Source organism: Urocitellus parryii, chromosome 11, assembly GCF_045843805.1.
Source record: "Urocitellus parryii isolate mUroPar1 chromosome 11, mUroPar1.hap1, whole genome shotgun sequence".
NCBI lineage: Eukaryota > Metazoa > Chordata > Mammalia > Rodentia > Sciuridae > Urocitellus > Urocitellus parryii.
Genome location: NC_135541.1, coordinates 109,098,834 through 109,228,603, shown reverse-complemented (window position 1 = coordinate 109,228,603; position 129,770 = coordinate 109,098,834). Strand labels below are relative to the sequence as shown.

The following is a 129,770-nucleotide window of genomic DNA, read 5'->3' as shown; positions in this document are numbered from 1 at the left end:
ACACATACATGAAATTAACATGTAGATAAAGATACAGACCATTTCAGTTGCCCCAGATTATTTCTTCATGCTACTTCCAGTCACTATTCCCTTGCCAGAGGAAATCATTATTCTTACTTCTGTCACCATATATTAATTTTGCTGGCTCTTGAACTTCATACCTTTTGCGTTCAGGGTTTTTCACTTAACAAATGCCCTGAGATTCATCCTTATCATCAGTAATTTGTTTTTATTACTATGTAGTATCCCATAGCACATAGAAACTATGATTTATCCATTGACCTATTGATGAACAATGAGGACTGTTTCCAGTTTTTATACAATGAGAAATAAAGCTATCAGTATTCTTGTATATGCTATTTGGTAGACATAAGCATTAATTCTCTTGGGTAAATGCCAGGAGCCATAAGGAAGGTATGTGTTTAGTTTTATTTGAAACTACCAGCCAGGCATGGGGTACACACCTATAGTCCCAGCAACTCAGGAGGCTGAGGCAGGAGAATCACAAGTTTGAGGCCAACATCAGCAACTTAGTGAGTCCTAAGCAACTTAGTGAGATCCTATCTCAAAATAAAAAGTAAAATGGACTGAGCATGTGACTGAGTGATTAAGCACCCCTGGGTTCAATTATTAGTACCACAAAAAAAAAGAAAGAAAGAAACTACCATACAAAATAGTTGGACAGATTCAGACTTCCACCACCCATGTATTGAAATTCCAGTTGCTCCAAATTCTTACTAGCATTTGATGTTGTCAGTCTTACATTTTAGCCATCTGGTACATGTATAAGGGTAACTCACTCTTTAAATTTGCATTTTTCTGATAAGTAATGACCTGAGCATCTTTTTATATTCAATGGCCATGCACTCACTATATCACTCATATCTCTTTTCAAGGGAAACTGCTATAGAGAGCATAGTTGATTGACAACCTCTAACATCCAGATCTTTAGATCAATTATGATGTATGTGCTGAGGCCACATTTCCTCCTGGATGCTCTTAGTCAGAGTCTAAGCATGGTAGAGATACAAGAGCTATTCTGCCCCATGAGGTTCTGACCTATTTTTAGAGACTCCCTATCAGTTTGAAACAGATTGTCTCAGAGCTGCTGTATAGAGAGACTCTGCCTACATAATCCTTCTTCCTTCCTGGTTTCCTTCCATAGGAGTCAAACCTGCCTCATAGTGGCTCTTCACATTTTCTGCATCTCCCAGTCTCCTCTTTCCTTCATAGGATTTGCTCCCAGAAGGTCCCTTCCATGTTTAATCCCACCTTGTTGGTATATGCTTCTCAAAGCACTCAGTAGACATATATCTTTGTTGACTATTCTCATATCCTCTTTTGTGAAATCCATGTTCAAGTATTTTTTCCCCTTTGAAACCATGTTCCTATTTTTTGCCTACTTTTAAATTAAGTTATGTGCACCCTTTTTTAAAATTGATTTATAAGCTGGGCATGGTGGTGCATGCCTGTAATCACAGCAGCTCACGAGGCTGAGGTGGAAGCATCGCACGAGTTCAAAGTCAGCCTCCGCAAAAGCGAAGCACTAAGCAACTCAGTGAGACCCTGTCTCTAAATAAAACTCAAAATAGGGCTAGGGATGTGGCTCAGTGGTAGAGGGGCCCCCTTTTTAATCCCTGGTACTTCTCCCCAAAGAGATTTATAGGAGTTCAGTATATAAATATTAATAAAAGTTCATATCAGGAATGTTTTGTGATTATCATTCTCCCAGTCTGTGACTTATATACTGGTCCCTATCTTAAAGTTGTCTTCCCCACCCGCCCAGTACTGGGGATTGAACCCAGGGTCTTGTACATAGTAGTCAAGTGCACTACCACTGAGCTGCCACCCCAGTTCCTTTTTAAGCTTTACCTTGAGACCTAAACTTGTGATCCTCCTGTCTCAGCTCCCCAATAGCTGGAAATATAGGTGTAGGCCATCACACCTTGTTGAGAGCCACAGCTGAAGCGCCCCAGCAAACTTCCAGCTGATTGGCTCCTCTGCGGTGATGCTCATTGGGCTGTTTCCCCGCCCTTTCAGACCACAGAGCTGCTCATTGGGGGACTCTTTTGGCTCCACCCACACGACCCAGCCAATGGGCCTCAAGAGCGGGAGGAGTGGGGGTTGAGAGGCTACCCAGAAGCTGGTGGTGGCAGTTGGGCTCTGAGGGAATTCCTGAAGAACTCCTGTGGTGCGGAGTGTGTTCTAAAAATAAAAATAAAGTTCGTTTCTGCTTGATAAGTGGCTCCTGAATTGTGCCCAGCCAGACTGCGGCAACACCTGGCTGAATATGATGCTTATCAACTTCAGAAAGTTCCCCTCAAAAAAAAAAAAGTTCCCTTCTATTACTAGTTTACTGAGAAATATTATTAAGAGTAAGTATTGAACATTATTAAATTACTTTTTGCATCTATTAAGATGATCAAGTATTTTTCTTCCTTATTCTGTTCACTTAATGATTTGCATAAATTGAATTTTATATGTTGAAACAACCTTGCATTACTGGAATAAATCATGCTTCAGTAGTAAATTGTGATTAAATCATAATTCACTGTGATTTAATATATCAACAAAGTTTATTGAGGATAGGCAAAGATTTCTTAAACAGTACATTAAAACATAACATTCACCTAATTTTTGTTATAGATGCCACTGCTTTAGGGAAAGGAAAGGATATTCTTTTTAAAAATATGATGCTGGAGCAATGGGATAATCAAAAGTAGAGAAACTTTGATCTTTATTTTCCTTTTTTGAAAATGCTATAATATACTTAGTATAAAATTTATAATTTTAACCATTTTAAGTGTACATTTCAGCAGCATTAAATTCAATTACATTGTTGTGCCACTACCACTATCACTAGAACTATTTTTTATTGGTGCATTATAATTATACATGATAGTGGGCTTCATTGGCCAGAACTTTTTTTATCCTCTCAAATAAAAACTCTATAATTCATTAGATAATAATTTCCTATTGCCTCATCTCCAGCCCCAGAAACCATTATTCTACTTTCTGTCTATAAAGTAGACTCTCTGGGTACTTCATATATAGAATCCCATGGTATTTCTCCTATTGTGACTGCTTCCTTCACTTAGCATAGGTCTCCTCAAGGTTTATCCATGTCCCTGATTTTTCATTTATCTTGGGTATATACTCAGAAATGGAATTACTGGGTCTTATGGTAATTCTATTTTTGCAGTAAGACAATGCAAATAAAGAAAGAAAAGAAAATGTGTTACAATTTTTCCATAGAAGCTGTGCCATTTTACATTCCTATCAGTAGCATTCAAGGTTCCCAACTCAAATTGTATACAAAATTAATTTGTTTAAAATTAATTTTAGATGTATTCCAAGCCTTCTTTGGAAAGGTAAACAATGAAGCACTCAGAAGAAAACATGGACAAATAGTTTCATGACCTTTAAGTGCAGGCCTAACTTTGAGGTGCTGTTTTGATGGCAGAGTTTTGGTATCTATTGATGGCTTTCAGATATGATGCAGGATTATAAAGCTCTAAAGTCTTCTAATTACCTTGCACGATATCTTATGTTGAATCTGAGTGCCTTTAAATAGAAATGCATGCTCCAGTTGTTCCAGTCTTCATCACTCCCCGAAGACTCCACAGACCAATTGTTTTTCCCTTCATTTACCTGCTTGAATCCTGAAGCACCTAAGCTGATGATCCTTTGTCTATAGTATTATCGTGACCAAAGAACTGTTACTGATATGTGTTTTAATTAGAGACTCATTGCATATACACAAAGAGGTATTACCAAAGAACATTGATTGCTACTGTCATGGTGTCTTCTTCTGATTGGCATGGGACTCTCAATAATTACCTGTTACAAGTAAGATAAGTTTGAAAATCTTTCACATGAAGATATACGTATACATAATCAGAGCCAAGGAAGTAGGCTGTAAATGCACCAGTGACAAAGGGCAGGTTCCATGTTACCACATCTCTCCGTGTACATGCCATCCATGTACATCAGGTCACAGGCGAACACCTCCCAGCACAGTGTACTCTGGGGGAGATGACCTAAGACAATATTATGGGTGCTCATAATCTTACAGTTACCAAAGGATAGAGGTGATGGTAGAGAGCTTTCTGAGATTTGGGCTTGCCTCACAATTCTATGTGGACACGATCCAGTCCAAAACAGGTAAACAAAGGAATAAATAGTACTGCTTTCCCCCTTTCTCTCTTTCTTTCTCTCTCTCTCCCCTGTGGTACTGGATATTGAATCCTCTGCACTACATTCCCAGCCCTTTTTTAATTTTATTTTGAGAGAGGGTGTCACTAAGTTGCCCAGGCTGGTCTTAAACTTGCAATCTTCCTGCCTCGGCCGGCCTTGGAGTAGCTAGGATGCACCATCAAATTCAGCTCCCCTAGTATCTTAGTGAACTTCTTCAGCAATATTGAGGTCAATTAAATGAAGGTGGTTAGAAAAGGGGAAAAAATCCAAAGACAAAATCAGAAACATGTTTGAGAACCAGCAAGTAATTCGGTGTGGCTGGAGCATAGGGTTCCAGAAAGGTACTAGGGCAAGATAAATTGAGCAAGGATCTTCTTACTGAAAAAAAGGCAATTTTAAAGTGGCAGCCCCCTCCACCCTCCCACCCACTCTCTCCACCTTTCCACCCACCACCACTGTTGACTTTGAAGGAGCAATACACTTGGATTTTCATATACTGGTTAATTATAGCATACAGACTTCTTAATCACTATCCTTACCCAATGTGTTCTTTTATCTCTGTAAATGGTTTAATGTGATAATCATGCTTCTAGTCAAAACATCTCTATTTGGCAGTCAGAGCTCACCCAGAAGGAGACTTGGATTCAGAGGTGACCTGGTAGCAACTTCAAATTTCTAACAAGTAAATTAAAATAAAAACAAGTATCAAAAATATAAACAGAGAGCTAGTTAAGATAGTGAATATATGTAACTTTCTTACCTCTATACCTGTCTGTAGAAAATTAGGTTAAAAATTTTTGAACACAAGAGGAATCTCATAATATGTGTCATTGTATTTAATATATAATTATACATATAAATCTACTTCTATAAACCTGATATCATGCTCAAAACTGTCTTATAATTTTGTGCTATACTCAAACACTTGCAAAATTAGTGTCATTTCCATTATACAAAGCAGGAAAGTAAAAGTTGTTCTCCAGCTGGCTGTCCAATCTCACTTTGACATTTCCACCTTCCTCAGTCTAACCCCATCCAATATCTGTGCTGTTATTTTTTATTCTCCTAAGCCACAGCTGCCCCTTCCCTATTAAATAATGTTCAATGGCTCACCATTGCCTACCACATAAAGTCCATGTTCTTCTTTATACATGTTCAAGATCTGTCCTCCTGGCCCTTTCCACCACCCCAAAATTTTGCTCGAACTCCCTTTCCTGATTTACCTCCTACCCATAGATCACACACTTAAATCAAACCAAAGTTACTGTATGCATTGCATTGTACTTTTCATTGCAAAATTTTCCTAGACCATTTACTCTAATTGGTCCTATTATTCTATTTCGTTACTTTTAAAGCCCAATTCAAATATCTCCTTGTGAAATTTTCTCTCATTTCTAAATGCCTAAGAAGTTAGTGCACACGTTCCTGGGATCAGAGAATGAGAAATGGAGAGAATAGCCTGAAGTCTGTCTCCCAGTCTGATCCCAGTTGGTGTCTGGACTCTACAAAGAAAGGAGATGTTGGGCAAAAGTTAGTCATTTTAACAAGAGAATACTTAAGAGACATAAAGCATAAGCAGTCTTGGATTCATTCTCCTATATCAGAGCATAAAGCAAAGGCAGAATGAGAGTAAGATGTTACTTCTAAACACGTGCAGACTAATATCTAGTTCTCCTCCCTTCCAGCTGCAGTGAGCCTGTTGGAACCCACAGAGCCAGAGAGAGTAGCAAAGAATTATGTGGGAGTGACCTTGTTTCTAAGCTCATATGAATTCTCAGAATCTTCAGGAATCCCCAGAAATATTTGAAGGACACTTTACATGGCTGTTATGATTTAGATATAATGTGTCTCTCAAAAGCTCCAGGCTTAATGCAAGAACATTCAAAGGTAAACTGATTATGAGAGCTGTAACCTACTCAGTCCATCCTGGTTCGAACGGACTAATTGGGTGGTAACTGTAGGCAGGCGGAACATAGCTGGAAGAAGTAGGTGTCTGGGAGCATGTTCTGGAAGGGTCCGTCTTCCCCACTTCCCCTTTCTATCTCTCTGCTTCCTGGCCACCATGGAACAGTGCTCCTCTACCACCTGCTTCCACCATGATGTGCTAACTCCATTGTTCTGGGCCTTACCTCTGACCCAGAGCAAGGGAGTTAGCACACCATGGACTGAAACTCTGAAACCATGAGCCTAAATAAACTTTTCTTCCTCTAAGTTGTTCTTTTTGAGTATTTTGGTCACAGCAATGAAAAACTGACTAATACAATGGGCAAGACCCTGTGTAAGCAACCTGTGACAAAAACCTATAGAATCTGAATTACTACTATTGATATCATTTCATTTATGATTGATATCATTTCATTTATGTACACAGGCAGTTAAGACCTGGAAAAACATGGGTTATACTGACATTCACTTATAATTTGACATGGTTTAAAACTCATCTCCACATAAGAACTGATCTGATCACTGTAACACACACATGAGGAGGTATTATTACCACCAGGTTTTCCCCATGGTGCTTATTGTGGAGAGAGTCCAGAACTTGTTAGCAGACCTAAATTTTGGCTCTTACTTTTTTGCATATGGTTGGGGACCCTGGATAAATCCCAGCTTTTTTGAGCTTCAATTCCTTACTTGAAGAACAGGAATAATGATCCCTTCTAGAAGGGGATTCCATAAGACTCTGAGATGATGAAGGAATCCTGTTCAAGTATGAGAAATAATTATGGCAGGTGACTTTCTTGCATTACATTCATTTTATGCCTTGACTCAATAGACTGAAAATAATGAAAGGGTCAACCATGGCTTTCTGGTCTTGACAGCGTATGTTCACAGTATGATGGTGTGGAATACTGCAGAGGTAGTGAGCTGTCCATCTCTAGGATGAGCCTGGTGGGGAAGATTCAAATGGTAGAAAGTCTTGGACTTGACACTGGTCCTCAGAACCTAAGATTATTTATTAAGTCAGTCAGGTACAAAACAGATTCAGATATAACAGGTCAAATCAAGCTTCCCAGGAACAAAATACATGGGTAAAATGGACAGAATATTAACTATCAGGATGAAAAAGTTGAAATCAATGCGTTGAAAGTGAAGGTTTCCATTATACTTCGAACATTAAAGTTCGAACATTAAACTGGAAAGAGGTTTCATGTAAAATATTTGTTGAATTGGATCAAAGCAAATTTTATTCTAGAAGTTCAAAAGTTAAAAAAAAAAAAAGGAAGTAGAAGGTAACTTTGGGGTTTTAGTTCCCTGACAACTCACTATGGGACAATAGTGTGATGTAGCTTCTAAGAAAATCTAGGTCCCATTTATGACAGAGAGCATCTGCAGAAACAAGGCAACGCTCCCAGGGGCACAAGGCCATGTCTGACTCATCACTTGGGCCCTGTGTACCTGTTACAGTGGCTGGCAAGCTGCAAGGGCTTGCTGGGAATACTTCCCTGGCTTAGTGCTCAGTTTGATAGTGCAGTCTCTCTCTGTGCAAGCCCTGTGCTGAGTTCACTGTGCTGGGTTCAAATGTGAAGGAATGGTATTTGAGCCAAGAAAGCTGTATCCAGGTGAAGAGAGGTGGGACAGAGGAAGGGGGCTCCCGGCAGACGGCAGCTCCACTGTCTATTCTGTGATTCTCTGGCTGGGGCTCAATTGTACTTTCTTTCCTTCCCAAATCTCAATTAAAATACAAATTTCTGTCCTTAAAAATGGGAGTTCATAACCCACTTGAATCAAAGTGTGAAATATGACATGTCAAGAACTATGTAATGTTTTGAACAACCAACAATAAAAATTAAAGGAAAAAAAAATTTTAAAAATAAAATACAAATTTCTGGGGGAAAAATGCAGGGAAAGGGTTCATCAGACTTTCTAAGAAGTCTTTATTTCTGTTTTGTTTTCAGTAAAAATATGCTCCCTCACCTGGAAGAGAAGTAGTAAAAGTATTGACACGTTTAAGAAAATATTTGGAGTATTTCAAATGAGGCTAAAAAAGGAGATGAATTTAAGAAACCTGCAGGTCTAGAGTAAAGGTTCTCATAGCCACCCGTAATCTGCTTGCAAAGGAGCAAAGGAACTAATTAAATTTGGAGAGGATCACGCGCCTGATAAAATAATTAAAAATAAATTGCTCTCCTTGGAAATGCAAATTGCTAAGCCATAAAGCAACCCTGTTGGTCACATTGACAATAAATAGATGTATTTTCTCAGGTCTTTTAGGTGGCATTGATTGATTTCCAATTCTGGATCAAACAAGGCCTGAGCAGCTTTTGAAACAAAGGTGAGGAGACCCCAGGCCTGATGGGAACAGCCTTTGAAAGCCTCAAGCCTTAAATGCCCCCACCTTTGGAATTTTCCAGGCAGAGATTAGGGGATCCCCAGGAATCAGACTTGACCTGCTGCTTGCCTTGAGAACATAGGAGGACCTAGTGGCACTGCTGACCCCTCCTCCTCCACACATTACCACTGTTTTTTCTTTCTGCCCGGAATTGTCAGGTCATGGGAAAGATGCCCTGGAGCCAATGGATGGGTCCTTTGGTGCGGGAAGAAGGGGAGACGGCCTTGGGGGCCTAAGTGTAGCACTACTGCATGAAACAGAAAAAGCTTTTTCTCAGCAATGACTTAGTAAATCTTATGGCATAAAAGCAAACCCCCTCCCTCTTTCCCCCTCCCAAATCCTCAAGCTACAAAATGTTTTATAGAACCAGTATTGATTCACCTACTCTTAAGCTCTTGAGTAGGCATTTGTAGATGGGATAGGGGAAAAAAAAATTGGATTTTGGTCTAGAAAGATGTTACATTCTGGTTGGGAGGCAGTTTTTAGGTAAATGAGTGAATGTTCCCAATTCTTTCTGCCTTGCTGACGTTGGGCTCTTTCCTGCACCTCTTACCTGGAAGAAAGAGATTACCTCAAGCCAATGTAATGGGGCTACCAGTGTTTCCAGGGAAATTAGTAATGAAGAGAAGACCCAAGAAGAGGGAGAGGGGAAGAGAAAGGGCAAGGAAGGGTTGGACCCACCCAGGACTCCACCATCAGGGCTCATCTGACCCTCCAACCTGTGTGAGGGAGGCACTTCTCTACCTACAACCTCTAGGGGGCGTGGTCAGGGGGAGCCTGAGTAATGATGATGCTATCTGCGTCTGAAAGTTGCAAGGGGTAAATAACCTGGCACCATATAGTTTTAATTTCTTTCTCCATTACTGCTAAGGTTGTTGAACATTTTTTTTCAGGTGTTTGTTGATCATTTTTATTTCTTCTTTGAAAAAAACAAAATGTGTATATTTAAGAAAAAAAAAGTGCTCATTAAATGTTCCCTCTGATTCCCAGGCAACTTGCCCAAGGCCACAGCTGTAGGGAAGGACAGGACCAGGATTTGTTCACACCCAGGTAAGTTCACTTCAAAAGTCCCCATGTGCTCCTTCCACCAGATGCAGGTGCCTCTCAGGAGTCAGTTGTCTTCATCTTCCTCTTGGTGCTTCCTCCTGTCTGTAGTCCAGCCTTCAGCTCCGTTCAGACCCACCCAAAGAGACTTGTCTTTCTGAGCTCTGAGACTCAGCTGCGACAGCTTTTTGGCCTTCCAGGATAAGCAGAGGAGGGAAATGAGCAGAAGAACGAACATGACCAAGGGACAGATGACAAGAAAGTAGAGTAAAGGTGTCGAGGAGCAGATCCGGGAAGGAAACGTGGTCTCTGCAATGAAAGGGAGGAAAATACAGAGAGCGTCATTCTCCCACCTATCTGGACTAACCAGTCATGCACATTTCTCAATTTAATGTTACAGGCAAATATATGTAAACACAAAGGGGCCAAGTGACATGTGGGAGCCCAGGACTGGGTGCTTGCACAGCTCTGCTCACCTAATGCTTGCAACTCCCCCTTGCCCAGCAATTTCCAACCACTGGAGTTTCCAATGACCTACTTAAAACTACCAGCACAAACCAAAGACAAAACAAAAAGAAAAAGAAAACCTCTCCTTTAATCTTCCTTCCTCAGAAAAGATATCTATAATTCAGCCCTCGTTCTCAACTATGTTGCCAGCCCTGAATTTTTAACTGAGCTATTCCCACTGCTGCTTCTGAAACACACACCACATTGCACTGTCCTCGTAAACATCTGAGCCCGCAGAGAGGAGCACTTCCCTCCCTGACCCATACCTGGCCTCCAAGCAGAACCCTCTCAGGCTCCTTTTCTGGGCTGCTCAATTGTCCCTCCCTGTACCTAATTCTCCAGGTCCTTCCTGCCTAGCCAGATCACTCTTCCTTTCCTGGTGCTCCTACCTGGCCTTGGGCACAAGTCTCTGCTTATTCCCTTCTCACACAGCCCTTTGTTTAGACCTCTTTCCTCCCCTTTAACCCAGCTCTTTGTTTTATTATAGCTATGGAGTACATCTGATAGTGTCATGTGCTTCTATACCCCCTACAGTGCCTAGGACACATGTTCAATAACTTCTGCTGATCTGAATTAAATCAGGTTGACTGCAACCACCCAGGCCAAAGATACTATATAAAGTCATGCTGAAGTATGTGATCCTCCCGCAGCTGCAGTCCGCAGGGAAGCACCATCAGCAGACAGACATGTGGAGCACGCACAAGCAGCCTCAGAGTGGCTCCTGGCTGCTCGCTTGGTCAAGGGAGCAAAGAGGAGAGGATTGCACACACCACAGATTCCAGCAAATGATGCCCTGAGCTACAACCGGTCAAAAGACCACGTTTACAGAGTCTTGAAGCAGAAAGTCATAGGCTTAAAGACATACCGACCACTAATTATAGCCTACCAACTGAATTTATTTATGACATGATATTTGAAATCAGGACCGTTCAGAAAAAATCGCATGCTATCAATAGCTGTGCTTTTCTTGGAAAACTGTAACGACATAAGCAATCTCTTCTTCAAAGGTTAAGCTATAGGATTCATAGAATTATAGACTCTTTGAGATGAAAACAGGTTTATAGGTCATTATGACCCATCTCCTGCTGTAAGAATTCCATTTTGGGCATTGCTAATGCATTTTACATGTTGAAAAAAAGTTGAGAAAGAATCTGGACATTTGCTCAAGTGCTGTATTGTGTGTTCCTTGAAGGTAAGGCCTGTGTCTTATGAGTCTTTTTATCTTGTGCAGCACTTTATCCACAGGACCTCAATGGAGCCTAATGAATGCAGTATTGTATGAATGCATTTCACAAGGGAACAAGGGGCAGCCGCCATTGTATTATGAAAAGTAAGGATCCTCCTGAACTTGAGGCTGGCAGCTCTGAATGGGCTGGCAAAGAGCTGCAGGGGTTTGTGGCCGGGATTTTTTCTGGTCTCACTTGCATTCTCCATGCTATTTTTTTTTTTCTTTTTGGAAGGATGAGCAATGGCAGTGCCAGATTTTGAATTCTTTACCATCTCCTCTCCACATTCTACCAGCTCCTCTCCCAAATGATCCAGCTTGATTACAGTTATTGTCCCAGGTCTCATCTGAGCACACTGAAGGCATGGTTAAAAGGAAGCATAGATAATGCTAAAAGAGAATGGAGCCGGGACTAGGTGCAGAGGTCACTGGCCATGGGCATTCACGCAGAGTAACGAATGAGCACCTACTATATTTCAGAGAGAGCTGGGTTCAAATCATCATGCTTCAACTTACTGGAAGTTACTTATCCTCTCTAATCATTAGTTTCCTCATCAGACAAACAGGGATAATAATAATGTCCAGAGTTATGATGTGATAGTGCACAATACAACATTTAACATAATGCTTAATAGCATTTGTTGAATCAGAAAACAATCAATATTAGTTGGAGTGCTACTGAGAAAGCTGAGAAAAATTGCAGACAACTTACTCTCAAAAGACTATATACAGGATTCCTGTTGCTTCCTCATTCAGGGATCACATGTGCTATAGTTTGGATCTGGAATGTCCTCCAAAAGCTAATGTGTTAAAGGCTTGGTCCTTAGCTTGGCACTACTAGAAGCTGGTACAACCTTTAAGAGGGGGATCTATTGGAAGATCTTAGGTCACTGTGGGTATGCCCTCAGAGAGGATCGTGGGACACCAGCCTCTTCCTTTTTCTTTGCTTCTTGGATGCTATGAGGTGAGCAGCTTTCTCTGCTGCACACTCCTGCCATCATGTACTGCCTCCCGACAGGTCCAAAACAATGGACCAACTGATTATGAACTGAAACCTCCAAAACTATGAATCAAGAGAAAACTTTCTTGGGGCTGGGAATGTGGCTCAGTGGTAGAGTGTCTGCCTGGCATGCACAAGGCCCTGGGTTCAACCCCCAGCACCATACACTCAAAAAAGATAAACAAAGGTTTATCTGAGGTATTTTGTCACAGAGATGGAAAGCCAGTTAACATGACAGTCTTGGCCAAGTTCTTCTGCCAGCTAAATTCTCTTCGATGTCATCCTTTGCCCCAAACCTGGGCAACCTTCAGCTAAAAGTCTCTGGCTTCCTTTCTAGTCATGGGAAGCCGAGAATTTGAGGTGGGAGTTGGCTGTACCAAGTCTCACAGTTGCTAGGATGGTGGTGTGATGATGGTGAGATGGGGCTGGCACATGGGTGGTGGGAAAAAGAAATCTGGTACTGAACTTCTTTGCCCCTGGGACTGTAATCTTCTGCGTGAAGGGACTGCCAGAGGCCTTGATGGTCTTAATGGGGAGGAGGATGCTCTGTTTAGAGCAATCTGCTATCAAAGGACGGCAAAGTGCACTCCTCACAGCGCTGAATTAGCCAGCAGCTACCAACTGTCAGCTCCAGTGCTTCTAAATTACCTCTCCTGGGAGGGCAGTGTTTTCTCTGGATCCCACATCACCATTTCCCACCATCTGCCTCTCACCCATATTTGGATTAGAATTGGTGACACTCAAAACCATCAGGGTTTGGCATTTTGAATCAATCTAAGTGTCCAGTGCTCAAAGTACAAGCCCTGCAAAACAGAGCCAAAATTTTAATGAGAACACTTTATCATGAGGCTTAGTTTATAACTTGCTCCTCCCACAGCCACAGGGAGCCTCCTTTTGGATACTATCTCAGAAACACTGACTTCTGAGAAGTGTAGGATGATAAGGGGGCTCCCAATTCCTCTCCACCCCTCCATCCCAAACTTGGGCAATTGGCTATACCACACATGCAAGAGTGGTTCCTGCCAAGAAATAAAAGTGGGGGAAGGCCTTCTGATATCAGGTGCATCTCAGAATCAGTAACGCCCTGTCAGCATTCCATTTCAACTTAATGGAAGACTTGCTCATTCTTTGATCAAGCATGTGTTGAGTGCTATGTGCCAGGCCTCACTGAAGGCAAGGGTGAGAGGTAAACAAATGACATGACCTCTCCAGGAACATCAGTGTGGTAGGATGTGTGTCTCCTTTAAGAATCCACCTTCTCAATAAATCCTCACCCCAAAAGAGCTGAGAAGTGGCTACAAGTACTACACTACTAAAATAATCCAGTCCCCAGAAAGCCTTACAACCTGGCCTATCAATTAATCCAGACAATTCTTCAAAAAATAAAGACCTTCCTATGTAGGGCCTGAGGATGAGGCAAACAGACTCAGGCAGCTGTAGGCCCTGTCCTGGCTTGGCCATTGGTAAGGAAGTAAGATGGAGAAGAAAAGGTTAGGTCCGTTCTCCCAGGGAATGCCTCTTAATTATTCTGCCTTCACTGGAGTTCCCTGTTCCACAACTCTAATGTGTAAAACTAACCCAACCCGGGGTGCCCATAGAGGGGGTGGAAAGCCACTGAGAAGTGACAATTAGCAGTATATTATAAGTGACCCGGGTACTTTTTAGCACATGGAACTGGTACTCTCCAGGAATGGGATTGTGACTCAGTAAGTATCTGAGCATCTCCTGCATGCCAGATGGAGCCAGATGGGGACAAGACACCCATAGTCTTTGCCTGCTCAGAGCATCAGTCTAGCAGTGGTGGTGGGTGAATGTGGTCGTGATGACTAAGAGAGCAAGGTGAATCACGGGGACAGCAGCAGCTCAGTTGGTGGGTGAAAGATTAGAGGTTGACCAGGGAAGAAGGTGTGGAGGGGGCCGTGAGGCACTACCAGTGCCGGGTGTCAGCCGTGTCTAGTCTCTTCTGCACTTCGCCTTCTTCCTCTCTACAGTGTGAATATGCTCAAGTTCCTACCATCTTTGAAGCAACACAGAAATAAAGCAGAACGAAAATGCTCTCACCTCTTGCTATGTTTGTGGTCTTCTCTCTTTCCCGTTATAGCTCTTGAGAGAGTCATCTGTACTTGATGGGCTGCTTGCTCGTTTCTAGACCGGTGCAATCTGACTTCTCTCTTTACTGTTCTGCAATTGTCCTCCTATCTTGTCAAATCCATGGAAACGCCATTCTTAGCTAAGACCTCTCTGCACTGTCCAGCACGTTGTCTCTCCCTTCCCTCTTGATGCCCTCTTTGCCCTGGGTTTCTGTGATAGCACTGAATTCCAATTTTCCTCCTACTTCCCAGCCATCACAGTCAATCTCCTCCTTCACAGTCTGCCTCTCTGTTCTCCTGATCAATAGTGATATGTCTCAGGGACTCATCTCTGAGCATCATCGGGTATAAATTAATAGCCCCTAATGTACAACTCTGCTGCATATTCCATTTAGAAGCCCCCATGACTATCAGACAGATTATTTTTGATAATTCACACGTAATCCAAACTCAATGCCAGCTCCATTTACTCAAAATTGAACTAATCTCCCCCTATAAACCTTGCTCCTGTGTTACCTTGCTTGGTCACTGACATCACTGTTCACCTAAGCCAGCATCCAAATAGTCATCCTCGATTTTCCCCTTCCACTCATTGCCCACATATATCTAATCAGTGTCTAGATCCTGAAGATCAGGCCTCCTAATGCCTCATGCTGTCCTTCTCTCAGTCTCACTGGCACTGCCTTAATGCATCTTGTCTCATCGGGTTCCTACAATTTCAGATGATTCTCCCTGCTCTGTCTGCCTCTGCTCCAATTGATCAGAAATACTACTGCCAGTGGGAACTTTCTATAAAATGCAGATCTGATGATGTCACTTCCCTCTTTGGACTTTTTCAGCAACACCCCATAATTGCACGATAAAGTGCCCTTCCTTAGCTTCAGACACCAGATGAACCCAAGATCTGTGCCTTCCCCATCTCACTGGTCTCAGCTGTCACCATTGTACCACAGCCCTTATACCGAGGGGACCCTCCCAGATCTCCTTCCTACCCTGCCCTCACCTAGCTCAGTTGTTCCTTTAGCACCCTGAGAATGCTTCTTCAACAACACCTGTCATGTTGGACTTGACTTCCCACTCTGGACTCCAAGTCCTGTATATACCTCGTAATATACATTTTTTGTATTCTCAGAACCTCATGTAAATTTAATTATTGAACAAATGAAATTATTTTGTCAGGGGATGTAGCTCAGTGGTAGAGCACTTGCCTAGCACCCAGGGCCAGAAAAAGAACTTGTCACATAGGTGTACATACAACTATGTATATATGTGCATATATGAATTATATACATACATGTGTGTAACATGTTTGGAGGCATAAGAGGGAAAGGAGTTAGCATTTGTTTAGCACCTGTCATGTGCCAGGGATTATACTGGGTACTTTAAAACACATTTACATTTTGATCTTCATTTTACAAGAAAGCTGAAGCTCACAGAAGTCACGTACCTATGGTATGATTTCATGGCTCATAGGTGGCAGAGCTGTGATCTGAGCCCAGGCTTATCTGACTTCAACCCCTGGGAACTTTTCATCACCCAGACTGTCTCCCCAACCACCAGAGAGGAACAATGAGGCGGAGGATTCGAGGTGCTCTATTATAAGGGTTTCCTTGAGAATCCTTGACATTAGTCATGCTGAAAATCCTCAGTTGGTCATGGCACAGGCTTTTGAGCTTTTTCAGTTGTGAAGAATATAAATACCACTCAATTTTTAATGTTTCCTTTCCAGAGTTTGTCTTTTTAAAAACTTTACACCTGTTTTACAAGGATTCCACTGAGATTAACAACATATCTATGCTACGAAGGATCTCAACTGCCCCAGAGGAGCTGTGCTTTCTAGTCACAGAATATGTACTTTTTACTGTTATTATCTATTTACTCTACTGAAAAAAATTGCTGATTCTACAAAGCCTTAGAATTCCAGTGGGAACACCTGTATGGAATGTGCTCAGGGGTGGTGGGACCTCCTATAAATGTTGGAACAAAGGGCTGATAAGAAAAAAAGTTCTGTCTGGACATGTGAGAGAAAAAAAAAAAATCTGAAGAAGGGACAGGGGTTGAGGATGATGCAGCCCTGGGAGCAATCACATCACTTTGACTTCCACTTCAGAGCCCCGCTGTGGCTGAGATGCAACTGTCCTGATTCTGAGAGTTGCCTTATGTTCTCGATAGCAACTTTCTCTCCTATAGAGCATCACTAAAGCAGCTTTACCTTATTGATCATTTCCATTTCTCCTCCCTGGTGTGGGGTCCCCGTCTATACCTCTGCTTCTCCAATGGCCCTTTCCCATGCTAAGTTCATTTCACAGTTCACTTCTCACCTGCTTCTTGAACCTCACTGGAAAGAAGTGGCTAAGAGAATGGACTGCGCATGTTGTAGCCAGCCATCAAACACCAGCGTCTAGTTTTTATTATGAACACCTGCTTAATAAGTGACTATCCTATGCTGAACTGTACTAGGTGGAGCACTCGAATGAGGAAGAGGACCTTTGTGCATAGAAAACGGTCAGTCCCTGACCAAGGGTTTTTGACTGGCTGCCCTCCTTGCTGTCCCTTGTGGGACAATAGTCCCTTTATCATTTTCTCTTTCACTTCCTGGTCACTAGATGAGCAGTTTTTTGCTCTGCCATATGCTCCTGCCATGATGTACCACTATAGACCCAAAGCTTCTGATCATCTGACTAAAATCTCTAAAGCTTTAGGCCAAGTTATACCTTTCCTCTTTATAAGTTGGTTATCTCAGCTCTTTGTTACAGTAATGAAAAGCGTTAACGTGACCTTCATGATCCAAGTCCCAGTGGTTTGTTACCACTGAGAGTTATTACTGAGAGACAGTGACGTCATCTTCTTTAGGGAATCTGAGAAATGCCTTCAGGCTGAAGGAGGAGTTCACCAGAGAAAGCACGAACGGAGAGCCAAATATTCTCAGGACACCAGCCCACGGAAGATCAACCCCTGTTACCTGAAGGCAGCACCCTGAGCACTATTTGCTGCGACTCATCCGATGCTTGGCTGACCCACTTGCCTGGGTGACCATAAAGTCGCCATTCCTCCACCCTGCACCAGTACATGCCAGCGTCCTCCATCTCCACCGCATGAAGCTTCAGGACAAAGTCTGTAGGGGAAGCCCGGGCACAGTGCAGGTGCCCCCTGAGCCCCTCTTCGCCGTACTCCAGCAAGCCATCGTGGTGCAGGTGCACCAGCATCTGGCTCCTCGTGTCTCCTTTGCTCCTGAACCACGTCACAGAGTACAGGGAGGCCTCGCCGCCCGAGCTCTCCAGGCTGCAGCTGAGGGCCACCTCCCTGTGCTCGGTAGCATTTTCCATCTGGTGAACTTTGGAGACTTGAACCTTCCTTCCTAGAGGACGAAAGGGCAATAGGTTAGAGAAGAACACAGACTTCTAGGTTGGATGCCTCCTCTGGAAAATCCAGTTTTTGCTGGAAGGATCCCATCTGGTATTCTTTAGACACCTGACTCGTTCTTCATCTTTAATATTTTTCCTTGATCTCTGCCCTTTCCTTCACACTTGAATCAAGCCAACCACTTCCCTTCTTATTCCTGCTGCTAGCCTGGTGGACCCTGCTACTAAAAACCACCCGGCTGCCGCCAGGCCCTTATGGCTGCTGCTTTCACTTCCCCTTGGTCAACATGCGACTCAACTTCCCATACGGGCTATTCAAAGCTGCCAGCTCCCCTTCAAATTGCCTGTCACACCATTAGCCCTCATTCTCAGCAAACTGCCTTCCTCCGAAACACCCGGGAATCACTCAGGTAGAGACACTGAGAGAAGAGGCCATTTGAGAGACCGGATATTTTGATACAAGTGGTAGGATACCACCCAAGGGAGCTATTTAAGTTATTTGATTAGACTATGGTTTAAAAAGATTTTGATGTTTTTCTCTCCCTTCCCACTCACCAGCAGGTAAGGATTAGGAACGATATAATTACCAAAACTAATATTAATCAAGAAATTATAGTGTGCGTTACATTTTCAACTCCCCTCTCAATGCACTTATTAAGCTATTTAAAGAACAACTTTGTATGATATCAGACACTTGTAACTGTCTTTGCTCTCCCCTTTCCTACATGGAAAAGCATGTAAAATATTAGTTTATGTGAAACTGTTTCCTCGCCCCAGCTGACTCCCTAATTGTTGACAATCAGACTTCCAGTCCCATCACCACACTTGGTGGGGCCCAGTTTCCCAACTCAAGGGACCCTCCAGTGTTTTTCTGTTCTCTCTGTGGTTTTGTCACTAAAATCTATTTTCTTCTAAAATATTTTTCTTCCTTGGCCTCAGAGAAAATTTTCTCCCAACAAGGCTGACTGTCCTTCTGAATATCTTTTTTGTTTTGTTTGGTTTTTGGTTTTTAGCTTTGTCTTGGTTTTCTTTTTTGATATTTCGAATTGAACCCAGGGGTGCTCCACCACTGAGTTACATCTCCAGCTCTTTTTATTTTTTATTTTGAGACAAGTTCTTGCTAAGTGGCTGAGGCTGGCCTTGAAGTTTCAGTTCTCCTGCCTCAAGCCTCCAAGTCACTGGGATCACAGGCATGCACCCCTGCACCTGGCCTTCTCAATATCGTTTTCTGAAGGTTCTTCTTTAATTTATTTTCCTAAGCCAGAATGCATAATCGCAACCCACAATCATACCTAACCTGCAAACAGGCTTTATTTGACACCTTCAGTATTTTAAAAGAATTTGAGTAGTTGTAAATGTTCTCAAACTGGGAGATATCAAAAAAGACTGTGGAAATTTTTTTATGTATTAAAAAGTCTGCCGACACTGACCCCACATTTCTAAACAGAAAGTACTGGCTCAAGACAAGAGGTGTCTGCCTCCTTGAAAGGGGCATACACACACACTGTTCAGATTTGGACCGGGACATCTGGGAGGCAGGGATGTCAGTCACACAGATTCCAAATGCAGAAAAATGATTGAGTCTTGTGGGTTGGCAGAGAGGAGAAGTGCAACTGGGGCAGGCTGAGGTTGAAGGTTTCTGGGGTAACCAAGTAGAAACGTACAGCTGGCAGCTGGGTCTAAAGGCCCAGAGCTCGGGAGATCAGGGCTAAGCGTAAAGGCTTAGAGTTATCACCCTGAGGTGGCAATTCGAACCAGGGCAGTTTAGAAAGTTCTGAGGAAAGCAGAGAATAAGAAGCAAAAGGGCCCAGAGTGTATCCCTGAGGAACTCTCATGCTTAGCAGAGAGAGGAAGAGGGGCCCAAAGAAGGAGACAGGGAGCCAGAGCGGCAGGAAGAAATCCTGCTACCAAGCTATCCCCTGCTGCTCCCACAGACTGTGAGCTCCTTAAGAGCTGTGCTTTACTTATCTCTTCTTTCCCATTGCTTGATCTATAGTAATCTTCGATTTTAGTCTTATTTTTGATGTTACCTCGAGAATAGTCTTTTAAGCACCCAGTTAGCTTGACTTACCTGCATTATGCTATATGGATCTGGTCAAGTTCCCAAACTTTAGCTGTGACATTCATTTAATTTTAGTCAACAGTGGAGGTGACCTAACCAATGCCAAGAGAGCCAATCAAGCCTGTCCACAGTTATACAGCAACACTCTTAGACCAGTGCAAATGGATGGCACTTCCATTACATTTTTAAAGATCTCCTGAGGAAGAGGAGATTCCCTCAGTCAGCCATTCCAACAGTTAACTACTCTTATTTGCCTTATGTTTAGGCAGCCAAATGTTGGAAAGCAATTTCTCCACACATCCCCATAGAGTTGTACAGTTTCTGTTCACAGTGGGAGAAATATGCTTTGCATTACTCTTTCTCTGCCAAATTACAGTAGAGCCCCACTGGAGTGACACAGCTTGTTATTATAGAGATCTGGAGATACGATGCCCTGGGTAGCTGCATAGACCAGGCTGCCAGGCTGATAAGCAAACCAGTCGCAGGGATCTTGTTCCTGTCTGAGCTCCTCAAAACCTCAGACTGTCCTTAAGTGACCTCCCCTGCTCTGGGCTACCATGTTCTGCAGTCATTTGTAGGCAGACACTATTCCTATGACTTTAGGTCATATTTTTACTTCCATATAATCATTTCATAGAATAACTGCCTAAGAGAAGGTGGCAATCTTACAGAAAGACATGCGTCAACACATTCACAAGAACTACCTGTGGGCCTGAGCTTCAGTTCTGTTAGTCCCGACTTCTTTACTCCCAGCTTCTTCCAGGTACCGTCTGTAGACAAGAGCCATTCCTCCACGGCACAGTAATATCTGCCCTGATCACTGTCTTCCACACTTAGAATATGTAGCTGAAACAAGTCTTGGGAAACTTTCTCCATATGAAATTTTTGTTTTTTCTGTGGGGTATGAAATTCATTCCCATATTTTACAACACTGGTTTGGTCCATCTCCAGGATCCTGAGCCAGGATGCATTAGAAGAAATGGGAGAAAAATACCAAATAATTGCTAACTGAAGGTTTCCAATGGTCCGAGATAAGATGTTACATTCTATATTGGTGTTGGAGATGATGGAGATCTCCTGGGATTGATCTCTTGAGTTCACTTTTAGCTTGCTCTCTGAATGAAAAGAATGAAAACAGTTACTTCGCTAGAAAACAGAATTTTCAGGCAGAAAGGATATTAGAAGTCAATGAGGCCAACCCCTCCTGTGACCGTCATATGTGACAATTCCCTCTCAGCGGCCACATGACCTGCTCATTCAGCCTTTGAACAATTCTCCAATGATGCAGATCATTCCATCTTGGAACAACTACGCCACTGGAGAATTCTGTCTGATATCAACTTGAGTTTTCTCTCTTCATAACTTGCACCCACTGGTCCTAATTCTACCCTTACTGGGTGGGGAAGGGAAGTATCATATAGAAAAGCTCATTCTCTTTCCAACATGATGATGCTTTAGTGTTTCAGCACAGACACCTCTTCTACAGCATTTTGTGTTTCAAACTAAAGAAAGTGGCATTCCTAATGCTCTGTGTGCTTGCTATCCAGAGTGTTTCTGAATCCACAATTTGTCAAAGTCTAGTTATTGCTGCCTTCAAACATGGGTAAACAAAAGGAAAATGTGCAGCCACTCCACTGTGAAGCATCTGGTAATATGGAGTCCATCTCCTTTAACCTCTCCTTTCTGCTTTGTCAGAAAGATGCATGATAAACTTCTTTTCAAATCTTATTTTAACTGATGTCACTGAGCCTACTTTTATAACTGCTTGTTGATGTTGCCAGTCCCTGTTATGGTTTGTGTGTTAGGTGTCTCCCAAAAGCTCATGTGTGAGACAATGCAAGATGGTTCAGAGGAGAAATGACTGGGATATGACAGCCTTAACCCAATCAAGTGTGTGTGGGCATTAGGGGTGTATATGTTTTGGAGTATATATTTTGTATTTGGTGAGTGAAGTCTCTCCCTCTCTGCTTTCTGATCATCTTGTGAGCTGCTTCCCTCCACCACACTCTTCCACCACAATATTCTGCCTCACCTCAAGCCCTAAGGAATGGAGCCAGCTGCTATAGACTGTCTATAGACTAAGACCTATGAAACTGAAACCAAATAAACTTCTTCTAAAATTGTTCTTGTTAGGTCTTTTGGTCAAAGCAATAAAAAAGATGATTAAAACGATCCCTTTACTCTGTTTCACCAAACATTTATTTATCACACACTGTATGGCATGCAAAACTATTTTAGGTTCTATGGGTACTGCTCCTCGGTGGCTCACTTTTAGAGAGAAAGGGACAAATACAGGGACAGAGGGTTATAGATCATAGCAGGTGTTACCTATGTGGGAAGTACTCAAAGTATCAGAGCATCCAGGAGCCCACCTAACCCACATGTAGGAGTGAGGGGAGACTTTTTGGAGGAGACCACTGTGAGCTAAGTCTTAAGGGTTTACAGGAATGATTCTGATGATGAAAGGGCAAAGGAATTCCACATAAAAAAGCAACTTGAGTGAAAAAAATTTTAAATGAGAGAGAACATGGATTATTGAGGAACTGCAAGTAATTTGGTATGACTTGAGCTCAAATCCAAGATGGAAAGTAGAAGGAGATGATGCTGAGAACACATAAATGTCTTTTATTATAAAGGACCTTGCATGTCACACCATGAGAATTTGAACATGTGGAGGGCATAGAGGATTGTGAATGACTCAGGTTTCCAAATTGGGCCACTGGTAGGTGGTGGGGACACAGGGCACAATGTGGAAGGAGTAGCTTCAGATGATAGTGGTGAATTTATGTTTTGACACAGTGAGTGTAGACATGGCTTGGAGGCAATTAGGTGTGAGTCTGGAGATCAGGATAGCGGACTTGGGAGTTGTCAACATATAGGTATAATTATAGGTAGGGTTGAATCTAACTCCAGAGAAAGTGTAGCATCATGGGAAGAAAGTAATCCAAAAGAAGAATTGTCTTTAAAGAATAAATCGGTGAAGGAGGAAAACCCTGTAAAAGAAATTGGTAAGGAACAGTCAGTGTTAGGAAAGAAAGCAAGAAAATCTTCTGTCATAGGAACAAGAAAAAAAAGAAGTTTCAAGAAAAAAGGTTTTGGACAACAGTAAAGGAAGGCATGATTTAATAAACAAGAAGATCATTACTTTTATGGAGAGTATTGCTCAACAGCAGAAAGAACATGACAGCTACTGTGTTTGAGCATCTGCTTGGTGTATCAGGCACATTATAATGTGCTAGGCACATTATATATGTCACCACATTTAAGTTGCACATGAGCAAATTAGAGAAGAGGAAACTAAAACTTGGACTGATTAAGTGACTTGTCTGAAGCCAAGCTTTTATCTAGTGCTTGTCAGATCTAAATTCCTTGTCCTAAGACAATGCGAATAATAAGGAGAAGATACAAAACATAGCAGAATTTTTTCCAGGTTGTGTCTTACCTTTGACCTCTGTTTAATCAGCAATTGATGGGGTGGATTATATTTCACTGTAACCATAAATTCTTTGACTCATATGTGTTTTTAAAATATTTTGTTTTAGTTGTAGTTGGACACATACTTTTTTATTTTTTATTTTTATGTGGTGCTGAGGAGCGAAGATCCACACATGCTAGGCGAGTGCTCTGCCTTTGAGATACAACCCCAGCCCCTTGACTCATGCATGAATACATTAAAAAGAAGTAGATCAGTATTGTTGTTGTTTTTTTTTCCCAATGCTGGAGGTTGAACCCAGAGCCTCACACATGCTGGACTCATGCTCTACCACTGAGCTACATCCCCAGCCCAGATCAGGGTATTATAATGGAATTTACATGGTCCCTACCACTAGGAAAGACATTCCAAACATTTAATAACTGCTAGGACATGGGAAGAGACCTACCAAAAAGATTGCCTCTCTTCTGGAGCATAGCCCTCCAGGTCCCTGCTGTGGTAGGCAGTACCCTTTAGTTTCTGGGTGGGGGAAACTTTGGGGCAGTTGGGGAAAGAGCCCAGAGCAGTGGTTATCAACTGGTGTGGAGTAGTTCAGTGATTTAACAGCCAAAATGGCCACCCTGTGCATATTAACTTAATGCCCTCTCATTTTAGGTAAGTTGGAGAAATACACATAAAGAACCCTGTCCCCATATCTGCACGGTATAAGTAAGAACCATATGTTGAGTGCTATCCCATATATGGTTCTTACTTATACAGTGCAGATATGGGGACAGGGTTCTTTATGTGTATTTCTCCAGCTTACCTAAAATGAGAGGAATTTCTTAAAAGCAGAGATTAATTTCAAGTGTCACTTACCTGGTAAAGTGACCACTATCCTCAATGGGTGAGAGACGGCAGAAGCCCTGGCTGGGCTATCTGTGGGTAGGGGATTTCTGTCATACACTTCCACTTCACACTCATACTTTCCTGTCTCTTCCTCAGAGGCATCATGGATGAGGAGTTGAGCACGAAATGAAGACTGTGAAACCTTCGTCTTCTTTTGGAACTGGGACAGGGAATCCCCCCATTCGATGATGCCATTGTGAGTGACTCGAACTAGCTGACGAAAGGCTTGAGACCCATCTGGCTGGAACCGCCACCTCATAGTGAGAGGCAGTCTGAGGTCAGAGTAGTCAGCCCCCGCTATGCAGGACAGGTCAAAGGTGTCCCCTAACTTCACTTGTGGCTGACGGCTCAGCAGATTAACTTGTAAACTTGAGTCTGCAGACAGAAAAGAGAAACACAATTTCTAATAGGTTTACCAAGTCAAAGGGCAGATCTTTCGAGCTTTTTAGTGCCATCTTCACACGGGACTGTGCACCCATCCATTCCGAGGGCTGTGTATTTGGGGGCAGAAGCTGATTCACAGTTCAGTCTGTCCTGAAGTCTGATCTATTTTCCCAAGCTGACCTACCACAGATCTCAGGCCTGACAACAAACAGGCAGTGTTTCTCCAGTCTGCCGCTTGGACAGCTGCTGCCGGGTGGGTGGAGCGCTAGGGCCCCTGTGGTCTGGCCTTCTTCCTCCCACCCCGTCACCCTGCTCCTGGGGGAAGGGTCAGTCTCTCTTGCCCATGCCAGAAGAGACTCCAGTAGGCCAGGCCTGCAGCTGTCATAAACCGGAAGGTGTAAGGTTCGGGGCACTCTCCAGGTCCACTCCAAATCATAGGACTTTCTTTTTAACCATGAACAACAACTGATGAGTTGCACTCTAAAGATAATCCTTGTAAAGATAAATAGATTTTAGAGGTTAACGGACAGACCTGGTAGCCCGAGACTGGGCTCTGTGTTCCTGAGGTACACATTTGCTTCCTGGGGCGTTCAGAATGATACCCAACCGGATTGCACCTCAGAAGAAGGGACTGATGTGCAAGTTCAGAAAAGGGTTTCTTGGGCACTTACTCAGAGATCTGACGGTGACCGAAATCTTGTGCGTCCAGTGCCGACCTCTGGCCTGGTTCTGGGACCCTTCGGACACTCTGCACTCGTACACACCGCTGTCCGAGACAGTGCTGGAGGTGATCTCCAGCTGGAAGGTGGCCCAGTCCAACTTCGCCAGCCTCGTGTTGCCATGGTAACCGGGGTCCCCAGAGGAGACACCCAACTGCACAGTGCCATCCTGCGCCATGCCAGCCACAAGCTTGGGCTGGGTCTGGTCCTGTGGGATGTGCCACCAGGTCACGGATAGAGGACTCTCCACCCCACTGGCCTTGCAGAGAAGGGCAAGCGCCTCTCCTTCCCACACAGCTTGCTGTCTGGTAGATATGACCACGCTTCTTGCTGTGGATTACAGATTTGAGAAGAAAAAAGTGTTTCGAGTAAACAAAAATATTTTCTGAGATGCAGTGAAATCTCATGACTGAGGACTTGACTAGCTTGAGACAAATCAGATTGGGCTGTTTCTTCACTTTCAGGAAAAATGTCTGCTAAACCTTAAAAAGGCAAACAAATCAGCAGAAAGACTACCAGGAGAAACAACTTACACTCAAACAATTTCTAGTTTGCACATATTTTAAAAATCATTTTGTTAAATCAGCCTTTCCTAAAGAATAGGTAGTTGGGCAAACATCCAATAATATTTTGTTAGATTAATTAGGGTGGGTTATGAGCCTGAAAATAATGAAGCTGTGCTCATTTAAATTTTTAGTTTTTTAGAATTTAGCCTTCAGAATTCAAAATGATCTTTTTCTTGCTATGTATCCTTCCCTAATCAGCCCTAATTAGTTTAGGATGTGTCTTATACAGAACAAAACATTGTTAATTAGATCTCTGCTCATAATACTGTCATAAAAAATAATTACTTGGGGGAAAATTATATGCATACATATGTATGTGTGTGTGTGCGTGTGTGTGTGTGTGTGTGTGTATATATATTATATATATAAAATCTATCTATCATCTGTTTTAAATGGGGAACCTGCTTATGTCCAAATTATGGTGTAAGATGACAAATGTAAGGCCAGCGCCCCAATGGGAAATTCAAGGTGTGTAGAAATGCAGACTTGGATGCGACAACTACTTATTGTGCAAGCTCTCATCCTGGTTGCTTTGTGGGCAATGCAGAGATACATGAGGGATACATCAGGAGCTCCTGCGTCCTAGGCAGCTGGCACCAAGTTTAAGACCAAGACCCCTGGAGTCAGAATTACCTTGGGCAACACACTTGACCTCTCTGAGCCGTAGTTTTCTTTCCCATAGAAATGAGGGTAGTAATAGCACCCACCTCATTGCATCTTGAGAAGATTGAGCAAAGGGCACACATAGAGGGCCGAGGCCGGCTGGCTAGGGAAAGTACTTGGTAAAGTTTAGCTATTTGCTTTAGTGTTTAATAAGAGGCACTGGCAAAAGCAGAGGTAGTTCAAAGCAAAAAAGAAAAACAAAATAGAATTAGCATATTAGACATCTAAGGAGGAACTCAATGAATCTGCAAATTGCTTTTCCCTGTGGAGGAAGGACTTCAGCCTTTAGCTGTTTTATGAACACATATGCATAAGTTATAAAGGCAAAAAGAAGGTTAGTGTTCGTAAATAGGTTCAAAAAATAATGACAAACCTGCTTCTAAATTTTGGATATTGGAGATATGATTATGCTTTAGATTTGTTTTCAATATAAAAATGATTCAATGACTCACAATAGAAATTTAGAAATTAGAGGGGAAATTATTTCTCATACTCTCGTCACTTGAACATAACCAATATGACTAGATTAAACTAACATCACTTTTTTTTAATTAAGTTTTTTTAATTCATTGTGGTCATTAGTGCCTTATAAGAAGAAACAATAAATTCACTAAGTGTGTGTAAGTTACACATTCACAGTGATAGTGGATGCCCCCTTCTGTTTAAAATATTCATAGAATGATAAAACTCTGCTCATACTTCAAACAATGGTTTGACTTTCAAAACAGAATGTTAAATAAGATCCTTAATAAATATGCTAATAAGTTTTCCTATCGCTACACATTAGGCCCAGCTTGGACTCCAGTCTATGCAAAGAATTATTTTTAGCTTTGGAAGATAACCCCACTGATAGGATTATGAGCTGCAGACCACGAAGCACACTTTTGGATCTTTTTGGCACAAATTCCCACATACTGGGCTTAAGAAAGGTTGCTGATATGTTCCAGGGAGGTTGAGAAACACAAAGGAGAGATTTAGCTCTGTGTGAATATATAAACCTGCCCACATTGTTTTTCTGCATCCTAGAAAGTTAGACCAAATGTTCAGAGTGAAAACGACACCAACACCCTTCCTGGCCTATCACTCCAGACTGGAGTTTGTGCATCTTCATTCCTAGCCAGTGGGGAGATGGAGAAGAACACAAAAGGGAAATTTATCTATCCTTGGAAATGCCTCTAATGAGCAAGTGCAACAAGAATAGCTTTATCCTTAGTTTCATTCTTTAAATTTTTTTTTTAAATTTTGTTTTGCTTTTTGGCAATTATTCTTTCTAGAACTTTGAATTTAATACTCAGCCCAGAGAATCCTAAAATCAGTTGTGAATTTGTCTGTTTTCACTCCACACAAAGAGCGTTGATTATTCAAACATGTTTAAGGTCAGCCAAACTTCACAAAGCAAAAGCAAAAGGAGTGGCTCTCTTAGTCTGTTGTGTGTTGCTTTAACAAAATACCTGAGGCTGGGTAACTTAAAAAGTAAATGGATTTATTGTGCTCAAGGTCAGCTGGTAATTGGAGGGTCCAATCAGCATGGTGCTGGCTTCCTGGCAAGGGCCCTCTGGCTGCATAGGAACACAGCAGAGAAGCAGAAAGAGAAGTAGAAGGGGGGAGTGGATGGGGAGGCCTCACTTTATAATAATCCACTCTCCCAAAATAACATCAATGTGCTCACAAGGGTGTTCCCCGTGATTTCATTACTTCAGCATTGCCACACAGGGGGCCAAACTTTCAGCACATGAACCATTGGACATGAGGACAAACCATATCACATCAATGGCAGTGGCTTTCCCTGTTTCACACATCCAGACACTCAGACAGACATCTCACCATGTAACACCAAAGGGCAGGGAACTGAGACTGACGCCCTCGTTTTCCTCTTCATTTCTCGAGTGAGTCAGAATTATGAGTAAGTATGATTCCCCACAGCAGGTTCCTGTAACAGGGGACCAACAGAAGGCCCCTGAAAGATATCAGCCCAGACTCAAGGTCAGTTAATGTGGTTGTTTATTCCCAAGAAAGAGGGACAAAGTGTAGCTAGCCCTTTACTCTTTATTATTATTATTATTTAGTTTTGGATGAAACTTTCTTTAATTTTTTATTTATATGTGGTGCTGAGGATCAAACCCAGTGCCTCACACATGCTAGGCAAGCGCTCCACCACTGAGCCACAGCCCAGCCTGCCCTTGACTCTTAACCCACTCATCTCTGCCTCTCCCCCGCCACACACACACAAGTACACACAAAGACAGAGGGCTTCATTAATATAGGTTTTCAAGAGAAACTCGATTATAAAAATGAACACTAACAAGTCAGGCATACTGGTGCATGCCTATACTCCTAGCTATTTGGGAACCTGAGGCAGGAGGCAGGAGGATCACAAGCATCAAGACCAACTTGGGCAACTTAGTTAGACCCTGTCTAAAAATAAACTTTCAAAAGACCTGTGGTAGAGCACTTGCTAGCATGCACGAGACCCTGGGCTGAATCTCCAGTACCATCAAAGAAAAAAGAACAGATGGAAAATAAATAGAATCCAAGGGTCTAAAGCAGCCAGAAGGGACTTGACCATGTAATTGTGTGTGCCATCGTTTTACAGAGGAAGAAGCTGAGATTTCGAGAAATAAAGAGGTGTGTCCATAGTCAGGGCCCACTTAATGGCTCAGAAATGGGATCCAGAGATTTCCTGTTTCCTTTTTTCCCCTCCACTCCACCTCCAGCATGGTCTGATTGGCATCCCACTCTAAGGGAAGACCTCCACTGTGCCCAGGAAGGGAGGGGTCTGCCCGGTCCCGACTTCACATACCTGCTGGCTCCCTCAGGCGCACGTGGCTGACCGGTGACTGCTCCCTCTGAAGCACCTGCCAGGAGCCCGTCGGAGCTCTCACCACCTCTGCCACTGCACAACTGTAGTCGCCTTCATCCTCTGGGCCCGCAGAGAAGATCTTGAGAGAGAAAGCCTTCGGGTTCATCTTGGAAACCTGGAGCCGTCCTTGACTCGCTCTGTCTTTGTAGCCCATCCTCAGGTCCAGGACTCCACGGGCGTCAATGCTGGCGATTTCAGTCCCATTGAGGAACCAGAAGCCCTGAAGCTGTGGGTCCCGCACACTGCCCACCACCAGGCAGACCAGCTCCAAGGGCTTCCCTTCGGCAGACGTGCTCTCTGCTGTGATGCTGACTTTAAAATCTCTCCCTGCCAACCAAAGCAAGGCAGGTGTTTAGAAGGCCCACTGCATCTGTCCTGTCTGAACCAGAGGTGAGACCCCAGGACAGAGACCACGGAGACTGCATTTTATGTGGTGGTTCAGCTCTACAGTTCAGGTAAGCTCCTCAAGGGCCCCCAAAATTAGAGTAAAACATGCCCATGACTATTCCTTAAGTCAGGAAAAACAAAACAAAACAAACAAACCAACAAAACAGCATACATGATTTTCTGAATGCAACCCTAGGAAGCAAGAAGTAGGCACAGATATATGAAGTATACAGTTAAGTATGCATTTTAAATTAAAGAAATAAAATTGTTTTGATAGGTGGGATTATTTTAAATGATGATGTCTTTCTCTCTCACTCTCTCTTTTCATTTGGGCACTGGGGATTGAACCCAGGGCCTCATGCATGCTGAGTAGGCACACAACCACTGAGCTACACCCCAGCTCTTATTTCTTTCTCTCTTTTTTTGGTCTGAAATATCCAGTGGAATTTTCCTAAGTTGAAAGTTTAAATGATGTGGTTCCACAGGACCACATGCTTCTTAAAAAAGAAAGAGCACTTCAATGACCCACCACTGGATCAATACTTTTAGCAATGGATATATACGGTTTTAGCAACTCCCTTCTATTGGATCAAAGCCTCCATAGAAAGACCAGAAAACAGACAAGTTTCTTCTGCCTACTTTGACAAAAAATGTCAATGGATCATGAGGCGTGATGCCGTTCCAACATGGACAGGGGTTCAAGTGGAAGGAAATTTTAGCACCGACAGAGACAAGATGTCCTGCTGGAAACTGGAACACCATTGAGGCCCAGCTGTGGTGGTTGGTGGGCTTTGGAGAGAGACTGGTTTGCCTTTGAATGCCAGCCCCTGTGCTAACCAGCTGGGTGACCTCAGAGAAGCACTAGCATTGGCTTCAGTTTTCTCATTTTATGACTCCTTACCTCATAGGGTGAATTGTAGGACTCAGTTAAATAATGTAGATAACGTGCTTACAAAGTGCCTGGCAAAAATGGTACCGAAACCACGGCTATCTTGTGGAATCAATCTAACTTTTATGGGATATTTTTTGGGGGAGTGGGTACTAGAGTTGGAACTCAGGAGCACTCTAGCATTGAGCTACATCCCCAGCCTTTTTTATTTTTCAGTTTGAGACAGGGCCTCATTAAGTTGCTCAGGCTGGCCTCAACTTATGATCCTCCTGCCTTAGCCAAGTCACTGGGATTACAGGCATGTGGCACCATGCCTGGCTCAATCTAACCATGTAACATGCCTTGTCCCATATAGAATCTCCTATGAACAAAGCCAAAATGAGCATCCTTCTTTTTAGTTATGCTGCCTAGATGACAAAAACAAAAAAGGTTCAAATTTTCTAGCTAAGCAATGAACAGTCTACCTAAGATTTAAAAAAAAAAAAATAGAAAGTTGTTCGATAAATACTCAGTCCTAGTGAATTCACATATTTCCCGGGATGATAATTACCTGCTGGCTGGACCCTCAGAGTTGTTTGATCTGTCTCCTTTTTCGTGATGAATGTCCAGGTTTCATCTGGATCCTGGATCCACTCGGCTGCTTCACAGAACAGTTTGCCTTGATCTGAGGGCTGGAGATGGCCTATGGACAGTCTGAAGGTGGCAGTCCCAAGCTTGTCGAGCTGCACATCGCCAGCTGCGAACCTCTTTGCATATGAGGGCCCAGGGGTCAAGACAAAATCTCTGGAGAGAGAAATAATGCTGGTGGCTTGGCTCCCTCCTCCTTCCTGCATCAGGTACCAGGTGATGGAGAGGTGAGTGTGTTGAGCTGTGGCTTTGGATGCTTCGCAGGTAAGTTCTAGAGGCTCACCTTCCTCCTTACTGAGAGTCTGGGAACTCATGGTGGCAGAGAGGGTATCTGGAATGACTAGAAACAAAGGAATGATGATAACCTGATGCACCCATACTTGTCCAATTAGCCTCTGTAGGTGGGGAGGGTGCATCTTCTGGGTTGGTTTCTTCCTGGCCCTAGGCTTTCCCTCTTGCCAATGGGAACATTGGCATTTGTGTTTCTGTGGAACTTGACAAAGCAAATATCTCAGTGCCGTATGGACCCTGGCTTTGTGTCATTAGCATAAGCTATAACCAATTTAGCGACTCCACACGGAAAGCTTATAGGGGAAAACCAACCGATAGCTACCAGACCTAGATTTTGACCCTGATGGTCCATCTAACTAACTACATGAACTTGGGCACAACCCAATATTTCTATGGGCCTTAACCTGCTTCTTGTGAAATAAAAATTCTGAAATCTCTGCTATGAGTTACCATTCACAGCTAAAAGGCAATCCTTATCTAAGTTTCTGTAACTCTCCTACTACCCGACCATTTTTTTTCTTCCTCAAATGAAATTGAACAGCGGAAACTCACGTGAAGGCAACTCTTAGACTGAGTCATTTAATATGGTTGAGCATCTTACTCAATGCCAGCATTGTGGTAGGAGCTGAGATGAGCATTCTCTTTTTGAGAAGCTCAGAATGTGGTGGGAAAGGTAGGTACACAGAGCTAGTTGCCTTACCATACCTGGGTGAGTGGTAAAGACAGTGGTGTGAATTGAGCATGGAGAGGAATGACAGAGGGGGCACTGCCTGAGTGCCCACTACGTGGTGCCATGGAAGAGGTAATAACACTGCCTCCTGAAGTAAATGTAGGTGTTTGCTAAGCTAAAAAGGTGCTGGTATTGGGCTGGAGTCGTGGCTCAGTGGTAGTGCACTTGCCTGGTATGCTTGAGGCGCTGGGTTCGATCCTCGGCACCACATATAAATAAATAAAATAAAGGTCCATCAACAACTTAAAAAAAAATATATATATATATATATATATATATATATATATATATATATATATATATAAAGGTGCCAGTATTTCAGGCAAAGGTTTCGAGGATCCTCTCCCATGGGTGAATGTGTTGGAGAATAGTCATTTGGGAATAATCATTTCCAAGCTATGGACAGATCACCTGTGATATTAATACCAGATCTCTTACCAATTTACTGTTCTATCTCCAAGAAGAGATAACATGGGGTGGGGAACCCTCAAAGATTTGTGGAATGCTATTGCTATTACTAACCTATGTATCCCTATGGGTGAGGCTTCAGGAAGGCCTTGCACTGTCTAAATCTTCATGGCACAGAAGATTGGGAAAACTGAATTGATGATTTTTAAGAATAAGAGATACCTATTTGCAACAAATCTCCAAACTATCTGAGGGTGGGAACTTTTTTTTCCCAAAGCAAACAGAACAAAATAAAGTCTGTCACATTGCAAGGCCTTGTGGTGGCGAAGACTGGCTTTTCGGGGGCTGGCTAGCAGAAGTGGACAAACAGCTTACCAGTTAGGTTGGTCTTCGCACTGTAACTTCCATAGTATTTTCCATCAGTGTTTGGAGTGTGACACTCATACTCGCCAGCGTCCTGCATCTGGAGCTTTGAGATGTGCAACAGGACTGAGTTGTCCTGCAACCTCTCCACATAGATGTCCTTGTTTCGTACTCGCTGAGCGTACATTGCGTAAGAGAAGGTGTCATCGTTGGTGCTAATGATCTGGACTTCCCTGGCCGGGGCTGTCAGCAGGTAAACAGACCACTGGAAATGCTGCAGGGAAGGTCCCTGATGGCCAGTGACATGGCAGCCAATGCTGACTGGGTAACCTGCAGCTCTATACAGCGGTCCTTTTTGAACGGTTACTTCCCTCTGGCCGACGCTGAGCTTAGCTTGCAAGTAGGAGAAAGAATGGGGAATAAAAATAGATTAGTGCTCTGGTTCCCAATGTACCCCATTATGTAGTTCTCTTTATTACGATTCTGGTAAATGAGATTGCAGGTTATTAGCAATAATCAACTTGAATGTTCACCACCTTCTTCAGGCTGAGCAGCAGTGGAATGACTTAATGAGTTAATTGTTCTTTTATAACTTTAACTTCCATAGTCATTTCTAGTCTTTTTACAAAGTTTAACTTTGCTGGGCACGGTGGGGCATGCCTATAATCCCAGCGATTTGGCAGGCTGAGGCAGGAGGATCACAAGTTCAAAGCCAGCCTCAGCAGCTTAGTGAGACTCTAAGCAACTTAGCAAGACCCTGTCTCAAAATAAAAAATAAAAAAGGATTGCAGATGTTTCTCAGGGGTTAAACACTCCAGGTTTCAATCCCTGGTACCAAAATAAATAAATAAATAAATAAAAAGTTCAGCTTTATCCTTGTAACATGGCCACATCTATAAAAAAATTCAGCTTACCTAAGTGCACTCATTTTAATGTAAATGCAATCAGTGTATGATAATTGACTTTTATATTATTTTATAGGACAATCAGCATGTAGCTCCTCAAACCTCAAATTCCAGGGTTATCTGTTATTCCCACAGAAGTGGTTGTTGGAGAGGCAAAGTCTGTGGCTCTGGCACGGGCAATCATTTTCCTACTGGTTGGTTGAAAATATTTGTAGTTCTTAAATCTTATGCAAGGTGGGCTAAAATTAGTATCTAAAGTGAAATGGCAGTAGTACTTCCCTTCTACACTGCAGTTTTGTTTTGTTTTTTTAAGTTCCTGGAGAGTCGCTGTAGTTTTACTGAAAAGCTTCATAATGGATGACTATAAAGTCCAGTGTGATTTGGGATCGGAATTTATTTTAGTTCTTTTCTCACTAAAAGTTTTCAACTGGGACCACTGTGGAATGTTTTCTACTGAAACAAATCTTAAATATTAGGTCTAAAGGGGAAAATGGGATTAAATGGTAGCACTTTGTTAGAAAAAAAATTTGAAATCTAGCATTTTGCAGAAATCACCCAGTATGTTTTATTAATGATTAATATTAAAGGACCAATTCCTTTTGTGTTTCAGAAAGAACACAGACCAATGACAAAGGGGCCACCAGAGTGGGCTAGATCTTTCATTAGGGTCAGGGTTCAGTGGATGAGGGAAAACAAGGTGGAAAGCATCAGAAGGGTCCAAAAGGGAGCCATGGCTGGTAGCATGGAGTTAATAGAGGTATAGAAGGTCCCCCCCTCCCCATGCTGGGGATCAAACCTAGGGCCTTATACATGCTAGGCAAGTGCTCTACCCCTGAGCCACATCCCCAACCTAGAATAGAGAGTTCTTAAAAAGAAGAGAATTCACAAGAAGCAGAACATCTGCTGGTTTTGTGCCTCCACAAAGAGTAAAGGAGACTACAATGGGGGGTGAAAGAATGAACAAGGCTCATTGTTGGAGAAAATGCCCGTTTATTGAGGAACAGCTCTGTATATTTATAGAGCCAGGGGTGGTTTGACAGTTATGACAGTTTAATGGTTTGACAGTTGTCATGGGGTGCTTTCTGATTGGTGGGTAAGGATCATGTGCACCAGCAGGGCTAATCTGATTGGTGGGTAAGGATCATGTGAGCCAGCAGGGCTAGTCTGATTGGTGGGTAAGGATCATGTGAGCCAGCAGGGCTCACCATTGGATGGCTCTTCTCAGGGGATGGGGGAGTTAGTCTTTGGACCCAGGGTGACTCCCAACAGGGGGAAAAGTGAAGGAAAGGAAAAATGACATTGCAGAGTCCATGTAAAGGCTAAGTATAAGAATTTTAGATGAAATGGAAGCAATCCTAAGGGATAGAAGGGACCTACAAAACATAAAATGGGCAGAAAGTATAAGTGGTCACCTAACATAGTCATCTAAAACTATGTGTATGCTCAATCTGAAACTGGTGAACAAGCTAACCGCACACAACCAGTCAACTAACCATACACATTGCCGGTAATCATTGAAAATACACTAATTTATTCATGAATCCCAATTAATGTGATATATTGTACTTTTTGTAATACCTAGAAATCAGAATTAGACCACTTGAGAAAAATTTAAATTATTCCTTACCAAAAAGATACACTGCAGAGGCAATTTAAAACATTTTTAGCAATGTCATCTTAGAGAAATGTGTGCACTCTTCATTAAGCCTCATGTAAGAGAATATTTATACCCACACTGTTCATTTTAGCCTCAAGCAAAGGGACTATGGTTATGTCCATCAACAGAATGGACACACTATGGCACATTCATAAAATGAAATATTACACAGAAATAAAAATTAATGAATGATAGCTATTTGACATAACATGAATGACTATATTTGATTAAAGATGCAAGATACTTTTGAACCTTTTTGTCACATACAGACTGAGTCTACTGTTTATTACAAAGTTTAAAAGCAAGCAAAACCACATTGTATTTTTTAGTGATGCATATAAGGGTTAAAATTGCTTTTTTAAAAAACTAATCTTCTTTTTTTTAAAAATGCCTTTATTTTATTTGTTTAATTTTTATGTGGTGCTGAGGATCAAACCCAGTGCCTCACGCATGCAAGGCAAGCGCCCTACCACTGAGCTACAGCCCCAGTCCTAAAATTGCTTTTTAAGAAAAGCTAGGAGGTGGTTATCATGAAAATCAGGAAAGTGATTGTGCAGGGAAAGATTGTGATCTGGTGGGAAGCAGAGCAAGATGGGTGGGACTTCCAGGGTCCTGACAATGTTCTATTTCTTGACCTAGGTTGTGATTACACTGGTTTTACTTTTTATTTTGCTAAACTGCATGTTTATGTCTTATTAACCTTTTCTTATATATTTTACCATTAAACATATATATATATTTTTTAATGTGGGTTTTAAGGTACCGCTAACCTGTTTATATCAGGGCATGTTTCTGGAAAATGATGTCAGTTTTGGTGTCCAGGCAATACTTGTCCAACATTTTCCATCACTTATCAGCAAAATGAGTACCACATTTGGAGAACTTTATTGTGAAAACCAGCACTTCATTTTCTACTGCTTTCTTTGCCAATTCGATACATATTTATTCAACCGCTTATAGTATTTCTGATGCCCGAGAGGCTAAGAAATGAAGATGAGTTTGGAACAGTCTCTGACTTCTAGACTGTGTAATCTAGTCAAGCAGGGTGGAAGTCATCTCTCTTTGAGAAAGACATTAATAAAAGAACTTTGAGACATTTGAAGAAAGCAGATCACATTTTTTAGGGGAGGGCAGTAGATGAGGCTTATGGAAGCTATGGCATTAGAAATGACTTTGAAGAATTGCAAAGATTAACAAAGTCTGGAGGAGATAGGGGCTTTTTAGGTGAAAGAGATTTTATGACAAGATGATGTGTAGGAATAAAAAAAAGACTTTTTCAGACAATAAGAAGCAATCAACTGGAGCGGGGAGAGTTGCATTAAGGTTAATAGGAAGGAGTAAGACTGGCTAGGAATTTTGGATCCAGAGCATGAAGGAATTGACTCTCATGTTTAAAAGTCTGGACTTGATTCATGAGGGGAATTCAAAGGGGGAATCCACTGAAAGTGTTTGGAAAGTCTCAGAAAAATTAACCTGTTACTTGTGTGGAGAATGATGAAAGTTAGAGCCCAGGAAAGAGGTGACAAAGGTACAGGGATGAAAAGAAAGGGACTAACTATATAGTTAGTGAGGAGATGAAATCTACAGAGTTTTCAGTGTTTTGGAAGCTCAGAAATAGCAAGGTTAGGGGTTGGGGTTGTGGCTCAGTGGTAGAGCACTTGCCTGGCATGTGTGAGGCCCTGGGCTCGATCCTCGGCACCACAGATAAATAAATTAATAAAATAAAAGATCCATTAAAAATATTTTTTTTTTAAAAAAAAAGAAAAGAAATATCAGGGTTAGTAGAGGGGTGGGAAGTAAGAAGAAATCAAAGGCATTGGGTTTTATAAGATTGGGAAAATAATGGTACTCATCAGAACTAAGGACATCAAGAAGAGTTACTATTGTTGCTATTGTATGTTCAAGGGTGAGGGAGAAGATAATGTATGTAATTTTTGGAAATCCAAAAGTTGAGTGCCATGGAATAAATAGGAAGGATATCTAGCAAACATTTGGAAATAATATTTGGAAAGTGTGAATGTGTGTGTATTTTAATTTAAAGTCTACTCAACCTATTGAAAACATTTGTCATTTAATCCTTTCCAAAACTCTGTGGTGTCCCCATATTTAGTCATGACAAAACTCATAAGTGAGCAAGATCATGGGGCTAAAATATTCCAGAAGATGAACTGGCATAAGCAAGAACAAAGAAAAAGTATGGATTAAAAAAAAAAAACTGTGATGGTCTAGTTTGGTTATATTATAGAATATGAGTGGAAGGACCATGGAATAATGACCGGAAACATTGATCAGGTTATATTCTGGAGGAACTTGACTAATAAGACTAGGAGTTTATCCTTCATCTAGGAAATATATTTTTTGAAAAAGTCGTAGTGAAAAACAAAACAAAACGCATAAGCGGTCGAATCAAATTTGAACCCAGACCTTTCTCCGTGAAACATCTTGAAGCAATTGAAGCACAAGCCAAGGCTGTGTCCATTGTGTTTCCACTGCCTTCTGTAAATCCCGTTTGTAACTAGAGAGAGTTCTGAGCAATAGGTCAAGGTCAGGTCAGTTCCATGTACGTACTGAGACACGTTATGAAATATAAGGAAGAAGGTGCAGGAGAGAATCCTGGAGAGTCTCAGAAGATGGGATGAGGACTAAAACCTACAGGAGGTTTGGGAATAGTAGGAGGTTGGAGGGCAGCCAGGACACAGTGGCTTGGAAAGCAAGGGCAACAGAACATTCCAGAAGGAAAGGGCTTGTCAGCCCCGTGGAAGGCTGCTGGGAGGTTGGGGTTCCTCAAGGCAGAGGAGACTCCTTTCAGTCGGACGAGGAGCACGCCGTGGAGACCTTTGTAAGAGGCTTCCATAGAGCAGAAGCAGTTTCTTCCAGGGTGGGAAGTGACTGCAGGAAACGTAAACTGCTTCAAGATGATTCATGGAGAAAGGGAAGAGAAAACTGGAAGGGCAGCCAGGAAGTGTAGTTGGGTGGAAAAGTGGTGAGGGGTGGAGAGGATCCTGGCATCTTTGCTTGTTTCTGGGCAGAGGCAGCAGTAGGGGGGTGGAGATGGAGGAGGCCAGAGAGGAAGATGAATGGAGTAAGGCCCTAGTGGAGCCTGGGCTCAAGAACATGATCGTGCTGTGGGCTGAATGTTTGTGTCCTCTGAAATTCATACATTGGGATTAAATGGGAGGCGGGGCCTTTGAGAGAGGTAATGAGGGCTCTGAATGAGATTCGTGACTTTAGACAAGAACTTGGGGAGCTGGCAGTCTCTGTGCCAGGTGAGGACACAGCCAGAAGGTATCTACTGAGGGAATGAGCCTTATCAGACTCCAGATCTACTAGGCCTCCACCTGGGACTTCCCAGCCTCCAGAACCGTGAGAAATACTGGTGGACGAGCAGGTCAGTTTTTGGTATTTTTGGTACTGCCATTGGAACAGTCTAAGATGTACTACCTTCTCAGACAAGTGAAAGAAACAGTGTGGAGATTTCATAGGTTTTGTCAGGGCGGGAGGTGAGGAGGTTGGGGATCAAACCTAGAGCCTCATGTATGCTGGGCACATGCTCCACCACCACGTGCTCCACCCAGCCCCAGCACAGCACCACTATGTTTGAGGTGCAAAGGAAGGACTGTCAGAGATCAATTCCAATGGCTATGCTCTGGGATCACACACTGAAGCACCTTATTATAAACACGCTCTTGGTGGCTGTTTCAAGGACATGCTTCTCTTCCTCCTAACAGTGAAATGCCTTGGAGGGATGGCCCCTTACTTTGTCTTTAAAGGGACAGAGGATTAAGTCACTTTGCAGAGTAGCTAGTTTCTTTTCTGATGAATAGAGAGCCTGGCACTGACACACTACGTCAGGAGTCTTGCTTTTGAAACAACAAGAATTCCCTTAATGATATGGGTTTTCTTTAAAACATGTCCTTGGACTTGTCAAATTACCATTTCAGAATTATTTGAATGGAAAGTATTAGTTTGAAAAATACAAAATGGCCCATTATTCAACTATTTTTGATATCCCAAATGCAGCAATTTCTAATAATTCCACTTTATACAAAACCTACCTAGGGAACAGTCAACGTGCCAAACAACTTCTCTTTCTTTACACAAATAAAAACTCCTATGTGCTTAGAGACTGAGATAGCTTGAATCCATAATTAAGTGGAACCTTTTATTTTTCTTCTATGAATACAAACTCAGTGGACAAAAATAGCCCCTCTCCCAAGCTCTCTCCTGTAAATGTCCTTTATTTGCAGGATCTAGCAGGTGAGGCTGAATACTAAGTCCAAGGATGGACTTACCCATCATTACACTAACTCTACCTAGCACCATATTCTAAACTGTGAGTCAATCTTTGTATTTATTGGGAAAAAAAATAAATGGAGGAGCTGACAGTGTAGCTCAGTGGTAGAGTTCATGTTTACATGTGCCAGGCCCTAGGGGTTAGACCCCCAGCACCACAACACACACAAGTTTACATTTGCTAAACTTCATAACTGATTGATTTATCATCATTTAATTTCTTTCATTTCCTCCTATTTATTTATTTATTTATTTTTGTGGTTCTGGGGTTTGAACCGAGGGCCTTGTGCATGCAAGTCAAGCACTCTACCAATTGAGCTACACCCCCAGCCTCTCCCTTTATTTTTTTGTAATAACAAATAACAGACCTCCAAAACTTTTTCAAGTTACTTCCTGATTTATGTACTCTTCACATTAAAAACGGTGGTTCTGTGAGAGCTGGGGTTGTGGCTCAGTGGTAGAGTGCTTGCCTAGCATGTGTGAGGCTCTGAGCTTGATCCTCAGTACTGTGTATAAATAAATAAAGGCCCATCACCTACTAATAAAATATTTTAAACAAATAAATCCAAAAACTGTGGTTATATACAAAACTAGTGCTCACAGGAGTCAGAATTTAGAAGAAATAAATATGTAGCCCAGTTTAAGCAATTGTTTAAGTAGATTAAGGAAAAGTTTCCAGTTTTCCCCTTTTAAAATCTTAATTACCACCTTCTTTCCCCTCGATATTCTAGCGGCTTACAAAATAAATAAATAAATAAATACCCCAAAGCAGCAACGACTGGAGCAACATAGTGTGCGTGTGAGAGAGAATTTGCAATTCTCTGAATTATTGCACAATGTAAACCTAGTTTCCTCCTTTACACAAAGCAAACATACAATCTAAACACGCAAAGCACATAGACTTGAGAATCAGAGTCAGACAACTCAAAAGGACAAAAAGAAACACTCCAGCCCCTGAATGATCCCAGCAGGCACCTATCCATCAACACCTGCCACAACAACCTGGCAGACATTGATTGCCCAGCATGTGGTCCTAGTAAATTCCCCTGCAGGTTGCCTCTCTCCCTTCAGGGCCCAAGTCTGGTCCTCACCAGTTGTCTCTTGAGTCATCAGTCTGGTTCAATTAAACCAATGTTTATGGAGCAACTCCTTTGTGCCAAATGCTGCACTCTTAATTTTTTGCTACAACCTTGGTTACACTGATTACAGCTTGGTTCAGTTACCCCCATCATCCCAGCCCTGAAGTTTCCTGTACTAACTCCATTCAAGTCTTCCCAAAGCAAAAGTTCTGGATGTGATCAAAGGGTCCATGAACTAGGGTGAAAAAAAAAACCCGACTTCTTTATTTAAATTAATCTGTAAAGGAAATTTAGTATTTCCTTCAATTATGAAGGTAGACAACAAATCACAGATATTCACGTATCACGTACCAGTTGTGGCAGCCGAATTAAAAATAGTATTCTTAGTCATCACTTCTCTGCAGTTTGGTGGTTAATACATCTATTGCTAGATCTTGTTAGATGATACATAAAGAAACAAAGTAATCACTACACCACAGCTTATTAAGATATTTTGATAACTATTCCAATATAGCTGATTTCCTACACAATCCTATGCATCTTATTTTATGCATTTAAATATTTATTCTGAGGTGGGGGGGGAGTCTATAAGCATCACCAAATGCTAAAGATACCTGAACACAAAAAGCACCTTCTTCCTGTTCTACTTGGTCTCTGGAACTATTTGATTCCCTGCCCAATTCATCTGATTCTCCCCTCTACCTCCAAATTTCCTTTCCTCTACCCTGTCCTAACATGTATAAATAGATGTTCCCAGACCAGGTAGGACCTTCCATATGGCCTTGGGCACAGCCAAGTGGCTCTTCCTGTCCGCTTCTCAGTTTCTCAGTAGTGAAAGCCCACTTTAGTCCAGAACCTTCTTTTAGCTTGGCTCTCATCACCTTCTCTTTCACCCAGGAACATGTCCAAGGTGCATTTAACTAATCAAACTCTTAACTTCAGGCAAGCTTTAAGCTCTCCTCTCAGGCTGGGGAGCAAAGCTCTCAGTCTCTCTTGGGATGTTCAGCCCATGAAGAAGAAGGAGAGGCAGGCCTGGGCCAAACTGTCAGATCAGGCAACATACAAAAATATATTAAAAAAAAAATCCCAACAGAATCAGGTGCATGGGACTCAACCAAGCATCACCACTCCCTGCAACTCAAGGATGTCTGGGGAGGCCAAGCACTGTCACATTGCCAATGCCAGAAGCAGGTGCCACAGTTAGCAGCTGTTCCTGTAAAGACCAAATTGCTCCGTCGCCCGGTAGTCTTCACTGGACTGGCTCCTGCAATGTTAGAGACACAGAATTATGAAACTTACTTAGACAGAGAAAGAAAGGTGCCACGTAGAAAACGTGTGCCATTTGGACCAGACCTCTCCCAGCGGCGCCCTCGAAATCGCTCAGAAGCGGAGTGACGACTGTTAGGCTCTCACTGCAAAGGTAAAGAGGAAGTGACAGTGTGGTTTCCAGTCCACGGAAAAACAGAAATGGCTTGCAAAAAGCAAAGTTGATTATCTCATATGGTTCTCTGCTCATCACTTAGATGTGGGTGTAAAAGAAAAAAATGATCTTCATGGTTAATTAACATAGATGGGTCCATCTTATTAAAAATAAGACGGGACTCATCCTGGCTAAACATGTATCATTTGGCAATGATGGGGGGATTTAAGTAAACCGAATAGACAAAAAAAGCAACCAGAAATGATCTCTTCTTGACCTTTACCTCTTCTCCCATCTTGAGAGAGGAAACAAGAGAAGGATCCCTAGGAAACATGAACTTGGGGTCAAATGAAGTGTGAAGACGAAGGTTCTGGGGTCAGGTTGCCTGGGATTGCAACTACTTTTAGTAGCTGTGGGACCTTAGAAAAGTTAATTCACCTTCTCAAACCCTCACCTGTGATATGGGGACACCCATGAGATGGCTGAGAGAGCTGAATGAGCTAATTTGTTTAAAGTACTTGGAACAATATCCAGTCCACAGTAAGTGCTCACAAACATTGGCTGCCAACATCACCATCATAGACATTTGGGTACAACACCTAGGATGACACATGTAACCACTGGCACTGAACCCAGGACGATGCCTCCTACTCCAGAAGGCCAGATCACAAAGGGGTGCACTCACTGAGGACATCATTCTCAGCCTCTGGGCCTTGGGCAAGCCTAGATTTAGACTGGTCAGTAACAAAGTCGTCTGTCTTGGGCCACAGATTCAGGCAGATCCCTGCTCTATCCATCCATCCATGCAGCAAGCTGGTCAGCCAGGGATTTTTTTTTTTTTTTTAGTCCTCCTGTGTTCTGGGTGCTGAGGTAGGGTTTGCTCATACAAAGATGGATATTCGAAACCACGCTTTTATGGTCAGGAGACTCCCATTTAATCAAATATCACAATGCAATGTACAACAATGAGTGTGGCGGAAGAGTGGGGAAGTTGGTGGGTACGAGGGAAGGCAGATGGATGAGACTGGACCAAAGGAGACTGGACCAGGGAGAAGCAGGGCAAGGGACAGTTGGAGAGAAACTGTCCAGTGTGGATAGTGACACACAGGCTGTGTCTTTTGGTTGAAGTAGATTGAAGTGTGAGGCTGGGGTGGAAGGACAGAGTCTGTATAGCTTGGCTGGGGCAGAGCTTAGTGGCCTTTGTATGCCAGGCCCAAGAGCTTGGCTTCTGTCTTAAAAAAATGTGTGTGGGGGCTATTAAGAATATAGTCGGGTCAGATTTTCTTTTAAAATGGAATTCCATACTTGTGTATTTCTAACTGGTTGAAAGGTGAGGGAAGGAGACAGGGTTATAAGCAAGAAGGCCAGTTACATGCTTTTTTTCAAAATATATTTTTAAATTATAGATGGACACAATAGCTTTATCTAATGAATTTATTTTTATGTGGTGCTGAGGATCGAACCCAGTGCTTCACACTGCGAGGAGAGAGCTCTACCACTGAGCCACAACCCCAGCCTTAGTTACAAGATTTTCGTAATTGTTTGTCTGAGCAGTGATGAAGGCCTGAATTAGGGCATTTAAAACAACGACAGAGAGATAGATAAAACAACCAAATACTTACTGAGTACTCCGTAGGAAAGAAGTTAAAGTGCTAGAGATCCATCCGGGATTAAAGCAGGGCCTTTCATAGCAATGAGTTTGTGATGGAGGAGTTTGGTGGAGGTGAGTAGGAAAGAGGAACATGGCTGATTGTCACACAAAGGAATTAGATGAAGCCTCCTGGGAGACAGAGAGATATGGACATTCGAGAGAGGGAGAGGGTCTAATTCAGGGTGAACGAACGGAAGGGCAGGAAAACCTTCAGGGCAAAGGTGGCGTTTTAAGGTAGAATTTGTTTTCTCAGTGGGAACTATAGTGGACGAGGGTAGCCGTGTACACACTTAGGTCCAGAAGCTTCTACCTTCATTCACTCTTTCTGTTAAGGTTTAGATGTGGTGTCCCCCAAAGTTCACGTGTGAGACAATGCAAGAAGGTTTGGAGGAGAAATGATTGGGTTATAGCTTTAGCCTGATCAGTGAATTAATAATCCCTGATGGGATGAATTGAACAGTAATTGAAAGCAGGTGGGTGTGGCCTGGAGGAAATGGTTCATTGGGGGCGTGGCTATGGGGTGTATATATTTTGTATCTCCTGAGTGGAGACTGTCTTTGCTTCCTGATCACCATGACGTGAACTGCTTCCCTCTGTCACACTCTTCCACCATGATGTTCAGCCTCACCTTGAGCCCCAAAGAACGGAGCTGGCCTTCTGTGGATTGAGACCCCCGAAACCATGAGCCCTCAAATAAACTCTTCCTCCTCTACAGTCGTGCTGTCTTTCAGTCCCAGTAGCGAAACAGCTGATTGAAACACGTTCCTTCTGCCATCCATCTACACACCCACCCACCAAGCCATCCCTCCTTTCCTCTGGTTCTATTCATTAGGAATGATACTTAACCCTCAGTCCCCTAATACCAGTTAACCTACCCGTGTTAAAGTCTTTAGCGGAAAAACTCTGCACTTTCCTATGGTTCCGTGCAAGATGTGGAGGATAGAAGTGCAGGAAGGGTTCTGCCCTCAGGAACTTGGAATCTAGTTTAATAAACAACTGTAGATAAGGCACAGTAGCCATATAAAACAGCATGTGTCCTGTGGCCAATTCGCTGTCCAGGCTAGAAATCCCTAAAGAGCATTTAGAGAAACCTAGTTTTAGGATTTGGTACTATTCACATAGGTAGGGAGGAGAGGAAAGGCTATCCCAGGAGGGAGACAGAGAGTGCAGAGAGGGAGAAGCAGACATGTGTAGGGTATATGTAGAGAAATATTGAAGGGCAGTTTGCCTAGCATGATTTCGAACTAACCCTCGAATCTGTTGACTACAGTATCAGTGGGACTGGAAGTACAAGAACACGTTCACTGTTTCAGTTCCAGAAGTCATGGGTTACGTCTACACACCAATGTCTTGGGCAAATGCACTGTATCAGTTAGTAAGTGCTGTGTAACAAACAAACACAAAGCTTTCATGCTTCTACCAGTAAATACTTATTTTTATTGACAAGCCTGTGGGTCAGCTGGGTTCAGGGGAAGTATGGTCCAGGAGGGCCTTGACTGGACAAAGTAGCTCTCTTCCACGTGTCTCACATCCCTCCAGCCAGGTGGCTTTTGCATATTTTCATGATAATGTCAGGGGTCCAAAAGAACTAGTGAAAACACTTCAACCCTTTTTCACTGGTTTGTTTTTGTTGCTGGGGATTTCACCTAGGGGTGCTTTACCACTGAGCCACATCCTCAGCCCTTTTTATTTTTATTTATTTATTTATTTTTTAATTTTGAGGCATGATCTTGCTAAATTGCTTAGAGCCTCACTATGTTGCTGAAGCTGGCTTTGAACTTGTGCTCCTCTTGCCTCTGCCTCCCAGGTCGTTGGGATTACAGGAATGCACCACGGCACCTGGCCACCTCAGCACATTTTGAAGCTTCTACTTACATTATGACCACTGACAACCTCAGTCCAAAGCAAGTCACGTGGTCAAGCCCAAATGCAAGAGATGAGTTAACAGACTCTGCATCTTTAATGAGGGGAACTGACAAGTGACATGGCAAAGGGAAAGATTTAAGTAAGACCTGGGGGTCAGTACAATCAATTTGCCATGTGCACCAAAAAGAGAATGGTTTTAGAAATAAGCATCAACCACAGAGACAGCCATTGCCAAGAATACAGAGTACCCACAACCCTGAAATATATACAACCCAGTGAAGGCTATGCAACTTCTTATTCCTGGCTGTTGCCAAAATATTTTTTTTTCCTCTTTCTATTTTAGTGGCTCCATTTCTGCCAGAATTTAACATTGACAGGGTGATGTCGCTTCTTTTCTTAGAGGGAAAAAAGAAGCTTTTTGTTGTCAAGGAAAAAAAAAAGTAGAAGAAAGAAAGAAAAAAATAGAGCTGGCAAGAGACAGTTCTTCTATTGCCTTGGGAATCACTGCATTGCAATTGTACCAGCTGAAAGGAATGTAAAATGTGGTTCCTGCTCCAAAGGGAGGGAGGGAGGGAGAGGGCCACTACTGGACAAAGCAACCAGGAATGCACAAAAATGGAAAATTCTGTTCCATTTTCTGCAAAATTAATAAAAAGAGGTGTTTTTTTTTTCCCCAGGTTGATGTGCTCCAAAATTAGTTACAGAGATTTATAGAAATTGCAAGTATTGTGGTCTCTCATCATAAGCCTTTAGGCCCCAGGAATAAACAGGAACCTCACATAGCAGGTTCTGTGCAAGGCACTTCATAGGCATAGTTTTATAGGGTGACTCACACCACTATGTGGTTGGCATTGCCAATCCCCTTTCATAGATGAGCAAACTAAGACTTGGAGTCATGGACTCACCTGTCCCCCAAATCACAAGGTAGAAAACGGCTGGATTCTAAGGCACCTCTTCACGTCAACACATCTGCTAGCTTGCTACTTATGAATTTTGGAAGGCAAAGGGTGGGATAATGAGTGGTTGGAGGAGGCAGGAAAACATCTAACCAGTCAGCAGGAAGCCTATCATTATTTTGACCCTTTTCCTATCCAAATTTTTGTATTTGAGGTTAAACTGATTGCTACTCTACAGGTCCTGGACTTAGCAATGTACAGGAAGCCCTGCAGCTGAGCCTCAGGTCGACATGGAGAGAGCATCAAGCTGTCACCCCACGAGATGGGACCGCAGCAGTCTCAGTCAACCCCCTCATGCAACTGGGCCCAGGTGCGGCTCAGCCCTGTGAGGGAGGAGGGTGCCCAGGTCTCGGCTCCAGACCTCTTACTTTTCTCTGGCTCGACTTCACTAGAGCTGACAATTCCTTCTCCAAGGCAGAAGAGGTTTTTTAAGGTGGGCAACAACACTTTATCTGTGGGAAAAAGCATGAGCTAGATTTTTGTGAGCAGAGGCAAAAGCCAGGGCATGGGTGGGTTTGGGGAATAGGGATTTGCTTGGCTTCCTGGTGAAACAAAGGAGCAGTGGATGGGATTCCTGGGCACTCTCCTGTTTTCTAAGCAAACATGTCCTTGGGAAGGGCTATTCCTTAAGTTTCCTGTGCAGGATCAACTGACAACTTTGATGAGAACAATGTGTGGGGCCCAGTGTAGGCTCCAAAGAGAGGGGGGGCGGGGGGAGGAGGGAGAAGGTACCTCCCACCCCCTTAGGAACAAACACTTCTCCACTGCTTACTCGGCTCAAGTGCTTCTTACTAAATCGCCAATTCTGACCCTCGTTCCAACAACCCCACTCGTGCCTCTGACCCCTCTCTTCAAACTTTGCCGTTTCCGGGTGGACCCTCTGTCTTGCTTTTCTCTCACTGGCACCGGAGTCCGCTAAAATCTGGGCTTGGATTCATGCAAACCTCCAGGGTCACAATGGTGCCCACTGCTCTCTTGACTCGGTCTTTCTGTGGCATGAGATACAGCCGGCCACTGGCAAACCTACTTGAATTCTTTCCTCACCTCTGATACCGCTCTCTGCAGGGTCCTCCCTCCCCCCTGCAGAAGTTCCTTCTCACTGGGTCCTTGTCCCCAGGCACCTCTGACACTGCTGCCTCCCATTCCTCATGGGTACACTGCGGTCCCAGAGGCTTCCAACCCCAGGGTCTCCCTTGAGCTCCCGACCAGTTACCAAGCTGATGCCCCACAGCGCCACCTGAAGGCCCTTTAGAAAACTCAACTGTGAGTCTACCATCACAGTCATGGTTTTCCTCTTTCACTGGTATGGTCCATGGTGGTTTCCACTCAGACACACGGTTCCAATTTGGCCGCCACGCTGCATCCACATCCAGTCATGAAGTCCTATCAGTTCTCCTTAAAATAGCTTTATTTCATTTATTTTTGAGACGTGGTTTTACTAGGTTGCTAGGTTGGCCTCAAATTCCTGGCTTCACAGGATCCTCCCACCTCAGCCTCCCAAGTAGCTGGGGTTACAGGGGCTTGTCACTGTGGCCAACACTTAAGTCCTTTATGAAGTGATTCTGTCTGTTGCTGTCACACTTGGGGGTCCTCATTTTTTTTTTTAAACCTGGACTAATGTAGAACACTTGGTTTTCCAGCCTTGTCCTTCCCCCCTTCTCCTGCTGCCAGAGAGACCTAAAATACAAATAGTTCTGCACTTTTCAGACCAGACTTTTCTAGAGGCTCCCCAACCATTCCTAGAGGGTCAAGTTCAGACTCCTTGACGTGAACTTTATAAGCTACCTGCCTTTGGACTTTCACCTTCAGAAGTACAGGGCCATTTGTATTCCTCTGGACCTGTCTGACCAGTGTTTCCCTCTTTAACTTTACCAACACTCTTCCTTCTGCTTAAAATCTTGCCTCATCCCTACCTGCTAAATGTCTTTTTGTTTAAAAATTTAAGTAGTTGGGTCTGCATCTCCTTTGTGAAACCTTCCTGAGCTCTTTGGATAGGGCTCACCACTCCCTCTGAGCTGTCAGTGAACTTGTATCATTTCACTTTTGTATAGTAATCAATTATTCACACGACTCTCCTAAGACCGCGCGTTTCCTAAGGGTAGTTTCTAATTCTTATTCATCTTTTTTAGCATTTCAACAAATACTTACTGAATGTCTGGAATACCAGGCACCGAGGCGGCTGGTAGAGTGATTAAGAACATGCAAAGACTTTGGAGTCAGATTACTCAGGGCTGCTAGTTTGTGTGTGTGTGTATGAGTGTGTGTGTGTGTGTGTGTGTGTGTGTTTGCGGTGCTGGAGATTGAACCCAGGGTCCCGTGAATGCTGAGAATGTGCTCTACCACTGAGCTTCACCTCCAGCCCATAGGGTTTTTAGTTGATCAATTAGGAGAACTTGCAGGTAAAGCCAAGGCCATGTCTCTAAGACATTTGTTGCCACCTAAACCATACACGTGCCCATTTATTCACCAGTTTCTTGACACTGACACAGGTCTTTCCTTTGAACTTGGGTCTGTAGCCTGGAGTGTCTTACCACTTTCTAGCACAGACAAAACCTATGTTGTCTTGTCTAAAAATTTCAGGTTTGATTTTTTTTCAAGTGGAGAAAGAACTTTAAAAATTGTTAAGTCAATTAAGTACAGAATTCTTCATTCTTTTGGTTATCTCCTACTTCCACCCGCGGTCTGTTTTTTTTGGTGCTGGGGGTTGAACCCAGGGGTGCTCAATCACTGAGCTATATCCCCTACCCCTTTTAATTTTTTTAGTTTGAGACAAGGACTTGCTACGTTGCTTAGGTCCTTGCTAAGTTGCTGAGGCTGGTCTCAAACTTGCAATCCTCCTGCCTCAGACCCCCAGCTGCTGGAATTACAGGCATGCACCATGGTGCCTGGCTACCTTCAATCTTTTATAGTTGTTTTGCCTATACCTAATTTGGTAGCATTTTTTTTTAAAAGCAATTTGTCTGAGTCCTTCTAGAGAAGTCATCTTTTTAAATGATACTTCTTTTTTAAATTATTAGGTTAAAAACCACATAACATCAAATTCATCATCTTAACCCTTTTTAAATGCACAGTTTATTAGTAACTACATACACATCATTGTGTAACAGATCTCAAGAACTTTTTCATCTGGCAACACTGAAATTCCACACCAATTTTCCCTCCCCAGCTCTTGGCAACCACATTTCTACCTTCTGTTGCTATACATTCTATTTTAGATACTTTTAAATGAAAGGAACCATATATATTTGGTCTTGTGACTTATTTCACTAGCATAATGTCATCATGGTTCATCCACATGGTAGTATATGTAAGAAAAATTATCCTTCTTGATAGCCATATAATATTCTATTATATATACATACCACATGTTCTTTATCTGTTCTTCTGTGGATGGCAATTGAGGTTGCTTCCACCTCTTTGCTAGTGTGAATGCCATCATGAACATGGACATGCAATGTCTGCTATATCACTTTGGCTTCTTTTGGATATATGTACCCAGAAGTGTGATTAGTGAATCATTGAGTAATTCTATTTTTAATTTCTTGAAGAATTCCCCCTATTTTTTCTATAATGGCAGCACCAATTCACATTCTCACCAACAGTGCACATTCCAATTTCCCTTCATTCTTGCACAAGAATGACACTTTTCTGTTGAGAGTGGGCCATCTCAATGCACGTCAGGTGATATCTCATTGTGGTTTTGATTTGCATTTCTCTTATGATTACTTATGCTCAGCATCTCTTCATGGGCTTGTTGGCCATTTGTATATATTCTTTAGAGAGTTGTCTTCTCAAGTTCTTAGCCCAGTTTTTAATTGGGTTGTTTTTTGGCTGCACAACAAAGTTCCTTACATAGTCTGGGTATTAACCCCTTATCAGTTATATGTTGGTAAATATTTTCTCCCATTCCACTGGTCAATTCCACTCTGTTGATTGTTTCCTTTGACATGCAAAAGTTTTTTAAGATTGATATAGTCCCATTTATCTATTTTTGGTTTTGCTGCTTATGATTTTAGTATTATATCCAAGAAATCATTGCCAAATGCAGCGTTCTGAAAGCTCCCCCACCCCTTGTTTTACTTGAGGATTTTTATAGCTTTCGTCTTACATTTAGTTTTTAATCCACTTTGAGTTAATTTTTATGTGTGGTGTGAAGGGTCCAACTTCAATCTTTTGCATATGGATATCCAGTTTTACCAACAGCTCTTCCCTCCCTCCCTCCCTCCCTCCTTCCTACAGAAGGACTGAGTCCAGGGGTGCTATACCACTAAGCGACACCCCAGACCCTTTTGGTTTTTTTTTTTTTTTGAGGCAGCATCTCACTAAGTTGTGTAGGGTCCCAGTGAGTTGTCCAGGCTGGTCTTGAAATTGCAGTCCTCCTGCCTCAGATCTTCTGAGTTCCTGGGATTATCAATGTGTGCCACTGCACCTGGCAAGAATATTTCTTGATGACTTACTTAATGTTGACATTTTGGTGGGTTACATGCTATTAAATAAATTTATATAATTATGGCACAAATAGATTTGGGAATACAGAGAACAGAGATGACCCAGGTGAGCAGCACCTCTGTGGTCATGTAGGCCTAGCTCAGCAGCCTATCAGCCCCAGACGGTCAGTGTGTACTAACCGTGTCATTTTATCTAGCTTTTCGGTGCTTTAACATCTGAAGTTTTGCTTCTTCTGGAGAGACCGTCCCTCCTGGGGCTAGCCAGTTACTAAGAGGGTAAAGGACTCAACAGAGAACTTGCCTTTGCTCTGCAAACCAACCAATCCAGAGCTCACACCCACCACCTTCTCTGTCACACTCAGGACCCTGATCCTCGTGCCTCAATCACCCCAAGGTCATGTCCCAGACAGGTCAGTTCCTATGTCCCAGAACATGCTGAAATCATTCAACTCAGCCAATCCTAAGTCTGCTTACTTGGACTTTCCAGTTTCTTCCTGGGAAAAGAACCGCAAAGGCTCTCATCTGCTTTTCCTTCTAATTAATCGACCTTATTGCTTCCCTATTGCTTCCCCAGGTGTCCCCCAACCCTCCCTCCGCAGTGTGGCACGCCTCCTGATCTGTTGGCCCTGCCATACCAAATGATAACATCTTAAGAGTGGGCCAGGCACACTGGCCTGCAGGTTAGAGGCAATGGGAGTGGCTTTCACTTGAGAACTTCTGCTGCAGCCCCCCTCGGGGTGACTCAGACTGTGACCACATCCACAAGATACTGGGCACCTTGTAAGAATCCCAGGGCTAGTCATGATCACAACTTGGTACTGGGGCCACAGTGTTGAATGGTCCCAATCCTCAAGACACTCTCAGACCACCAGACCATTTGGTGAGGGGATGGATCCTCATTTAGCCTAGAAGGGCAGGAAAAGGCTCCCTGATTAGACAGGTGGAAAGGGGTTTCCAGGCCAGCAAGCGGGAGGTGCCAAGGCCACTGTGGCAGGTGCCTGTGCTTCAAGGCCCAGGCACAGGTAGGTGTACAAGTTAAGGTTTTGCTTTTCATTTAAGTGGAGGAAGGAATGGGTGTAGTAGTAGGGTTAATAATAGGGTAGGGCACTGCCAAAGGCCAGCTCTGACTGCACCAGGGTTTTGACACGAGCGGATCCTCCTGGTTCACTGACAAGCGGGTAATGACAGGTCATTCTTGACAGCAGACCATTGAACTGTGCGTTTATGAAGTCCGAGGACCTCCTCCAGGACTGGAACAAGGCCAGTCACGGGGCAGTGAGTGACTAGGACACACACCCAGCCCTTGAATAACTCACAGCACGAGGTGGTCCCAGAGCAGGACACAAAAGACACAGGGAACACAAGAGAGGCCAACCACCCAGCGTGGTGGCCGGCCCAGTGTGGCCTGCCTGGAAGCGGAGCTCTCAGCACTGGCTCCTGCCCAGGTCTGCTGAAGCCAGTGGTCTGGGGAAGAGGACTGTTTGTACGCTGCAGAGGTCAGTACCTTATGGCCCTGTTTGGCTGCAGACTGCATCGTGACTCAGAAAAACCGTTGTGCTCCAGTCACAATATGGTCACAGAGCTTTGGTGTTTGTTTCCTCTTCTGCAGAGAGGAACAATATCTAACTTCTCTTTCCTAAAAGGAGGCCTATAAGGTCATGAGAATTCACCAGAAGACCAAGAGACCTTCCCTAAGTCACAGGATCCTTGCCCTCAACGATCTGATTGGCGGGAACCTCAACACGGACCCTAGGAGATCCAGTTCTTTCCTTCTAGTTTGTGAAAATCCATAATACTTTGTAGGGTTCCAGGAGATCACAAAGTGCTAAGGTTGCAACTGGGATTCAGCCACAGACAGATAACAGAGGCTAACATCAAGTTCCTCACACAACTTCAATTTAAATTAAACTTCCTTTAATGAAATAAAAAAACAAATGGTGCATTGCATAATATTTGTGGTCACAGTATAAAACAATACAATTAGTTCATATAACATTGGATATGGACAAAAATACACAAGACCCTTTCTTTTTTTCTACTGAAAATTCTGCAGATCCTTATGTGCCACACTAAAAAAAGGAAAGTCAGTCAACCTTGTTCTCCTAGTGATCTGCACATGTACTTATCACTGAGAATTTGGTCAAACAGTGGAGGAGAACTTACCCAAATCCCAGTTCCCTTCTTCCTCTGTTGTCATCGGTGAAGCTAAAAAAAAAGTTTTCTGAAAGTAGCAAGTTGTGTAGTATTGCTTATTGTTCCTGCCAAAAAAAGGCTCAGTCTTTGGCTCACAGATGTCAGTGACAATAATCATGGCTGCAGGCAGTCTGCAAAGCAGGAGGCAAGAGCCCCCCAGGGAAAGAGACAGAGGTCTGGGCAGGAGGGAGCCACGTGGCTAGGAGGGGACACACACACATACACACACACACACACACACACACACGTACACACATAAATACATTTCTAAATTAAGATTTAATCCAGCTGGTGAGTCAGAGTTCCACCGTCCCATGAAAAAATCTGAAAAGTTGTTTAGGAAGCCAGAGTTTTGCGTTTTTCTCTTTTTTAAAAAAGTGAGACGTGTCTGTAAACATCATAAAGTAAACAATTTAAAAGCAATTTTGAGGCTTCTATCTGAACATTGCTCAGGCTCTTTGGGGGAATATTTTTGTGATTAGGGAAAAAAAAAAAAAAACCCAACCTTCTCTATAAAGTTGCTTTAAGAAGTGCAATTTCATCCGAGGGAGGCCTGGCCAGGTCCTTCTTTGCTCATACAGTACCGCTGGCGGGAGCCTCTCCCAGAAGAGCACTTTGTGACATGGGAGCCCTATTTGGGACCAGAGTGTATCTCCCACTTTGAAAAGGACACACATCCCAGGCAAGTGTACGTCCCTGGAGGGAACCAGCGATGTCCTGGGATGTCTCGCCCCTCGCCCAGCCCCCGGGTGACTTGTGGTTAGGCTGGCCCAATGGACATGGGGGAAGGGGGAAGGCCAGTGCCTTCACGACTCAGCCTTGAACCTTGACATCAGTTTGCAAGGGAAAGGTATGATCTGTGACCCCACGTCCCTTTTATTACCACTAAGTGCCTGGTGTGACCTGGTCCCTGGTTTTACACACACCTGGGGGCCACCTGGTCTTGTCCAAAGCTAAGTGTCCCATCTCCCACTAAGAAGAGCCGTCGCTGCAACAATGAATCTTCTTATGGTAACTGCAAGGGCCCTGGGGCACTGGCTGTTACTACTACAGCACCAGTTTACAGTTGTTCTCCCTTAATTCCTGCTTGTACAATCACCTGTGTCCCTCCTTCTCCGAAATAGCACAGTTGGGAAATGACATTGAGAAAATCTAGTGCCACCAAGGCTTCTTCTTATTCCTCTCTCTCTCCCATTTGGGTGGGGCGTACCTGCTCCCTGTCTTCCCACCATGGGGTCCAGGCCTGGGACAGCCGTGCTGCAACCATGACATGACCTACAGCGTGTGTCATAGGGGCGGTCCCCGTGGTGCACAGAACAAAAAGCAAAAAACTGGGTGGAAATCTGCTTCCAGGGGGGCAACTGGGTGATAAGCAAGCACTTCAGAACCAATCAAGAGCAAAAGAGAGGGGAAGGAGAGCTGGTGAGCTGGGAGGAGCTCAGTCACCCGGCCCACAGTGACAAAGAGCTGCACATGAATGGCCATCATTTTGTATTACTTTATTGCTCAAAACAAACGAATCTTTTTTTTTTTTTTTTCCCCCTTTTGGAAGACAGAGCAGTGTTAGATCCTTCAGAGCCAGGATAAAAAGCACAGAGGATTGCAATTAGGGCATGAGTCACCAGTGAGCCTCAGAAAACCCCCACTGGAAGCTTCTGGAAGGCCAGTGCCATGCAGAGGGCCAGACACTTCAGGGAGCCAAGGCTCAGAGGGGTGCACTATTAATGAAGAAGTCAGGGACCCGGAAGATCTCTTTCTGTGGGCTGTCCTACTCCTGATGGAAGCAGCCAGGCAAAGCAACTGCTCTCAGTCCTACTTTACAGGCTGTTCACATGACAGTAAATTGCCGGGTTTCCTCCGTGTTCCTAACAGGAAAGCAAACATACCACAAAATATACCCTTTCTCACTGACCCCCTGCAGGGGATCTTAAGAAGTTCTGAAGGACTGTAAAGGTCATGGAAAACGCACGGCTCCTCTGGGCAATTGCAGATTCCTTGCAGTCAGTCAAGTCTTCAAGCAGCAATTTGCCTTCATGTGAAGGAGCCCAAGTGGGGTGTGAAGGACGTGGCATATCTGTGGGTCCCTGTAGGCCCCCTGGTGGCCAACGCCTTCGCCTCTCAGGAAGGGCAGAAGCGGGGGATGGAGGGGCTTCCGTGGCCCAGCACAGCCCTGGCGCCCTGGCCCTCCTGGCTCGGCCCGTGTGAATCGAACTTCCTAGGATCCCTCGAGGCACAGAGGCCTCACAACTATTGGCAAAAGCGTCTGTCCCTCTCCTTGTCCCCAACCTTCTCTTCCTCGCAGACTTTCTGACTGCCCTGGACAGAGGTGGCTGTGTATTTTTCTTCATATTCATTCTTAAGGCTAAGGTGGCAAGATAAGGTGCTCGGTGGAAAGCCAAATTCAGACTCCAGGGCTGCCATTTCAGCACGCTCACAGAAAGCAAATGCAAAAGAAATGGAAGAGGGGCAGAGAAGGAAAAAAAAAAGAAGAAGAAGAAAAAAATGCATTTGGGCTCAATGAGAAGTGACATACTCCAAGTTTAGATTTCAAATGTAGTCTACGCCCTGGAAAATCGGGCATGGGTTAGAGTAGGAAAAGCCACAGATCAGCCGTGGGCACAGGCCTGTGTCATCTCTAGGCTGGGGTCGAGGGTCACAGCAGCTGTCCTCATGGAGCCCCCCCCACCGAGGACCCCAGGGCGCCCAGGTGGCAGGCACATTCTCGCCCAAGGTCAAGAACTCTGAATGCCATCACCCCTTCCTCACCGCAGCCCCTCGCCACAAAAGCGGTCGACACACACAAGTGGGAGGATCGATAAGCCAGTAGGAGAAAAAAAAATTAGACAAAGGTTAACCGTTAAAAAACTGCAGCTGGGAAAACACACACTCAATTGTTATATATCAGAAAGTGCCGTGGGAAGGAGAGCCGTGTGCTGGTAGACAGGTCCGCGCTCAGAACTTGACATGCAGGAGAGAGAGCGAGCGCCAAGTCCCACCTGAGATTAGAGAGGACTGGTTTTAGTGTAACACACTTGGTTTTAAAAATCTCACTGTCCTCTTCTCACCCCCACTGTCCCTCTGTCACTCCCAGTCCGGCTGGCTGTCTAGTCCATCTCCATCGACATGAGCCGGCGGCGTTCCCGCCGCGTCTCCTGCACCTCCTTCTTGCAGCACCAGTGGGAGCTGCAGTACCCGATGAGGCAGGACAGGAGCCCGATGACCGTGGACAGACCCACGCCGATCAGCAGAGGATACTTGAAGGCGTTCAGCACTGGCAGGGAGAGATCCAAAGGGGAAGCCGTTAGTGCTGCCAGGGAGGCTCCTGGGGACCACTGCCGCCCTATCTGCCCCACTCAGCAGGCTTTCCTTGCGGGATCAGATGTCAGAAATCCAGCACCCAGCACGGTGCTTACGCAGGAGCAGCTCAACCACGTTAGTTGGAAAAAATGCACAAATCTCTCCCCACACCCAGTTCTGGGGGAGGGGATTGTACTATAGAAAAAAAGAAAAAAAAAGATTCCATTCAATGCTTCTGAATGTCAGCTGGCTTTTGGGGGTTTTGGCAGGAGATTGATTTTTAAAAGTCAGTATAAGGGCAACGCACGTTCAGCAGCAGATGCGTCCTTAAAAAAAAACTGTGCATAAATCAATTCCATGCATCAAATAACTGAAGTGTACTCAGGGAGCTATTTTAAGTAACACTATGGTAAATTATCTAGCAAAGTGAATAATCACTCCCCTCCTTGTTTGGTAAATCTGGGTTTTTCATGTGGAGTTACTTCAAGCGAGGAATATCTAGGATGCAAATATGGTATAGATGACAGAAGTTTTAGATAGGCACAAGCTGAGATTTTAGATATGCACGGCTGAGATTGCACCCCGGAAGCCCCAACTCTCCTCCTTGCTAGATGCCGTGAATGGATACCACTACTGGACTAAGTGCCTTACCTCTGGTGTGGTTTGGTTTTCACAACAGCCTCATGAGAGATTACAAGAGAGGAAAAGGATCAGGAAGGCTAACGATTTTGGAAGAGCTGGAGTTCCCAGGTCCATCTCCCCAAACAGAAATCTCACTAGGGAAACACTCCCAAGGCTTCTCCTGGTCCGTGGAGGCACTCGAACTTTAACTCTCTCCACAGTGTTATTCCTTTTGACATTTACTTTCGGAAGCTTTTTGCAGGGGAAACATACTTCCTGGGAACAACTGCCCTGGCATGCTCGGGGGATGGAGGTCTGACCATGGAATAGCTTGACTCTGGGGTGGGGAGGCTGGGAATCGCCCTCCTACCTCAGGGCTCTGTGAAGTCACCGTGTGCCTGTGATACCAGGGGGGGCTTCCTTTTCCAAGAAGCACAGCAATGGGAGGGCAAGGAGGGCAGCACGGGCACCCCATCTACGGCTTCACCTGGAGACCAGGACCCTCCCTCTCAATGCCGCTCTCTGCTGCTGCCCCGCAGAATCCACGCCAACCTCAGGGCTTCCACAGAATTTATGGCAAAGCCTCGAAAATCTTTCCAATGAATCTTGAAAACCATTTCCTGCTGGTGCCACCAGCAAGGGGCAGCGAAGCTGGGAACTGGCAAGGGCTGCCTGTGCTTTCTGGCTGTAGGCCCAGGCCAGGCCTAGAGGGAAAGCAGGCTGGACACGTTACGGCACATTCCTCAAACCCTGGAAGCCTGGATTCTGTCAGCTGTGGCATGGAACGGAGAGAGGACATTCCCCAAACACAGAGAGAAAGGTCTGTGTGTCACTCTTACCATCCATCTTCACAGTTATAAAGATGGGCTTGGAGTGGATCTCTGCCTCTCTCTGCCAGGAACCTGTTGGTGACTTCACCCATGGAGTCACGGAACAATAGTAGTTGCCAAAGTCCTGGTCCTCAGAGCCATGTACTTGCAGTAAGAATTCCAGCACACTCACGCGCTCCAGGCTGAGGTCACTCTTCCAGTCCCTTCGGGCGGTGGTCACAATCCCCTTCCGATCCAGGGAGGACAGGAGGACAGGAGCCTTGTCCAAGCCAAAGGAGTGTACAGCAAACCAGGACACATCAAAGGCCATGTCATCTGTGGATCACCAAGCCAAAAAACCCTGGGATCAGCGCAGTGAGCAGAACTAATGCAAGTAGCCACCACGTATATAACGCTTATCACAGGCCTGCTCTGCTCCACACAGCCTCACAGCAGCCCTGTGATAAAGGTACCATTGTATTTCCCTCTATACAGAGACCACCTTGTTCAAGGTCACACAGCCAGAAGGAGCAGCATGTGCAGCTCAACCCAGGGAATCCAGCCCCAGGGTCCAGCCTCTTACCCATCCTGCTGCTGCCACCCAGCCTAAGGAATCCCAAGGAATCCCAGGAAGATGAGTCAAAGTGCTTCCCAGAGACAGTAAGGAATGTAAAGCTGGTATGCAGTGACATCACACTCTGTCTCTTAAAGAAAGCAGGGTCCTTTGGCACTTCAGGCAGAAGAATACAAGAGTGAGAAGACACTAAAGTCATAAAGAACAAAATGTACACAAAATGAATTGCACAAAATTTAGAGTTGTAAACTGTTTAGATTTTATTGTTCACTGTGGTTTTTTTTTTTTCTTCTTCTTCCTCTTTGTAGAAGTACTTAAGTTCAAAACAAGAGGAAAAAGATGTCAAGCTGAGAAAATTGAACACAGTTTAGCAGTCCCAGGGAGTAATGCTGCTGGATTGTAGAGTACTCTGCAAAATTAAGGCTCTAACAGCCTCCAATAAATTAATACAGGCATAAGAGAAAGAAGACGTTGGCACAGTGGTAATTGTCAGAGAATGTGAAAACCAAGCACATGTCTTAAAACCCCTGACCTCTTCCTCTTGACTGAAATCAACTAATATCAGCTGGGTGAGTTCTGAGGTCATCCAACAGCCAGGTAAGGACCATAAGCCACAAACATCATTCCATCTTAAATCCACTTGACAAGACGTTTATATAAATGTTAAAGAGGGTAGTTTTTGCTGAACAAAATGTAACATTCATTCATTTAGTAAAAGTACACTAATAACTTCAAAAAGCATAGTATAAAGCAAATAAGTGATGTTCAGATGATGACACACTTAAAAGGACTGTAAATCAAACTAAAAGCCAGAATTTCTACAAAATCATCCAAATGATAATTCCTTTCTGATTCCCTCTGAAAACACAATATCTCCTTTTTCGTCCCCAAGGAGCCATGGTAGTACTTGATGATAAGATTTTGTTCCCAGAGTGTGAAGTTGTCTCTATTTAACAAGACCAGCTCTGTAGGGGTCAAGTGGGTACCATGAGCTGCCTCCTACCCTCACAGCGTCAGGGGCCCAGCAGGCAACCGGGTCAAGCTCACAACTCAGTGGAAACTTTAACTCAATGCCGCTGTCACCTCCATGTGCTGGGTGGATACCAGCAGCAGCAGAAGGCACAGCCGTGTTCCCGTTGCTTGTGCCCAGACTCTAGCTCCTGATTGCTCACTGCATTTTGCAGGGTGGGCTACCTGGGCTAGAATCTGGGCACCCGCACTCACTAGCCATGTGATCTGTACCGATGCTGCTGGTGCCCTGAGCTCCTGCTTCCATAGGTGTTAGATGCTGAGCACGTGTACCAGACAACAGCTAACCACTGCAGGATTATAAAAGTCCAGTCCCTTGGCTCCAGGTGGCAATACTCTGGTCACTCACAAGAGCACCCGTGGGGGTAGACTTGTTCTGAATTCACATCTCCACTGCATTCTTCCCTATTTATTCTACCTGGATCCCCTCCCTTCTGGCAGTATTCTCCCGAGAGCGCTCCCTCAACGAATCATGGCATGCCTGTCTCAGCTTTGCTTCTGGGAGGGCCTGAGCTGAGACACCGTTCCAGAAGGGCTGTGCTCTGCTGCCCCCTCCCCACCTCGGCACAGGAGTGCCTTGGCTCTCAGCCCACTTCTGCAACCGTCCTTTCCCAACAGGAATTGCCTTGCAGGCCATAGGATGCATGAAAAAATACTAAATTACAACTTGTGTTTAATTATTCAGAATCCTCCACCTACATAGTCCAAGAGTGCAAAGTTCTGAAAAATTGTGACCTGCGAGATATCAGATACATACAGCTTTTGCAATTACACTGGAGGAAAAGATTTTTATATTAAATCTACAACTGGTGACCCCTTTCATTTACCAACAAAGAACATTTAAAGAATTATTATTATTATTATTATTTGTGTGTGTGTGTGTGTGTATTATAAATGAGCTTTAAGGGTAAAAATGGCATCTCAGCAAAGTCGAGCCTACTCATTTAAGGCCTAGGCCCCTCCTTTCTTACCCCCATGAAAAGAGCTGACCAAATCCATCGGTTTCCTTTTCTCACAAATGTAATCTCACAGTACCCACAGACATCTTTTTCCTACCTCTAAAGCTCATCCATATTCAGCTTTCCTTAGAGAGCCAGTGTTGACATCAATCAGTAAACTACAGCCTTCAGGTCAAATCCAGTCCACACCTGTTTTTAAATACAGTTCCACTGGAACACAGCCATGCCCATTTGTTTACATTCTCATCTACAGCCGCCTTCCTGCTATGGCGGCAGAGTTGAGGAGCTGCTGCAGAGACCATCTGGCCTACAGAGCCAAAAATACTTCTTACTGGGTCATTTGCAGGAAATCCCAAACTAGTTGCCACCTGAACCTTCAACCGGAGGTCCTGCAGGAGCCAGACATCTACCTGGATGGTGGCGGCCACCCAAACCTCTGCTCCCAGATGCCGGAAGGGCCCGGTGCCCAGCCCAGGGTGCTCATTCTGGCTTCACTCCCTTTGCATTAGCATATCCCCTTCATACAGAAAGAAACCTGATTCTTGTTCCCCCCAGAACCACATTTCCAGCTGTCTCCACACAGAAATGTGAGCACCCTGCATAACTTGGGCTTCTCAAGGTGCAAATCTGCCCCAGACCAGGGCTCTGCTTGTGATGGGAGGGGGAACGAGACAATTGATGTCCAGGGTCAAAGTGGGTAGAGGAGATAAGGGCAGCCCTTAGTAAGATGCTTCTTCACAAAGTCTTTGGGAAAAGGCAGAGGTAGCTACAACCATGCTCAGCAACAGAGATACCCTGCAGTTAAGGTTCTTTCAGGCCCTAAGGATCCAGAAGCAAGAGTGGGGCCAAGGATAAAAGGCGTGAAATGAATGGGTCCCACAGCTGTTAAGCATCCTGTTGGCAATGCTAATATTATCTGTGCAGAAAAGTATTATAAAAATTTCCTAAAAATTCTATAATAGCACTGCCTGGTCACTTGCTACTATTCTCTTATTCTTTTGTATTTCTTCATAGCATTAATGGCTGTCATTTTGCCTCTGTCCTTAACAAGGTTGCAAGTTCCAAGGAGACAGACTTTGAATATTTTGTCCATTCCTCTATTCTCATCATCTCCAGCATCACTTATGTATTGAAGGAGCTCAGTAATATGTGAATGAATAAATGAATCAAAAAAAAAAACAGGGAAGGAATAAACTCCACAAGTATGTTTCACAGCAGTCTAACCAAGCCTGGAGGGGACCCACTGCCTGCCCTCACAACTCAGGTTCAGATGTCTGAACATGTTTCCAAATCACCCAACAGACATAGGCGTCCAATCAACCAAACCAGTACCAAGCAGGCAGTGGGGATAAATAGTCAGTCTAATCCCCAGTCCCCCCACATCTGTGTATCGCAGTGGGATTGATATGAAAAATAATTTTCAAAAGACAACCTGGGAAAGGGGAAGGGGAAAGGTTGGTGGGAGGTACCTGGATCCAGCACTGCTCCTTCAACAGTGATGATGCAGAATAATTTGATCAGATCTCCCCGGATGACTGATGGAGTGTCCGAATGCACTGAGGCATTAAATATGGGACCTGGAAGAAAGTAAGGTCAGCCCCTATTATTTTCTTTCATACTTTTTCAAATTCCATTCTTGGTGGCATCTAAATGTGGTTCCCTTTCCTGGGAACTGGTCTAAAAACTCACACACACACACAAAAAAAAGTGTTCTAAGAGTGCCTTTCTTCTATACAAAGCAACGTGTGCATTAGGCACGTCCAAATGAATCCTGTCTAAAGATGAAGCCAAAATACAACTCTTTCTAAAGAGCTACTTTTGCTTCTGGCTTTTCCTTTTACCTGTTTTCTGATGAAATCTCATTTGAAGGTCATCCCCACCTCTCATCCTGGTACAGATTGGGTTATTTCTGGTTCATGGTGATGCACTCTAGGCCAGGGTGGCTTGGAGAGCAGAGGGACAGGGACTGAACCACAAATGCTTTTTGGTCCTAATAGTATGAGAGACCTCACTGCATTGTGCTGAGTGCTGGGGACAGGGGCCCTGCTGTTAAAAAGCTGAAATCCAGTAAGGATTCAGACATGCCAACAATGTAAAGTACTGAAGTAGGGCGCCGGGCTGCCAGGGGAAATCGAGGCAGCCTGGATAGTCCTTCAAAAGACTATCCAAGTCAGGAAGGCAGGGTGCACATGGGGACTCTTCTTTCTGCTCAAGTTTGCTGTGAACCCAATGCTGCTCTAAAAAAATAAAGTCTAGTAAGAAACCAATAAACAGAAAGCCCTGGACTCGGGCAGGATTTGTCTCCCATACCTCCCTGAGAACACTGTAGGCATGATGATTACTTTTAAACCTATCTATGAATCCCTCTTAGGTGACAGCATTTCACAATTTTAAGCCAAGCTGATCCCGAGAAGTCAATGTTAACCTTATCATCACAGCTCCTAGAACCCAGGAACAGGCAGACTTGAAAGAAGGTTCCAGAACATCGGTGCTATGGGATTCCTCTGAGATTTCCTGAGAAATAGTGATAGATGGCCCTAGATGTGGATTCCAAAACACGTTAAAAGAACACAGATGTCTACTATTTTCTTGTTCAGATGAGCAGAAAGGAAAGAATACCCGAAAGTATATTAAAACAACAACAACAACAACAACAAAACATCCGGAAGAAATGACCTTGGGGAGCAAAAGAGTGTGTGTGTGTGCGAAAGAGGGAGAGAGAGCGTGTGTGAGTGTGCACGTGCAAAAGGTCACACCATCGAATGAGGCAACTAATTGCCACATTAGATTCTCATTTCAACTTGATAACTACTAAGACAAATTCATGAGACTCCTTTCCTCTCACTCTAAGTTATATAAACAGTTTTGTGTTTTCCTGGGAGAAAGGTAAAGGATGGTTATAAAATATGGAACACTAGCGGGGTTTAGGCAGCCCTGGATGGGAACCACTAAGTTCCAATTAGCCAGAGAGCAGCCGAGACAGAGAACACGCTGGCTCAGCAGAGGGTGGGGGCGATGAAAGCCAGAGGACAAGGACTCGGCCCTCTTCTGGACATCAACTCCTCTGCTGCTCAGCTCTCAGCCCCTGCAGTGAGGAGGGGCAGGCCTGGGCTGGCCGCACTGAGCCAGCTCTGCGGTGACGACTGGGGTGCTCTATGCCACAGGTGGCCATCTGCGAGTGCAGGGTAGTCGTGGCCATGGTGAACAGCGGCTATTACACTGTTCTCTCCGATAAGAATTTCACGGTAATAAATGGGACCACAATCAGGGGCTTTCTTAAAAGTATTCGGGCCCCTTTTAAGAGAACACACAATAAAAAAAAAATGCTAAGAAATACCCATAATGGATTTATGTTTCTATTTAATTTGAAATAGCAAAAAAAAAAAAAAAAAAAAAAGACTCATGGAGTTTGGACAAATGTCACTTTTTCTTTATATTTCCAAAGAAAACCCCAAATGTCTTCCAGGTCACAAGTTACAGTTCTCATTTTCCCCATTGGATGTGGCTGTGGGAATCCAGAGCGGGTCTGTGCGGCGGCTCACAATGCAGACAGGGATGGGGAAGAAGGCCTTCATTGTGGCGGAGGGGGCACAGGAGTCGATTTCCTTCTAACGAAGTCAACAGCTCACTGTTAATATGGGTCATTATCCCGGGCTTAGAAATATTTTCATTATGGTCGATTTCTGTGGTAATGCTGTTTTTGTGAGGGGATTTGTCTGGTCAGCTTCACAGATGACAGACTGGCCCAGAGAATTTAAGTGAACAACCAGAGTCACTAGGGGTCCCTTGATTCCTGGTCTGCAGAGAGGACGGAAACCACTTAGCTTTTTAAAATACAAACATGCATGCAAACCATATTCTAACCCCCAGCCCTAGAAAAAGGCTTAATGGCAATGTTTTTGTGAAAGCCAAAAATTGCCCATCATCTGCATGTCCGTCAAAAGGGTCATGGTTAAGCAAATCCTACTATATATACTCATTAAAGTTAGTGTTTACCTAGAACTTATGGCAACGGGAAAAATGCTTATCTTCTAACATTAAAGGGGAAAGAAAGCAGGTCATAAAATTATATACGCAGCCTGATCTCAGAGTCATAAAGAAAACACTCAAGGGAAAAATTCTAGGAGGATAAACAACACAAATTAGTTTCTGGTAGCAGGACAGGATTCCTTCTTTCTGTTCTTTTACTCTATTTTCAAATTTTCCATGTTAAAGAGAAAAAACATCCACTAATATTCTTTTCAAAGGCCAAGGCCTAAAGCATCACATTTAAATCTTATTTCCCCGTTGACACTTGAGTCAGCAAAACTCATGACTTAGAAGGCCCCCTTGAGAAACAGGTCTCAATCATAAAGAGGCCAGGGCCCTGCCAGCGGGCCAGGAAGATGGACACTGGAAGGACTCTTTGTCGTAGGTCTTAGGGAGTACTGCAGATTTTTAGGAAGCAAAGGCTCCGGTTTCAAATCAATGTTTGCTGGGGGCTACTTAGGGCTACATTGTTGTGCTGGGTACTGAATTTGATGGCAGCCTCTTCTAATTAAAATGTGAACTGGCTATGACAACTCCACAGATTAAAAATAGAAACCTCAGGCAGTCTATTCAACCTGGAAGCACAGTGAATTTATTTGTTATATTTAGTTTTTAAAAACCGAGAAATAGATTCAATATCCATTCCTCACCCAGAAATACATACAGAAGATGTTATGTCTTCCCTCTTCCACAGAACAGTTTATAAGAAAGATCAAATAACAAATGTCAAACATGATGGAATTGACGCCTACAGATAACAAAACATATACAAATAAAGGACAAACACAACACGACCATCTCAACAGACACAGAAAAAGCATTTGACAATACCCAATACCCTTTTCATGATACAAAAACACTCAAAAAATTGAAATGGAAGAAAACTTTCTCAACCTGATAATGGGCATCTATGAAAAATCCAGATTTAATTGGGTGTGGTGGCACATGCCTGTAATCCCGGTGGCTTGGGAGACTGAGGCAGGAGGATCATGAGTTCAAAGCCAGCCTCAGCAATGTGAGGCACTAAGCAACTCTGTGAGACCCTGTCTCTAAATAAAATACAAAATAGGGTTGGGAATGTGGCTCAGTGGTCAAGAGCCCCTAGATTCAATCCCAAGTACCCTCCCCTGCCAAAAAGCATCCCCACAACCCAGATATAACATGACGCCTAATAGTGAAACACTAAATGCTTTTCCCCTAGGATTAGGAGCAAGATGAGGATGTCCATTTGGGCTATTTCTATTCAACATGGTACTGGAGGCTCTAGCCAAGGAAATCAAGCAAACAAGAAATTGAAGGCATTCACCTCAGAAAGGAAGATGTAAAATTATCTCTATTCTCAAATAACGTGATCTCCTATTTTAAAAATTATAAAGAAAAAAATTAATTGTAAGGAATAAAAAAACTATTGGAACTAATTAACAAGTTGAGCAAGGTTGCAGGATACTTGATCAATGTACAAAGATCAGTTGTATATCTCATAATTGCAATGTCCAAACAGAAAAGTAAATTAAGAAAGTGGTTCCATTTCCAAGAGCTTAAAAAACAAATTACAAATTAAGGATGAATTTAACAAAAGAAGTTCAAGACTTGTTCACTGAAAACAAAATACCACCAAAAGAAATTAAAGATGACCTAACTAAATGGAAAGACATTTCACATTAATAAATTGGAAGGCAATATTATTAAATGGCAATGCTCTCCTAATTGTTCTACACAATCCATATTTTTATTGAAATTAATAGATTGATCCTAAAAGTCACAGGGAAATGCAAAGGATTCCGAGTAGCCAAAACAATTTTGAAAAAGAACAGCTGGAACACTCACATTTCTTGATTGCAAAACTAACTACAAAGCTACCATAATCAAATAAGATGACACTGGTTTAAGGACAGAAATACAAGATCACTGGAACAGAAGCGAAAGTCTAGAAATATACACTTATGTTTTTTATTAAATGATTTTTGACAAAGGAAAAAATATAGATTCTCCAATAAATGGTGGTAGGAGGAGTGGATATCTCCATGCAAAAGAATAAGATGAACCCAATCCTCACACCACATACAAAAATTAACTCACAACAGATTACAGCTGTAAATGTGAGAGCTAAAAACTAAAAAATTCCTAGAAGGAAACATGCATACGTCTTCATGATCTTGAATTAGGCAACGGTTTCTGAGGTCTGACACCAAAAAAACACAAGCAGCAACAACAAAAATACAGATACACTGGACTTCATCAACATTGAAAGCTTCAGTGTTTCAAGGGACACCAATAAGAAAGTAATGACAACCCACAGATCAGGAGGCATTATTTTCAAATAATAATGTTGATGGCAGCCTTATTCATAGTAGCTAAGAAGTCAAAACAATCTAAATGATTTGACTCAGAGGAAATATCAACAAGAAGCCAATCTATAGAGGTAGAAAGTAGATCTGGGGTTTCCGAGTGAAAGGGAGTGTGGGGGTTGGGCCAGACTACTAATGGGAATGGGGTTTCCTTTGGAGTGATGAAAATGTTCTGAAATTAGAGAGGTTATACAACACTAAATATCTTAAAACTACTGGACTCTACACTTTAAATGGGTGACTTTTACAGTATGTGAATTTCATCTTATAACGTGGGTATTGTAAACAAACAAGCAAATACACAATAAGAGAGGCTTGTGTCTTAGCTATTCCTTACAAACCTCAGAGTTTAAATCAATATCTATGTTTTATTAATTTAAAAGTTAAGAGATGCTAGAAGATTATTTCTCTAACACCATAAAAGGTTAAAATAATACACTATAGATAACATGCTTTCTGGGAGTGTAGCTTACCTGTAAAGTAAATGCAAATAATTTAATTCAACAAACATCTTGGATTTGTGATGGTGATTCACTTAAATGCCTGAATTTTTATAGACGAACATGAATTTACACAGACAGAAATTTCTAACTGGAACCCAGAGCAGAGTTAATAAAAATGTTCAGTCTAAAACTCACAAATGATAATCCTTCACATTGATACTCTAAATAAAACTGGGATTTAAAACTTTTAAATCACCTTCCTGCTGAAAAACATACACAGATCTGTCAGAGGATCTTCATGAATTACTTAGATGGGAAAGAAAGATCTCCCTTTTAGAATGGGCACCTATATCTATGCTATCAACAAAAGAGGATCCTTCTACCTTACTGCATAACAATATTCCAGTGACCAAAGACAAAATGACTTCAGAAGAGATGTGAAAATGTTCTTGTCTGAATTAGCTTTCCCACAGATAAATACAATTAACAATTCTTCTTAACAAAACGAGTTGGGCAGATACATTTGTCCAGACCACAGCAGCTCTGATAACTTGACTAACTGTAGGAAATCTTTTCTCCAATCCAAAAGCAAGGTGAGGAATAAGATGCAGAATCATATGCAAACACTGCTCTGATTAGTTGGACTGAGAAAAGAAGTTACAACCTTCATTCCAAGAGGGTCTTAAGCACAGAAGCTATGCAACTGGTGAAGACTGGGGTCCCCGATCTGGAACTTCCACTTTCAGCATGTCACTTAACATCTCTACAGGCTCAATCCCCTCCTCTTTTTTTATTCCCCACCATGTTTCCTAAAGAATATCAAGTAGCTAGGTTTTTTATTATTATTATTATTAATTTGTTTGTTTTGTTTTTGTTTTTTAATGAGAACAGAAATAAAAACTCACATTTGCAAAAAAAAATGTGGATATTTATAGCAGCACTGCTTATAATAATCAGGACCTGGAAACAGCCAAATGTCATCCATCAGGTGATGAAAGGATAAACAAAGGTGACATGTCCATACAGTGCAATATTCAGTCAGAAAAATGAAGTAAGTGCGGAACTGGGCACAGTGGTGCACACCTGTAATCCCAATGGCTCAGGAGACAGAGACAGGAGGATTGTAAGTTTGAGGCTAGCCACAGCAACTTAGTAAGGCCCTAAGCAACTTAGCAAGACCCTGTCTCAAAGTAAAAAAAGATAAAAGGGCTAGGGATATAGCTCTGTGGAAAAGTGTCCTAGTATATATAAAAACAAAAAAAGTACTGACTACGTGCAACAATATATATGATCCTAGAAAAATGCTCAGAGACATGAAGGTCACATAATATATTCCACTATTTGAGATGTCCAGAATAGGCAAATCTATAGAGACAGAAAGTAGATTATTGATTACTAAAGGACGTGACATGGGAAAAGAGAGGCAGAATTGGAGGATATTGGTTAAGGGTCAGGGTTTCTTTTGAATGTCATGAAAACATTTTAAAATTGATTGTGGTGATGGCTATACAATCCTGTGAACACATGAAAGGCCACTGAGTTATGAACTTTAAATTGGTAAATTGTACAGTATATGAATTCTATTTCAATAAAGCTGGTTTAAGAAAAAAAAAAGGACATTTGATCAAAATCCTCTTCTAGTTCAATCTTTGATTCCACAGAATTCCCTGCTCACCTGAGGTTTGGAAGTCTATCTCAATAGGATTGGAGAGACTGGTTGCTGCTTCTCGCCATAGGCTGCCCCCAACAGGAGACCAGGCTGTCACCATGCAGCGGTACAGGCCTGCATCTGAGACCTGAGTTTGGTACATTCGATATCGAAATTCATCCTCTTGCACTTTCTCTAACACAACTCCATCCACCCGCGATGCATCTGTCCAATTCTCCAGCTTCACTACAGAATCCTGGTCCAGGGAGATGATGTACTTGGTTTCGTTGGGACTGGAGAGGTCCCCAACAGGCTTCTCGGCTGTGATGAGTACAGAGTAGCGTGGAGACTTAATATTCTTGGCCGACACCTTGCAAGTCATCTCAAATGTATTCCCGGCAGCAAAGAAGGGCTTTGGCTGCCTTGCCTTCACCACGAGCACGGAATCTGGAATGAAGCACCAGAAGGTGATTTCCAACAGGACCAGTTAAAATGGATATGCATCTAAAAGCAAAACATCAAGGAAATGGGAATTTATTTGCAAACTGCCACACAAAGGCACTTATGAAAATTGGAAAACTCAGAAAGAAAAATCACGTGTAACCGTGACCAGGCTGAAAACCAGCACAGTGGAAGCAGCAGTTTGAAATGACTGAATGGGTGGAACTGTACAGGTAATGGATGGTGAGAATTTGGTTTGGAGGAACTTCAAGTCCTTAAGATGTTCACCAAGAGAGAAAAGCCGGGGAGCTAAAGTGACCCTAAGATGCACAATGGAATTCACTCTTAGTGAGCTGGGGAGGACTAGACATCCTGGCCAGACTCCTGGCTACACCATTTCACTTCTCCTCCCCTGAGCATCTGCTGAGCACAGAGAAGCGCCCCCTAGCTGAGCTAGCCTGGTGGAGGAGGACAGCAGGAAAATGGCTTCTCTCTGTTTATCCTATAATGCTAACACTACAGACCAGATAGATTACTAAATGACAGGAGCATAAGCACTTGTAGATCTAATCACTTCCACCTAGTTTACACTTTAATTTCAGGGGTGCTACTTTAACAGTCTGAGCCAGTGTCTATGGCTACACTAATGTTAGGTTTAAGTGTGTTCTCTCTGCTTCTGTGTCAAAACAATAATCCCTACGCATATACACATTAGAATTCACCTATTATAATGGCACAGCATCAGGCACTTGGAAGGTACTTAAATATTTGCTGAATGGGTGAATAAATGAATTAGACCCATTCTTTTTATCCTTTAACACAATTATTAATCCTATAATCTGTCTGGTTCTTAGAGTTTTAGGTTGGGTTCTTTGGAATAGTTGTTCCTCAAAACCTATTAGCAGAATATGAATGTTACATTGTCTCTCCAGAATCACTGATTTCTGAGATCCTGTTGAGTCACCCACACTCTTTCTTAATACCTTTATTTTTATTTATTTGTTCTTATGTGGTGCTGAGGATCGAACCCAGTGCTTCACACACGCTAGGCAAGTGCTCTACCACCGAGCTACAACGCCAGCCCACACTCTTTCTTGATTGTCCTGTCTGTTTGCTCATTCAGTCTCCCACATTCCAGGCACCGGGAAGACAACAGTGCATAAACATTCAGAAATCCTGCCCTCTACACTGGAGGAAGGAGACAAACAAAATGAATAAGTAAAATACATGGTACAGTTAGAGGGTGATGATTTAAGGAGAAAAAACAGAGAAGAGAAGAGGGTATTTTTTTTGCATGTGGGTTATGTGTGTCAGCCAGCACATGCAGAGAAAAAGAAACATTTGAAATAAGGACCTGAAGGGGGTAAGGGACCGAGCCTCATACCCACCTGAGGAAAAGCTTTCTATGCAGAGGAAGAGCATGTGGGAAGCTATACAGTGGGAGCCTGGCTGGCGCTGTGGGGAGCTGCAGGAGGGCAGGGGGCTGGCGTGCTGTGGGCACGGGGGAGTTACATGAGGCCAATGGCAACAGCACACGGCACCAAAGGCCAGTGAAAGGATTCGGGGTTTTGCCCTGCAATCGGGAGGCTGTGATGGTGTAGAGCCCAAGAGCTTCATGGTCTGACTTGCATCTTAAGGGCGTGGGTAAGGGCCGAGTGAGGAGACCAGTTAGGGAGCTGGTAACAGAACACAGCAAGAGAGGACGACTCACGACTCCTCCGTACAAGTGAAGCTGGAGAAGTGGTTAGATCCTAAGACAATTTTGAGAATGAAGAGTTGGAGTTTGGGGGTGCAGTCAGCAGTAGAGCACTTGCCCAGCATGCACAAGGCCCTTGGTTCAATACCCAGCACCACCACCAAAAAAAAAAATAATAATAATAATAATAATAATGAGGAGTGAAGAATGAAGGTTTTGGATGAAACAATTAGAACAATGGTGCTAGCTAGCTCCAACAGGCTGGGGAAGGCTGAGAGAAAAGGGTCAGCAGAGACTGGATCTCTGCTTTGAACAGAGGTTTGAGATACCCATTAGATAACTAGAGGTGGACAGAAGGCAACATAATATTGAATCTGGAGAGGCTGGGGTTGTGGCTCAGTGGTAGAGTGCTTGCCTAGGATGTGTGAGGCACTGGGTTCAATCCTCAGCACCACATAAAAATAAAGAAATAAAATAAAGGCATTCTGTCCATCTACAACTACAAAAAAAAAAAAAGATTTAAAAGAAATATTGAATCTGGAGTTCTGGAAAGAGCTCCAGAGTAGGAATGTAAAACTGGAAGTCACTGGTGTCTAAGTATTAGAATTCATGAGATGAAAAGAGACTATCAAGGGGGCACATTAAATAAAAGTCTGAGGACAGTGTCCTGAAGTTGCATAATGTTTGGGGATTAGAAAAAGGAACAGACGCCAGCAAAGAAGGCTGAGGAAGCATTCAGGGAGGTTGGAGGAGCAATCACCTGTGTTAAATCCTGCCAACTTCAGCCACATAACCGACAGGTAGATTTTGCCATATGTGGATCGCTGGTAATCTTGTAAGTGCAATAGAGGGAAAAGCCTGATTAGAATAGACACCAAAGAGAATGGGAGGAGTGCAATTGGAAACATCCCAAATAGAAAAATCGGATGCTGTGCATGGCTATAGAAGGAAAGAGAGTAACAGGCAGGCAAGGGTTGTAGGGAACAGAAAGATGGAGGAAGAAGAGGGATCGGGATTAGTTTAGCTCCCCCACCACCTTGAAGGAGATCTGACAGCACGTTTTCAGGCCAACAGAGAGGTCCAGAGAAGAGAGAAATATTAAAGTCATAAGAGAGTGTAAGGCTGAATATCACAGGCTCAGGTGCTAGGGTAGAGCATAGGGGATTCTGGATTTAATTTTTTTTTTTTTTTTTTAAGAGAAAGAGGAAACAAAACCAGTAGCTGATAGAGAGGTGGAGAAGGAAGTGAGCAGGGAGAAAAGGTGGAATGCAATAATCATTTAGGAGAGTGGGGAAGTAAACAGATTAAGGAAATGCAGAATGATTCCCAGGCAGTGTTGAGGACCCACTTGGCCTAAGTGATCCCAGATTTAAAGGCAGGCCAGTCAGCACTGTTTGAATGTTTTTCTCTACCCACACTAAACTCTCCAGACAGAGGTCGGCCAGCAGCAGAGAGCTGGCCTTGAACTGGGCTGTCGTGTGGTTAGAGCATAAGGCAGACCTAGAGAGGGGAAACTCCTAGAGAGAGTTCAGGATGTCCGCAAGGGAGTGATGTGACTGAGACTTTAGGCCAGGTAACAACAGGGGATCATGTAACCTATCCCCACCTACTACCCCAGACACCTCTAAGATGATAGAGTGTGCTAAAGTGACTTTGGGCTACCCCAAGCCAACGGTCATCCTAGCTAGCTAAGAGGGAAGTGAAGACACAGTAGGAGTGAAGGAAAAGAGAAGGAAGAGGAGCAGATCACTGGTCCCCGTAGGTTGAAGGGCTGTTTTTGGAGTACCGGCAAGAGTGATCTAGAAACACAGAAGACACGTGAGGAGAACAGGATGCTTGAGACTGAGACTAGAGGTTTCAGTTATCAGAAGTGAGCCAGTCTAAGGAGCGTACAGGGGGGAAGGACCACAATAGGATAAGAGACACGATGCTTAGAGAGAGAACGAGGAGCTAAGGGTGAGAGGATTACCCACATTAGGCTTCTCAACACATGAGCAGCCAAATTCCAGCATCCAAATTACATTTATTTCCCACCAACTGAAACAGGGTTTCTGGTGGGCACCATGCTCAGCATTTTCTTTAAAGCTACAAGGGTGATTTGTAGTGAAGTTCTCCAGATAGGAGCAGCAATAGAGCAGCTATGCAACGGCAGCTAGCATTTCCAACAACGGAGCAGAAGACCCGGGAGTCAAGGAGCAACAGCCGTGAGAGACAAAGCTAGATATTCTCAGGGCCGAGAGAAAATGGTCTGGAAGCTGCAGGGAGGAGCAGGGAGGTGCCCGCCCCACCTCTAGGCCCAGTGACCTGAGCAGTGTGGGAAGAAATGCCACCGTAGGAGAGCTCCCAGAGGCAACGGTGTCCTCAGAGAGTGAGCTGGTAGTGCTAAGTGGAAGAAGGCAGAAGGGGAAAGGAACACTCAGACTTGAGGATCAGGAAGCGGGAGATTTTGTTGAAGACAGCGAGTTGCACAGGACCCTCTATGGGGCAGCAGTGAGTCCAAAGAGGGTATAGGGGTCATGTGGTGATTATGGGTCCCCAGTGGACAGGCACAGATTCCTCGTGTAATCTGCAGGCTGAGTGCATCTGAAAATGCACTCCTTAAACAGAAACAAAACAAAAATGAATGATAAACCAAATGACACTCTACCTTCTGATACCCAAAATATGTTGACAGGTTTGGAGAAGATGTCCTTGCTCTTCGCCCAGCTGTTATTCCGCTGTTTAGTCCAGGCAGACACCACACAGTAATAATTGCCTCTGTCTTCCTCTGTAGTCCTTTGGATCCGGAAATTGAATGTGTCCGCGTGCTCCTTAGAAAAAATAAAATCTCCATCCTGGGCCCGTTGCTTGCTTCTCTCTCCATATCGTAGCGTCCAGTCCCCGTCCATGACGGCCAGCAGCTCGCTGGTCACCACGTCATCACTGCGCCGATTCATTCTGTAGTACCACGACACTGTGAAACGGATGTTGGCCTCTGCATTCTTCAAGTCCACTACCCGGCATTCCAGTTCCGTGGGCTCATCTGAAAACCCAGGGACCTTTGAGGCGTTCAGATAGACCTGATAGTCTGGTTCTGAACCGGAGAGAGGCCACGGGGGGGGGGGGAATAAAAAATAAAAATTAGGGCCACATACCAAGAATGAGCATTAAGGAATGAGACAAGTACTCAGAATAAGCAAATTAAATTGTGTCCCCTACTGGCTATGAATGTGTCCCCTACTGGCTATCGGTCTGTGATTGGATGAGAAGGTGTCTGTAAGAGTATGTTTACAAAACTTGCAAAATACTTCCTCTTATATTTCCCCAAGAAAACTCCCAAGACCAAGTAGTCAAACGTCCTCCATCAGAACCCTAACCTTTGAAAAGGACTGGGGTCAGCTGCCTCTCCAGGAGGTTAAAACCTAAAGATCTCATAAGAAGCTCAGTGTCGGGGCTGGGGATGTGGCTCAAGCGGTAGCGCGCTCGCCTGGCATGTGTGCGGCCCGGGTTGGATCCTCAGCACCACATACCAACAAAGATGTTGTGTCCACCGAAAACTAAAAAATAAATATTAAAAATTCTCTCTCTCTCTCTCTCTCTCTTTAAAAAAAAAAAAAAAAAAAAAAAAAAAAAAAAAAAAAGCTCAGTGTCCACACTTGACCAAGACTGTCTCTTGAATGCTGTGTAAGCCCCCAGTCTCCAAAGCCCCCACCGGAGGGAAACTCTGGGAAACTCTGTCCCAGATAAGCTCCAGAACTCTAGGCCCACCATGGCTCAGCCCCTGCCATCCTTGGCCGTGCCCTGAATTGCAGGCTCTCAGGGTGCCATTCCCCTGCGTATTCCTGACTTCTCTTTGCTGCTCCTGACATTTCTGCTGGCTCTGATTTCAATCAACAGACACCCCCACCCTCAAACTCCCCACGGGATGTTCTTTCTGCCGTCACACGAAACTCACCCTCCAACTCTGCCAACCCTGCAACCTTCTGACTGTGACCCGGCTCCCCTGCGACCAACGGCTTCCCTGCTCCGATTCCAACAGAGGGTGGGAGGAACGCTAGTGCGGCCAGCGTGTCCCCTGACTCTGCCCCGGTCCTGCTGGTTTTCACTTATAGAAAGAGAACCCCTCCTTCCTCTGATGTCTGCTGCCTTGATGTATCTATCTGGCACCTCTACACTTCTGTCCTCGTTGACCCCAAGCCTCCGCCACACCTGGTTCTGGAACCCCTTTGTAGCCTCCTTTTCTCCCCATCCTCCTCCTGTGGAACCCCTGATCACCAAGGTGCTCACACCACTGTGGTGCCCTGTTTCAGATGCCTGCACACTTCCATTCACTCTTCACTGTCACCCAGGTCCCAAGTCCTCAGGGGTGACAATTTCTCTGTGACCCCCGTGCTGTATACTTGCATATCAGTTATCCATACCATGATTCCTCTTTGCTTGAGAGTCTCCTTCTCAAGCTCCAAATACACCCTGGTGTACAGTAGGCACTCAATATATGTTTGCTGCTTTTTAAGGCGAAGGTTTCTTTTAAAAAAAAAATCATTTTTATTCGGTAGCCCTCTGCCCTCTGGGAGAAAGACAATTCTGCCTGAGCAGAACTTCCCCTTGGCCCACCCTGCCTTTGCCCGCCTTCACTGGTTGGGTTTTATTTAACATTGCTTTTATTTATGACTCATACAGATTATAAACTGCTGAGGTCAAGGAACTGTTCTTCTGTGATTTACACTTCTAATGAAATTTATAACATCATGACTTCTCCCAGAGTGATTCACTGGGCCAGGAAATGGAAAGAACTCAAAATCCTAATTCCCTCAAATGTCATCTTTGCAAGCATTTAATTGTGAGGATGGACGCGGCCGTAGAAAGCCAGGCCAACGGGGCCCCCGGCCTCTGCCTGGCATGGGAATACATCCTGCGGCGAGGCGGTGGCTGTGGAGAAACACCCTGAGCTATGTGCCTCCTCCTGCGCAGGCGAGGGTGCCGTCGGGGGGGCCACCTTGCGGGGGTGTGTCCCGGCTCGCAGGCAGGGGCCACACAGCAGGCCTCCCTAGCAACAACTGACTGCGTATGTGCACCGTCACAGGCAGGGATAGGAGTGCTCGATCACCCCTCCCCACCCACTTCAAGGTCTCAGACGTCTGTCTGTCCTCTTAAGTTCTGGAGGCAGACCCGAAGGTAGACCAGGTCAACCCAGTTCATCTCTTGTGAAAAGGGCAGATTCAAACTGGCTGTGCAGACAGCAAGATCACACCCCTTAGGCCTGTCAAGGCCAACCCAGAGCCCCGCCACGTCAACCATCTGCGACAACCACTGATACCACTTAGGGAACCTCAAGTCCACATCCAGTACCACAAGGAAGACCCTCCTGCGTGTCACCCATTAACCTGACTACAATGAGGCAGTACAGAGCGGTGGGGAGGGTCGGGGTCTGGTGCAGCCTGTTCAAATCCCAGCCCTGCCACTGATACGGAGTGCAGCCTTGGGTAGATGACTTAACTTCTCTGTGCCAACGGCGATCACAACAGTAACTATACCTCAGGATCTGAATATGAGGATTGAGAGTTAAAAGAGTCAGAAAAATGCTAGTCGTGATTTCCATTTCATATCTGAGAAGAGGAAACTTTTAAAAAGTTAACAGCTTGCCCACATAACGCACAGCGGGCAGACTCGGACCCAGGCTTACCCGCTTCCTACCCGCTTCCCAGAAAACCCTCATCTCTCAGATGAACCAGACTTACTATCTTCTAAACTCTGTGTTTTCTGAGTTTCACTGACCGACACTGTGATCTGAAGAAACACTAAATGCTGTGCCAGGAACGGCACTGATAAATCACCGCCACGGGGAACGCGACCCAGAAGACAGCTTCCCACGGGGACCTCGCCTCAGCTTCAACGACCCGTGAGTTTAAGATGCCTCAGTGCTGCCTGGAGGCTTCTCTTGTGTCCCCTAATAGATAATACACTCTTTAATAATAAGCCCTTCCATTTTTTCAGGGTGGACTTACAGCCCTGGGCATATTCTTCCAAAGTGACACCTTTTTGAAGGCTGCTAAAATTATGACGAAAGACCGAAGGTGTTCACTGAGGCACGATTCCCAAGGGCCAAGAGGGGGAATCACCCAAGGTGTCCGTCAGTGGAGGAGTAGGTGAAGTCAAGGTGGTTCACATGCACACATCAGAATACTATTCAGCCATAAAAAAGCAGGAAATCTCTTATTCACAACAACATGGACAGATCGGGAAGGCACCACATTAAGTGATACAAGCTGGGCACGGAAAGACAAAGACAGCATCATCTCACTGTTCCGTGGAACCTAGAAAAAGGTCAAGTTCATAGAAGCAAAGAACAAAATGGTCACCAGAGGCTGGGGTCAGGAAGGGTGGATGTTGGTCAAAGGACACAAAATTTCTGTTAAATAGGAGCAACTATCCAGGTGGTCAATTGTACAACGTGCTGACGACAGTTGACGACAATGGACTGGATGTAGGTACTTGAAAACTGCGGAGGGAACAGACTGTCAATGTTTTTACCACAAAAAAAGGCATGTCGGGTAACAGGTATGTTAATTAGGTTCACTGAGCTATTCCACGACAGAGATGTATATCAACGCAACCATTCTGTACACCACAAACAGACACAACTTTAATATATCAATTAAAAAAAAGATGGTAGAGAAGAAGTGACATGATGGAGCTATCAGTGGTCACAACAGGAGCACACGGACAAGCTCCACCAGGGCTGCTCTCTCCTCCGCCTCCACCCTCCTTGCCCGAAGCTCACTCACCCCCGTATGAGAACCCAGCTGGCCCCCTGCTCCGGCCCCGACTCTTCCTTAGCTCCAGACCCACACACTCTGGCTCGTAGCTCAGCGCCAGGCCTCCCGCAGCACATTCACAGCCTAATCCACGGCCCTCCTCATCCTCCTCTGCCCATACACAAACACCCGGTGAAAACCGCACCCAGACAAGCACAGCCAGCTCCTTCCAACCTTCCACCGACGGTTCTCTCGACGACATTCCCCTCCTCAGGCTCCTGCTCCCCATCTCCACCTCTCCCTCCTCCCTTCCACCTCTCGGCTTCGAGGCTTCCTACGTCCTACACACTCTGCCTCCTTGGTCTCCTCCACTGCTCCCGTCCCCAGGCCTGATGCCTGGTAGCATTTTACAAAGCTTCACCATGGACACCCCGATCTGGGCCCTCACTGCCTCCAGCCCAGACTGTCAATAGCCTCCCAGTGCCACCTCCAGGCCGACACGCCTGCCCGGTCCCTCCTGGGTTTCTCCTCTCACCCACAGGGTCAAGGACTCTGTCCTGGCCTGGCACTCTAGGCCCTTCTCCACGTGAACCTGTGAACCCAAGCCGCGGGGTACCTGCCGCCTTTGCAACTCGCGCCTCTCAGTGTACCCCGGTGAGTCGAAAGCTTCCGGTTTTTCTGCTGCCTTCGCACACCTGCTCAGTCGGTTGCTGAAGCAATGACTGAATGGATTCTCCCATTCAGTGCCATCCTCTGCCCTGAAATGGATCTGTTGAAATCCCACAAATCCAAATACAGAAAATGAGAGCACGGGGGAGTGGCAGAACCTGTACATCTGCTCAGAGCAACCTCAGCGTGGTGGCAACCCAGAAAAATATCACTGACTTCAGCGGCCGGCCTCCTCATTCTCCTCCCCAAAAGGCCTCAGCTTTAACGCAAAGATGGAAATGAGTGACTTTCGGCTGGTGAACTTAACGAGGTGCAGTTCTGTTTGAACTATCCACCAGCCTTGCCGGTAACTTGAGGCCAACACCGCTACAGAACACAGGGTTCTACCCGCCGTGTCAGAATGGCAGGAGTATGGGTGGCGTCTTACTTCTTTTATTGTTCTGGTGCCTGTGCAGAGACCATCCTTTCATGCTGTTTTACAGTTTCAAAATCGGCTTGCCAAGACTGTGCCTTTCCCAAGGCCCCTCTGCACAAGCCTTTCTGTGCAGCCCCTCCTCCCTAACAGGGTGCCTCCTTTGAACTAGCTCGGCACATCACACCTCTACTTCTTATTCAGCGAGTGTTCACACAGATCCTGCCACCTGCCAGGCTCCCCACTCTCCAAGGAGTTTACTTCAACACTACCTTGAACTTCAGTCATTTGTATGGGCGTCTCATGAACCTTCCGTAGGACTCTTTCCAGGGACAACCCAGGTTATTCATCGGCACGTGCAATGCGTGCCGTGCCTTGCACGTCGAAGGTATTGACATACTTGCTGAATTGAACTGATTTTAATATTTTGCATAAAAATGCTCATTCTGGGCACAAGCATTTCACCACTGATTACTGCCACATTCTGTTTGATCTCATCAAGAAATCAGCACAGAACGCCATGGTGGTTATGTTTTAAAAATGCTTATCAGTTAAGATGCATGCTGAGGTATTTAACAGTAAAATGATATGATGTCTGGGATATGTTTTCTGCTCTTGCAGATTAAAAAAAAAGTGTGTGTGTGAGTGTATGTGTGTGTGTGAATCCATGGGAGGGAAGACAGATGAAATAAGATCAGCAAAATATTGATAGCTGTTCAAGCCGGTGGTTATTACTCCCAGTATGAACATTTGTAAATTTCTGTTTTTAAAAGTTAAAAACAAACAACAATCCACACAGATACATCTTTTGCAGAATACTGAGGCTAATCCAAGAGTGATCTGCTTGCTAATCTGGTTACCAGGATGGTGTCTATTCATATACACACACCATCCCTGAAGCTATAGACTCCAGGGTGATCCTGCCCAGAAGAAAGACTTATACAAATAATATTAGTCAGGGCTTAGGATGTAGAGTGGTGGCACAGTGCTTGCCCAGTGTATTCAAAGTCTGGGTTAGATCCCCAACATGGTGGGGGGAGAGGACAGATTCAGACGTGGGGGAGAGGCAGTCATTAAACCCCTTTGTTATGACTTTCAAAACAATGAAAAGCTTTCGGAATCATTGACTAATTGATAAATCAAATATTTTGCGGGTTAGTCTCTGTGTCCTCTATTCTGTTACCATTGGTCGACCAGTCTGTTTTGGTGCCAATACCATGCGGTTTTTGTACTACTGCTCTGTAGTATAGTTTAAGGTCTGGTATAGTCATGCCATCTGCTTCACTCTTCTTGCTAAGGATTGCTTTAGCTATTGTGGGTCTCTTATTTTTCCAGACGAATTTCATGACTGCTTTTTCTATTTCTATGAGGAATGCCATTGGGATTTTGATGGGAATTGCATGAAATCTATATAATACTTTTGGGAGTATGGTCATTTTGATAATATTAATTCTGCCTATCCAAGAGCAAGGTAGATCCTTCCATCTTCTAAGATCTTATTTGATTTCTTTCTTTAGGGTTCTGTAGTTTTCATTATATAGGTCTTTCACCTCTTTCATTAAGTTGATTCCCAAAGCCCCAACTTCCTTAATAAGACTCCTATAGCACATGAATTAAAATCAAGAATCAATAAATGGAATGGATTCAAACTAAAAAGCTTCTTTTCAGCAAAAGAAATAATCAGTGAGGTGAATAGAGAGTCTTCATCTTGGGAACAAATTCTTACCCCTCACACATTAGATAGAGCACTAATCTCTAGGGTATATAAAGAACTCAAAAAGCTAAACACCAAAAAACCAAATAACTCAATCAATAAATGGACCAAAGACCTGAAGAGACACTTCTCAGAAAAGGATATACAATCAATCAACAAATATATAAAAAAATGTTAATCATCTCTAGCAACCGGAGAAATGTAAATAAAAACTACTCTAAGATTTCATCTCACTCCAGTCAGAATGGCAGCTATTAAGAATACAAACAACAGTAAATGTTGGTGAGGATGTTGGGAAAAACACACACTTACACACTGTTGGTGGGACTGCAAATTGGTGCAGCTAATATGGAAAGCAGTTATAGAGATTTCCTTGGAAAACTTGGAATGGAACCACCATTTGACCCAGCTATCCCTCTCCTCAGTCTATACTCAAAGAACTTAAAAACAGCATATTACAGGGACACAGCCACATCAATGTTTATAGCAGCACAATTCACAATAGCTAAATTGTGGAACCAACTTAAATGCCCTTCAGTAGACGAATGATTAAAAAAAATGTAGTATATATACATAGTGGAATATTACTCAGCAATAAAAGAGAATAAAATCATGGTATTTGCAAGTAAATGGATGGAATTGGAGAAGATAATGCTCAGTGAAGTTAGCCAATCCCAAAAAAACCAAACGTCGAATGTTTTCTCTGATATAAGGAAGCTGATTCATAATGGGGTAGGGAGGGAGAGCATTGATGAACTCTAGATAGGGCAGAGGGGTGGGAGGGGAAGGCAGGGGGCATGGGGTTAAAAATGATGGTGAAATGAGATGGACATCATCATCCAAAGTACATGTATGAAGACACGAATTGTTGTGAACATACTTTGTATACAACCAAAGATATGAAAAATTGTGCTCTATATGTGTAATAAGAATTGTAATGCATTCCACTGTCATATATAACAAATTAGAATAAAAAAATTAAAAAAAATATTTTGTGCCTACTGTATTCAGGGATATGACCTGAGGTTTTCCACATAGATTTCCTCCCTTTACTCTCACGTTTCTATAAGGCTTGGGTCACTTTCCCCACTTTACAACAATACTGTTAACATCTGGCCTCAGGAGGGCTGTCTATGTGCCAGACACCATCCTATGTACTTTCCTTGCATTTTTGCTTAATCTTTATAACAATCATGTTTCCTATGACAATTATTTTCATATACACTTCCAAATGAAAAACAAAACAAGCAAAAAATGAAGCCTGGAAGAGCTAAGTCAGGAGATAAGGATGTGCACAGTGTGTGAGAGCAGGATGACAGGCGAGGCTTCGGCTCCATGGCCTGGCTCCCACTATGAGCAAATTGCACAGGTTCATTCCGCACCCAGGTGAGGTTATCAGTGCCTTCTCCAAGCCTGCTACTTCCCAGACAGCAGGAGTGTAATGTCAGTGGAAGTTCTAATCCTGTGTGTCATGGGACTATGTCACCCGCTCTGACACTCAGTTACTTTGATACCGCTAATGAGAACAACAGGCTGGATACGGGAGTTAGAGAAAACAGGAGGAATCCCCTGTCTCTGCTGGTGACTTACTTGAATTGGAAAGTACTTTAGAGGCAGCAAAGTGTATGGTCGAAGAGTTACCCGAATCATTGCTTTTATAACAATTAAATATTCTCCAACATTTAAATAGAAATGGCTATAAATAAGAAAATATTGTTGGAGGGGGGCGCTTCACTGCAGCTTAGCAGCACCCTTATCATGGGGATGCATTTAGCATGAGACATTTGGGAACAATTAAAAAAAAAACAACAACAACTATAATTTGAATGGAACACTAATGTCCCACACCCAAAGTAATATTCAAGAAAGGGCTACAGGTGGCCAGCTCAACCTATGCTCCCTAGCTCCTCTCGGGAGCAGCTGTTTCCAGGACACATACATCCTTGTTCCTTTAGGTGGGGCTTCTCCAGGCCCTGAGAGGCATTCCTGCATCCCAACTGGTTAAGAATCTGGTGGGGAAGGACTCTCCAACACTAATAAATCATCATCACTACAGCCAAGAAGATGTACTAAGCACTTAAGTGCTAGTTACCGTGCTTCTCACTTAAAATGCATCATCCCATTAAACCAAACCTTGGACACGTTAAGCAGCACCCTGGAGACAGCACACCTAGAAGATGGTAAAGTGGGACTCAACAGGTCTCCCTGGCTCCAAAACTTGGCCACATGTTCTTCTGTCTTCCAGGGAGAATCCTGGGCAGACTGCTAATAACAGTCCATCTAAAAAACTGCACAGATCTAAATATTATCCCTTATGGATGGCACAGAACTCCGAAGTTTCTACCAAGTACTTAGCAGATTAACAGCTCCTTCTAAAGAAAAAAAATAATTACCTTCCTCGCTGGCGCTCTGCTGGAATAGGGGCCGGTCCTCCAGTGGGGAAGAATGCAAATCAGGTTCTTAAGACTGAAGAGCAGAACTCGAGCTCTGCCTCCTCCGGCTCTTGTATCCGAAGCCCTGGAACCCTCTCCAATTAACACCAAAGAAGCATGGTACTTGGGGCAGAGAGCTCAACCATGAACTGATTAGTATCCAACTCCTGCCAAAGGCTCATTTAAGACATCTGATAGCAGAGAGAGATGGCTTAATGTGCAGATTAACTAGCCATTCTGCGAGGCTCCCTAAGTTTCAGCTATACACTAAATTGGATCAACACAAAGCAACATTTGTCCCCCACGGTAATTCAGCTTCTTACAGAAACTCCTTCACACACTTAGGATTTGTGCCCTCAGCTTTTATAAAGGGTGGACATAAAAAAAAAATCCATTTAAATAATCATTTAGGGCCTTTTTTTTAAAAAAGAACAGTTGAAAGCACTGTCCATCATGTTACCCAATGCTCCCTGAAATGAAAAAGCACATGATAAATTCAGGGCCAAGAAAAAGTCTGTCTCTCTGAAAGAGTTTACGTTTCCCTTCCTCAGAAGAGAACTGTACCATCACATCTCTTTTTGTCTCAACTCTTCAAAACTTCAGAGGCAAATTCAATAATGAATTCGCCCCAACCACCTTGCAATACCTATTCTCAGATATTTTTTCCCACTCCTTTTGATCTTGGTTTTATTTTTATGTCTCCTGCTTTGTGTTTCACTCTGGAAGCCAACTTAAACCTTTCCCCCCCTCTGAAGAAGGACATAATCCTAAGTAAAAGAGGACTTTCTCACTTAAAAAAAAAATCACCGTGATCACCTGCTCCTTGAGATGCCATACCACTCCCACTAGTGCCCTGGTGTCTTCCCAGCGGACACAAGAGAACTCGGGAAGACCCCGTCCAGGTGCACGCACTCGCTGACCTCAGCACTCCCATGCCGAGCAAAGGAGAACAACGACAAAGCAAGTGTTCTCCACCATGGTAGATTCTATTTTCCAAAGATGGCTGTAGCACTTCCCCTCTTACGTGCCCTTCTACCATTAAGGGGATCTTTCGCTACCCTCCCTTTTAGGAGGTCTCTTATCTCCCTTTGAAATTGGGATGACTTGACCCATAGGAGAAAGCAGAACCTGTGGGAGACTCTGCGCTTAAGTGGTCTAGTAACTTCCGTCTCCTGCTTCTTAGAAGGTATCCACCACCTAAGAAACGTGACCTACTCTGAGAAGATGGAGCTGCGAGAAGCCCCAGCCCTGTGGAGAGATGTATATGAGGAGAGAGGCCCAGGATCGTGGTGTCACTTCTACAACAAAGTTACCTAGAAGGCAGCCCGAAGCCCTAAGTGCCTGCAGCTGTCATCACTGTATTAGAGATGGACCCCACTGAGTCCCTCCCTAACCCCTGACCCTCAAAATCATAGGCAAAATGAAAAAAAAATAGTGATTTTCAGACAGGGATAGGGAGTGATAATTCTGGATCTGTTAAGTGGCAAATCGAGTTTTGTGTACGTATCAACAAAACTCAAGTTTGCCACATGACAAAGCTGGGGATCCAGCTTTCTTAAGAATGCTTCTGTGACAACATTCCACAGTCATATAACCTAAGATGACCTATATACCTGGCAGGTCACTTGTCTTCCTGCTTTTGGGGGCAGGGGGCTCACTTCCCTGTTACCTCATGCAGGCCCCAAGTTGCATCTGGCATGGAAGGCACATGCACATACACACATGTTACATTTCGAGAGATAACCATGTAGGGTGAGGTCAGGCACATCTGTTTCTGGGCAGAGAACCCAGCGTGGAGATCCTGACTAAATGTCTGCTGCTGTACTCATGCCCAGCTCGTCTCCTGACAAGTGTCCAAGCAGCTGCAAGGGTATGAGTCACAGGCACAGGGAAGAAGAAGGAAGAAAGACAGAAAGGAAAAGAATGCAGTTGTTTTTTTTTATACCACTTAACACTCCTAGTAGGTTCATCTGTGTGCAAATATGCCTGAATACTTGAGCAAAACTGTTTGCAATTCTGGTTTCCCTGTGTACGTATTTTAACATTATCCATGTGCTGGTCCTGGATGATTTACCTATCCAGCCAATCAGCCAATATTTATCGAGTGCCTATTCTGCGTAAAGCGTAGGGAAAGGCACAGGGTTCCATATGCATTAGCATCAGTCAGGGAGAAGCACGCTGATGATTTTCATGACAATGGTGCTGTAACTCCGCAGGAAAGCAGACGACAGGATCCTTAGGATAATAACTGAACCTTTTCCACAATTTAGTCTCTTTATTTCTTCTTGTTCTCTGGAGAACAGAGCCACCAACAAATCCCTTCCAGTTAAAAGAGCCCACGCTCTCCCAGAGCTCCTTTCCTGATGTCTGACAGTCTCTGCACCTCCCCCGGGCCATGCCGGGATCAATACGTGAGTACTTCAAAGAAACCCTCAAATTGGAGTGCACGCAGCAGCACTTTCGGAAAAAAAAAAAAAAAATCCTCGAGCTGGGACTCAGAAATTGGAGGGGGAGGGGATAGGGAAAGGCGGCGCTGGAATTTGACAGCGCCACACAATGCACTGAGGATCAGAGCTATGAGACAAATTCAGCTCCAGAGATGAAAAATCTTCTTTTGGTGCTGACAACATCTGTTTTATTTTGAAGGTTGCTAAGGAGAGTTCTAGCTGGGCCGACATTGTTCCAGTTCAGTACTTCATAGTGAGTCTCTCACACAAGGCTCAGACGGCAGGAATAAAAAAGCTCACCAGATAAACCTTGCTGCTTTTACTCTCCCAATATCAAAGGCTCACTTTGTTAACAGGGATGACTAACACCCTGCCTAGTCACAATTGCAATTGGATTGTCCTTTCTGCTTACTCTCTTATTACCTTTCTCCCTGCCCCCTCTGTCCCCACTTGGCCAATCCCCCACCTTTACCAAATAAAGGCGTATTAAGGACAGACAGACAGTGAACACAGCAGTCCTCTCACAGAAGATTTCCATGCAGAGAAGAGCCAGGAGTGAGTGGCATGTCATGGCAGGAAAATGTTTGGTAACAGACAAAGGAGGAAATCATTCCCTGTCCTTGAAAGATGTGTTTTGCCTCCTAATAATCAAAGTTAGGCCTAATGCCTTCCTCAGAGCCCAATGCACTCACGGGACAGTAGCCAGGCAAAGCTCTAAACAGAAAGAGCTTGACAGGTAGGCCCTTCCCATCCTGGTAATAATGCAGGTGGGAGGAAGGCTTTCCACACCCCCATTTGACCCCAGCCCTCCCGAGTTTACTTGCAATTACAAGCCATTAACGAAAATTAGGAAGAGCCCATACACATTTCGCTCAGTGAGAAAACACGTAGGAAAACAAGGGATGGGGAAGGTGAGCATGGTAGAAAACACGAGGTCAGGCCAGGGGTCACACATATGACAAGTTGAGGAAACAACGATGATCTCTGCACATATGACACACTACTAAAAATGGGTGGCGAGGTGACCAACTTTGCTTCTGCACCAAGGAAAATGTACCCAGGCTGAGAGAGGCCCCAAGAAGAGCCTGGGGAAGCAGGAAGCCCCCTGTGTGTAACTGGCAGCAGCAGATAAAATCATTTTGGGATTCCAGGGCATTTAAGTGGGGGAAAAAAAAAGCCTCCTATTAGCTGAAGGAATTCTGCACAGAGCTTTGGAAAGCAGCAGCGCCTGCCAAGGAGTACCTAGGAATGTCGGACAGGCAGGGAAAACGGCAGTGCTCGCCCTCCAACAAAGGTCCATTTCAAAGCCATCCAGCACAGCTCCCACCCTGCAAATCTCAACCACAAAAGGAAACTATGCCCTCTCAATTGAAGGCATTGAGACAACGGAGGCCACGTTATCTAAACATTTCCCTTGCCTGCCAGATTCTATTTCAGCCAGTTTTGCTTTCACCTCCAGCTTTGGATCTCTCTAAATTACACTTCTCCCCATAAAAAAGAAGGTCTAAATAATGCAGCACACCCAGCACCCAGACTCCTCCAGACAGCTCCAAGGAGGGATTACGCCGGAGAGGCTAAAAGCCATCCTCCCAACACTCACCTAGCCAGGTCACACCCACGCTGGCAGGTGCAGACATGGTCTCTGCTACCTTGTGCCAGCTCCTGTTGTGTCCAGGTACCCAGAGCGCCACGTGGCAGAAATAGTAGCCGGAGTTTTCTTTGCCAACATCTCGGACCAGTAAATGGTAGGAGCGAGCGTCCACGTGACTCAAGGCCACGTGAGGCGAGCCGTGCACCAGGGAATCACGGTCCAGTCGTGCCAACAAGTGGCGGGCAGGAGAGGAGCCATCGGGTGTCCTGCTGAAGAACCACGTCACCTCGGCCCGTACCTCATCCACCCGGTCTGTCGTGATGTTGCAGGACAGGTCCAGATCCTTTCCTTCAGGCACGGACAAGTTCCTGGCCACGGCTGCTCGCAGAACTTGTAAATTAAACAACAAATAAATCTAAGTAATCTGGATTAGGTTTGTCTCCTCCACCTTTCATCTCTCCTACCCTGCTTCCCTTCAGATCATCTTCTTTTAAGTTCTCTTTTATGGCATGAAAATTAGTAGGCTTTGTACAGTTCTACATACTTAAGAGGTATTGAATGGATAAATTCATGAAACATGCTGCATTTCTCTTTATTTCAAAAAAAACAACAATTGCAAATACTGATACACACTATATCCCAATGTTCTGAGGATGATACTCAAAATAATTCTATTAGAAGATACTATTATTATCCTCATTTAACTGATAAGGAACCAGAAGCACAGAGAAGTAACCTGCCCCAAGTCACATTGTTAATATAGGACACAGCTAGAACTCAGATTTGGACTGCCTGCTTCTAGGAATTCTGGTCTTAACTGTTAAGCTATGGTTTGTTTGATAAGAAGAAGTCTGCTGAAAGTCACAAAACCAAAATCAAACTTTTTCCATTTGCATAATAAAACTTGGGTGCTTTTAAAAAGGACAGCTCAGTTCTGATATGTGTGCACAGTCAGTTTGAGACCGAGAAAGAGAAGGTAGGAAGTGAAGGTGAAAACATTTTTCTAGAAAAAAGGAAAAAAGCCTTAGCTGGGGGGGGGGGGGTATGGCTCGGTGGGCAGAGCCCCTGGCAAACATGCATGAGGCTCTGAGTTCCATCTCTAGAATGGAAAGAAAAAGAAAAAGAAAGAAAAAAAATACCCAAAGCAGACAAGAAAGTAAAGTGGAAACAGAAAATGTTCCTTTTGAATCAATTCAGAGAAATATTGATTTCATTAGAATGCCCACCTAAAAGTCAAACATAAGACATACTCTATAGCCAGAACACAATGATTTTTGGATTATCCACGCTACTGCCCTCTCTCATTAGTGTGGGTAATTAAAATAAGACTATATTTAGATGAAGCACTGAAGTATTTGGTGTCACAGATTCCAGGGGGTCGAGTTTCAGCATTCCCCTGTCAAAGCTTTTATATGGAAACATTTTACTCTATTCAGGGTTTTTTTGAAAAGGAGTCAAACATCTGTAATCAGAGTAGGAAAACACTGGACTTGTGATAATGCTCTGGGAACAATTACTTAGATGGTAAATAGTTGACATCACCCAGGGGATGGGAATGGGGGCACAGCCCAGGCCTGCTAGCAAGAGCCACATGCCTCAACCACTGTCCCCAGGAAGTTCAGGGACAGAGTCTGGTGCCAACCGAAAAGCCCATGCCCTTTGGTGTACATTACGTGCACATGAATATTTCCAGAGTTTCACAAAATTTCAAACAAGTCTTTCAAGCCAAGTTCAACATTTACTGTGAGAGAGGACAGAAAAGAAGGTGGGAATAGCATTAGAAAAAGGAATTTAGAAGTCCAATTTCATCCTTCAAATTCTTCCTCTTCCCTCATCTCTTTAAAAAGAAGCCAAAAGTAACTTGAGGGCATCTTTTGAGAGGACTCACAGAAACTGCCACGCTGAGCCAGGTTCTGCAGTTTGACCCACCCCACTTACATACAATACAATGCTCGTGGACAGAAACCCTGAAGTTGGCTGAGGGAGCTGCTATTGGGCCAACAGCTCCCCCGGGAAGACTGACTCAGGAGGGTGTCAGGTCAGTGAGGGAGTACTCAACAGGGAGCTGAGGTATGTGTATATTGAGAAAATAGATCCTTGGGTCCTGGAAATGTTGGCAGAAATGTCTTTTCAACTGCATAGTTCACTTTGTAATTTGATTTGTGCAAGTGGCTAAACATCTTGTCATATCACTAACCATAGGCCTCACACATTCTGGATTCAGGAGTTGACCATTGGAAAACAGGCTGGAGCAGGCTGGAGGGAAATAAAGAAGCAGTTCTAAAGGATTTGTAGTGCAAGAGGGGACCTAGGCAAAGCCTGTGCTGCAGGAATTCTCCCTTGTAATACAACTGCATCCATAAACTAGACACCAAGATTTGCATCACCCAGTCTACCCGGTACTATAACTGTGGGGAGTGGGGGCGGGTAACTACCTCATCCGGAACACAGCTTCATTGTCTAAGTGGCTCTGTGCCATTTATAACAACAATGTGATCAGAATATTTAAGCAGTCAGCTATGGATAGTACAAGACAAGAGAATAACCATAACTTAGACAAGATAGAAATGACTATAACTCAAGTGATTCTTAACCTGGGGTCTACAAAGAGAATTTATGGAGTCTGTGAATGTGTATGGGAAAAAAAAAATCCATTTTACCAATGTTCCCTAAAATAGAGTACCTTTTCACAATGTGAAAATGAGCCGGGTAGTACTACCTGCCCCTGGGACTTCGCTGCAACAGAAATCACAGTTATTTTCATATTACATTATAGGTTTATAGTTGTTGCAGATATTGTAAAACATCACTTACATTCATCGCTACCTAGAAATTATGATAGTTTGCTAGGTCTACCATTCTATCTTATTATTAACGTGTTAATAAAGAAGCATAATATTATTTTAAATTTGTCTTCAAGTATTTTGATAACTATTTCAACATAAGTGCTTTACTCTGTCATCTGGTGTATTATGTTTTAAGAATTAAGACATCTTAATTCTGACAAAGGAACTTCAAAGGACTCTCAAGGAAGCCCATGGCAAAAAAAAGATTATGAACCCTTAGTCTCAGGTGAGAGCTAGACATTATTACCTGCCTAGTAGGCTCAGTGTTCCAGTCTTATTACAAGATACTATGGGTTTTGTGGTATTTGAAAAAGAAGAAAAAAAAAAAAAAACTTTACAACTGAAATTCCTGCATAAAATGGTTAACTTGCTGTAAAGCTGAAACTCTTTTAACCCTCCTGTCTCATTAAAATAGCTGTTTGATGCAGGCTGAATAGCTGGAGGTTTTGTACGGTAGCTTCTCGACAGATCACTTCTGCTAAGGAAGCTGACCCGAGGGCTGGAGATGCAGCTCAATGGTAGAACACTTGACTAGCATGTGCAGGTTCCTGGGTTCCAGCCTCAGCACTGAGAGGGGAAAAAAAAAAATGACTTGAATCCATCTGGAGAGTGATTTCTGTAACGGTGATGGGTAGCTCTTCTCCTTGATGGCCACAGTCCCTCGAGAAGCTCAGTCTTGCTTTTCACACCTACTTCTACTGAATCCAGTTCTGAGGTGGTGGCATAAATGCAGAGGAATGTGCCCAGGACAATATGTCTAACAGAGACAAACACGGTGCACATTGTTTCCTTCTTTCCTTCCCATCCGAGCAACCGAGCAGCCACACACTCACATTTCTGCTCAGGAAATGAGCCTAGCCAAGGTCTTCCCAGTTTAAAAAACAGGAGGCAGCAGCAGCAGCAGCAAAGCACTCTGAGACCTGTCAGTCACACTCCGAGAACACAAAGTCCACCCACTCAGGCCCAGCAATGACACTACTCTGCAATGGTCTTTCTGCAGTCCATCTCTGCTGAAAATGCAAGCTCCATGGGGCCTGAGAACAAGTGTCCTGCCCCTGGGCCCCCAGGGCCCAGCACAGAACTGAGCCACATGGGTTTTCTATCAATGCTTATTAAACAATAAGTCAACACTGGCTTTAAAATATATATATATATTTGTTTTTCTAATTTTTGTGTATTTTCTAACATGCTTTTTCTATTTTCTTCATTATTCTGTAGTTGGAGTAGGGGGTTAAAAAGGTGTGGGGTAGATTCACAAATAACAGGAAAAAGGACTTCTTGAATAGACCCAGGGCTAGATACTCCTGGGATATGGATGGTAGAGGAAGCAAGGGGCCCAGCCCTCCAGAATACCTCACCTGATGGGTTGGCACAGCTGAGGGGACCCCAAAGGCAGGCCTAGAGAATGAAAAGTTAGGTAAGAGGTTCAGGGGTGATCCTGACCCATCCCAATAGCTGTGGTGACAGGCAGATTGACTCAGAAAACACAAAATTAGATAAAGCCAAGGGAGCAGGTGTGGGCAGATCCACCCCAAATCCCCCTTGCACACCAGGCAGGGCTTCCCTCTGAGAGGAATTGATGTTCCCATCTTTGAGTGAAGTACCTTGAATAATGCTGCAGCTTCCCATGGGTATAAGATCAGATAAATGCAGCTGCCACACAAAAAAAAACGATAGCATAGAGCTCAAAACCAATGCACCTCTGCCCAAACCATCAGCACCACCCTGTTCCCTTCACCCCCAAAGGAAGGCCTCACACCAGAGGCCCATGGTTCTTGTCAAAACCCAAGGGCTCCCTGGCTCAGTTCTTTATCCCACCACGGGTCACAACACACGGTCTATGCACACCATTTCCGGAAGCTCACCTGTTGGCTGGATCACCAAGGTGGCAACTTCCACCGCCTTTTCCTGAATTTCTTGCCAGTTACCCTGATCTGCGATCCACTCGCTGACCACACACCTGTAGTTGCCCTGGTCGGCAGACAGCGCCCTGGACACCAAGAGGCGGTAGGAGTCGCTGCCCACGGTGTCAAAGCGCACGTCCCCGCTGTGGTAGCGCTGCTCATAGCCTGGGCCCGGGTGGAACCTGCCCTCGTGGGTGAGGGTGAGGATGTTCCGGCGCGAGGGCCCGCGGTGCAGCTCCCACAGCAGCGCCAGGTGCGTGTGCAGGGCCGAGGCGGTGGAGGCCACGCAGCGCAGCTCGAAAGGCTCCCCCTCCCGGAGGCTCAGGCTGGGCGGTGGCCGCGCACTGGGGCCCACGTGCAGGGCGTCGGCCAGCACTGCAGAGAGAGAGAACACATCTGGGTCAGCGGACGTGGGCCCCCTGGTGGCAAAGGCCAGCCACCTTCCAGGACTCCGGCCTTGAACCATGCCTGCAGCCATTACCAAAGTCAAATCCTTTCTTCCTCTCCCCGTTCTAAGGCCCAGATGGGCAACTTTCCCATTTCGACTCATCTATCTCAAGTGACTTAAAAAAGAAAAGAAAAAAAATAAATTAAAAAAAGGAAGAAGAGACTACTAAACCCCCCCGGCTAGAACTGGGGTGGGGAAGGAAAACTGCCTTTGGTAGCTGAGTTTTCAGGGATGTGCTTCTGTCACCCTGAGGCAAGTTATTTTATTCTTTTGTGACAGTTTCTTTAAAATGGATCTTCCTCATGCGGTTGACCGGAGAGTTCAACAAGTTAAAGTGGGCACCGCGTTCCCAGGACAGTGGTTGACATCAGGATAAAACAGCTGGTTATTACTGTCAAAATACTTCTCTGCTTAGGACTCTGGTTAGGAGTCCGCAGCCAGCAGATGAGGCATTCTCAGAGTTAAAGCCGCCAAGATCTGCTGGGGGAAAGGATGGCATGAGCCCTCTGTGGCTCACCACCTGGGAACTGCCTGAGATGAGCAGGGGAAACAGTGTATCCACAGGACAGGACCAGGCCAAAGAAAGCTGAGGGTCCAGCTATCGCTCTCCTAGGGCTCACTGGAAGAAACAGCACTTCTACAGGGTCTAGAAAGGGGGGACAGGGGGTCAAGGAATTATTAGTGAGTGCGATTTAGGAAGAGAAGGGATAAGCAACCAACATTGGTACTCTAGTCACCACAGAGGGGACCTCTAACAAGGGGCATGGAAAATCTATCAGGTTAGTCCAGAAGCTCAGTAAGAGAATCCTATTCATCATCTCCTTGGTTTTTTCTCTCAATTCCACTCTGAGAAACTAATTCAGTGTCCCTGAGAAGGGAGTACTCTAGATAACAGGAAAAACCTGCCATGTCTTTAGAAGGGCATATTCTAAAGATCCAGCCCTTCTACAGAATAGATGCCGTGACTTTCTAGCATTATACATCAATCTGTGAGTCTGGCTAACACGAACTGGTTCTCAATGTCGGCTTCTCTCTGGGTATAGATGGATAGTTTCATGACCCATGAAGCTGAAGGCCAGAGAAACCCTGGAATACAAGCAGCACCTGCCAGAGGCTCCATCTAGATAGCCAGTCAGTCTCTCTCACGGTCCTCCATCTGCTTTCTCAGGCCAAGAAAAGCCTTCCTTTGCTTCTCCTGTCTGCTAAAGACTAGAGAAGAAAGAAGGGAAAAAAAAGACACTGGGGATGGTGACTGGGGTGGTAGTCTCCTGCTGCCCTCCTGGTCCTCAAGATGAGAACCACAAGGGAAGTCAAGGCTGCATGTGACCTAGCGGAGAAGAGATAGATCACACCGCATTGTAACTCCCATGCAAGAATGACATGGGACTTTTAAAAAACACCCTCAGGATTTACTCCTCTACTTTATTCCTGTAAAAATAAAGTAGGGATTTGTTCCTGCAGGAATGAAGTAGAGGAAATGGAAGAAGTAGATCAGATGTGTTAATGCTTTCAACGTACTTCACAGACATGGGTAGCTGCTTCACTCCTTCACGAGTTTCTAGTGCGGGGATATAGTACCCGAGATGGAAGGTTCTACCAATCATAGCGGATACAAACGCCTGGAACAACCCTCTCTTTTTATATCCTCGTGTACATTTTTCACTGTCCTGATAATTACATACATTTCTATCCTTTTGGGAACGAGGCCGGGTACAAATGAAATGCATAATTAATAATAATAACAATAATAATGTTTCTATTTTGTTAGCCTCCAATTAAAATGGCTTGTTCTTGCTCATTTCCTAATTAGCTGTGTGATTTTAGGCAAGTAATTAACCTTTGCTCTTCCATTTCCTCCTGTTCAATTAGAGAAATATCCTGCCCTATCTTTTTCAGGGGAGTTAGAGAACTGAATGTGTGAGTAAATCTAAGAGGTCTTGAAAGATGGAAAAAATAAAACAAAACCCAAGACAGATAACACAAGATATGATTCTTTACACAGCCAGGTCAATGAACAGCAGTGACCAGATCATTCTGGGGGTATATACAAACATACAACTTCTGTTACAAACAGGCATTTAAACCATGCAGGTCACAAAGAAAGATGAACTTTGAAATATGTGCTATTTCTGTACAACTTATCATTGTCATCATGACCAACACCTTCTTGTCACTAACCACTGAGTGCAACTCGCTATTGGCACTGCTCTAAGGCCTAGCACATGTTAACTTACCTGTCTCATACCCTTTGAGGTACATACTGCCATAGCGAGGAGGAAGTGGAGGCATGTCACATGCCCATCACCACACAGCTAACAAGTGACAGAGTCAGAACTGGACTGAGCACAGGCGACCTAGCTCCAGAGCTGGCTCTCCCACCACACCATGCTGCCTCCAACTCCCCAGCCCTGAGATGCTTCAGAACCATGTAGGAGAGAAGAGAAAGGGCACTTAGAGGTCACCTGGTCCCTCCTCTGCTTTTAACCAGGTAAGACACTAGCAGTCCCCTGGACAGGGGTGTTGTCTCTGGACACAGCCAAAAGGCAGAGGAAGGTCTGGCCCCCAGCACAGTGACCCCACATGAGGACTGTACCTTTAACCTGTACTGTGTCCTCATAGTTGCCCTGGACAGTGGCATCTGTGCTGGGGGTGGAACATTTGTAGTGGCCTTGGTCAGAGGGCTGGACATTCTTTATGTGGAGCTCCACGGCGTCGTTGGCGGTTCGCCTTAACTGGATCTCACCCCTCTGCAGCCGCTCCCGGTACAGCTGGGCGGGGAAGCCCACCTCCCAGGTGCTTGCGAGCTCCACGAAGCTGCTCCCCGACGACGAGAAGCTCCAGTCAAAGTTCTGCTCGCTAGGGCCATCGTAGTCACTGACGTTGCAGGGGATGACCAGCTCAGTGCCCACCACCCGGACCAGGGTCCCTGCTGGGACTCTCACCACACGCCCGCGACAAAGAGCTGCAAAACAGGAGAGGACGGGAAGGTCGTTAATTATGGAAGGTCTCCCAGGACGAGTGTGGCAAACTCAAGGATGCTTCTGCCCTCAGGCCTCAGGCAGAGAGATGGCATCCTAACCATGGGGGAAAAGGGGGTTCTGGAGAAGGATGCTAAGCCATCCCTAGAACTATGAGCCAAGGATACCCTGAACTGAGTGCCTCTCCCATAACCAGTTTCCCAGGACTCACAGGGAGGAAGATTAAATATTAAAACAAGCCTAACCATAAACCTGAATAGCTGCATCCCTCCCGTTACTATTTAACATACCGTTATCACTCATGATGTAAAAATATTTTAGGTTTCTCTGTGAAAGAAAAGGACACAGCTAATCAAGTATTTACATTTCTGCCCACCCTATGTCAACCCTCATCCCTGGAGACCATTCCCTGGGGCTCCTGAGACCTGATTTACAATGATGGATGCCAATTTTTAAATCCTAGAGCAACCTGCTGATAAAATGATTTAACTCCGGTTATCTGGCATTGCCTATAAATTAATTTTAAAATATGACGATTCTACCAAGTATTAATTTTCTATTTTCTGGCTCATTTCCTTTTCTCTATTCTTTACCCTGATCTAAATTCAGAATGAGGATGGGGAAGCACAAAGGGAGGGAGGGAGGGAGTCGGGCTGGCTGCTGGCGTTGGCAGGTATGCAGGAACTTGCCGCAGGTGCACAAAGCCCTGGGTTCACTGGCATTCCCTTCCCTGGAGCATGTGATCCACAGACCTGTGGCAGGACCCTTTGGGACCGGCACCAGTGAATCCGCTCAGAAGGCTTCCCTGCAATACTCCTAAGCATGATTTTAACTTAGTGTTTACTCCCTGCGTTTCAATTCAGACCAAATGGCTATGCATGTCTCCTTCTATGAACAGGTGTAACAGGCGATGGGTTGAGCTGTGTCCCCCACCCCAAAATTCACAGTGAAGTCTCAGCATCCCATACTTTAGAATGTGGCCTTATTTGGGACTAGGGTCACTGCAGATGTAATTATTTAAGTTGTGATGAGGTTGTCCTGGGGTAGGGTGGGACCCTAACCTAGTATGACAGGTATCCTTATAAAGGGAGAAATCTGAAGCTGGGCATGGTGGTGCATGCCTGTAATCCCAGCAACTTGGGAGGCTGAGGCAGCAGGATCACAAGTTCAAGGCCAGCCTCAGCACCTTAGCAAGGGCCTGTCTCAAAAAAAAAAAAAAAAAGAGATGGGGATGTGGCTCAGTGGTTAAGCACTCCTGGATTAAAAAAAATAATAATAAGAGAGAAATCTGAACACAGACACAGGGAGAATATCCCATGATAAGGCAGAGATAGGGTAATATATCTACAGGCCAAGGACACCCCCCCAAAAAAAAATACCAGCAAGCCAGGAGAAGTTAGGAGAGAGGTATGGAACAGATTTTCTCTCACAGCCCGCAGAAAGAACCAACTCTGCCAATACCTTGATCTTGGACTTGCAGCTGCCAGAATTGTGAGAGAAAGAATTTCTGTTGTTGAAACCACCTGATGTGTGGTTCTTTGCTGCAGAAGCTCTCCTAAACTAATACCCCATTGCTGCCCGTTTTTCACTAGTTTAATTCATAATATTCAACCTATAAGTTGCCACCCATTAGTGAGTTGTAAAATAAATTTAGAATGGTTGCAACCAGAGGTGTGTGCTTTTTATAATGGAATTTTAAATGAACAAAAACTATTAAGAGTGCATGGCATTTTGCAAGGGATAAATACTGTTTTATCATACAGTATTTTGTTAAGTAAACAAAGGTATACGTGTACCAGATTATGATGAAAAAAATAGTATCTGAATTTGGGTCAAGGTTAAAGAAAATGGAACACTTTTTTTTTTTTTTTTTTTTTTAAAGCTAGCTCTTGTTTTCTCCAATCACTATCAGCTCATTTAAGAAGGGAAAAAGAAAGTATCCACCTAAGAGAACTAGTGAAGGAGGACAGTGTGTGTTCTGAGGCTTGGCTGCCTCCCCACCCCCTGGGACCAGCTGGGAAGGTCCAGACTGAACCCCTGTTTGAAGAAAAGCTGCTGGACCCCAGATCACACAACTCACCTTAAAAAAAAATAATGTGACTGGGGCTGGCAACTCAGAGGAACTATGGGTCATATATCTTCCCATAGAGAATAATTGCACCAACCTCAAATACTACTGAGTCGCGCTGGGACAGGCTACCCTCTTCCTAAGGCAACTCAGTGCCCACCAGATGACGCCCTCGACCTTATGCCTCTTACTTCTGGCAAAGGTGCAGCAGACCTGTGGCAGCTGCTTAGTGTTACTTACCTGCCCCTCAGATGGGGCTGGCTGTGCACCTCTGCCCCAGAGATGGGCGCTGGGGGTAAGACAAGGTAACTCAGCATTCTCCTGAAGCTTCTCAGAAAGACACTCGTTCCCAGTAGAATCAAGGTACCATATAAAGATGGTTTACCCTGAAGCTGCACACGGGCAGCCCTCCTGACCACATGAGGAAGCCATCGACATAAAAAGAGACCCAGGCCAACATCTGGACCGCAGAGGTGGAGAGAACACACCCAGCGATCTGAGCAGCACTGGGGCCACTGCACCCAGCCACAACTTCTAGACCATTTCCCAGGTGCTCAGACATGTGTGCACGTGAGCATGTGCACGTGCATGCACACACACACACACACACACACACACACACACCCCTTTCTTCCTCTGGATGTTTCCGTTTCTAGCAATCCCACTCACCTCCACTTAATGTTTCTTAAGTTAATTTCTGTCAGTGGGAACTCAAAGAATAACATTGAAATCATACATATTTCTACGTGGCAGTGACCAAGTCTCTGAAGACATCATGATCATGGCTCACTAAGGAAAGAGGTGATCACTTTCTTACATTTAGTTTTATAGATGACCAGACAATTGTGAATCCCTCAAAGAGACCTCTAAGAGGGAAGCACCATGGCAGAGATCTTTGTGCCCTGGAGGCTGCCATCAGTACCCTGCACGATGTGATGAGGATTAAGTGAGCAAACGCATTGGGCAGCACTTGAACAGCACCCTGCATGTGGTAGGGGTCCATGGGGATCTGCAAGGAGGGCCACCTCTACAGTAAACTTGACCATAACCATTCACCTTACTTCCTTGGCAAAGTTTACAGAGGAAACTCCAGTGTGTAAATCTTTTCTCTTCCTTTTTTTTTTTTATGAAGAAGTTGGCTCACAGGGCCTTCAGGCATGAGCCTACATCCCTTGTGAGGTTTGTATCTCTATGCCTGATTCTTACAGCCTTGGAAACTGACCCAGCTCCTTGCCTCAACTCTCCAATCCTTCTTCCACATGGCTGCCACACATAGCCCACATCACTCCGTGATCAGAAGTTTTCAGTGGCTGAATATCACCCTTAGGTCAAAAACTCTGCCCGAGCCACTGCATTGCAACCCCCAGGTCCAAGCCACTGTTCTCCTCACCTGCACTGTTGCAAGAGCCCTGACTCATCTCCTGGCTTTCTACTCATTCCAAAGGGGTCTTTTTAAAAACTCAAGTTGTGTTATATCTTACTCTGGTCAAAACACTCCAATCATTCATTCCCGATCTTACCCAGATAAAAGCCAAAATGCTTACAGAGGCCATTAAGACCCGGCCCCCATAGTTTCTTAGACCATGCATCCTGTTCCTCTCCCTTCCCAGTACCCCATCATGCTTTCTCCTAAACAAGCCAGATCTCAGGGACTTTGCACAATTCTTCAGCATGGAACATTCTCAGACACTCACCCCACTGGCTCCTTTACCAACATCAGATCTTTATTCCAAGATCACCTTCTTAATGAGGTCTTTCTTCACCCCCTAAAATAGCAGCCTCTCCTCCATTCTTGCTCTTGCCAAAATTTCTCATCCGTTCTCACTAATATACCTCTCTGTGCACTTAGATAGTTTTACTATCAAGTGCTGCCGTCTCTTCCTGTCAGAAGGCAATTCCACATGAGCAGCTCTCTCTGTTTTGTTCACTCCTTGCTGAATGCTAGTGTTTAGAACAGAACCTGATACACAGTAGCTGTTCAATAAAACTTTGCTAAATAAAGGAATGAACAGAAGATATACAAGATCCTTCACAAACTGGCCCACGGTACCACTCTGGCTTCTTCTATGACTCTTCATTCCCCTAATACTTATCCTTCAACAAAAAAACAAACCACTTTCACTTTCTGAAAATGCCACCTTCCCTGTTGCTCCAAGGCCTCTGCCCCAATGCCCCTTCCACCTGGAAGGGCTTTCCAGCAATGATCTGGTGAGAGGCAGCTCCAGCACCACCTCCTGGGTGACCCCCCCCCCAACACACACACACTCAGCATCACGGAGGTGCTCCCTCCTCCTTGTTCCAACTCATCCTGCAGAAGTACCTGTGACAACAGCAATGTTACAGTGCCGCTGGGAAAAATAAAGCAGATATGAACAGATGCTTGAAAGATCAAATTCTAATCTGAAAAGACATAAACCTGAGCCATGTCTTCCATGCAGAACTGGGAGGTATCCCCTCATCCGTGAAAAATCATGATTTTAAAATTTTGGTAACAGAATTTCAACTTGCCACCGGCAATCTGGTATTTAGTACAGATTTCCATTAATATTGTTAAATAACAGCTAATGACACATAAAAATAAATACAAATTTGTAAAAAGTAAAGCATATGGCTCTTCTCAAATCAAAAAGAATACCGACAGACCCACACATTGCAAAATTTCATCAGAACCTTTTGTAACAGCTGATAGCTTGAGCAAAAAAAGGAAAAGAAAAATTTCCTCTGGTTTCCCAAACTCTACTAGTGTGTTTCAAATTAAGAGTCCCAAGCCTATCTGTACTTGAACTCTATTAGTGTAGCTTCCCATAAAAAATTTCTTAAACAATTAACAATTTAAAATTATGGCTTCATTTGTTTGCAGGGGTCAATATAAGAAAACCAGCTCATAAGAAAACCAACTCTTCACCAGCTTTAAAAATACTACTGAGGATACCATTGGGCTGTATCACAAAGATTCACCTGATAAAAATCCATTAAAATTTAGTAGCAGGAAAAAATATACCTGTTAGGGCACCATTTTACATTCTTTCCCCCAGAAAATAAGAATTACACAGGTATCTCCTACCGTGCAGGACAGTTACCACAGCCCCAGAGAAACTTCACCATATTTCACCACATAGCTGTTGAGATTTTATGCCAATTTCTTTTTTCGCAAAAAAAAAAAAAAAGTAGGGTGCAACCATGATGTGAAGTTTTTAATGTGCTGGTATTACTTAAGCATCGTTTATTACTATATTGTCTTTGGTGCAAGATTAGGAGGCACAGAATACTTGTGACTAAACAGTCATGCAGTGGTAGCAGTTATGATAGAATACAGTGACACTTGAGACTCAATAAGGGCACTTCAATAAAACTGGTATGAAGACTTCTATGCCCAATCAGTACTACTCCCCCAATTACTAAGGGGACCAGCATCACATTGTCATGCCCCGATTAGACTAGACCCTCTGCATGGTTTGGACCTGGGATGTCCCGCCCAAACCCCATGTGCTAAAAGCATGGTCCCCAATACAGCAGGGGTGCAGCTTTCCGGCAATGACTGGATCATGAAGGCTCTGACCTCATCAGTAAATTAATTTATCAAATACACGGATCCATTAAATGAGCTAACCCACGGAGAGCTGAATGCACTCCTAGGAGGTTGGACCTAGTTGGAAGAAGGTCACTGGGGTCAGGATCCAGAAGGGCTTTATCTGCTCCCGGGACCCTCCCTCTCTCTTCTCTCTGTCCTTTCTATCTGCCTTCTTGTGCCACACCTTTCAAGCCACAGCCATAATGTTTCTGCCTTAGAGCCAGTTCAACTAGAGGATTGAACCTCTGAAAATATAAAACAAAATAAACTTTTCCTCCTCTAGGTTGTTCTTGTCAGGTATTTTGGTCATAGTGACCAAAAGCTAGCTAACATATCCTCTTAGGTAAGCCTCAGAACCCCCTACCCTACCTATTGTCTCTTCATCTTCTTTTAAAAGCAATAAAACAAAACCAAAAAATATCAAACAATTGTCACTGCTAACTCCATCTCTTTACTCTATCCCAACCTGCAATTTTCCCTTCCCCTCCCTCAAAAAATGTATCTTTTTGTACTTTGGAGTCAAGGAAAATCAATATTAAATATGATGTTCAACTATAAAAACCATATGTAGTTTACATTTCTAGTAATCATCTCCTTCTTTACACCTTCCTCTGGTGTCCCCCCCCCCTTCCCTTGAACTTTGAACCTTTTACCTTATTTTAAGACTCTCATTGTGTGGGTAGGGCTGTTTCATTAGAAGATCGCAAATATCGTGGGGAAGGGAATGAGTGGGTACACATTCCAAAGGACCAATAACTGAGATGTCCCTTGCCAGATTTACCCTTCATGCTATGATAAAGTACCTTGTACTGAGACAACTCCCCCTTTGATAAAAACCACAAAAGACAGATAAAAGATAGCAAAAGATTACTTGGATGCATTGGTGAGTAATCAAGACTGTCAGGTTCAAGTGGTTACGATCACTAAAACACAGTGAAATGACCCCAACAATGTCCACTGCTTATTCTCTTGAGAAACTTGCCAATTTCTTAGTGGTGTAGGCCAGATCAAGTAGAATTTAGTAACTCAGAGTCTCCAGCAACTTATGGGGCCAAAATAACACAGCTTCTGAACTTCAGGGACACTAAGAAACTCAGAGATTGAAGAAGTCAAGTTCCTGGAGTGGGGGTGGGCAGCAGAGAAAGAAGCCCAACTCGTACCACATCACTTTTCCCCTCATGGCAATTGATAACATGAAAGATACACAAGGGGCTGAGAAGCTAAGCAGAAAATAAATACAAAGAGGCTAAACAGTTCAACAGAATCCCACAGAACAGGGAAACAATATTGGGATTCTGAGACCTCAAAGGAAGGTGGACTGTAACAAACACCAAGACTGGAAGGGTTATGGTCATGGTGGAAGAGCAAAGCTGAAAACCCAATCTAAAAGAATCTCCATTCCTCATTAGATTAACGTGAGTTTCTATCCGAGTTTCTCCTACATTGTTGTCCTGCCAGGAAACAGTCTACCTTTTTTGGAAGAAGATAACAAACATCTCAGAGGGCCTCTACATTTTTGGCAGTGTTCAAGGTGATAGAACCAGATGACTAAAAACAGAAAAGAGACAACAAAAACAGATCTGCAGAGATCCAGGTATTGCTGCTATCAGACACAGATATTAAAATAACTATGATGAACTTACTAAAGAAATAAAAAACAAGATTTCACATCCTAAAATGGAACCTTTGATAGTCATATTGAAATTCTAGAACAATAACTACTACAATATCTGAAGTTAGGAACTCAGTGACTGGGTCTGATAGAAGATTAGATGCAACATAAAAGTCAATGTAAGTAATCCAAACTGAAGTCCAAGGTGCAAAAAAAAAAAAAAAAAAAAGTTTAAAAAATACAGACAAGTCTATGAAATACATGAAACACAGCAAAAAGGTCGAACAGATGTGTAACAGAGTCTCAGGAGAAGCAAAAGAATGAAGTAGAATCAGAATTAATTTTTAAAGAGATAATAGCTAGGCTTTTTCTCAAGCCAACAAAAGACATCATGCGATAGAAGCAAAATGTGTTAAAAAAACCACAAGCAGGAAAAATGCAAAGAAAACTTCACCTAAGTACATCCACAGTAAAACTATTGAAAGGGAGAAAAATATAACCGATAGCTAATTTTCAACAGAAACAATGCTCATAAAACCATGAAATGACATCCTTAAAGTGATAAAAGAAGATAACTGACAGAAAAAAAATTTTTTAAAGGAAGGCAAAATATATGTGCTTTCTCAACCAATTCTCAACAAGGGAAATGATTAACACCAAAAAGAAATACTCCATGAAGTTCTTCAGAAAATGATCCCTGATGATATTTTTGGAATATGAAAATAATAATAAGTCCAAAGAGCACCATAAAGGATAACTATGTGGGCAAACGCACTGAAAACTGACCATGTAATCTAACAGTAGTCTTTGGAATTTAAAAAAAAAAAAAAAATATATATATATATATATATATACACACACACACACACACACACACACACACACATAATTAAAATGTCTGATAATCAACAATATAAAAAGTGAAGGGAGGGGTGGGATTAACTGGAGCTTAAATGTCAAAGATCTTTCCTTATGCTAAAAGTGGTAAAAAAGACCAGAAGCAGACACTAATCAGTCACAAGTATATATCATGGTAGCCATGGAAATGGAATAAAGGGCAAAAACCAAACTAATTGAGGGAGGAAATGGAATAATAAATACTTGATTAATCAAAGAACCCATACTTTTAGCTAAAATCACGTATGCATTTCTCAGGTATTGATTCTGTATTCAGTTTATTATCAAATCGTCAAGTTTCTCCCAACAAGAACACAAGATAAAGTAAGAAGAGGAATATTGTTCTGTGTGTCTCTTATATACCAGGCTCTGAGTCAGACACTGTTCATAGGTTATTTATTTATTTATTTTTCGGTATCTCGGATGGAACTCAAGCGTGCTTAGCCACCCACCACATTCCCCAGTCCATTTCTGGTTTTGGTTTTAATTTTTTATTTATTTAGAAACAGGGTCTTTCTAAGTTGCTTAGAGCCTCACTAAGTTGCTGAGGCTGGTTTTGAACTTGTGATCCTCTTGCCTCAGCTTCCCAAGTCACTAGGATTATAAAAGCATGTGCCACCACATCTGGCTCACAAATTATCTTAAAGAACACAATCATAAGGTAGAGATTATCTCTCTATCATAGACAGGAAGAAACTGAGACTCAAAAGAAGCTGGAAAAACCTGCTGGGGGTCCAAAGACTCAAAGCCAGGCTTATCTGGCCCGCATGCCGCACTGCCAAGCAACCATGGGCTGGGCTGCCTGTGCCTGCTGCTTCTGCTGATTTTGTCTTTGCAGAGTAGAGAGAAGAAACCTTTCATTTCCTCCAATGGCAATGTGAACCAGGTGGGCAGCAGTGGAAGAAAGAAATGAGTCACCGAGAGAAGAAATAACATATATTCTCGATATGAAATAGATGAGAGAAATAGAGAAATGGGATTAATGTCCAGTTTCTTCAAAAGTTTTTCTCTGCTGTTCTACCTTCATGACTTGAAGTGAGACCAACTCTAACATCAGATACGATATGGTCATACTCACAAAAAGTGAAGAGAACTTTATTCAAAATCCCGGAGGAGGGGCTTTTAGAAGCTCTCTGCTCAGGCTGCTTAGCAGTAGATAATGACCAACCCAGATCTCATTGCTTTCAGATTATCACTCCCCTACCTTCGGAATACTCAAGAAAGCAATTCAATGCCTTCGACCCTCTTCTGTCATGTGGAATAGATGAGGACAGGCAGGAAAAGTCGGGCAAGTTTTTTTCAAGGTAAACAACTACTCCACGTTTTTTTCAGTAAGTGCTATTGGCAACCATGAGGAATCATTAAGAAAGACAAGCCAATAAAGCTAAACTTTATTTATTTCCCTCTTTCCACCTCCTCCTGAGATCCATGGGAAATAATTTCATTTCTCAGGTTATCATCAACATTATTCTAAATCAAGGCCTGCAGAGTACGGCATATCTGCAAAGGATTCCTGCAATTGTTTCTATTATTGCTCAAATTTTATCATCTCACTGAGCTGCCTGGAAGCAAACAATCTGACTTTCCAATCTGAACCATTTGGAAGATAAGTATCAGCAGTTACTGAATACAGTGGGACAGGTATTGCTGAAACGCAGGAACTAAAGAGCTTACGGAATTGCAGCCTGCCTTGTAAACGGATGCTTAAATCCCCTTCCTGGGTCCTCATAGGGCCTTTAAGTGAGAGACTGGAGGCCTGCGGATTTCCAAATGTGAGTGAGAAATAGAAGACAGAGAAGGTCAAACTTAAACACCCTTCTGATGCCTTTCCTGGAGCACCCGACTCAACAAATGAAAAACCTTTGTCTTTTCTAGTCTGCCTCCGAGAACTGTGGCAGGAAGGGACCATGCTAACTTTCATCTAGACAGTCCCTAAGCACTGACAGTGCAGCCCATTAAACAAGGCAGGGCTAGCCAAGTAGAGGTGATGGAGTCACAAGGGGCAGTGCTCCAAAATACCACCCAAAAGTACATCGGGAACTATGAGAGCAAACCTTAAAAATCATTAAAACCAAGTCCAGCTCAGACCTCACTGGGAGACACTGGACAAATGCAAGACAATATTCCTCATTCAATAAACAGCTACTGAGCAGGAAGCCCCTGTGCTAGCCACGGGTGAGAAGAAAGGTATGGCCGCCTCTGGACCTTCTTGAAAGGCACACATGCTGTGACAAGAGCCACAGGCACACACGGACACACAATAGAGGAAAGGATATAAGTACCAAACAGGGGTGCTAACCAGGGCCACGGGTTCAAAAGGAAGAGAGGGCAAAAGGATTAGTGAAGAGCTTCATGCAGCGTCATTATCTGACTTGGATTTTGAAGAACAACGGCTGGGAGAGGAGGAGGTTGAACAGGGGACGCAGAGGAGGAAGGTGATGAGATAAAGGGAGTATCAGAAGCAAAGACCCGGGCAAAGACATGCGGGAACACACGTGGAGGGTGGTGAAGAGCAGGGTGATTAAAATGGTATCTGCAGAGAAGACGTGGAGGCCCAGAGGTCACTCAGGAGCCCTTGCCTCCCCCAGACGACAGGGAGAGGGGCATGAAGGGTCAAATCAAGAGCAGTGGTGGGAAGGGAAAGAGAGCCCTGCTGGAGGAAGGGTCAGCCGTTCTACCTGCGAGGGGAGAGAGAAGTCAAAGGGAAGCTCAGAGCTGGTGAAAACCATTCCCTACAGCACAGTAGCAACACAGCCGAGAAAAAGAATCAGTGAGATTCAGACAAGTGGAAATGGAAGCCCCTCAAAGATATTGGAGCCTAACATGAAGGTGGAGTCACATGCACAGAAGGAGATGGGCAGAGAGGAGATCCTTGTAAAGGTGAAGATGTGGGAGTCCCTGGAGGGCCACCAAGAGAGAAAGGGCCCAAACCAGAGTGAACTTCTCAATTTAAGATACAAGCACCAGACAGAGACAGCAAAGAAAAACGGGATAGCATCCAGTTAGGAAGAAAACCAGAAAAGGCTTATGTCCTGGCAACCACGGGATGCAGGAATTCCAAGAGGAAGCAAGCAGTGACGCCCCTGCCTCCCTTGCAGACACGTCATTTATTTGGAAGGCTGCAGGCTCCACGAAGGCCGTGCTCTTCCCCATTCTTATCTGCACTATGCACAATCTCTAGAGCAAAGCTCTCTTGTATGTTTCTGTTTGAAAAAAAAGATGAACAGTAATAGCAAACAAGCAGAAATGTCAAGGAAGATGGGTACCAAGAAGACAACTGAATTGACTGGCTAACTAATTACCGGGAACTCCACCAAAGAGCAAATTCAGTGATGTGGTACAGGATGTGGAGAGTAAGAGCCAGGAGAGAGGGAACCATCAAAGATGCCGGCAACTCTCTCACCACTTCTGTTCAACATAGTCCTCGAAACACTGGCCAGAGCAATTAGACAGACGAAAGAAATTAAAGGCATAAAAATAGGAAAAGAAGAACTTAAATTATCACTATTTGCAGATGATATGATTCTATACCTAGCAGACCCAAAAGGGTCTACAAAGAAGCTATTAGAGCTAATAAATGAATTCAGCAAAGTGGCCAGATATAAGATCAACACGCATAAATCAAAGGCATTCCTGTATATCAGCGACAAATCCTCTGAAACGGAAATGAGGACAACTACTCCATTCACAATATCCCCCCAAAAAATAAAATACTTGGGAATCAACCTAACAAAAGAGGTGAAAGATTTATACAATGAAAATTACAGAACCCTAAAGAAAGATATAGAAGAAGACCTTAGAAGATGGAAAAATATACCCTGCTCATGGATAGGCAGAACCAACATCATCAAGATGGCGATATTACCAAAAGTTCTCTATAAGTTCAATGCAATGCCAATCAAAATCCCAGCAGCATTTCTTGTAGAAATAGATAAAAGAATCATGAAATTCATATGGAATAATAAAAGACCCAGAATAGCAAAAACAATGCTAAGCAGGAAGTGTGAATCAGGCGGTATAGCGATACCAGACTTCAAACTATACTACAGAGCAATAGTAACAAAAACAGCATGGTACTGGTACCAAAACAGGCGGGTGGACCAATGGTACAGAATAGAGGACACAGAAACCAACCCACAAAACTACAACTATCTTATATTTGATAAAGGGGCTAAAAGCGTGCAATGGAGGAAGGATAGCATCTTCAACAAATGGTGCTGGGAAAACTGGAAATCCATTTGCATCAAAATGAATCTGAATCCCTATCTCTCGCCATGCACAAAAGTTAACTCAAAATGGATCAAGGAGCTTGATATTAAATCAGAGACATGGCATCTGATAGAAGAAAAAGTAGGTTGTGATCTACATACTGTGGGATCGGGCTCCAAATTCCTCAATAGGACACCCATAGCGCAAGAGTTAACAACTAGAATCAACAAATGGGACTTACTCAAACTAAAAAGTTTTTTCTCAGCAAAAGAAACAATAAGAGAGATAAACAGGGAGCCTACATCCTGGAAACAAATCTTTACTCCACACACTTCAGATAGAGCCCTAATAACCAGAATATACAAAGAACTCAAAAAATTAGACAATAAGATAACAAATAACCCAATCAATAAATGGGCCAAGGAACTGAACAGACACTTCTCAGAGGAGGACATACAATCAATCAATAAGTACATGAAAAAATGCTCACCATTGCTAGCAGTCAGAGAAATGCAAATCAAAACTACCCTAAGATACCATCTCACTCCAGTAAGACTGGCAGCCATTAGAAAGTCAAACAACAATAAGTGCTGGAGAGGATGCGGGGAAAAGGGCACTCTTGTTCATTGCTGGTGGGACTGCAAATTGGTGCAGCCAATTTGGAAAGCAGTATGGAGACTTCTTGGAAAGCTGGGAATGGAACCACCATTTGACCCAGCTATTCCCCTTCTCGGTCTATTCCCTAAAGACCTAATAAGAGCATGCTACAGGGACACTGCTACATCGATGTTCATAGCAGCACAATTCACGATAGCAAGATTGTGGAATCAGCCTAGATGCCCTTCAATAGATGAATGGATAAAAAAAAAATGTGGCATTTATACACAATGGAGTATTACTCTGCATTAAAAAATGACAAAATCATAGAATTTGGAGGGAAATGGATGGCATTAGAGCAGATTATGCTAAGTGAAGCTAGTCAATCTTTAAAAAACAAATACCAAATGACTCCTTTGATATAAGGGGTGTAAACAAGGACAGGGTAGGGACGAAGAGCTTGAGAAGAAGATTTACATTAAACAGGGATGAGAGGTGGGAGGGAAAGGGAGTGAGAAGGGAAACCACATGGAAATGGAAGGCGATCCTCAGGGTTATACAAAATGACATATAAGAGGAAAGGAGGGGTAAGACAAGATAATACAAATGGAAGAAGTGATTTACAGTAGAAGGGGTAGAGAGAGAAAAGGGGAGGGGAGGGGAGGGGAGGGGAGGGGGGATAGTAGAGAATAGGACAGCAGAATACATCAGACACTAGAAAGGCAATATGTCAATCAATGGAGGGTAACTGATGTGATACAGCAATCTGTATACGGGGTAAAATTGGGAGTTCATAACCCACTTGAATCAAATTGTGAAATATGATGTATTAAGAACTATGTAATGTTATGAACGACCAACAATTAAAAAAAAAAAAGAAAAAGAAAAATGTGGGCTGAGGTTGTAGCTCAGTGGTTGAGTGCTTGCCTGAAATGCATGAGGCACTGGCTTCAATCCTCAGCACCACATAAAAATAAATGAATAAAATGAAAAAAAAAAAAAAAAAGATGCCGGCAAGTGAGGGCCCCACCATGAAAAAAAGAGATGGAAACAGGTGAGAGGAGATGGTTGGGCACAAGTGGGAGGCACAAGCGGTCAGTCTTTCTGAGAACCTTCTAGGCACAAGGGACACAGAGCCAGGGGCCCCAACTGCCAGACGCTTCTGTTCTAGTGAGGAAAGGGTGAGACCCCAAACCATGCAAACACAACAGTCTGGGGCAGAAGTGTGGTCAGGAAGGGGCTCTCTGAAAGCCACATTGAGTCCAAACCTGAATGAGGAGGAGACCCTGATAGAACTCCTCGAGCAAACCTGATCCAGACAGAAGAGCAAATAAAAAAGGCCTGTAATGGATCAAGCTTGGTGGTCTCCAAGGACAGGAAAAGGGTCAAGGTGAATGAATGATGATTAATAATAAAAGGTCTGGGGCCCTGGATTTCTGTAAAGGAGAAATAATAAGAGAGCCTGCTTTATTTGTAAAAAACTTCAGCCTGGTTGCTCTACGAAACGTGGATTGGGTGGGGCCAATTTGGAAGCAAGGTTCAGGATAGGAGAAGGTCTAGCAGATCCAGCAAAAGATGATGGATACCTGGCCTCGGGCTCTATTGGTGGAGATGCTCAGGAGTAGTCAGATTCAGGATATATCTTGCATATCAACAAAGAGACTATGGCCCAGAAAGGGAGGAATGTAGGAATGAATCATGAATGATCCATGCTTCTGGCCTGAGCATCTAGGTACGTGGCGATGCCATTTACCGAGAGACAAAATAACTGGAGGGATTCAAATCCATTTGGCAAAGCCAGAGTTCTCTTTTAATCGCTTCAAATTTGAGATCCCTGTTAGACACCAAGTGTTGTGGTTGGATGTGAGGTGCCCCCAAAAGCTCTTGTGTAAGACAGAGCTAGAAGGTCTGGAGGAGAAATTATTGAGGGGTATAGATTTAATCTAACCAGTGGATTAATCCCTGATGGTAATAACTGAGTGGTAGCTGGAGACAGGGGGTAGGGTGGGGGGCGGGTATGGACAGAGGAAGTACTTCATGGGGGGTGTGGCTAAGGGCATATATTTTGTGTCTGGAGAGTGGAGTCTCCCTCTTTCTGCTTGCTGTTCATCCTGTGAGATGGTTCCCTCTGCCGCACACTTCTTCATGATGTTCTGCCTCACCTCGAGCCCCGAGGAATGGAGCCAGCCTTCCGTGGACTAAGACCTCTGAAACCATGAGCCCTCTTATAAACTTTTCCTCCCCTACAATTTTCCTGGTTGGGTCCTTTTAGTCACAGCAGTGAAAAGGCTGACTAAAACATCAAGTAAACAGTTGGACACACAGATGTGGAGCTCCAGGGAAGTCCACACTAGAGATTGTCACTGGGGAGTAATCAGCACACAGATGGGAACGCCAAGGTGGCAGGGGGTCAGATGGAGAGGGTGTACATAGGTAGAAAAAAGAGCCAAAGACAGAAGGAGAAACGGATGGGTAAAAAAAATACAGCAAAGTTTTCAGGCAAAAAGTCTGAGGAGCCTTTAATGGGTCACTACTGTCTCAGTAAAATAACAGAAAAGGGTTCAGAGGCTAAAGATCATGAAAAAAGACTTAGAATCAGGACCAAAGGGAGTACGATAGGAAACCATGACAAAGTAAACAAGAAGGAGGGCCGGGCTGCAGCAAAGATGTCATGACTTTGTTGGAAATTCAGGTGGGCAGGCTTTCAGATTGTCCCCGGCAAGATGATACAGCTCAGGTTTATAGACTGTGGTCACTGTGGGCCACTCAGATACGAGGACTGGCAAAGCCACGTGGCAGAGGGTCCCAGGATGTTCACGAACTCACTGCCAAATGGTGACCGCCAGAGTCTATCTGCAAATAAAAGCCAGGTAAAGTAAGAATGGTCCAGTGGACTGGAAAAGAAGGAGTGTTCGAGATCAGAGGGATCCCAATAAGGATGAAGGGTGGTTTCAGTGTAAGGCAAGGAGGAAAAATCAGAGTCAGAATCCAAAAGGTGAAAAACCTACAGTGAAGGCAAGACCCAGGGACGGCCATTAAATCTCTCAGACTACTCTGTCGTCCTAGGGCCAAGATTACCACCGAGGATACACCAGAGTCTCACTGGCCTGGGGCTGGCTACAGAAACATAAGGAAAGGGCAGAGTGACTCACAGGCTGCAGGGGTGCAGAATGGTAGCCCGGAGAGTGAACCCTTGCTCTCCCTTAACATTTACATGACAGTTTCTGGCTATGTTATCCGTAGTCATTTCTATCCAGAAATCTTGTTTTAGCCTTCCTACGCATGTTGCCTGGGTCTAATGAGACAGAAGAGAGGTGACACAGTAACCGTCGTCTCCATCAGAACTGACGGGCTCTTGTAGTCAATGCAACTTTCCTTCGCTTCTGCTCCCATGGTAAGCACCACCTCCTGCTCTATAGACACACACGGATGGCAAGGGAGACAAACAGATGCAATGCCACCAGCAACTGGGGAACCAAACTTAAAGACTGGGTCATTAACTAACTGAACTCTTGACCATGGACACCGGGACATCACCTCCAGTTCTGTGGTCTTTGAGAGATCCTGGGAGGCCAGAGTCAGGCTAAATCTTGAATTCTACATGATGAAACGCTGAGGTTTTGTACTGTGTCAACTTGGCTAAGCCTAAACTATATTTCCCAGAGACGCCTTCTCTTTGCAATTCCCAGGTTAGAGTTGGACAGAACAGAACACGTGAGATTTGGGGGGGGGGGGGAAGGAGAGCAGCAGCCATTACGCTTTCACGGTCCTTGTGTGGAAGGCAATGAAAGATACGAGATGCCAGAGGGCACGAGTTTGTCCCTGCCCTTTCTGCTTCTGTTTCTAGATGCTATTCTTATGGACCAATAGGACTCAAAGAGCACAGATGCTTGGCTGCAAACATCTCAAGAAGAGGTAAGGAACAAGGCCATTGCCCTTCTTCAGACCCTTATACCAGCCCCCATTTGACGTCCCACTCTACCTGGCTTCCAGATTCCTCTGTAAGCTTCAAGGTGTCCACCCACCCAGGAGGCCTGACTCGTGACTTCTCCCTGATCCTCCAAACTCTCCCTTTCAGGCCTTCGCTTCTCCAGCCCCTTCCCAAATCCTCTGATAAATGCCTCTCCATAGTGTTTACTGAGGCTTTGTTTCCCTGATGGAACCCAAACCGATACCGCAAACCAAAGTAGTAAGGAGACTGCTATGCCCTTAGAGATTGACAAAAACCACCTTATATTTATAGCACTGCCTTACAGTTTGCAAATTCTGCTCACAGGATTTACTACTCAACCTTGAGAGGATTAAATAAGGAAACTGAGGTTCCGAGAAGTTATGTGACCAAAAGATAATGATTTAGGGTAAAAAAAAAAAAAAAAAAAGATGCAAAAACCACTTTGAGGCAGTGGGTACTGATGAGCAACCAAAATAACTCAATAAACATGAAATGATTTAAACAATTCTCTGTCCGAGAACCACAGACAGAAAAGGCTGAGCCACAATCTATCCATAAGGATTATTTTAGAGCATTCTATAAAATCAACAGCTGCTAGAAGCCCAAGGACCGCCCAGCATCCCTCACTGCTCAGCCATTTTCAATCCTCTCCCTACACAAACTGGCCAACACAGCCTGCCAAATTCTGTGTGAACACCTGGTCCTCCTCTGAGCCTCTAGTTGAAAGAGAAGAGGGGATTTACACTGGGCTTAAACTTGCATCTGGACATGAAAGGCACCTGAGATGACTGCTGGTGAAATTCTCCTCTTCCCTACCCTGGACAGCTTTGTCCCATCTCCCTTTCCTGCTGGTCCTTTGCCTTGTCCATCCCTCATCCCTCAACAACACCTGAAGCCTGCCCTTGACATTTATAGGCCTTGCCCTATACTGTGGCTGGTGTGGGATCCGTGCTCAGCTTCCCAGATGAGGCTCAGTAAGGAGTGTCATAGCTTGGCTGGCGTGGTGGCTTGGATGCGAGGTGTCCCCCAATAGCTCACATGTGAGACCATGCAAGAAGGTTCAAAGGAGAAATGATTGGGCTGTGAGAGTCTTAACCCAATCAGTGAATTAATCCCCAGTGGGATTAACTGAGTGGTAACTAGAGGCAGGTGGGGTGTGGCTGGAGGAAATGGTTAATGGGGTGTGGTTATGGGGTATATATTTGGTATCTGGAGCTGGAGTCTCTCTGTCTGCTTCTCCATCACCATGATGTGAGGTGCCTTCCTCCACCACCCTCTCCCACCATCATGTTCAGCCTCACCTCGAGCCCTGAGGATGGAGCCGGCCTTCTCTGGACTAAGACCTCTGAAACCATGACACAATTTCAATATTCCAAATCCCAAATTTCACCACATCGAAATTTGAGAAAATGAACTTTTCCTCCCCTTCAGTTGTGCTGGTCAGATCCTTTCGTCATAGCAGTGAAAAAGCTGACTAAAACAGCTTGCCGGAACCGAGTAGAGAAAGACTCTAGGTTCTGGTTTCACATGTCTCTTAAGACTAACTACATCAATCTGACAGGAATGAAAATTCTTCTTCGTTCTGCAATTCTTTACTCACACCTACCATATGCACAGCCACATCATCACATGAACTGCTGAGCCAACATGCAGCCAAGTGTCAGACAGTGTTCCTGGGACAGTGGCAGCTTTATAGACAGGCAGCTACATACAGTGTCATGTTCAACTACTTTCGGTAACATGGGAGACTCTTCAAAATCATGCGGCATTCTCTTCAGTCCCAGGTTTTCCCTGTAAAGACCCTACCATTGAACCCTCCTCTCCAGAGGCAAAAAAAAAAAAGAAAAAAAAATTTCTTTTCTTCATACATTAAAAATCAACAGGCTTGGGTTGTAATTGAGGCTCAGTGGTAGAGCGCATCCAGCACCGTCAAGAGGCTAGTTCTCAGCACCTCAGGAAGTGAGGCACTGGGCTCAATGCTCAGCACCCATAAAAATAAATAAAGTTACTATGTCCATCTACTGCTAAAATTATTATTATTTTTTTTTAAAAAAATAGACATGCTTTCATAAATTGGAGTATATCTTTCCCTGCACTCTTCCCTCTGCCTAAAACAAATTACCTGCCCAGCACAGAGGTACGCACCTGTAGACATGCCTGTAATTCCAGCTACACTGAAGCCTGGAGCAGGAGAATCACAAGTTCCAGGCCAGCCCAGGTTCAGAGACCATGTTCAAAATAAATAAAAAAGGGCTAAGGCTGTAGCTTAGTGGTAGAGCACTCGCCTAGAATGCTAGAAGCTCTTGGGTTGGATCCTAGCAACAAAAAATAAACAAATTACCCACTCGTTCTCACCAGAAAAAAAAAAAATTACTACTGATAGCCAAGAATTAATGAATTCAAATGAATCCACGGTGCTAAAGCCATTCCTGATCCTTCTCCAGCCTCCGCGCCAGCCCAGGCAGAGTTCAGAGAGCCGGCTCCCCCATCAACCCTGAGCATATTTGCTCGTCTGCCTCCCTTGCTGGACTGGGTGCCTCGGGAAGGGGCAGACGGCTCCCTGCTCATCATCACATCACCAGCCCAGCTCCAGGCCTGGAGACATAATGACTGTGATCACTCCTATCTCAATGAGCTTCTGGAATTTTAGAGTCAGAATTGACCTCTGCATCATCATCCAGGTGGGTGAACCGGAGTTACTTAATCTTATTAATTTCAGAAACAGCCCCTCATTAATACATTTTCAAAAAAGCTCTTTGCCAAGCTCATCCTGGAAAGTGAAGGGCATATGTTCGGAGCAATTATGACATCCGGCACAGTCAAGAGACTAGGTCTCAGCACCTCAGGAAGTGACACAATTCCAATATTCCAAATCCCAAATTTCACCACTATCAATTTTATTAACACTCCTCTTTGGGGTGAGTGAAAGCCAAACTACCTGTATGATTTGGATCCCTTTGAAAGGTTCTCAACCCAGACACGGCACTCTAGTCTTTGAAAATACATGCACCAGTATGTATTCTTACATACATACAGGTGCATACCTCTTCTGCACTCTTCCTTTTCTCTAAACTTTCAGGGTTTAGCCCCCTCACCCCCCCCCCCATCTAGCAATGCTTGGTTTCTTCTCTAATGCCATCTCTTTTCCTGTGTATATGTCATTCCTCTACATCTAACTGACAGCTACGGAGACAAAGGACTGCATCTATGTTTTTATGTGCCCAAGATATAGAATAAGGCCTGGCACCGGGTAGAGAATAAACAGCAGTAAACTAGGCAGCGAGATGAGACGCACGCTGCAGGAGCAGCACCACTGTCCCTGCCTGAGCCAGGACCCAGCAGGCCGCTCCTGGAACAGTGATGACAAGCAGGTGGTCTGTGGTCTGGACCGACCCCGACACGAGGCTCTTGGAACAAGCGCTGGAACTAAAGACGTCCAGTTCTCTATACTCTGAACATCAGGACCAAGCCCAGGAAGGGAGCAGATGCCATTCTGGAATGGACCATCCTACCAAGGGAGGAACGGGTGGAGGGAGAGAATAGGCAAGAATAAGAACCCACGAGTCCTTGTCTTCCACACAAGCCACCAAGGGAAAAACAAATTCCACAGGGAGGAGAAGGGAGACTTTCTCATCCCTTTTTCTTTTTTCTTTTCTTTCTCATGGTGCTGAGGATTTCATCTCTTCTTTCCTTCTTTTTCATGTGTGGATTCCATTTTCTCCTACTTTACTGTTCTAACGTCTCTTAGAAATGAAGTCATGGGCAATTCTTCCTGAAATATTATGGTAGTCACAAAAACAGATCAAAAACACACATAGAAAAGGTAGTAAGGACACATAGATCATTTCTACCCCTTTCTGAGTTAAGGCCTACCATTTCATATTCGTATTATGTTATGTATTAAATATGTATTTTATATGTGCATTATGTACTATATAATATATACTATATAATACATAAGTGTTTTTTTCTTTTTCTTTCTTTTTTTGTCCTCATACTACTGGGGATTGAACTCAGAGCCTTAAGCCTGCTAGGGAAGTGCTCTAACACTAAGCGACCTCTTCAGTTCCCTTTCAAATTTTACTTTGAGACAGAGGCTCACTAAATTGCCCAATCTGGGCTCAAACCTGAGATCCTCCTGCCTCCACTCCCAAGTTGCTGGGATTATGGGCATGCACCACCAGGTCTGGCTTCCATTGTTTTCTCACCACATAAATTAATTCAATCATTCCAAGATTCAAGATCAGTGAACCCAGACGTATTTCTTAGAGTCATCCAGGGTGAGACAGGCACCCATCCTGAGACATTGGTCATCATAAACTGGTGGCTGGGCTCCAGAGGTATGTGGATCCATGACAGCCATGACAGAGGCCTGACGCAGGCTGGCCCATGCTACAGGTAGCAGCACTCCACCCCAGGGTCCAAAAGTGTTTCCATCTTGGTGGTGAAGTGAGGTTCCCCTCAAGACCCAAAGAATCAACCAGAAATAACTTGAAGACAAATACATAAACCAAAGAAGGGCCATGTGTACAAATATTGTATAGTCATTTCTAAGGGCACGGGGGGAGGGATGCTTGGGGCAAATTGCAAGGACTCGCCAAAGCTTGATTATGTGCTGAGTTTTCAAACTTGTTGGAGGCCCAAACACCTTAAAGGAACCTACCGACAGGAGCAGACCCTGCCTTATCATTGTGGTTTTCTTAGGACTTAGATCCTAGGAGGATTACCTTTGTGTCCGAGGTGTCAATGAGCTCAGTGCTAGTCCCGGAGGGTCCCCTGGGCAGCATAGGCCACTTTGCTGCCTCTGTGACACTCCAGAGATGCCCTAACGCAGGTCACTTCCCCAGTTACTTATGTGCTAGGTACCACACCAGGCTTTCTGGGACTCATCCTGATGTTTGAGATGAAACTTGTTTGTGGGATAAATGGTTATTAAAGTGGGGCTCTGAAGAATAAACCACATGATTGCATAAACCTTGTTTCCGTAGAACACCAACTAAAATTCCCTATCCTTCCTCTAAAACTTGTCTGTGTCTATTATCCGATGATAGTCCTTTGAAGAAATGCTCTGATAAACTACCTAAGGGGAACATCAGTAATCGTTTTGTGAGCTGTTTTCCTTGGAAGAAACAACCCAAAATAGGATTATGGCCTGACTTATCACCTTAATTTAGCAGCCTTGCTTCCTGCAAACCCCAACAGACCTCACCAGTGGTGTGCACACAGCTCCAAGCTGCTCTGTGGGCGCTGATGAGGCTGCCAACACCTTTCAGGGTGACTTTGGCCACATTCTTCCTCTCCACCAGCTCCTCTCCCCAGAATTTAATATCCACATTCCCCGAGGTCTCTCTTATTTATTCAGCTTAAGTCATCTGATTCCCACATGGGACACCAACCTGGACACTTTCATCCACTCCCACCCTCCCCTGAGAAACTGCACTGGTCCTTTTGATACCTGAAATGCCTTTCCTGCTCCTGGCTCTCGACCAGAGAGCCCACCTGCTCTATGGAGCTTTTCCAGAGTAACAGTCCCTGGCCTCAGTTTGATTCCTACAGTTCTGACAGCCCCATATATGCACAGTGATCTTATAACTCACTCAGACCCTTAAAAAGCACCTCTGATCCATTCTGCTGTCCAAATGGAACTGTTCTGTTTCTATTTTGGACTCCATTTCCTAATTCCTTTGTAATCTCCCCGTGTCAGAAGCATGGTAAATATTCCCCAAGTGCTGCTTAAGTACTATAAGATAAGACCACAAGGAAAAGTAGGATCATCTCATATTTCAGAGCAGAGTAAAAGTTGGGCACAGACTTGCTCCTCCAAGGTTCACAAACCATGTGCACATAGACTGTCTCCTAAGTGCCCACCAGGTACCAGGCTCTGGCTTAGGCATCATGGACTTACCTTGGAATTTACTGTATGGATTTCAAGCAAAGATGATGGACTGTAATGTCTTCGAATAAATAAGAAAACATTTGGATGTGCCAGCTTTCAGAAAATGGAAAAAGAAATAGCTGTGCCAAAAGTGGTTTTTTTTTTTTTTTTTTTTTTTTTTTTAACTCCTCACTGCAACAAAAGCAAACTGGCAGCATCCTGGACAGACATCAAGTCAGATAATATGCTGTTCTTGGTACACCATGCAGGGACAATGAATTTATAAAGCACCATGTACCCTTTGACCTCTGGAATGGCACATGATAACAAGCTACTTAAAACTCAGCCCAGAATTCACTCCTAGAGAGCTCTAGGTAAGCCTCAAAAAACACCTGCATGCAAGCAAATTAGATCCTATCACTGGTTTTGGCAGCACCACCAATAACACCTCAATGTGGCCAGGGAGAGCTGGTCAGCAGCCTGATGCAACAAGGACTGAGGTCAGAAATAGATGTCCCTCCCAACAAATGCCCTGGTTTTCTGGAAGTTATCTTGCTAGCCAGGATGGTATTCAGCATCATTTTGAACTTTCACATTCAGACCAAGGAAAAGAAAGTAAGTCCCCAAATGCTAGAACCTATTTCTCAGCCAATTAAGACTATTGATTGGAGAAGTCTGAACTTCAGCTCTCCTGAAAGGTACTTCAGGAAGAGTGTAAAATCCAAAGTAGTGTCAATATTTAGACACATCTAAAGAGGTCTGCGTCTCTTCTCTCCAGTCTGCATTGTGCTAGGAAAGGACAACCTGTGGAGCACAGCCAGCAGCCAGGCTCCTTCCCAGGCTGAAAGGCTAAAGGTGGTAGAAAACACAAGTCACGTTTATGAGGACAGAGACGTGATGCTCAACCCCAATTTTACGCAGGGCTGACACCCTCAATCACAACTTGGATGCACACAAAAGATGAGTAACTGTAAGAAACAGCCTGTCATCTAGAAATGCCTCGTTGGCTTTGCTGTTTCTGTGTCTTGCCTAGAAGTCTCTCTGGAAGCCCGGTTAGCGTGGTGGTGGGGACACCTCCTACCCTGGGGAACCACAGAGAAAGATGCCCAATTTCTCAGCGCAGGAAATGGGCTGGAATGGGGAAGTAATTGCTGATACAAGGGCAGAATAGCAAATACTTCCCAGAGCCGTAGGAGGCACTGCCAGCCGGGTGGTGGAGAGGTGCCAGGCAGGTGAGAGACAACAGGCACAGGCTGTAGACCTGAAGAGTGCTCAGGAAGATGGGCCCGGAGCCAGGAAAGCCAGGCCCCACCTAGAAGCCCATATGGCCAACAGCAGGGGTCAGCAAGGCTCACAGAATTCTGGAGATGGAACGGGAGACCTTCGGGATGGCTAGACTAGTCCTTATTTTACAGAGGCAAAGAGCTAGTCAGCATCTTCTTCAAGGTCAGGAAACTACTGAATGGAAGAGCTAGAGCCAGAATCCAAGCCTCACATCTTAAAAAGACAAGGAAACACATGTTATCACACTTTAGCTAATTGTATCAATTCCTTCCCATGTTTGCAAAGATACATTTTGACTCTGAGTGATTGAGTCTCACACAGAAGGGCAGGGCAAAAGAGTCCACTGTGGGCACCCGCCCAGACTGGAGCCAGACTGTCTGGGTTTTAGTCCTGGCAGCTCTGCCACTTACTATGTGACCTTGACTAGGTTATTTCACTGTGCCTCAACTCCCTCACTATCCACCAGAGGTAACAGCAGTACCTACCTCATGGGGTTATGAAACCTACTAAATGAGTCAACACATGGAAAGTGCAGTGCCTGGCACAAAATAAATGCTATATAAAAGGTAAAAAGATTTCTTTTTCTTTTTTAGGAAAGAAATAATTTTTATATGGCTCTTCCCTAGCACACCTGCTCTCCAGCATACCTGCTCCCCAGCCCCTAATTCATCTTAGTCACAGGTTACCACTTTACCTGCAAAATCTGGAACTAATGCTTCGAAAAAGTCACACCTGTCTCCTAATCCATTGGGGCCCAACCCAGTCTGATATAGAGCTAAACTGGCCAAGGTAGCAGAAAGGCCCTGAATCAAGTGCTGTTTAACTACTGGCCAGCCTGCCTATCTGAACTTCCACTTCCAAAGGCTGAATTATGATGTTACCTCTTTTGACCCCACCTCCTACCTTCTTGGACCACCTCCTCTCTTGAGCCTCTGAATCTGCTTCTTGACCCTCATCATGTGCTCCGGTCTTCGAAACCTGAAGATGCACCAAGTCTTGAAGCCTCACAAAGCTGCAGGTCCCATCTGCATTCCTTGGCCAATCTCCTGTGTTATTCTCATCAGCAACTAGATTCCCTCATCCCTTATCTCTCCACTGTCTTCCATGGAAAGACATGTCATCTCTCCTAGGTGCCAAACTTGATAAATAAAGCCACAAAACCAGCTGATGGCCTCTATCACAGACCTACACTACCCATCTTTCACTGCGAACTGAAAGTCTGCCACATTCCCATGGAGCCCAGCCCTAGTCCACTCCCTTCTAGCGCTGCCTGTTACCATGGCTTTTGCATCAGTACTCACTGAAAAGCCCAGGCCACCAAGTAATCTGTGTGGCAAGCACAGATTGTGGACTAGGTTTGCATATACGGTTCCTCCCTAGCACACTTGCTCTGCAGTAAACTTTGGCATGTGTTTGAAATTCCTGGGGAGCCTGTTCAAACGCAGCCTCTGATTCAGCAGGTTGGATTGAGCCCCGAGAATCCACCAGGGACCGTGATGCTACTGGTCCCCAGACCACACTAGGAATTTACATACATTGTTTAATGTTTGCATTTGACTAGAAATATTATTTTTAATCTTCATGACAATCCTCAAGAGAGATATTCTTCCCATTTCACAGAGGTCGTAAGTGAGGTTCAAAGAGGTGAAAAATCTTGTCAAGATTCACACTGCTGGAAGGCAGGATTCAAGCAGAGGGCCAATTCCAGAACCTAAGCCCTATTTTTTCTTTATATAAGTATATTTCATTGCAGAGTTGGGATGGGAGTGGGAGGAACACAAAGAATAGAAACACTTAAAAAAAAGAAATGTTTTTTTAAACACACATGTAATCATTTATCTATAATACAAATTACTGAAGTCTTCCTAGCTGATGTGGATGGGAAGAAGATGGATAATAAAACAGGACAGAGTCCTGGTGCTGGAGACTCTGCCCAACCGCAGAGACCTAAAAGCGACTATCAGGGAGTAAGCTAATTCCACTAATCCACATGGAAGATGACAGCCAGGGATGTCCTGGGGTCAACTTTAAAGGTGTGCCAGGAGGAAGCAGACATTCAGATGACCACTACCAAGCATGTCTGGGACTGCAGGACCACTGGGCTGACGGCACTGTGGCCTGTGCACTGCACACCACACTGTTCCCTCCAGATCACCTCTCCACCTCTCCCTTTCCTCTTCTCAGATCCTCCAAGACCAAAGCCTCTATTTGAGCTCTTGTCCCACTGTCCCCTTTCTCTGGAGTATATCCACATCCAGTAGCCTTCCAGCCTGTTCCTCCACTAGACTCTAGTAGACTCCCACTCCACTACAGTGGCCCTTGCTCATGCAGCAGTCTCTTGGACCCTGTCCACGTCAGTCTGCTCCTGCCGTGCCCCAAGCTGCCACCCTCACCATGGTCTTCTACTTGCAGCACTTGAAAAGGGGTGACAGTCTCTGACTCAGAGTTCTATCCCCACCCCCACTTATTCCTGAGCTAGTGTGATGTTCCTTCTTCCTCTACTATTGGTTGAACCTCAGTGTCCAAATCTAAGAGGTCTTCTCTGCATTTATCCTTCGGGTTTTCCAGCAGCGTAGCGTTGGCCAACCTCTCTTTAGCAAGTCCACTCCCCACCATCTCTGCTTGGCTTCCGGCAGGGTGCTCTCCTGGCTCTCTTCTCGCCCCTCTGACTATTCCTTGTAGAACTTGCCCACCCAGTTCCTATCTCCTAATGACGGCATTCCCAAGAATCTTCCCTCAACCCTTGTTTCAGCCATCCTCTTTCTGAAGATGGCCCCAGCACACATCCAGCATCTAATCCCACCCTTCAAGGGCAGATCTGAGTCTGCTCTGCTCTGTTCACTGCAGAATTCCTAGCACTCGGAACAGTGCTTGGCCCATAGTCGTAGGCACTGGCCCAGTAACTGCTGAATGGATAGACGAGCGGCTCACACTGCCACTAAGCTTCTCAGCTTCCACCTTCAGTCCATCCCAAGGTAGGGTCCACCAAGTGAAAGAGACAACTGCCAACCTTCATCAATCACAGCACACTACCTGTACAGCTCCCTGGGTAACTAACTTTCAGATTTAGAGGCTGCCTCTGACTCCTGGGCTCTAGGAGCTGAAGGTATAGTCTAATGATCTACCTGTAACCTACCTGAAACCCATGGGGCGTCCTTTACCACAGCCCACAAGCAGGAAAGCGCTGGCCGAGCCCAGCTCTAAATAAGAATGAGGAAGAGCCATTCTTAGAACATCCTTGGCTTGGTGTTACTTTTAAGGACTGAGAAGTAACTCGTCTGACTGAAAGCTGCCTCTATTTCAATACGATTCAACTCTGCTCCTCACTGTTTGGAGCCAAATTCACCCAGGACAGAACAGCACTAGCCACACTACTCCACTCTACTTCCCCAAAACATTTCCCAGTGATGAAAATGCTCTTGTGATCTAGTTGCTTTAAAAGGTGTGAAGCCCGGTACATCATACTTAAACTTCAATCATGACATTCAGTGACTTTACAATCTATCACAAACACTTGGAGAAATAAGCATTCGAAGAACAAACACATACACTGTGCTATTATCTCTTGTCTACTGGAAATCACACTGCCGGTAGGCGACAGCATTAACCACTGGGTCTAATTCTGTTGCTTCCCAAAGACTACAGTTGGTGTGGAGAAAAATATTCCAAAATCTAAAAAAACCACTGACTGTGCCAACTGCAGCACATCGCCTTTTCCAAAAGATAAATTATGGAGAATTTTTGCCAGTGCAAGTTATTTTCCCAAAGCAGAGTCAAATGGCCTTGCAACCCTGCCTTAAGAAACCAATGCAATTAAACTGAATAGCTATGGACTGCCCCTGACAGCTTCCCCCTCAACTTCATTTGATAAAGTGAGACGCAGACACACACCGACAGGCAAGCCCACACCTTATTTAACTGCCAGACACAGTGCCAATATGAAAATGTACATTCAATCTATGGGGGGAAATCAGCCCAGCAGCCCATCACTAAAACAAAATAGCCATATAAACGCCGACTGGCCCGACTGCCTTGTAAGGAATGATCACTGACAACCAGAGATCCTATTCAGCAGGCTAAAAAGAATAATTATAGCCAGGGCAGGCATTAATCAGCTTGGCAGATACAGGAATTCTGTTAACAAGGCTAAAATGAGTGCCAAGGAATCTCTGAAGGCCACAGCACTTCAAAGACTGAGAAGCTGGATGCATTCACTAGGGTTCTCCTGCGAGCCCTCTTTCTCCTGCCATGCTTCCTTTCCTCAGAGCAGGTGTAGTGACCTGCTAGAGGTTGCAGTTATGGCACCCCAGAGGTGCATGCTGGCACTGCCACTTCCTTCGGGAACTGCCTGATCACCCCAGATCTTATTTTTAGTTGCATTCTTGCTTGCAAACCACTATCATCCTTTTTTGCCCACATTAATCTCTAGCAGTACACGGCACAAGGTTGTGTGAACATGGGTCAGCTTCTCCTTCACAGAGACAGAGTAGGATCCTGAGATCAAATTCTGGCTCTGCTGTATCATTTTATGCAACTGGGCAAGTTATTTAACTTTTTCTAGGCATTGGTTTCCTCATCTAAAATAAGGAGAAAATAATGTTCACTTTTTGCAAAACGTTGCTGTGAAAAAATAAGTGACAGAATCTATATGTAAGAGCCCAACACTTGATATGCAGTTTATAACTTATCTATTATTATCTGGGGCCTCCTAGGTGCAGTCCTATCCAGAAGCTATGGGAAAACAAAAAGGCTGGGGATGAGGCTCAGTGGTAGAGTGCTTGCATAGCATGTACCAGGCCCTGGGCTTAATCCTCAGTATTGAAAAAAAAAAATCAGTGTACAGACATATAACACACATATGTATACAGAAGTGTCTATGGCTAGGCAGGAGGATGACGGCGTTTTTCACTTTAAATCCCTTATAACTGACACAGCGACAGCGAGCTATCCCCCTAAATTCGTTCTTCCTTTCTCCCCCAGTAGCTGGCATATGGCTGCCAGGCTTCTCTGCCTCTCCCAGCTTCCCTTGCAGCTAGTGTGAGATGGAACTAAATTCCTTCCCACAGAAATGATGGTGCCACTTCCAAGCTTGGCCCACGAAGTGGCCACATATTCTACTACATGCTGTTTCCTTTGTGGGACTACAGAAGTGATGAAATCATGGGCTGGAGATAGCAGAACTGCCACCAGCCTGGTGCCAGAACAACTGTGTGGAACAGAGTCCCCCCCGAAGCCTACTCTCTGAAGCATCCTGTGGACACTGTTATAGAAGACACTTCACTGTTTGAACGTCTAATCTTTGAGTCTATTTGTTAGAGCAGTTTAGTCTCCCTAACTAATATAATACTCTCCTGTCGTATTTGAATTTTAAAATATAGATGTAATGCTTTTGTCATTTAAAACCTATTTCAATGGATTTGCTGGAAACAAACAAACAAATAAAATTTAAAATAGATGTGAACAAAATGTGTTAATTCCCATCCACAATCTCCAGGCCTTCCACCCTCCAATTCACACTACATACTAGTTGAGGATTTATCCTCCTCAAACATCATCCCCCTGTTGCGTTAATCTCACCTGGCAAACTTTTAATGGCTACTCATATCCACAGATAAAAAGACATATCTATGGGGCTAGGATTGTGGCTCAGAGGTAGAGCGCTCACCTAGCACACACGACGCACTGGGTTCGATCCTCAGCACCACATAAAAATAAAATAAAGGTATGTGTCCACCTATAGCTAAAAAAAAATAAATATAAAAAAAGACATATCTATTCATATATATTCAGTTGGCCAATATTTAATCAAAAACCCACTATGTGTTATATGCCCTGTTAGTAATAGGACAGAATAGTGAGCAAGACCACATGGTCCCTGCCCCTAGGGGATATAATTAGGGTAGGGATTTAGACAGGGGACAGTTACAACCAGTGAAATAACACAGGCTGCCTGGCAGCACCCAGGAGCCAATAAATCCACCCCTTACTACCCAGACTTCTCAGCACAGCAAGCAAAGCCTCCAGCGTCTACCCCAAACCCATCTACCCCAAAGCCATCTTACAATTTACTTCCCCTTTTTCCTAATCCTCCAAAACCTCATTATATGGAACTCATGCGCTGCTTCTGAGTGAATCATGCACTTTCACTCATCCACTCTTTACGCTTTTCCCCAGAGCCCAGAATGCTCTTCTATCCTTTCTTTCAAAATTCTAATTATCCTCAAGGCTCAGCTCAAATGTCACCTCTTCAGCAAAAGCAACCCCAACCCCCAAGTCAAAATTAATCATCCTCTTCCTTGCTTCCTACCAGCACTTGGTTTCTACTGGGGCATCTCATTCTGTCTGGTAGTTAGTTGTTTTATCATCTGTGCACTCCCCCCCCACCCCACCAACCACTCACTCAGTGAGAAGCTGTCTTGGTTATTTGTCTGGGACACCCAGTACTGAACACACTATTATGGACAAAGGGAGCACTCAGGAGATGCCAAGCTGGACGGATGGACAAGACAACTCAGACACAGTCAAGAGAAGTGAACAGCTGCCACAGGAAGCTGAGTGGTACTGATGAGGTCCTGCTAAGGTAGGCTTCGCTGGGAATGCTTCATGGAAGAAGTGAGTTTCAAGCAAAAAAGGAGATACATAAACAAGGTATTCTATATATCCTATGCAAAGAAGAGCAAATGAGTCACTTAGAATGACATGTCTGAACCAGAGAGAAGACCGGAGGGGAGAGAACACAAGGGTCAGCCCCTCCCTAGCAGAAAATCATAAGGAAATGAAGAGAAAAAGTGGATTAAAAAAAATGATCTTTTAGCAAAACAATGAACTTAGAAGGGAGGCTGGGGGGAAAGGATGTCAGAAATTACCTAGGTGGGAACCTCCAGGACCTGGACTAAAACTGTGGTTAGAGAAACCAGAAGGATAGGAAGCAGCTTGATCCTGTGCTACAGGAAAATAATAATAATAATAATAATGAGAGATAGTGTGAAGGTGAAGGTCACAGAGAACAGTGACACCAAGATTCTATGAAGGCTGCAACACTGGAGGAAAGATGATTATGCTTATCAATTACATTTCAGGATAAGTACAGGGCTAGAAAGGTGTTAAAAAAAAAAAAAAAACCTTTCCAGAGGTCAAGCTGAAACCAAAGCACAGGAAATACTGAGAGTCAGAGCTGACAGGTGGAACAGCAACAGTTCAGAGAACCATTGGCAAAAAGGCATTGGCTAGAGACACCACAAATTCCTGGTGTAGTTAACATGAGACACCTAACCAGGGCAGGATAAACTGGGGTACAATTAAGATTTCCCAAAGCTGTGCTTTCCCACTTACATTTTATTTTTGCCAGTCTCTTTCTGCCCACTCTCCCTTTGTCTCCCATGCCCCAGTTACTCAAAGGCATTCTTTTCAAACTTTCTATCTCACAGCACCCTTTTGACTGATGTGTGAGCTGTGAACTGCCCAACTCTAGGGAGAGTCGTTCACATAAACTATGATGAACAGGAGCTCCTAGAGTTGTGCAGTGCATCGCATGTGCAACCATGGGTCATGGCCCTGCTTGACAGCAGACACATAAGTCAATTAAACTGTGTGAACTATGGCCAGCAATGTGCAACAAATGTGGATCTTACAAGGGAACCAGAGTGCAGGAAAGATTAAAAGCTCCAGGATGGTGGACCACAGGGGAGATGCTACAAAACTAAGAGGACGATCCAGAAGCTTCCTGAAGATGGGTTGCATCTCAAGCAATGTGGCTGGATGAGCTCTCTGAGGGAATGAGTTTGAGAAAACACCTCCCAGATGGAGGAAGAACACAAAAGCAGCTAGAAAGTCTGGCTTACTGGCTGCAGGAGTCAGGGGGCTGGGCCCCAGGGCCAGCAGGAGGGAAGTGGTGTGGAAGGCCATCACTGGGACCCTCTGCATAAAATACACAGTAGTCACTTAACCCTGCAGTGCAGCTGGGGCCTGGCTGGGGACAGACAGCACCACGTGCTCTGCAAAGATTCAGATCTGACTTCTCTCGGGGATTGGAAGAGAACCTGTGACCAGGTCTCAGGATTCAGCTTGTCCTGGTTGACACTTATTATATAGAGACCCAAAAATATTAAAAGCATTTAAGGGCCAGCCCTCCAGTACCATGGTGGACACTTAACAAACATATTCCCTTAGTTGGTTAAGATCATCATGTGTATCTATGTGGAGATGGTGACTGTGTATAGACTGAATGGAAAATGGAGAGAGAAAAAAAAAATTCATGAATGATTCCTTGAGTGGGGGGAGGGAGGGCGCTGGTCCATCAAGAGCCACCCCGGGTTTCCAGAAGGTGAAAAGCAAGGGACAGTGGGGGTGGGGGGTGGGGGGCAAAGTAACAGGTAGAAAAAGTTGGAAAAGCTAGGCACTTGGGTCTTTGTGTATAAACGTGAGGCTAGGCAGCTTCAAGAAAAGCTAAGACAAGACTGAGGCAGGAGATTCAGCCGCGACAAAAATGACGGCAGGGACCGCACACCGATTGTCATTGTAACGCTCCGGGCCATCCCGTGACCTTCGTGGAAGGAAGTTGCTGGATTCTCTCGCTTCCCTGGAAAGGCTACCCAGCGAGGGCTCGCGTGTGTGCAGAGCCATCGGCCAGGGGCGGCTATGGCGGGGCGTATCAAAGGCTCACATTTCCGCTCTCAGGCTGGGGACGCGGGCCGGGACCGCGGGCACCTTCCGGGGCCGGGAGTTCAAGGTGAGCCGGGCTCCCGGCGGCCAACAGGTAGAGAGAGCTGGGGGACCGCGGGCCACCGGCCACTCCCCCGGCACATGTGGGGGGCGAGGCTCGGCCTGGCGGAGAGCCTATGTGCACCCCGCGCGGGGCCGGGCCGCTGGGCACCGGGCTCGGGGCGGCCCCGCAGCCGCTCCCCGCCCGGGCCGCCCGCGCACCCGGGTCTCCCGGGAGCCGCCAGGGCACCCCCTGCGCCCCAGGCCGCGCGCTGCGGCCGCGCCCCGCCGATCCCCACGGGGCCCCGCCGGTGCCCCGCGTCCCGCCGAGCCCCACGCTCACTTACCCAGCGACAGGAGCGCCAGCAGCAGCGGCCTCGGCGCCAGGCGCCCCATGCTCGCAGGGCGGGAGCGACTCTCCCCCTCCTCCTCCTTCCCCGCCGCCTCTCCTCCTCCTCCTCCTCCAGCTCCGGCTGCTCCAGAGTCAGCGCTCCTCGCTGGGCCGCGCGCCTGCTCCGCTCTCCTCGCGAGCCGAGAAATCCCAGCGCTGGGGCGTACGTGCGCCCCTGGCTCGGCTGGCTCCCTCCCGCCTCCTTCCTTCCCTCCCTCCGCCAGGCGGCCGGCCCCGGGAGCTGGCCCCGCCGATCCCAGTGTACAGCCCCGACCGCTTCCCGAAAGCCAAAGGGAAGGACCGCAGCGCCCGCCCGCGCCTCCCATCCGGCGCTTTGCCAGCAACAAACACAAACTTTCCCAAGCCCCTCCCCGCTCCAGGTAACGGAGGAGGCGCCGGGGCCACCCGCTTAAAGGGGAGGCGACGGCCGAGCCCACCCAGCCCTCCCCTCGGGCCCCCACCCCATGAGAAACTTTCCTCCGACCTTTTAAAGTTGGCCTGGGAAGACTCGTCTGGAAATCCCATCGGTTTGGCCCTATCCCGGGACGCCCCGAGTTCTCCACTTGGGAGTCACCCACGCGTGTCTGCTCTTCCCTCTGCCAACAGCGCGCACGTTTTCCTTCTCCTCCTGAGCTAAGCACCCCACCAGCCTGCTGCTTGGCCCTGGTTAACATGATTCATACAAGGCTGAAAGAGTTGTAAGGACTTTAAGGGTCATGAATTCCAACCTTCTTTATGGAACAGAGACTTGAAGTGTTTGGGTGACTTATCCAAAGATTCAAGCAAAGGGGCAAGATCAGAATGGAACTGTGACTGTCCTGTGGGCCGGTGGGCTTGCTTACACCAGACCCCTCCCTCCTCTCCAGGGTGCCCATGACTTTGATTAGAACAACTTTCCACAAAGACCCTTGCTTTAAAAAGAAAGAAAGAAAAAAAAAAGCATATTAATAGCTAGAGTACTTCATATGGAATGTACTCTTAAGATTTTATGTTCTTTGCTTTAAGTGGACACAACTGGTTACCAATAAAGACTCTTTTTCCCCCCACAA

At 44.4% G+C, this 129,770-nt stretch overlaps 2 protein-coding genes and 1 non-coding gene across 5 annotated transcripts; 1 reads left to right on the top strand and 2 right to left on the bottom strand.

Moving 5' to 3' along the window:
• Positions 1 to 9,641: 9,641 nt before the first annotated feature.
• On the bottom strand, positions 9,642 to 42,304 carry Cd101 (CD101 molecule). 2 transcript variants are annotated; one of them, XM_026407293.2, is made up of 9 exons: positions 42,262 to 42,304; positions 33,041 to 33,421; positions 31,160 to 31,576; positions 29,274 to 29,660; positions 25,197 to 25,574; positions 24,112 to 24,516; positions 20,525 to 20,935; positions 17,359 to 17,754; positions 9,642 to 9,883 (listed from the first exon to the last, which is right to left on the bottom strand). In XM_026407293.2, the coding sequence occupies exons 1-9, from the start codon at positions 42,302 to 42,304 to the stop codon at positions 9,642 to 9,644; spliced, it is 3,060 nt and encodes a 1,019-aa protein (XP_026263078.2). The 2 variants fall into 2 exon arrangements, with proteins under 2 accessions (XP_026263078.2, XP_026263079.2); XM_026407294.2 differs by having other exon boundaries at positions 31,160 to 31,390.
• Trnaa-ggc (transfer RNA alanine (anticodon GGC)) lies at positions 12,401 to 12,477 on the top strand. The gene has a single exon. It is a non-coding gene; the product is annotated as a tRNA-Ala (tRNA).
• Positions 42,305 to 53,246: 10,942 nt separating the features above from the next.
• Ptgfrn (prostaglandin F2 receptor inhibitor) lies at positions 53,247 to 128,747 on the bottom strand. Of its 2 annotated transcripts, none has more exons than XM_026407291.2 (9): positions 128,678 to 128,747; positions 95,181 to 95,549; positions 92,101 to 92,514; positions 87,399 to 87,779; positions 74,038 to 74,463; positions 69,281 to 69,700; positions 62,255 to 62,362; positions 58,254 to 58,559; positions 53,247 to 56,767 (listed from the first exon to the last, which is right to left on the bottom strand). In XM_026407291.2, the coding sequence occupies exons 1-9, from the start codon at positions 128,724 to 128,726 to the stop codon at positions 56,601 to 56,603; spliced, it is 2,640 nt and encodes an 879-aa protein (XP_026263076.2). In that variant the 5' UTR covers positions 128,727 to 128,747; the 3' UTR covers positions 53,247 to 56,600. The 2 variants fall into 2 exon arrangements, with proteins under 2 accessions (XP_026263076.2, XP_026263077.2); XM_026407292.2 differs by having other exon boundaries at positions 56,690 to 56,767; positions 58,417 to 58,559.
• Between the last annotated feature and the right edge of the window lie 1,023 nt (positions 128,748 to 129,770).

Excerpts from the sequence above, each read along its gene's own strand:
- Cd101 (XM_026407293.2), bottom strand. The coding sequence starts at position 42,304 with ATGGCACACGTTTTCTACGTGGCACCTTTCTTTCTCTGTCTAA. Across the intron at positions 33,422-42,261 it reads ACCTTTCTTTCTCTGTCTAA|CTAAGCTCAGCGTCGGCCAG; the intron begins GTAAGTTTCATA and ends CCTACTTGCAAG. Across the intron at positions 20,936-24,111 it reads GATAGTGGTCACTTTACCAG|AGAGCAAGCTAAAAGTGAAC; the intron begins GTAAGTGACACT and ends CTTTTCATTCAG.
- Ptgfrn (XM_026407291.2), bottom strand. The coding sequence starts at position 128,726 with ATGGGGCGCCTGGCGCCGAGGCCGCTGCTGCTGGCGCTCCTGTCGCTG. Across the intron at positions 92,515-95,180 it reads GGACACAGTACAGGTTAAAG|TGCTGGCCGACGCCCTGCAC; the intron begins GTACAGTCCTCA and ends CTCTCTCTGCAG. Across the intron at positions 74,464-87,398 it reads CGTGGGTGTGACCTGGCTAG|AACCAGACTATCAGGTCTAT; the intron begins GTGAGTGTTGGG and ends TCTCCGGTTCAG.